Source organism: Diplotaxodon limnothrissa, linkage group LG7 (assembly GCF_057381915.1).
Source record: "Diplotaxodon limnothrissa isolate DT_005_m linkage group LG7, D_limnothrissa_male_GT1.1, whole genome shotgun sequence".
Lineage (NCBI taxonomy): Eukaryota > Metazoa > Chordata > Actinopteri > Cichliformes > Cichlidae > Diplotaxodon > Diplotaxodon limnothrissa.
The window spans coordinates 28,001,105-28,145,283 of record NC_140602.1 but is presented as its reverse complement, the minus strand read 5'-3'; the positions used below and the strand labels follow the sequence as shown (position 1 = coordinate 28,145,283).

At 39.4% G+C, this 144,179-nt stretch overlaps 5 protein-coding genes across 7 annotated transcripts in view; 2 read left to right on the top strand and 3 right to left on the bottom strand.

Annotated features, from left to right (window-relative positions):
* The window catches only part of dnaaf4 (dynein axonemal assembly factor 4), a 14,682-nt gene extending 737 nt beyond the window's left edge, over positions 1–13,945 (top strand). Inside the window, exons 2-9 of the mRNA XM_085357835.1 lie at positions 3,598–3,745; positions 6,140–6,270; positions 6,360–6,576; positions 7,151–7,296; positions 10,050–10,159; positions 10,610–10,763; positions 13,488–13,593; positions 13,821–13,945. Coding sequence (XP_085213961.1) covers positions 3,598–3,745; positions 6,140–6,270; positions 6,360–6,576; positions 7,151–7,296; positions 10,050–10,159; positions 10,610–10,763; positions 13,488–13,593; positions 13,821–13,945 — 1,137 coding nt within the window. The remainder of the gene's footprint in view (positions 1–3,597; positions 3,746–6,139; positions 6,271–6,359; positions 6,577–7,150; positions 7,297–10,049; positions 10,160–10,609; positions 10,764–13,487; positions 13,594–13,820) is intronic.
* A 3,225-nt stretch (positions 13,946–17,170) lies between these two features.
* LOC146628435 (homeobox protein DBX1-B-like) lies at positions 17,171–26,122 on the bottom strand. The gene is made up of 4 exons (XM_085357834.1): positions 25,768–26,122; positions 25,153–25,236; positions 20,410–20,612; positions 17,171–17,455 (listed from the first exon to the last, which is right to left on the bottom strand). Exons 1-4 carry the CDS (start codon positions 26,120–26,122, stop codon positions 17,171–17,173), a joined length of 927 nt encoding a protein of 308 aa, XP_085213960.1.
* A 25,881-nt stretch (positions 26,123–52,003) lies between these two features.
* Positions 52,004–94,844, bottom strand: ckap5 (cytoskeleton associated protein 5). Of its 2 annotated transcripts, none has more exons than XM_085359523.1 (44): positions 94,738–94,844; positions 88,398–88,494; positions 85,351–85,544; positions 83,367–83,573; positions 82,949–83,120; positions 82,702–82,834; positions 82,495–82,595; positions 80,995–81,108; positions 80,792–80,896; positions 80,310–80,399; positions 79,628–79,792; positions 77,587–77,715; positions 77,340–77,498; positions 77,093–77,194; positions 76,360–76,470; positions 76,131–76,223; positions 75,635–75,820; positions 75,366–75,460; positions 74,606–74,789; positions 74,321–74,466; positions 73,881–74,055; positions 72,800–72,913; positions 72,452–72,580; positions 72,074–72,268; positions 71,864–71,990; positions 71,317–71,402; positions 70,982–71,092; positions 70,439–70,561; positions 68,170–68,319; positions 67,897–68,100; positions 67,682–67,817; positions 66,682–66,875; positions 66,414–66,586; positions 60,631–60,804; positions 60,402–60,522; positions 59,847–60,026; positions 59,564–59,751; positions 56,569–56,644; positions 56,293–56,481; positions 55,767–55,904; positions 55,348–55,431; positions 55,073–55,232; positions 54,865–54,983; positions 52,004–54,182 (listed from the first exon to the last, which is right to left on the bottom strand). In XM_085359523.1, the coding sequence occupies exons 2-44, from the start codon at positions 88,452–88,454 to the stop codon at positions 53,922–53,924; spliced, it is 6,150 nt and encodes a 2,049-aa protein (XP_085215649.1). In that variant the 5' UTR covers positions 88,455–88,494; positions 94,738–94,844; the 3' UTR covers positions 52,004–53,921. The 2 variants fall into 2 exon arrangements, with proteins under 2 accessions (XP_085215649.1, XP_085215650.1); XM_085359524.1 differs by having other exon boundaries at positions 88,398–88,491.
* A 5,815-nt stretch (positions 94,845–100,659) lies between these two features.
* Positions 100,660–107,416, top strand: cstpp1 (centriolar satellite-associated tubulin polyglutamylase complex regulator 1). Of its 2 annotated transcripts, XM_085357833.1 has the most exons (10): positions 100,660–100,859; positions 100,936–101,038; positions 102,464–102,594; positions 103,592–103,676; positions 103,869–103,954; positions 104,578–104,622; positions 104,692–104,785; positions 105,399–105,508; positions 105,670–105,733; positions 106,487–107,416. In XM_085357833.1, exons 1-10 carry the CDS (start codon positions 100,817–100,819, stop codon positions 106,653–106,655), a joined length of 930 nt encoding a protein of 309 aa, XP_085213959.1. In that variant the 5' UTR covers positions 100,660–100,816; the 3' UTR covers positions 106,656–107,416. The 2 variants fall into 2 exon arrangements, with proteins under 2 accessions (XP_085213959.1, XP_085213958.1); XM_085357832.1 differs by having other exon boundaries at positions 104,578–104,785.
* Positions 107,417–120,097: 12,681 nt separating this feature from the next.
* On the bottom strand, positions 120,098–141,893 carry LOC146628432 (C-Jun-amino-terminal kinase-interacting protein 1-like). The gene is made up of 12 exons (XM_085357831.1): positions 141,822–141,893; positions 135,771–135,843; positions 132,425–132,991; positions 130,420–130,968; positions 129,004–129,234; positions 128,486–128,561; positions 128,226–128,392; positions 128,035–128,138; positions 125,138–125,248; positions 121,543–121,613; positions 121,276–121,374; positions 120,098–120,170 (listed from the first exon to the last, which is right to left on the bottom strand). Exons 1-12 carry the CDS (start codon positions 141,891–141,893, stop codon positions 120,098–120,100), a joined length of 2,193 nt encoding a protein of 730 aa, XP_085213957.1.
* Between the last annotated feature and the right edge of the window lie 2,286 nt (positions 141,894–144,179).

Here is a 144,179-nt window from a genome sequence, read left to right as displayed (position 1 = left end):
GGACAAGTTTCTGAGAGTTAACAGCTTGCGTGATAGGACAACAGCTTCAAGCACAGCTTAATAGTGGTTGTAGTAAACAAGTCTTAGTTTCAACTGAGAAGAGAAGAGTTCAAGCTGCAGGTTTGACGGACGAGTTGCAGCAAGAAAAAGCCATTGCTAAGACATCATAATAATTATATATATATATATATATATATATACAGGGAGTGCAGAATTATTAGGCAAATGAGTATTTTGTCCACATCATCCTCTTCATGCATGTTGTCTTACTCCAAGCTGTATAGGCTCGACAGCCTACTACCAATTAAGCATATTAGGTGATGTGCATCTCTGTAATGAGAAGGGGTGTGGTCTAATGACATCAACACCCTATATCAGGTGTGCATAATTATTAGGCAACGTCCTTTCCTTTGGCAAAATGGGTCAAAAGAAGGACTTGACAGGCTCAGAAAAGTCAAAAATAGTGAGATATCTTGCAGAGGGATGCAGCAGTCTCAAAATTGCAAAGCTTCTGAAGCGTGATCATCCAACAATCAAGCGGTTCATTCAAAATAATCAACAGGGTCGCAAGAAGCGTGTGGAAAAACCAAGGCGCCAAATAACTGCCCATGAACTGAGAAAAGTCAAGCGTGCAGCTGCCAAGATGCCACTTGCCACCAGTTTGGCCATATTTCAGAGCTGCAACATCACTGGAGTGCCCAAAAGCACAAGGTGTGCAATACTCAGACACATGGCCAAGGTAAGAAAGGCTGAAAGACGACCACCACTGAACAAGACACACAAGCTGAAACGTCAAGACTGGGCCAAGAAATATCTCAAGACTGGTTTTTCTAAGGTTTTATGGACTGATGAAATGAGAGTGAGTCTTGATGGGCCAGATGGATGGGCCCGTGGCTGGATTGGTAAAGGGCAGAGAGCTCCAGTCCGACTCAGACCCCAGCAAGGTGGAGTACTGGTTTGGGCTGGTATCATCAAAGATGAGCTTGTGGGGCCTTTTCGGGTTGAGGATGGAGTCAAGCTCAACTTCCAGTCCTACTGCCAGTTTCTGGAAGACACCTTCTTCAAGCAGTGGTACAGGAAGAAGTCTGCATCCTTCAAGAAAAACATGATTTTCATGCAGGACAATGCTCCATCACACACGTCCAAGTACTCCACAACGTGGCTGGCAAGAAAGGGTATAAAAGAAGAAAAACTAATGACATGGCCTCCTTGTTCACCTGATCTGAACCCCATTGAGAACCTGTGGTCCATCATCAAATGTGAGATTTACAAGGAGGGAAAACAGTACACCTCTCTGAACAGTGTCTGGGAGGCTGTGGTTGCTGCTGCACGCAATGTTGATGGTGAACAGATCAAAACACTGACAGAATCCATGGATGGCAGGCTTTTGAGTGTCCTTGCAAAGAAAGGTGGCTATATTGGTCGCTGATTTGTTTTTGTTTTGTTTTTGAATGTCAGAAATGTATATTTGTGAATGTGGAGATGTTATATTGGTTTTACTGGTAAAAATAAATAATTGAAATGGGTATATATTTGTTTTTTGTTAAGTTGCCTAATAATTATGCACAGTAATAGTCACCTGCACACACAGATATCCCCCTAAAATAGCTAAAACTAAAAACAAACTAAAAACTACTTCCAAAAACATTCAGCTTTGATATTAATGAGTTTTTTGGGTTCATTGAGAACATGGTTGTTGTTCAATAATAAAATTATTCCTCAAAAATACAACTTGCCTAATAATTCTGCACTCCCTGTACAGTGGGGCAAAAAAGTATTTAGTCAGCCACCGATTGTGCAAGTTCCCCCACCTAAAATGATGACAGAGGTCAGTAATTTGCACCAGAGGTACACTTCAACTGTGAGAGACAGAATGTGAAAGAAAAATCCATGAATCCACATGGTAGGATTTGTAAAGAATTTATTCGTAAATCAGGGTGGAAAATAAGTATTTGGTCAATAACAAAAATACAACTCAATACTTTGTAACATAACCTTTGTTGGCAACAGAGGTCAAACGTTTACTATAGGTCTTTACCAGGTTTGCACACACAGTAGCTGCTATTTTGGCCCATTCCTCCATGCAGATCTTCTCGAGAGCAGTGATGTTTTGGGGCTGTCGCCGAGCAACACGGACTTTCAACTCCCGCCACAGATTTTCTATGGGGTTGAGGTCTGGAGACTGGCTAGGCCACTCCAGGACTTTCAAATGCTTCTTACGGAGCCACTCCTTTGTTGCCCGGGCGGTGTGTTTTGGATCATTGTCATGTTGGAAGACCCAGCCTCGTTTCATCTTCAAAGTTCTCACTGATGGAAGGAGGTTTTGGCTCAAAATCTCACGATACATGGCCCCATTCATTCTGTCCTTAACACGGATCAGTCGTCCTGTCCCCTTGGCAGAAAAACAGCCCCATAGCATGATGTTTCCACCCCCATGCTTCACAGTAGGTATGGTGTTCTTGGGATGCAACTCAGTATTCTTCTTCCTCCAAACACGACGAGTTGAGTTTATACCAAAAAGTTCTACTTTGGTTTCATCTGACCACATGACATTCTCCCAATCCTCTGCTGTATCATCCATGTGCTCTCTGGCAAACTTCAGACGGGCCTGGACATGCACTGGCTTCAGCAGCGGAACACGTCTGGCACTGCGGGATTTGATTCCCTGCCGTTGTAGTGTGTTACTGATGGTGACCTTTGTTACTTTGGTCCCAGCTCTCTGCAGGTCATTCACCAGGTCCCCCCGTGTGGTTCTGGGATCTTTGCTCACTGTTCTCATGATCATTTTGACCCCACGGGATGAGATCTTGCGTGGAGCCCCAGATCGAGGGAGATTATCAGTGGTCTTGTATGTCTTCCATTTTCTGATGATTGCTCCCACAGTTGATTTTTTCACACCAAGCTGCTTGCCTATTGTAGATTCACTCTTCCCAGTCTGGTGCAGGTCTACAATACTTTTCCTGGTGTCCTTCGAAAGCTCTTTGGTCTTGGCCATGGCGGAGTTTGGAGTCTGACTGTTTGAGGCTGTGGACAGGTGTCTTTTATACAGATGATGAGTTCAAACAGGTGCCATTCATACAGGTAACGAGTGGGGGACAGAAAAGCGTCTTACAGAAGACGTTACAGGTCTGTGAGAGCCAGAGATTTTCCTTGTTTGAGGTGACCAAATACTCATTTTCCACCCTGATTTACGAATAAATTCTTTACAAATCCTACCATGTGGATTCATGGATTTTTTTTTCACATTCTGTCTCTCACAGTTGAAGTGTACCTCTGGTGCAAATTACTGACCTCTGTCATCATTTTAAGTGGGGGAACTTGCACAATCGGTGGCTGACTAAATACTTTTTTGCCCCACTGTATGTATGTGTGTATATATATATATATATATATATATATATATATATATATATATATATATATATATGTATGTGTGTGTGTGTGTGTGTGTGTGTGTGTGTGTGTGTATAAAAAAATATATATCTGTACATATAAATTCAAAATTCAATTCAAATTAATCGCTAAACAAGAACCAGAAGATGGTCTTACATTTCTCTTAACAACAATTCTTACAGTATAATATGTATTCATTCACAGGTGCATTTCCCGCCTTATCTGTTTGAAGCCTTCTTGTTTGAGCCTGTTGATGATGACAGAATCGCAGTAAGGGTTGCAAATGGATGTGCAGTCATCACTTTGCCAAAAAGGACCAACAAAGTGTGGAAGCATCTGATGATAAGTACGGGTAAGAGCTTCAACTTGTGGTCATTTCAGTAAACAACAAGGCTCTGGTCTTCTGAACCCATGATAATGTATCATAATACATTTGTACATGTGACAGTTCAAGAAGAGACAGAGTTGGTCATGCAGCAGTCCTGAAGTTTTTGATGTGGTAAGCTGGATGTTTTCCTGTGAACAGTGTCTCTTGAGGGCTTTTATCTGGCAATTACAAGCTTGTAAAATTATGTAAAATTGACTTGAAACACTTCCTGTATTAAGGCTAATTTACATCATGGAGCCCTGGTTTCATAAACTGACAAGGATATAAAACTTACTGTGTAGCTGGATTTAAAACACAAGTGCTGAAAGTTAAAGTTATCAAAACATGTTTAGCATGACATCATTGGATTCCCAATTATGCCTCGATAAGAAACATAGTTATGTTTGTAGTGTGAGGCACATGTAGTAACCTGATATGTTGTTAACTGTTTGAGTGTTCTTGGGATAGAGAGACTATTTTATTGCATAAAATAGCGCTGATCACATCAGCTGATTGCACCTCTCTGTACATCCAGCCACACAAGGAAAAAACAGTTTCTGACTCCAGCTTGTCCATCCAGCGAACCACCTGTCACCTGACTCAAACAGGCTCCCCTCCACACTGTTCTGATTCATAAAATGGTTTATAAAAACGAAAATTATGGCTAACAGGTGGATTTTTCTGTCTCAGTGCAGCTAGTCCAATGAAGAAACGCTTACTGCTTAAGAGACAGAGTGAAAGTGAACAGTATATTCTTGGTTTCTTAAGATAAACATTGTTGCAGCTCGGGGCAGTACAAAGGTGGCCCCCTAAGGCCCCCTAAGGGGTCACCTTTGTACTGCCTTCCCTTGTCTTCCCTTGGGTTATTGGTTCTGTTAAAATTAGCTAACATAAACTAATGTGAGTGTATTGACTGCAACCAACCAAGAAACCTGATGATGTCATGTTCTGTACTAGCACAAGATGGCAGTAAACATTTTTTAAGAACTTAAACTCTAAGCACGTATTTCTTAAATCTAGCTACACAGGCAGTGTTAAATCTATATCAGTTTTTGAGAGTGGGGTGTAAATTAGCCTTTATACATCTGACGTTGCTATCACTTGGTATAGCTACGTCTGTCATTACGGCCATCTTTCTCTGCTTGTCTACGTCTGGTTGGTTAGCCATCACCAGTTTGTGCATCTGTTATCTCATGAGACAACAAAGATCCATGAGTTGTGGCTTTCCTAGCGGCCTCTTCATGGTTCCCATTTATCTGCGGGATTCCCAGAATCCAACTATACTTCTAGCTGTACATCTGTCAGTGAGTCGATGTCTTTTTCACTCCTGGCATACAGCTTGATGCCATCCATGTAGGGGATATGGCTAACGACTGCTCCATTTCGTAGTCCATGATTGACAAAGTACAAACTGTTAATGTTGAAAACAACATGAAAACAATAGTAGTGTCCATAAAAACAATGACAAAAGCTATTATGGGTGGGGAAATGCATTACTGATTTGAGAGCTGCACTAAGAGTAGTGAGAATGTTTTTCTGCTGTGAAATCAAGAAAAACTGTGATACCAACTGGTAGGCTTATTTTTTCAAACAGTGCTTGTGCATTTTTGCAGGGGTTTTGTTAGGTAAGCCATGTCATTGTTTATCTCATTTTAAGACATGCTAAGTGCCATTTTCTATTATGTCCTGATATGTAAAACCTTAGAATTGAAAAAGAATGTAGCATCTTTTTAACATGACACACATAAATATGTGTCCGTTTATATTTGCACCAGAAAAAGAGCCACACACACTTCATTGGTTAACCAGCTGGTTGATTGGTTATAAGGTTCTTCTCCTCAGATATTTTATTTGCCAGATACTTTGGTAAATATCTCATCCCCGGGATGATCGTTCTTATAGATTAATAAAAAAAAAAAAAAAAAGAAATGCTAAAATTAATCACCAAATATACCAGGTGAGGTATAGGTGTGGGAGACACTGAACTAGTCACTGGAGCTCATATTAAGCTGCTATTTCTTTACCCTTAGACACTAGAGGGAGAGCATTATCCCGAGCTTTGTTTTGCTCTTCAAAATGCTTCAAATCACATCAGGAGTGTTTTAGAAGTTTGTTCCTTGTTTGTTCCTCTGCTGATGCTCTGTGCACAGCTTCTATCAAAATTGGAAATCACTGCATATTTTTCTACCCTTTCTGTGCCCTGCCTGTTCAGTATTCATAAACGTGTTGGGCACATGAAGTTACTTCAGCTTTAGTATTACTTCAGTTCAGTTGTTGATAGATATTCGCCCAGTTGCCCAACCAACCCTAGCAGGCTTTACTTGGGATTTTAATCTTAGTGAAATTACTCGATTAAATTAAGTTCATAATGTTTTTCAGATAATAAAGAAAAAATGGAGATCAGACAGAGGGCCCTGTTAAAATACCACGAAAAGCTTTCTTCAGAGTCTAGAAACAAGGCAGCAAAACAACAAGAAGAGAACAAATATGCTCTGGAGACAGTGATAAAGGTAATTTTCCACTCTGTTTAATCACCAAATTCTCCTGTTTGATCCTGAAAAGAGCCTCTAGTGTTTTGTTATATTTTCCTTGAGTTCAGCTTGAAAAAGAGGAACGAGACAGTATCCAGAAGATAAAGGACACAGAACAAGAGAAAACCACACAAGAGTTGGCTGCATGGCATTTCAGACAACAACAAAAAGCAGAGCAGGATGTCCAGCTAAAATTGCAAAATCAAAAAGCCAAAGCACGCCAACTAAGAACAGAGACAGAGAGGCAAAAATGTGGACCTCCCAACCAAGAAAAAATGAAATTGGGTGAGTAAAAAAAAAACACAAATAAACAAAAAAGCAGGAAATGCAACTCTTGAGGTGACATAGGCAGCATTCACCTAGGATGTTTTGCAAGGACAGGAAAAACTATGCAAGCACATGGCGAGCCTGCAGTCCACGGAAAGGGCCTCCAACTGGGTTTGAACCCAGGACCCTCTTGCTCTGAATTAACATTGTTAACCTCAAGCCATCATTACACTTCTTTTAGGTAGCATGGTGTCATGGTTAGAGCTGTTGCCTCATAGCAAGAAGGTTCCTGGTTTGAGTCTCAGCTCCACACAGAAAGACTCCCAGAGTTTTTCTGTGTGGGGTTTGCATCTTATCCTGTGTCTGCCTTCCTCTGAGTACTTCAGCTTTACCACATAGTCCAAAAACATGTATATTAGGTTAATTGGTAATTATAAATTGGCCATGGATGTGAGGTAGGCAAAGTGCTTAAAGTGAAGCTTCATAGAATGACAAATGGTCCAATTTTGTCTTGCAGTCTACATTGTTTTTTCCTGGTGCTTAGATTTGGCGTTATACAGGCTGATATTAATGAACATACTCCTGCTTGCAGATCAAAGAAGCAACAGTAATGCAAAGAGCAAGAAAGCCCAACATGAACTCCCTCCTCCAAGACTCAGTGGAAACATTCAAGTTACATTCACCCCAAGAATCTTTCCAACAGCTCTCAGAGAGTCCAGACTTCCAGAGGAGGAGGAGGTGAGTTCCTGAATGCTGTGAAAACCAATACCACCACCAAAAAGAATTATGGAGTATGGAGTTTAAATAACCACTTTAAGAGAGTATTTGAACAACAATAACATGGACTGTGGCTCCAGTCTAAGAGTTAGGATTTTAATCACACTTAACATACATATGTACAGAGTGTAGCAAATAAATTATTGCATGATCATTTATATAATACAAAATGTGGTTGTTCATTCGGGTATTTGGATAACTGTACACTCCCTTGGTCCCCAAAGATAACATTAATCCACTGGGGGGGAAAAACTGAAATAGAAAAAAAATAATATGGAGTATTTTTGCATCTTAGCTGTACTGACTGTATGACAGATGGATGCCATGGCTTCACTACTTCCCACTGTGCACTTGTGAGGGCTACCATGTGGAATTTTTTAAAGCCAGAATCTGCCCAGTAGGACTGAGATGCTGCGTCACACTCCCATCCACTCACACGCTGGTGACTGCAAAAGTGCCCCCATGCACTTCACACATGGGGTCTTTTAATGCACTGCATTAAAGGTTTGTTGTTGGCTAGTTAGCCATGCTACACACCTTTGTTGCTGTCATTATGTTTGAATAATTCATCACTCCTTAGTTTTTTTTATCCTCGTTTTATAACTGGAGACGACATCAACTGCACACTCCACAGAGGCCCAGAGTTACTGTAAATATCTGAATAATCTGCAAATTAGATGTTGTCTTTTGTGATTTGAACATAAGACTGGGGATGACATAAACAAAGAGAGTCCACAATATTATCAGCAGCTAAATTCACCCTGGGGAAAAACAAGCTGCAGAAACCATTAGGACCAAAGCTGGTCTGGATTTCCTGGGTTAAGGCCAGCTTGGTCCTAGTAGTATGAAGCTTGCTAAACAACAAAACAAACACTCCAGTTTACAATTCTTAATGTGTCTTTCTTTATAAGTTATATAGATGATTAATCCCTTTTTGCCTTTAGCTTTCTCAGTAAAACACCTACAGCTTTCACTGACAGTACATCATTTGGTACCTTTAGCTTTTTTTGATCAGTTAATTTATGAGTTATGACAAATTTACTCCAAGATTAAATGAGCATATATAGTGTGATATATCTGTTATCACTGGATGGTTCTGAGGTCTGAATCTGAGGGCAGATCATATTACCACAAAGAAAAAAGAATCATCACCAAATGTCAAATGTGCAGTTCAGTTTATCTCTCAAACCGAAATAAAGTGGATCTTCACTCTACCGACAGGTAATGTTTTCTTCACATTTCGTGAGTCTACAGTTCTGCTGACAGCTGACATGTAAAAAAAAAATATAAATAAATATAAACAGCTGGTGCTGAAAAATTAATTAGTGGAGAAATTAAACATACAATTTGTTTAAACACCAAATGTTTATATTTGGTTTCAGCACAGCATATTAGACTTTGTTATATTTTTCACACTTTTTTTTCCCAATTAATCTTGTGTCTTTTATTTAGTTAAAATCAGTTGTGTTATCAAGAAACAGAAGTTACAAACTGGAAGTGATATTACAGCCAGTCATTGTGAAGAATACAGTGGCAACATTTTCAGTCCTCTCAGTACTTCATCTTCTGTTAAAACTGTGTTAAACGTGCTATTTATGAGGGATTGAAGTATACAATATTTTGAAACATTCAAACATACAGTAGGTTTTTTTTCAGGTTAATTTGATTGATAAGGATAAGGATAAGCTTTATTTGATATGCATGGATTAGTAAACTAACACCAGCTTTCCCCAACAGCTGACTGTTCATTTTAGCACGATAGCTAAGGACTAATTACTGATTAGCTTACAAACACCTTTAGCTTAACAAAAAAGGGTGATGATGCCACACGTCTTTCTGACAGTTAGTGCAGTTTACTGCAGAACACCTCAGGCTGTCAGTGTAGAGCAGACAGTCGCTGTCAAAGATGCAGGACTTACAGGCAAACTAAACAGGAAGTACGAGAAACACACACACTGAGACACATAACAGAGCGAGAGACAGAGGGTGAGAGACGCACACAGAGTCACAACTGGTAAAACAGACAACTAGGCAAACAAACATGAAGACAAGACTGACTAAACTGGGAAACAGTTTATACATACGTCTCATCCTTTGTATTTCCATACTTTTCTTTTTCTATGTATGGAAATACAAAGGATGAAACTAAAAAGCACAAGAAAACTAAACAATACCAAATAAAGACTAAGAAACGTGGAACATTATAACGATAAACAAGGTCCAAAAAGTCCAATAACCAAAACACTGGGTGGTACCCTAACATTTGACTCTGTTGGAAAGTAAATACTGGACCACCTCTCAAAATTCAGGCTTTATCTGCAGTTTCCAAGCAGAGATGCACAGGTTTCTTAGTGATTGCAAAGCAACTTGGTGAAGCAACTTTTGATTTAGTTTGACAGTTTGACCCCAGTGTTATCTGCTAACATGGAAGACATGGGGTTTATGATTAATACTGCAGTCAGGCACCAGGGGGCAATAGAGATGCTTTGGATTCATTTTGGGGGAGCTGTCAGGTTGTACATGTTTTCTACAGTCACTGCTATTTGATCACTTATGTAGATCTGGCTTTTGTTTGTAAAACAGATAACATTACTGCTGGCCCTGCTATTGAGAATAATTTCAAATACTGAAGATCACCCAGTAGGATGGAAGACACACCTTTGTCACTTTTTTATATGCTTTTTTTGTTTGTTTGTTTGTTTTTAACCAACTAGTGGCTGAGAAAACAAGCTGAAACCCGACGAAAAGTGAATGTGGATGTTGGTGAGCTAAAAGACCTGAAGGAAGAGGAGAGGAACCCTTACTGGTTAAAGGACAAAGGAGAGTGAGTGAAGTGTGTCAGCAAACAGAGTTTAGTTTAAAAAAACATTTAAATTATTTTTTTTATAATTTTTAGTAACTTTCAAGATTTTCTTTCCAATTTCAGTTCAGTTTAGTTTCCAGGGTGGATGTCCTTTTTTAGTCTGGTTATTATTAGTTTAGTGTTAGTTTGGGTTTTTTGATTTTGTTTTTTATTGATTGAAATATTTTCTAGGGGCAGAGTTTAACAAGCTCCAAAACATTTTTTTAACAGTTTGACTGTTAACTAACTGTTTTCCTTACCTGTACTTTCAAAGTGTCTCTAAGGAGGTTTACTTTTTTGTTATTTTTCTAAGTACAAACTATTGTTATTTTTGGGGTAACTGTAATTTTTTTTTTTCGTGCTTAATTTCACTGTTTAATTAATTGTATTTTCTTTGTTATCAGCTCTGTTTAACAGAACTTTATTTTTTAGCAAATGTTTTGCCACTGGGGACTTCCTGGGAGCAGTGAATGCCTATAGCTTGGCTATCAGGGTTATGGGGAAGATCCCTGCTTTGCATTCGAACAGGGCCGCATGCCATCTGAAGTTAAGAAATTTTCACAAGGCCATTGAAGACTCCTCTCAGGTATTTTTTCTTTTATAGCTTTTTTAATTTTTACTTTTACCTTTTTTAGTCTTTTTTGTGATAGACAGGCAGAAAGCTGGGAGTTGCATTAAATGGCCTCAGTGTCACGGTTTGCAGGGGCAAGCCGTGTGGAATATATATAGGACCGAAAGGCGGCAGCTCTGGTGCAGGTGAGGGTTTATTAACAACAAAAATGCAAACAACAAAGGTGCTAGGAACATGAAACTGAAACCTAAACTGGGTAAACTAACAACACAAACCAAGAATGACGGTGCAGGGAGGTCCGGGGAAATACATACAGGGAGACCGAGGGGAAACAACACAGACGAACCAGCAACTACTATGACAGAAGACACAACTTAAATACACTCAGAGAACACAGGGAGATTACATACAGGTGGGAACACAGCTGGGAGTAATTAACATGACGAGACTAGGGAGGCAAACTGAAAACACTCACATAAGACACAGACCTTCACAATAAAACAGGAACTTACACATGAAAGGACACAAACTAAGAAACGCGGACTAGATACAGGAACACACGGGCAGAACAGAGTAAACACTAACCAGAGGAAGAACAGAACCAAAATCGCGAAGAGAAAACACAAAACGCTGGGTCAAAAGGACCCAGGATCATGACACTCAGAGCAGATTTGAACTAGGATCACTGCATTATATCCTGTATTGCGAACAGTATTCGCTCATCAACCAATGTATATGAACTTACGTTTTAACATCCCAGTCTTAATCCATAGGGTTTGATATGATGATAAGGTCCCTTTGCTGATATAACAGCTTTAACTCTTCTGGGAAGGCTTTCCACAATGTTTAGGAGTGTGTTTATAGAAATTTTTGACCATTATTTCAAAAGTGCATTTATGAGTTCAGACATTAATTGGGAGTCAGCACAAGGATAAGTAGACCTGGGAAGAATTAGTCTCTGCACTAATTAATTACAAGGGTGTTCTGTACGTTGAGATCTGGACTCGCTGCAGGCCTATAAAGTTCTTCCACACCAAACATCTTCATCCATGTCTTTAAGGACCTTGGTTTGTGTGCTGGTGTGCAGTTATGTTGGAACACTTGGGGACCATCCCCAAACTGTTCTCATGAAGTTGGGAGCATGAAATTGCCCAAAATGTCTTAGTATGCTGAAGCATTAAGAGTTTCAACACCTGAAAAATAACCCCACACCATAATCCCGCCTTCACCAAACTTTACACTTGCAGTCAGACAAGTACTGTTCTGCTGACACAAACCAAAACTCATCCATCGGATTGCCAGATGGAGAAGGGGTGTCTGTGGTTTAGGGGGTAAACCAGGCCATCTACTATTCAGAAGGACCTTGGCTGCCTCAGTCTACATGACAATTATCCTTGGACAAGATACTAACCGCAAGGTATTCTCTGAAGCATCCAATGGGGTCAGGGTGTAGGTAGGATCCGGACCCAAACACGGGACTCTTCTGAGAGAAAATAGTGAATTTATTTACAGTGAAAAACAACAGGTAAAATATATACAAGTCCCGGCAAGGTGATCTTCTTCAAAATCCCCACACAGTGCTTGTGTCCGTGAACAGTGAAATGGCAAACTCCCATGCAATCCGTGACTCTGCTCCTGTGAAAACACACTCTGCTCCCGATTCCTAGTGAAGATAAACACAGTGAGTTAGCTAGGCAATCCATCTCCAGAGCGAGGTTTTTCAAAAGCAAGTCCACGGCTGTACTGATGAGGTAAACTCAACGATCCAGCCACACTGTTAGGACGCTCTCAATCAGCTGCAGCTGGCGGCAGCTGATGAGCGACAGGTGTGGCTGCCTCCACAGCAGGAACACTTTTGGATCGAATGATCATTGGGGATCCTAAACTTCCGGGAGCACGAACGTCAACATAAACACACATAACGGGGAAACGGGGAAAAGGAGGGAGAACAAAAAACACCACAAACATGGACACAACGGGCAGGTCTGCCGGTGAGAACTGCCAGACCATGACAATTGGAGTATGAGTGTGAATGTGTGAATCTTAGATACAAAGCACTCAAGTAAAAAAATTTGCTTTTATGAATGGGTGAAAGAGGCATGTTGTGTAAAGCACTTTGAGTGCTCCAGTGGAACATATAAAAGACCAATCCACTGCTCTAATGGTAAATAAACAGACTCTGCAGAACTTCTGTGTATCGGCTGACCCTGCTCGGTTGATTTACGTGGTCTGCCACTTTGTGGCTGAAGTTGCTGTTGTTCCCAGTGGCTTCCACTTTGTTATAAAACCACAAACATTGACTTTAGCAGCGAGAAAATTTCACAACTGGATTTGTTGCACAGGTGGACTGACAGATGCTCTGGATGGTCCAACTCTGACAATGAATGGTCAAGATTTATTTACTTTCCAGAGGAATAGCATACACAATACATACATTTCACTTGTATTTTTATTTTTTATTCCTATTTATTCTATTTATCCCCTTTGTATATTTTATTTATATTTGTCTCTGTATTTATATATGTGTGTGTGTGTGTGTGTGTGTGTGTGTGTGTGTGTGTGTGTGTGTGTATATATAACAGTTCTGTAACTGTAACTTTGGTCGTTGCTGTGCTTTTTTTGGAAGTCGAATTTCCCAGAGGAACCCACCCGAGGGATTAATAAAGTTCTATCTTATCTTATCTTATCTTATCTTATCTTATCTTATACAGTAAACATCTGCCCACTTTTTTACTGCAGGCACTTGATCTGCTGACTCCACCAGTCCCTGCCAATGCAGCTGCCAGAGTTCGAGCTTTTGTCCGTCGAGGATCTGCCTTCTGCGAGCTGCAGGCCTATCCAGAAGGTTTGTTGCTTTAAAATGTCAATAAGTTGATGTGTTGCACTCAGTGATTTGTTTCGGACTTTACTTAGAACTTGTTAGCCATGACTCAAGGCTTGAGTTGTAACTTGCATGACAGTAACTTTGTCCTACCTAAGGGCAAGGGTAAGGTCAAATATGTGGAGCGTGTTTTTTACAGTGACTCAAAAGGTGTCCAGGTCTCAGCTGATCTACCTACAATTTCATTTCAGGGCTCCAAGACTTCCTTGCTGCTCTGAAGATTGACCCTAATAATGAAGCGCTGTTGGTGGATACACAGAGAATCAGAGACATCATTCAAGGATCTGCTGTCAATCCTCCCAGTGAGACAGAGTGACACACGACATTTGCTTTGTACGTTATGTTCATGAAATGTTTTACAGAGGGCTGGTTTCAGGTTCTTTATTAAATATTAAAAATTCTTGTATTTTATTTACAAAGGTCATACATTTTTATCCATCCTTAGCTTTTAAATGTATTCTGTACATCCTTTGTAAACAACATCCTTTGAAAAATACAGACTTTTGAATTGTATCATAGGTAAAGCCAGGCTACTTTTGTAGTGTCTAGTGTCTCATTAAGTAATACCATTCTTAGTTTTAAATGATTTTCATGATCAGTTAATTGTATATTATATAAAATGTTGGGGGAAAAAAGAAATCCATGTTGATGTCATATTGTGTCCAGTAAAGTCCAGCATATTCAGTTCACAAAAATCCATTTTTTTTGTTTTGTATATCCAATTCATGGTCACAGTGTCGCTGGAACTATTACAGTCATAGGGTAAGAGGCAGGTTACACCTTGGAGAGGTTGTTAGCTTGTTACAGGGTCAGAGTCACACATTACAAACAAACATTTATGCCACCAGCCAGTTTAGAAGCACCAGTTAAAAGGGAACAGTTAAACGTGAGCTTTTTAAAGGAATAGGTAAACTAAGGAATAGAGCAAGAGATAAATAATAATTAATAATTAAAGTGGTGTATAAACACACAGTAAGTGAAAAAGGTGACTGAAGAAGAAACAGTCACTACATCATGCACCAGCCAAGAGATATCTCTCCAGTGTGTCCAGGGTCTGCCCTGGAGGCTCCTTCTGGTGGGACATCCTCAGAACATCTCAGGCAGGAGGTACCCAGGAGGAATCCTTGTCAGTGTCACTTCTACTGGCTCATTTCGATGTGGAAGAATAGTGGTTCTACTCTGAGCCCCTCCAAAATGGCCAAGCTCCTCACTCTATCTCTAAGGGAGAGGCCAGCCTACCCTTCGAGTAAGCTCATTTCCACAGATTGTGCAGTCCCGATCAAAAGTTTAAGAACACTGGGAAAAATGGCAAAAAAATCATATTTTGCATAGTTGGATCTTAACAAGGTTCCAAGGAGAGCTTCAACATGCAACAAGAAGAAATCGAAGTGAGAGAAAACATTTTTTGAGCATACAATTTATTGAAAACAGCAAGGCCATGTCCACACTAATACGTTTATATTTGAAAAGACATCATTTTTCTCTCCTTTTTGGCCTTCCGTCCACACTGAGCTCTCCAAAGCGGATACATTTGAAAATGCCATTTTCACATCACAGTGTGGACTGCATAACCACAGGCTTCCGGAAACGATGACGCATTTTAGTCAAATGATGCAGTCATGTGACCAATTAAACTAAGACAGCGGAGGGCATTATACTGCATTTGTTTTGTTTGCTCTCAGATTTGACAGCACTAGACAAGATTAATATCAGTTTGTACATGCTCCAGATAGCTTTTCTTCAAATTCTTTAACTCTCACTCGCTTTTGCAACTTTGTACTTTTGTGTTACTCGCAGCGACAACTCCACCTCATTGTCAGACCATTTAAAAAACTCGGTGATTTTCTCAACATTTTAGCATGACCTTTCAAAGAGCCGGAAAGTAAATAAACAACAGACAGAAATGACGCAGGTCGAATTGTCCTTCGTTTCATGCATGCACAAAACAGGAATGTAAGCGTTTTCCGTCGTTTCGGTGTGGATAATAACTGTTCGGAAACGATTGAAAATGATAGTGTGGACGCGGAGCCTTTTTAGCCTTTTTCAAATTTATCCAGATTAGTGTACACGTAGCCTTAAACTGAAACAAGCTGTTGTACAGCTGATTAACAGTTTAGGACCACGCATCCAAAAAAAACCAGACTCCCCAGACTGCCGAAGCACCTTGCACAGAATACTCTGAGGGACACAGTCAAATGTCTTTTCCAAGTCCACAAAACGCATGTAGGGTGGTTGGGCAAACACCCAAGCTTCAGGAACTCATCCACTTACAGGCCCTGCAACCAAGGAGCTGTTTAGGTGCCTCCGCGACTTCACTCCTACCACCACCTAACAATGCCCTCAGTTGAAGCAACAGCAGCACTCCACCATGTTGGTAGAGCAGGACTTTCCTGAGTCACCTGATGGTTTGCCATAATTGCTTTGAGGCCTTACGAAAGTCTCAAAGCAATTACTTAGGCCATAGAAAAACTTTTCTCCCACACCCAAGTTTTTGCTTCTCTGATGGCTCCCTTCACCTCTGGTGTCCACCAGCTTGCACCAACCACGTGCTAGGAGTAATTTATGTTATACATGATTCCCTTAGTGAGTATCATTAGAAGATATAGCATGTATTTTCACTGCCATTCAAAATAAGCCTAACTTTACCCATCCATTAATCCAAATAACCATACTAATTATTAAACTGCATGAATGTCTTAAAGGCATAAAGAACAGATGACCTCTAATTTCATCCATCCATTCGCTTCCGCTTATCCTTTTCAGGGTCGCGGGGGGCGCTGGAGCCTATCCCAGCTGTCATAGGGCGAAAGGCGGGGTACACCCTGGACAGGTCGCCAGTCTGTCGCAGGGCTAACACATAGGGACAGACTCGCATTCACTCGCACATTCACACCTAGTGACAATTTGGATTAATCAATTAACCTATCCCCTCAATTAACCTATCCCCTATCCTCTAATTTCATGCTTCTAAATTCAGATAAAGCTGAGGATACTGTACTTGGCCCTAATAACCTTTAAAATATGGTATCTAACCAGATGCTTACTCTTTGCCTCGCCCTCCAGTAATGTTGGAGTCACATATTGATTGTTCGCTGTTGTGGTGTAATTTTCTGCTACCCTCCCTCTCCTTGGAATCAACCTACCTGCTTCTACAGTAGAATCATAGAGCAGATTGTTTTAAAAACCCTTTGGATTGTTTTTCCGACTTTCTTTGTGTTGTTGGCATTGTGTTCATAATTTGGTAAGGTAGACAGGACACCTGCATGACATTTTAGATGAGTTTTTTTTATTTTTCTATTTCTTTTGTGTGTGTGAGAGAATGCAACAAATACAAATACGAATGAAAGAACATTTTGTATATTTAAAGTAAAAAAAACCTACAAATATTAAATCTAAAAGTGCTCAGTATACTTTAATTAGTGTGTGCAGATATGCTATAAAGGTAATATACACAACACTGTACAAAAAATAGAGGGCAAAATGGAGAGCTAATTCATTTACTTCCATCATCTTCTAGGAATACTCCATTAATCTGAATCTCTTATAAAACTGTGATTTCTTCACTGTCTGACTGTGACAGTTCTGATTGTTTGCCTGACTCTGATAGAGTCGAAGGGTTACGATGATGACAACAGAGATGCGACTCGTGGTTGTATGGTGCAATCCTGCTCAGCCTGTGGCTGTATGTGCTGCCCACATCAGTGAGATCTGGGTGGGGATTGGTTTTGGTGGGGAGGGTTTGCTGCCGACAGCCGCCCGTTGACAGCAGCTCCCTCTCCTTGGAGTTTCTCCATTTCATCCTGCGGTTTTGGAACCAGATTTTCACCTTCACATGACACAAAAAATAGGTTAACATCAAGTAGAAAATATCTCTGTGATTCAAGTTTGAACTACTAATGGTGGCCAGCTGGTAAGTTCCTGCTCTTTCAGTATTTAATGTATACTTTTTTTCATATGTAGCAGCAAACCAAAGAAAAGAACCAAACCATATTCCGTACTTCTCTTTTCTCTGATTTATTTCCCCTCACCCTCCTACAGGCCAGAAAGATAACAGACTCTCCCTGAGCAGATAATATTCTATGAGCAAATAGTTGGCAACAGTGGAGAGAACCTACACCACTTTAAAAGAAATTTAAATAAAGGAGAGACCGTAGGTTTTTTATTTATTATGTACTGTACATCCATCCATTTTCTACAACTTATCTGGGTTTGTGTTTGCAATCACCTTAAACAGAGAATCCTAAACTTCCATAACCCCAGTCACCTCTTCAAGTGGTTTCACAGCCAGTCTAGAAATACAATCTCTCCAGCGAGACCTGGATCTGCCTCAGGACCTCCTTTCCGTAGGGTATGGCTGAAACAGCTTACCTAGGAGGAGTCAAGGAATCATCCTTTTTGATGTGGAAGAGCAGCTGCTCTACTCTTCACCTTCTCTTAAGGGACAGCCCAGCCACCCTTTGTAGGAAACTACACTTGTATCCACAACCTCATTCTTTCTCTCCGAGTTCATGAGCTTATGATTACAGTTGAGGGTAGGAGCATAAACTGACTGGTAAATCAACAGCTTCACCTTTAAACTAAGGTCTCTTTGCACCACAACACATTAGTACAGCCTGTGCAGAGCCAATCCATCTGTTAGTCTCATGCTTCACTCTACCCTCACTTGTGAACAACACCCCAAGATTCCTAAAATTTGAACAAATACTTTTCTAAGTAGGCTGAGGAATGTGATCTCCCTGTAATTTGAGCACACCCTCCAGTACCCTTCCTTTAAAAAGGGGGACCAACATCCCAGTATGCCCATCCATAGCCACCGCTTCAGACCTGCACACAGCATTGGGAAGACATGTCAACCAGGACAGCCACACAACATCCCGAGATTTAAAGAAGTCTGGGCAAACATCATCTATCCCAGGGGCCCTGTTACTGAGCAGTTGATCAACTAAATTTGTGGCATCACTCCCAGTAAGAGGCCACTATTCCCCTTCATCCACAGACTCTGCTTCTATTACACATATCTTGACACTGGGATTGAGGAGATCCTTAGTGTGTTTCTTCCACCACTTTACTATATCCTCAGTTGAGGTCAGTAGCGTCCCCAGGACAGTTGTATTAAGTGTGAGTAGAGCACCAGTTCCCCCTTCTGAGTTGTCTGAAAGTTTGCCAGAATTGCTTTGAGGTCGACCAAAAGTATTTTTCCATGGTCTACCGAAACTTCTCCCACATCTGATTTTTCGCATCAGCCACTGCCAGAGCTGAACTCCACTTAGCTTGCAGCTACCTCTACAGACCCACAGTCTAACCAAGCCCAATCCTTCTTCAGCCTAAAAGCTCCCTTCACCTCCACTGTCCACCACCTGATTCTCAGATTATCACAATGATAGTCACTAGCAACAGTGCAGCTGCAACTCCTTGGCAATAGAGGTGTGGAACATGCTCCACCCAGACATTGAGTCTGGGTGGAGCATGACCCTGGCAGTGCTTTGATTGCATTCAGGCTGAAATGAAAAATATGTACATATCTAAGATATGTACATGAAGGTTCTCAGTCATCCAGTTCATCGTAGTCTAACTTCTTTAAGTTGTTTGAAGATGTTTCACCTCTCATCCGAGAAGCTTCTTGAGTTCTAGGGTCAAATGGTGGAAAGTCCCAGATTTAAACCCCATGAAGGTGGCTCTTCTATGTTGTGCCATGCGCTTGTGAAGTGGCTGTTTTGTTTCTCCAATGTAGAAGTCAGGGCATTCTGGACAAAACTCCAAAACACAAACTGCGAGGAATGCCCAGACCTCTACATTGAAGAAACAAAACAGCCACTTCACAAGCGCATGGCACAACATAGAAGAGCCACCTTTATGGGGTTTAAATCTGGGACTCTCCACCATTTGACCCTAGAACTCAAGAAGCTTCTCGGATGAGAGGTGAAACGTCTTCAAGCAACTTAAAGAAGTCCAGACGCTTTTCTCTCCAAGCTCCTTAGACTACGATGACCTGGATGACTGAGAACCTTCACAGACACATTTTTTTCATTATTGTGATTATTATAATAATTATCCTATGAGTTTCATTTTGCATTATTCAGAAATATCAATATATACCATTGATCAATGGTCATAACAATTTGCATATTATTGATCAAGGAACTGACCTCACAGCCCATTGTTCGCCACTGGTGCTAGTTTCAGTCATTATGCAAATGCAGTGTTTAAAAGGTTGGGGAAACCTGCAGTCAGCTGAGACTGAAGAAGTCACTTGGATGAATGATGAAAGTTTCTCCCACTGAAAACGCTACGTCCAGATGAACAGAATCAACTTCTTGGGATAAGATTTATTGTTATGCATGTTTTTATTTTATACAGTGTCAAATGAATAACTAAAAAAAACTACTAAAACTAGAACTTGAACCACTGTTCCCACATAAACATGTTTTAATAGCACAAATACCATTTACTGAAATTTGTAATCATCTCATAACCTTTATCACTATTCCAAAGAAAATAACTTTGGCATCTAGTCTAAGGAGCTTGGAAAGAAAAGCATCTGGACTTCTTTAAGTTTCTTGAAGATGCTCCGGATGTTTTTCTTTCCAAGCTCCTTAGACTACAATGCCCTGGATGACTGAGAACCTTTACAGACAACTTTTGCATGTCTTCCAAAAATATAATCAACCGAGTGTTAATTTTTTTTTTACTATTGTACAAGATTCCTCATGGCCATGACTGAATAAATAAATGTCAAATCACAGTGTTAGTAATGGTCCAAAACCATGATGTGGTGTGTACCTGGGTGTCTTTAAGATCCAGTTTACTGGCAAGCTTCTTCCTGTCTGGTTTGCTAATATATTTTTGCTTCTCGAAGGTTCTCTCCAAACCTTTTCTTTGGAGGTCTGAGAACACAGCCCGCCGCAGCATGCCCCTCCTGGGCTTCCCTCTGGGGCTTAGGGGCCATGAAAATGTTCCTGGGACAGGAACCACAGAGGCAGAGGCTAGATGGACAAAACATAAGAGAAACAGGAGATTTTAAGAGTCGGGCAATGATTGGGTAGTCTCGACATCTAAAAGAAAAAAAATGCAACAAGAAAATGGGAGTGCAACAGGCTGTTTTACAGCTGATCAAAAGTTTAAGATCACATGCCTTTTTTTGAGCACGTGGTCCTAAACTTTTCATCAGTGGTAAAACAGCATATTTCAGTTTAAGGGTTGTTTTCAATAAATTGCATGCTCAAAAAAATGTTTTGTCTCACTCCAATTTCTTCTTGTTGCATGTCGAAGCTCAACTTGGAAACTTGTTAACGTCCAACCATGCAAAATATGATTTTTTGCCATTTTTCAAATGTTTTTAAACTTTTGACCGGGACTGCATAATGCACAGAGGCTCTTGACTTATAATAATGTTCTATGCAGTCCTGTGGAAAGTTATATATTTAAAATATATATATATTATACATTATATTTTCCTCTCTGATTACTCTGGTACAAAATGACCGAATTACTTTACCTTAAATTAACACACTCCCGGAAGAACACAGTAAGAGAATTCCAGATAAAACTTTTAAATTCAACATACAAATTAACCTTTGACCTGCCATCGGGTTTTATTACGTGCTGTCGGGGAAAATTTCAAGTCTTCTTCATGCAGATGACTAGTCTCAGGTCTGAGATCAGCAGCTTTCTTAAAACACCAAACTAAGTAATTACTTACGCTCCTATATAGTGACACAGTTACATGGATGATTAATCCCTTTGACTCTTTGTTTTTAATGTTATCAATAAAACAATTGCAGCTTTCACTGACAGCACGCAATGTGGTACTTTAGTCTTTACACTTTTTAAAAGTTAGAATACAAAGTGAACATATAGGAAGATTTGTCTGTTGTCACTGGGTGATGCTGAGGTCTGAATCTGAGGGTAGCTCCTCAGAGCACTGCACATGTAACGTTGTAAACAATACCTCATTAAGAATAATCCAAACGTGGTTTCAAATATTCAGGTAAAAAAAAAAACTCTTTAAAAAAATCTATAAATAAAACTACAGAATCTGTGCTGTAAAATTCATCAGAGGAAAAATTCAACATAGATTTTGACTACATAAATATTAGGCACTGCTATTTTAATCCAGCTTCTTTTACTTTGTATACATAAGCTGTGTTAGTGACAAACTGAGATATCAGAACCTAGAACTTATTTTACGGGCAGTTTGAGTGAACAATACTACAGAAACATTTTCAGTCCTCAGTTATTCATCTTCCGTTAAAACTATGTTAAATCCGCCGTTAATGGGGGTTGTTGAAGTGTAGGCTTTTTAAATGTGGTGTTACTGTGCTTACAGATGTGGAGAGTGAGAAAAGATGCTGCTGTTTGCACATATTTAATAATAACCTCTGCACAGGAGCTGAACAAGAGTCCAGCTTGTTGCTCTTACAGTATAATACTCATAAAAAAAACAGAGTAATGGTAATTAGTTAGTGACTGAATAGACCAGTGACATTTCTCTGTTTCTTATAAAGACCATTTCAATGTCTCATCTTCAGCTACTGGACTGAACCTACTTCAGTTCATTACAGTCAGAGCAGCAGAGCAAATGTCTGAACTACAGCACTGACTTTAACGAGCCTTCAAGTTCACAGTGGTTTCTTGTTTCAAGTCAAGGAGGTGATGTGAAAAGAGAAAACCATCTCCGAATTGAGGAGGGGGCCTAAGGGTACATCTTTTGTCATTGTATTACAACTACCAACAAAATAAAATCAACTACTAACATTTAAAAATCAAGTGCCCTCATGCAGTTATGTGAATAAGAGCATGTAAAATCTCAGCTGGTGTCATAGCCTTTGGATGGGTCAGAACTCGTTACCCAGAAAAATTAGGTTTTGTAAACTGTAAAAGGGCATTTTTAAAATTAAATAATGATTGTCTACTAAATAATATATAATGAGTAGAATAATAGATAATGAGGAGAAAGAAGAAGAAAAACAAACCAAACAAAAACACACGAGACTTCAACTTTAGTATTGTGGTATAAAGGCACGTGTATTTGTGCTATCACCACTCCATGTGCTCCTCTGAAATTCAGATGGTTGGTACTAACAACCAATGCAACTTAGCTGGAAGACTTGTCGGCTTTATGACAAAGGAATGTTGTGTACCAGAACTGCAATTGTGTAACGGTGTACTGTTTTTATGTATTATGGTAAACTGACTGTTTATTATATAGCACTTTTCTACCTAAGCACTCAAAGCACTTGAGCACAAAATGCCTCGTTCACCCATTCATACCGGCAATTTTTCCCATGCTTAAGTGTTTTCTATCTAACATTCACACAGCCAGATGGAAGAATCAGAGAACAACTTCGGGTTAGTATCTTGCCCAAGGATATTTAGCATGCAAACTGGATCAGCCAGGGATCAAACCACCAACCTTTCGATTAGTAGATGACCTGCTCTACCTCCTGAGCTACAGCCAACCCGATCATTATGTAACTCAAGTTCATGCATGCATTTTGGGTTATTTAGACCAAAATACTCAATTTTGCTCTACAAGGGCCTGATATCCACTTACAAGGACATTATACTGACACTGTTCTATCAAAATTTTAAACAAATATCCTCATATGTGGCTCTTATTTGTCTTAAAAACCAAAATAAGGTGAAAAAAAATCTGGTAATTCTTTGTTTTTACAAATATATGCCCAAATATCAAAGAGAAATTAAAAATGCATGCAGTGGAAGAGTTCAGGTCTTAGGAGGTTAAGGCTTTTTGGACCATTAGACAGCTAACGTGTTGTAAAAAAAAACCAACACAAACTCCCAAGTTTTCCAGCTCTAAACTTGCCTTATAATGGATTTACACACTAAACATGTTGCATTTCTGTTGAAAATTCATCCTAAAAAAAGTTCGACATTAACCGATGATGGTCCTGGTGCTGATGTTTTCAAAAAAGGAAAGAAAAGTAAAAAGCAGAGATTTTGCGTTCATCCTGTTCTGGAATTCTCATGAGAAGGCAGCAGCAGTTGAAAATGTCATAGTTTGATGCAGGAGTTGAAGGTGTATCAAAGCCGCTTTCACACATATTTCAGGACGCCAATGGGGCAGTTTGAGCCTTTGTTGGCAGAGTTCAGACCACATCTGAGGAGGCAGAGAAATCATTTCGGAGACCCAGAGTATCATCTAGCAGTGTGTCTGAAGTAAAATAGTATTGGAAATGCCGCACATTTCCATTTCCTTTTTTTTTTTTTTTGTCCAGTGAAATTACACAGTCGGTGTGAATGGCTGCATTAAAGGGTGTCTCCTTTTAAGTGTACTGCTGAAAAGGAATAAACTGACACATGTGGCTTTGAGGCAGTTTTATTAATTTGCAACCAGTTTGCTACATGTGTCAGTTGGTCTTTTTTAGCAAAACAATTAAAAGTAAATTCATCAGTCACTCAGTATCATCTGATATCATTGTAGTATCTGGATGCACATAACTAAGCTGGCTTGTTAGCTTGGGCAAAGAGTGTAACAGGGGAATGAGTGCTAGTGCAGCGCCACTGCATTGGTGTGTTATAGTAGAGAGAGATTTGATGAAGCTGTCAATAGACTAGTCAGTCTATGTTGCTACCCTAACTTAAGACCAGACACTGTGGGTAATAATTAAAATAATATGATTGTGTGTACATGCATCAGAGATTAGTTTCACATTTGGAGAAAAGGGTGAGGAACTTTGTCATTTGAAGGTCAGATCAGAGCCACTGTTTCTCTACACTGAAAGGAACCAGCTCTAATGATTGAGGCATCTGAATCTGGCCTACCTCTTTAATTTAATTAATACCATCTTTATTACTCAAAATAAATGAAAGAAGGGATACATTACATTAAATTAAACTGAATAAACAAAAGACACCAATTCTGTGTGAATAAAATCAATTACATATTATTAGCACAAATATTTGGTGCCATCATTTTAATTTAAAGCCTTCTTATTTTAGTTGGCTATAACTGATTGTATAAGATTATACTCCCAAATGTTACAGGGAAGAATTCTCCATGAATAACTGAGGTGTTCTAAAATCTTTCATCTCTGCATCACAGTATCTTGGAAAATGGATGTGATATTTCCATAGGTAAATATCAGCCTGATATCAGTTAACTACAAAACTATATGTCAACATCTCTAATGTTAAATAATTTCTTTGGAGGCGCCGATGCCAAAGGATCATGAAATGCAAAAAATCCAGGCCCATTATTTTCCAGGCATTTCATTTCATTTAGTGTCTGTTTGTAGCCATATGATGTGCGTGTGAATATGGTAACAAAGTGAATGCATTTCTTTTCTCACTGAACAATCAAAACACTTTAAGTGGACATCAAGTATCCTTTAGTTAGAGCCCATCAGAAAGTAAATGTGATTATGAGTCAAGAGTCAAAGTCATGTTTTCTCCCTTATATCTTCAAATCACACACATTATATAGTAGTTTACAAGCTGCAAAAATCAAAATCAAAAATCCTTTGTTTAAAAAGACAACATAAACATTCCTAGTCCACCTACCTGTGAAATCAGAGGCTCTGATGTAAGGATAAAGGCTTCTGTCTAAAAAAGGCAGAGAGAGCGACTTTGTCTGAAGATTCTGGACTGGAAACAGAAAACAGATTCGCATCCACAGGCAGATTAGGATTTTAACATGAAAAGAGATATATATACACAGATGACTGTTAATAGCAGTGCCACTGAAAGGGCAGCTCAGATCTAACCTCATCAGACGACTGTATTGGACGATTGGTGTTCACGTGTCCATTGCTTAACTTTTATTAAATTGGTTAAAAGTTAAAAACTTAGCTTTTACTTTTGAATGAAGGCCTGAATTCGTCACCGCTACTTTCACCATTTTTTTTAACTTTTAATTACGTGGTAGTGAAATACACTGCTAATTGTTTGTAGAAATTAAAAAAAATCATAAGACAATAATAATAAACAATATTTTTATGCTAATTCATTCACTAACAGCACTTTTCAAGTCTCCGATAAGTCAATACAGATCGCTGTGTGTGTGTGTGTGTGTGTGTGTGTGTGTGTGTGTGTGTGTGTGTGTGTGTGTGTGTGTGTAAATGTATGTTAAATTTATGGAGAGAGGGGCAGAGAAAGAGATCGGTATCAGAAACTCACGACTCCATGTAGAAGGTGCCAGGATCGTACCGACGCCGAACTTCAGGTAGTCCGGGCTGGCTGCGTACACAGATCCGGGGCTGCTGCGGCTGAGTTGACCGGATGTCTCCGTGCTTGGTTCTGTTGTACGTGGAAAGGACCTTGACCCCGCACTGAACGGCAGAATGTCTCCGGAACTAAGGGACGAGAAAGTTCGATGTATGTAGTCGACATGTTGGCTTATGTGATCTTCTACCAGAAAGCCGGTTCCTCTTTCCTGAGCCGCCGATTCGCTCAGTGACGCGGAGAGAGTAGCAGGGACACGCAGGAAACCCGGGTAAAGAGTAGGCGACAGAGCAGCGCAGGGAAACATCATAGTTGTCCGAACAAAATTCCTGTTGTCCAGCAGAGATTTCTTCAGGAGAAATAGGGAAGTCCAGCGACCTGCTCGGTGGCTCTTCGTCCTCGTAGGGTTTTATACCGATTCCACAAACAAAAAGGCACACACTTGTGCACGAACGTGTGCGCGCGGACAAGTTCAACCCTCAGCCCATCTCTCTGCCTCATTGGAGAGTTTACACCCTTTATGGGAGTGCTCAAACACCCATAAATTTCATCACAGGACCTCTAAAAATAAAACTTTTCAAATGTTATATTCCATGTTTCTCTGCTGGAGCCAGTAGAGGTTACAACTCAAGTCCAGTGTTCTTGATGTCAGGGTATTACTAATGCACTCACGCCTGCGCCAACATCTACACAGTGGCTTGTAATTGATAAATAAGATGTCCCCACAAAAAAGGAGATGAAGAGGCATATCTGTTATTCAGTTTCGGGACACATTTTACCTGTAAGCATTAGCCAGGAAAAATGCAGATTGTTCTGTTAATGCAGGCCATTGCTGTGAAGTAACAAAAAAGAAAAAAGAAGAAAAAAGTGTTGGTTTGTTCTCTAAACAGCCTAAAAATGTTACCTTTTTGGACTAGATTGTTAGAGAATATTAGCTAATTTTACCTTTCTGAGCTGAATGTCTGCTGGTGTATGTTAGTTGCAAGCCAGGAGCTCATGTAACATCTCAGTTTCCTATTCTGGTCCAACAATCATGGTTGTTTGTTTACAGTACAGGAGCGCTATAGAGAGCAAATCAAAGGCATGTTACCGTCAATGGCCGACAGCAGACTATATTCAGTTAGAACATTGTTATAAAGTGATTATAAATCAACTTTTGTTGGGTTGTAAATTCTGTTTCACCATTACATTTACATTTTGGTGACAGCTATAATTAAAGTAAAATGAGCTGTGTTTATATTGTTAAGAGACAGAGAAAAATATCCTCTCATCTGCTTTGGTACAAATTGTTCTTTAACTTAGTTTGGAAAAAACAACATAATCAACATGATTGAGCCTTTTTTAAAGCCTCTTGCAGCTTTTGCATTTAGACTTATGATCCGAATGCACTGTTGTGCCAAACACGTTTTTCCAAGAAACACTCTATAAACTCTCCTTGCTTTTGTTTTTCTTTTATTTATCTATTTATGTATTATTTATGTTATTATTATTTACATTGATGCATGTGGAAAATAACAATGTCAGAGCTGAAAAAAGACAGAAAGAAAAAAGAAAGTGGATGAAAAAAGAAGAAATACCATAAGAAAAAAAGCACAACGGGTCACCAACCTCTGACCCTGTGCGAAAAAACATAAAATAAACAAACAGCACCTGGAAGAGAAAAAAATGCAAATAAACAAATCAGCAGTCTTGTTGTGTTTTGTGTGTGTGTGTCATGAAATTTACTTGATAATGAGGTTAACAACATCTGACTACACTGTGACTTGATAAGCCAACGGGGCTACAGTGTTTCTTCAGAACCCCTAGCAACAATGAAATCCTAAAGCAAACAATTCAGTTCAGTTTTATTTATATACATTGTTGCATCAAGATACTTTATATTGCAAGGTAAGATAAGGATGAAGACAGGACAAAGACATGCTGTGGAAGACAAGAAAACACTGTCTCTCCACCTCGTTCCTCTGTTATCCTGGTTTGTGTGTGTGCATGTGTGTCTGTGTGTGCTAGTTTTTGTGCAGTGGCGGAACTTTTTGAAATTTTTGTTACATACACCTGCTGGCAATCACACACCTGCCTGCAATGACCCTGTCAAGAGCCATTATTTAAGGGAGTGGCTGAGCAGCAGACAAATTGGATTATGGAATGATTTACAAATTGTAAATACCAACTGAGCTGCACCATTTTGGAGAAGAATCACTGGCACTCAGGAGTAGGGACTGAATCAATTTTTAAGTATAGATGCATTTTGTCATAAAGGTCAGAATCTCAGTCTAAAGCTCACAAAACTATTTCAACAACCGCCAAAGAGCTAAAACAGCAAATGAGAGCAGGTAAACAGATTTCACGAAAAGCTCCTTAGACTAAGGACGACTGAGAACCTTCACAGACATAAAATAAACATCTTACTATAAAATCCTCACTTACTATTGTCCAGCCCCATGAATTTCTATCAACCAGAAGACAGTGTACAAATGTTCTTGGCATATTGAATTCATACAATAAAATCAAAACTTGACCAAAGCACTTAGCTCATGTTACTGACAAATATGAGAAATTCTTGCCTCAGTGTCTCCATCACACTTGTGACACAGGGCACGCTCACTGAATGCTCATTTGTAGATTGGTCATGGGAGCTCAGACCAGCACATCACTGTGCTAACAGTCTTTCACATTATAAAAGCTTTCATTCTTCTATTCACAGCCCATTTTGCACTAATCATATTGGAGTCTCAACATTCTACAGCCCTTCAGCAGGAGGCTTAACACACCTGGTAGGTTGTTTAGAGGGGTGCTTGTAAATGCCTGAGATTAAAAGGGGTGAAAACACAAGCCAAGCTCTACTGGGGAAATGAGGAGGGGGATGAAAAAAGTAATCAGATTACAGTAACGCGTTACTGCCCATCTCTGCCAAAGACATCCTGGTAAAAAATAATTTGGACATCAGAAATCACAAGTAAACAGTTTAGTATACATTACAGATGAGTGGTGGTCAATTACTTTGATTCTGTGTGGTGAGAAATACAGTATTGTTTATTTGTTAAATCATAAAAAAATTATTTTGCTAAAACTTCAGACACTTTTGCAAGGCTCACAGCCAGAGCACTGTGTCGTGGTCCTGGGTCGTTGCCCCAGCGTTTCTGTGTTTGGACTATTGGGGGGTTTTGATTCTGAGTCTGAGGTCTGAGTTCCAGTTTTGGGTTCTCTGCATAGTTCTAATGTCTTAGTGTTTTATCATTTGTTTTTTGTTGTTTGGCTTTTACTCTGTGCTTAGCATTTAAATTTCAGCCCTCCTTAGTTTTAGCTTTCTGGGTTCTGTTTTTGGTGTTAATTTGATGATATCCACTGTGCTTTCTTGTCAAGTTTTTTGTCTGTTAGCGATTCTGAGTTTAGTTACTTGCTGTTTGGAGACATGTTCCCGCTCCTGAAATTCAGATAATTTATCTCCAAGTCTTTAGACTGTAGGAGAAAGCTGGAGTACCCAAACATGCAAACTTTGCACTCCACACTGCCCCCGGCCAGATAGCTACTTTAGTCAGTATTTTCAAATAAATATAAATTTAACAAAGCAAATAAACAACTTTGATAAGAGTCATTAGATGATGGTTTCAAGATTGCTTTCCTAGATTGCTTTTGTTGCCTGCTGTGTAAACCAAAAAAGGGATTGCATTTGCCAAAAGGCAATCTTATTCTCACTCTCAAATGCTGCGGTTTTGTGGTGATTACCTGTGTTGCCTCACAGCAAGAAGGCCAACCAGCTGTGGGCTATATGTGTGGACATTGTTGGTTCTCACTGTGCCTGTGTGGGTTTCCTCTGGGTGTTCTGATTTCCTCCCACAGTCCCAAACACATTCATGTTAGATTAAGTGATTCTAAATCGGTCAGAGATGTGAGCTAGATAAAACACTTGAAGTCAGTTGGGTCACGTGACAGTAGTGTATAGCGGTGTATAGAATAAAGCAGTGTATGGTTAAAAATGTGACTGCTCAGGTGACCATGTGTTGCAGAAAAAAATGCAGTGGCTTGGGTTCGACTCCAATCTGAGACCCTCTGCTCTGCGTATTCTTTCTTCAAAGAGCCTTTATTCAATACGGATTTGTAGAGGTGAATAAGACAAGAAAAACACTATATAAATACAAATACATTACATTAGCCAAAACTTGATTGGTAACTAGAAGTCTGACTACAAGTTGACTATAAATGCAAACTAGAATGATCCCAGCACTATAGATCCTACCTCTTGTCTGCAGGTTTGCCATATTCATATGCAGATATCCATTTATAGAGATTATTATTATTGTTGCCATGGTGCCAGGTCTCTCTTGGAAATGAGATTTTTAATCTCAATGAGATTTTTTACCTGGATAAATAAAGGATTAATAAATTATTGTTAAGGAAACTTAACCCAAGCGTATTAGATGGATGTGGCCATAATATTTATGGAAAGACTGACAAATCTATGAATGTAAAGACTAAATGGAGGTCAGGGGATTTCTTGAAAATAAGAAGAGAAAGAAAAAATAAAATGCAGGGCATCACAAATTTACATGAAGGCTAAAACACCAATAATTACACAACTTTGAATAAAATGTAACTGTACTTAATGCAGGATCAGTCAGAGGTAAAATTATATTTACAAGTGTACATGAGATATATGTACAATATAGCATGACGAGTGGGTACATCAACACTAACAAACATTTGGCTAGCATACCAAAAGGACAAAATTCTTACCAAAGATTTAGGAACCCTTCAGTTGTATAACTTATACAATAACTTTTCACAATTTACATGATTAGATGCTTTAAGAGGCGTCAATAAAACACATAAAAATTGTGGCATTGCGCCTGTTATACAAATCCCCAATCTCCTTCAAGGCAAAAATACACGTCTGCTTAGATTTAAAACTGAACTGGTTATCAGAGGTTAAGACAAAATGTTCTATTCTGTTTAAAATAGTCCTTTAAAAGACCTTTGACAAAATACTAGATAGTGTTATAGGCCAATAATTATCCCTGTTGTTTATTTTGCCAGTTTTTTCTTTTACCTTGGGCACTAACATAGGCGATAGAATTGAATCGGGCAGAATTCCATGTACTAAGAACCAGTAAAACAAAGTTTTCTACTGGCAAATTTTAAATGTTCAGCAGATATCTTATCCATCCCCAAGCCTTATTGCCTTTTAATGTTCTAATTGCATCATAAATTTCTTGTGAAGAGACTATAACATCTTCCTTATTATCAGTTTCACCCACTCAATGATCTTTGATTAGTGGTTGCTGATCAAAGGTCATGACAATTTGAATATTAATGATCAAGAAACTGACCTCAGAGCCCATTGTTCTTTCATTCATTCAGTCATTGTGCAAAGGTACTGTTTATAAGGTTGGGGAAGCCTGCAGTCAGTTGAGGCTGAAAAAGTCACTTGGATGAGTGATGAAACATTTCTCCCACTGAAGTCCAGATGAACAGAATCACATTTTTGGAATAAATAAGGATTAAATGCAGAGTGGTAATCTCAGCACCCTGGACCTATTGCAGCATAACTAAGGGAGGATTCATTGCCACCTGGTCAAGCCCTAACTAGAGAGGCTGTCTGTCTCCTGAATCCAAACTGGAAGCTGGTCCCATAGAAGAGTGGCCTGAGACTTGAAGGCTCTGCCCCCATTCTACTTTTAAATACTCTAGAAGTGGGTGCTGGTTTAGTCAGTGGAATGAACGGGTGACCATACGCCGTACGGTGGTAGAGCACTAGCCCTGGGTTTGAGTCTGACCTGCCGCCCTTGGCTGCATGTCTTTCTCTCTTTCTCTCTGCTTTCCCATCCTTCTACACGGTTCCTATCAAATGGCAAAAAGTACTCTAGGAACCACATAATGAATTACTTTAAGTAATAATTAAATCTTGTGGTTTCCTCACAGCAAAGTAGGAGCAGTATTGCAAAGTAAATCAGTCTTTATAACCCATCTCCTCACAACTGCTCTTTATAAATTCTTTGATAATGCAGTACTAAATTGTCATCAGTTTTTAATCATCTCACAGCCCAAACCTGATTTCCTGCGAAATGTGCCCACTGATTGAACAGAAAGACAAACATTTTCCACATATACAACAGTTCCTGTCTTAGTGCTCTGTGCATATTTTTATAAATGGCTAATAACTTCTCCAGCTGGCTTGGCCCCTTTGAGTAGTTCACAGTGAATCCAGGCCTCTGGACAAGGTGCGTCCTTGTCCAGAGGCCTGGATTAAGCTAGGCTGAGGGGTTGAGTATAGACTTGAGGGCTATGACTCAGAGCTAGCTGCGGAGAAGAGAGCAAGGTCAGTGCTAGGCTTGAAGATGAATGCAGCTAGTCTTATTTCTTAGACATTCTGAATACAAGGACGCCAATGCAGCACTCCGTGGATAGCAGGTATTGAGGCGGGCCACGCTACATAATTGGATTGAATGCTGGCCATGGTATTTATGTCACTTCTTGTTTTGTCAATCTCATAACAGGCATGGCAATGGCGTGGGGATTTGAATGGAAAGAAAAGAACAAAGCATTATTTAATTCACATTTAATTCTCACTCATACAATTTTAAGAGCTGGTGTTATTTGCATAACAGGGGAAAAAGGACTCTGCCTTTTCAGTAGCTAGGCTAATATATGCATATGCTGAGGGACAAGCGTTCTCACATGGATCAGCACACAGAGAGATTGTGTTGCTCATGTATATTGCTTTTTATCTACAGATTACTACAGATCTAAAGAGCTCTACATTTTTGGTTTTCCACAGTGAACAAATACAAAACTATTTTGCCAAAGAAATTCTGTCTTAATAGAAAAAAAATCACTTTCAAATATTTAGCAACAGTTATTGAAATCATACAAAAAATAACATTTATAAAGGAAATTAAGATTAAATTTGTTTTGAAGATTAAAAGACTGAATGAAAACACAAGCACGCGTTTTCTGACATTAATTTTGTAACAAAAGGCCTGAAACAGTTAATATTTACAGTAAAATACTCACATTAAGAACAGATATAAAGCATTTATATGACAAATTTGCAGCAGTATGCAAAGAGTCTTCACAGAAACATTAACCAAGACCCAGAGACACCCATGAGAGACACAGGGATGTCTCTGGGTTAGGGATTCAAAACCACAACAGAAACAATATGAAGGACTCAAAAAAGAAAGACCTAAGAAAAAACTTGTCAGTGTCAGAAAATACACAGTACCTGTTATATTAATCAGGCACACCCCCTCTCTTTTGCTGTATCCCCACCCCTATGAAAAAAATTTGGAGGCACCCCACCAGACACTGCAGATTAGGACTTTAGATTTAGGTAAAGTCAGTGGGTCAGTATATATTTGCGCTTTATATTTAACCCTCTCGAGGCAGGCGTTGCCGATTTGCAACAGTTAAAAACTAACAACCTGATTACCCCACATACATATTTTATGAGTTTTCTTTACTCAGAAGTACCACTGCAGGTCTTGGTTGTGCATTAACATCAAAAAGTTTAATTTGAGCCTGAGAGGGTTAAATCTCGAGGCAGCAAAGGGCTGCAAGTCGGACTCAAACTCGGGCTGCTACCTTCTGGCCATGTGGCACATGTGTGCCTGCTCACCTGCTGAACTAAACTGGTGCCAACATAAACGCTTTAATAGACTTTACATTCATGACAAAAAAACTTCAAACTTTCAAACCACTTTGTTGTTACTGAAAAGAAAGGGAACACATCTGAGATTTCTTCTTTCCATGTATTTAACTTATATTATAAATGCAGATGAACAGGCTGTAAAAAGATGATAAAATTCTGATCATTATCCACAGTGTCACCTGGATAATTCGGATTATTTGAACACTTATTCAAGTAAAAATGACAGACACTACTATTAGCTATATAAAAGAAAGGAAAATCAACAGCTTCAAAACTACAGACTTCCACTGACACCCCAGTTTTAAGCATCATAGACAGCGTACTTTTTTCTTAGTATGTCTTTTGTCTTTATGAGAAAACATTACACTGTCACATGAGATATTTGATGACACAGAACTTAATCTTTTCAGATGGAGCCTGGGAAAAAAACAAAATAAATTGACTGATTAATTTTGGACTAAACTATGGCAAGAGTTGTTTTTGGGGGTTTTTTTGTTTTTTTTTAAAGTTTAGTTACAGGTTTGTATGTTTTTTATGTTTTTAAACAGAAATCCCACCAAGAGTTTCCTTATCATCAAAAATAAATCTTTCATTTGTGAAAGGGGGATGTTTTAATAACTTTTGATAAGTGAAAAAATAAAGATTTCATTAAGTCCTTGGTTTCTTTCTGTCATTGGCTCATTATTGCAATAGTGTTCATAGCACCAACAAAACAGGCAGAATTTTTTGCCCTTCTGTGAAGTGGCACAGATGATTTTACTAAATATATTAAAATTGCATTTCATTTGAAATATTTAGTAAAATCATCTGGGCATATCTCAGGATCTGCCATGTATTAAAATGGTATTTCATTTGAGGGGCAACACAGTGGTTCAACCTAACTACCCCACTGACTCCAAGCTCCTTTATCTCAGCCATATAATGTTTGTGTACTGTGTTAATGTGTTGTGTTAGAATAATCACCCAGTCGGTTATTCCAACAAACAGATTTTCCTTTGAATTTGTAGGCTTGGATTTTCTTGGAAATAACCTTACATTTACATCTAAATACAAAGTATTGTTGTGATAATTATAGTAAAACCTTCCAGAAAACAAGTTGAAAATCCAATAAAGTAATTACTTTTGTATTTTGAATACAGGTTACAAAGCAGAAGATCTCTTCTGAGCACTGAAAATCATCTCCTCAAGCCCCCATGGCTCTTTCTAAAATGTCCCATGCCCACCTCTTTCACTCAGAACTAATCCCACCTTTGATTTTAACTTCATGTTTCCCTTTTGATCTGGCCATCTGTCCAAGCCTAGAAGGACTGAGGTGGGGCTGACTGAGTGACTACTCAGCTTCCCACCTCTCTCTTTTTGTTCTGTGTTGTTGTTCAGCCCTTCTGCTCCCTACATGTACATGCACATCTTAGCATATGCACAATAACCTCATATTGTGTAGGCACATATATAGCCGCATGTGTGGTTTGATCTGGTGTCCTGGTGTACAAAGGGCAGGGAACAGCTAATCCAGTCATATCCGGCCTAGTCGGAGATCTGCTCACATAATGTGACTGGACTGGAGCTTAAAATGTCTGAATTTTCAAACATAGAGCACTGACAAATGAATGTGTAATGGACACTGAGAATACAGTTATGTTAAAAAATGCATAATTTAATATTTTTAACATTTCAAATATTAAAGTAATATACAATGCCAAATGATGTAAGAAGCTAAGATTTTATGGTATAATTCAAATATTTTAATTAGTTATAAATAATAAATAAACAACTGCTATTTGGAAGGTTCAATCCTGGCCTCCTCCAACTGAAGTGGCCCAGGTGAAAGACACTGAGCACAAATTACCCAATCAAGTTTTTAAATTAACCTAAGCCCACTAACTAAAAGCATTTTGACTGTGGGAGGGAGCCAGAGTACCGTGGGAGAACATGCAAACTCCACATAGAAAGGCCCCCGCCAGATGGTGGAGTCAAAACTCAGGAGGACCTTCTTGCTGTGAGACAACAGTGCTAACCACAGCACCACCGTGCTGCCAAGATTACACTGTCATTTACAAAAAATAATAACAGTTATTAAGTATATTAAGTCTATAATATAGACTGAAAGAACCACGTTTGCTGCAAACAAATCAGCAATGTGTTAGGAAAAGCACTGTAATGCAAGATTTCTATGAATGTGTGTGCAAACATCAAGTGATTTAAAACTGCAAGTGCTGCTAACCTACAGGCTCAGGGAGGAGCGGCCATCTGCTGCGATTGGTTGGGGTGAGAGAAGGAAGACAGGATAAAGACATGATGTGGAAGAGAGACAGAGGTTAATAACAGGTATGATTCAATGCAGAGAGGTCTGTTAACACATGGTGATTGAAAAAGGTGACTGAAAAGGAAAAGGAAAAACTCCAGTCCCCCAGCAGCCTACGTCTATTGCAGCATAACTAAGGGAGGATTCAGGGTCACCTTATCCAGCCCTGACTATATGATTTAACAAAAAGTAATCTTAAAAGTAGAGATAGTGTCTGTCTCCCGAATCCAAACTGGAAGCTGGTTCCACAGAAGAGGGGCCTGAAAACTGAAGGCTCTCCCTCCCATTCTACTTTTAAATACTCTAGGAACAACAAGTAGGCCTGCAGAGCGAGAGCGAAGTGCTCTAATAGGGTGATATGGTACTACAAGGTCATTAAGATAAGATGGGGCCTGATTATTTAAGACCTTGTATGTGAGGAGCAGGATTTTGAATTCAATTCTGGATTTAACAGGAAGCCAATGAAGGGAAGCCAATACAGGAGAAATATGCTCTCTCTTTCTAGTCCCTGTCAGGACTCTTGCTGCAGCATTTGGGATCAACTGAAGGGTTTTCAGGGAGTTTTTGGACATCCTGATAATAATGAATTACAGTCGTCCAGCCTGGAAGTAATAAATGCATGAACTAGTTTTTCAGCGTCACTCTGAGACAGGATGTTTCTAATTTTAGAGATGTTGTGCACATGGAAAAAAAACAGTCTTACATATTTGTTTAATATGTGCTTTGAAGCACATGTCTTGGTCAAAAATGAAGGTTCCTCACAGTGTTACTGAAAGCCAAGGTAATGCCATCCAGAGTAAGAATCTGGTTAGATACCATATTTCTAAGATTTTTTTGAACACAGGTTTGTTATATAAAATGTACGTTGAGTTGGTTCCTGGGAAAAAACAGGCTTAAAATTACTGACCAATTACAGTTTTTCTGTATTGCTAAAACAATTTGTGAAACATCCACCCATTTTCTCAAAACCTTAAACACGAATACAAAAATCTTAATGTACATTCAGAAAACCCCAGACTTTTCTTAAAATCAAACTATCAGTTATCCTGTGTTCAAAACCAAACAATGTGTTCACATCATACACACAGTAAGTGAAAATATATTCACCACAGAACATTTGTTAGACACTACATGAAATAATTGAAGACACAGCATTCAGAGCATGTAGTTAACAGGAAATAGTTTTTGTAAGTGTATTTAACAAAAAAAACAAAAAAACATGATTAGAGTAATACGAAGAGCTGAATGTAGATAACAACAAAACAAAACAAAACCCAAATGCAAAGCACCACATCATCATGTCTTTGCACAAATGACACTCAGGACCTGTTCCCTGACCTGAAGGCACGAGTAACAAAGCCTTTCATCCACCAGAAAAATCCTTAACGTGCAGGCAGCAAGCCAAGGGGATACCAGGATACCGACCACGTCCCCAACAGGTTTATTGCCTAATTACTTGGTGTAATATGAATGGCCATAAGGGAGGTTTTTATCAGTAGGAAAAGCTGTAAAACTTGTGAAAATAAACCTATGAATGTGCTTGTGTGTGGTGATCAGCAGTTTAAACAAGTTAAGAATTATAAATGGCTTCAAGCGCACATTCAGGTCTGTCAGACTCATTTAGACACACTGAGCCATGCCTCTGTGCTACATGCACACATTTCTGCATCTCTGCCATTCAAGGACACTTTGCATATAGTTTATGTAATATTCAGTACAGAACTGTAACTTTACTCTTTTTCAAGAAAGCGATTTTTAATTCAGTGTTTTTATATGAGCCTTATTTTTAATGGATTTCCTACTACTAGGGAGAACACACATTAGGTTTAAGGCCTGGACTAGTCTGAAATCTTTTGTCACCCACAATGGAAAGTGACTGAAAATAAAAATAGGAATCACTTTATTCTGCTCCTAATTTTTAAATCCTGCACTCAGCTTTGCAGTCTCCAATATCACTGAAATGCAGTTATGGCCTGGACCACTACACTTGCTGTCTTGGAATGTCTGATTCCAGTCAGTCTTTGCATGTGATTGGCTGCATGGTGTGCCGATCAAAATAAAGTCCCACACCTGCCCTGGTCTCCCTTACTCAATTTCCCCCCAGGGTGAAGGTATCTGTTGATAATAATGTGGACTCTGGGTCCTGTTGTTAAATGAAAAGAACAAATTACACTTCTATGAAACCTTCTGCTGTTGTGTTTGAAACCTGTTGTTTTATTTAAAGTTTCCATATTACCAGGCAAGAGAGTGCTAAGTGTAATGGATCTTCAGTTTAAAATCATCTGCAGTCTAGTGTTAAAATCTTTATGGACAACATTTCATTTCCAGATAATAATGATATTTAAATTAGTGCTGTCAGCGTTAATCTCGTTAAAATGACATTAATGCCATAACCGCATTAACGCCGCAGATCTCCGTCAGCGAGTTAGCGCGCCATGTCAACTCGTTAACGCGGTTAGGTCATTAACGGGTTAGCGTCGTGCTAACTCGCTAATGGAGAGTTGCCGCGTTAATGTGGTTATGGCATTAATGTCATTTTAAAGAGATTAACGCTGACAGCACTTATTTAAAGTAACTTTGGATTTTTCAAGGACTCTGTGTCTCACCCCTTGTTCTCTCATTCTGCCTCGCGTCCCTCGCGTCCCTCACTCTCTCCTCCCTCTGTTCCCTGGCTGGGATTCATTATTTTGCGTCTCAGTGTCTGTGCGTTCCCCATGTTTCCTGTTTTACTTTGATAGTCTGCTGTCTGGTGTGCAGTATGTTCAGTTTTGCTTCCACCTGTCTCATCTGTTAGATTGTTGCCAGCTGTGTTCCCCAGGTGTTTCTTCTTTGCCCTGATTCCCTCTCATATTTTCTGTCTGCGTCTCTGTCCTATGATCTCTCTCATTCTCCGACTGTGTGTTCTGCCTGTTATTTTACTTTCTTTCACACTGGTCTTTGTATTATTACATCCAGCATCTTGATGCATGCTCAATCATCCAGGTAAGTAAATCCCAAAAAGTTGGTTCTGTTGTGCAATGACAGCTTACATGAAAAGGGAAAGACAGTCTCTGAATAGAGGAGGGAGCCTAAGGGTACACCTTTCGCCATCTTACAATGCTGTGATTGCAGCATTTCCCCAACTCTCTGTGAATGGTACTCATGGCCATCGATCAGTGAGCTTTGATCAGTGGTTGTTGATCAATGGTCATGACGATTTGCATATTAATGATCAAGGAACTGACCTCACAGCCCATTGTTCCTTCAGTGGGCTGGTTTCAGTCACTATGAAAATGTACTGTTTATAAGATTGGGCAAACCTGCAGTCAGCTGAGACTGAAGAAGTCACTTGGGTGATGATGAAACATTTCTCCCACTGAAAACGCTACGTCCAGATGAACACAATAAACTTTTTTGAGTTAAGTTCTGCTATGAGTCTGCGTTCTGGGTCCTCCAATCCTGCCCACTTCATACAGTACATAACACTCAAGTCACTACTATGCAGACTCTGGCTCCAAAAGTGCAACATGGTAGCCCACACAAATGGAAAATTTTAATATTGTAAAAAAAAATGTAAATTGTAATAGGAAGAACTGGAGTTACACCGTCACTCTTTTATATTGTCATTTGCTCATTCTTGAGGCAATGCACAAGTTAGCATGTCCTATAAAAGGACAGACAGGAATATTATACAGGTCTCTACTTTAAAAAAAAAGAAGTCTTTACTGCCATCTCAATCCATCCTAGAAAAAAAGAGGCATTTTAAAATAGAAGAAAATGAATATTTTAAGGTGCTTTTTTTGCTCTGTCCTCTCAACACTCTCCCACTCTGCAGCTGCTCGCCTGACACAAACCCCTTATGGCCTTTTAACCAAGAGTTAATTAGTCTTTTCTTTATCAATGAATGGGTTAATTGATTAATGAGAAATGGTAATGGATTTATCTGTAAACAGCCTCTCATTTGCTTTCAGCACGCTCTTCTCTTGTTGAGGTTTCCCAACACGTTAAACTTCAAGCTAAACAAAGAAGAGGGTTGTGTAGAATTTCTTGGCCCATTCTAATTAAAACTCAAGAATCCGTTTCTTTTTATTATTATTCATCTCACATCTCACTTCATTGATATTAGCCCTCTTTCACGGATTACACTCCTTCACTTGAGCCACTTTTCCCTTCATCTGTTATGCTCAGTGGCAGATGGAGTGACCTTATCCCACATTCAGAGCTCCCTTATGTCCTGACTGCTCTCAGAATAAGAGGTATTAAACACAACAAGAGAGAAAGATAGGGCTCTAATTTCAATCCCCTCCTCCTCTGCGTTTTTACATCATTATGGTATTAGCTGTGAGTGAGCGACAGAGACACCAATAAAAGGACAGAAGAATGAATGTGGGACTTCAAAGTGCAGCAGCAGAGGCAGAACTCGAGAGGAATAATCGGTCAGCTCAGCGTGGCTTAGCAGGGATTCCACAACTTATAGGAAAAACTTCAAACTAAAGAGGCGACGTGAACAGAAAGGAAACATGAAATGAGATGGAGTTTTCACTGCCGTTGTTTAAATATTGTTGACTAAAATGAATTACTTTGAAACTTTTAAGGTATAAATAATGAAAGAAAAAATACTAATATTATAATATAATATAGTATTTTTGTGTGCATTATTTATACCTGTATTTTTGGGTCTGTTAGAGGAGTTTCTTAGGACATTAGTTAGATGGGGAGAAGAGAAACGGTAGCAAGTAGCCAGTTAAAACAGATATGGGCTAATATGAGAGAAATATGGTCTCTTTTTCTAGTCCCTGTCAGTACTGTAACTACAGAATTCTGGATCAACTGAAGTCTTTTTAAGGAACTTGTAGAACAGCCTGAAAAACAATGAAGGGCAGTAGTCTGGGTTTGGTGTAATTAACTAGTTTTTCAGACAGGATGTTTCTCATTTTAGAGATATTGTGCAAATGCAAGAAAGTAGTCCTACATTTTTTTTTCAACATTATGTTTATTAAAGTTTTACATATATACATATATAAAGTACATACACAAACAAATTTACACAATAAACGAAACACAAGGTACATTCAATGAAAGCACTTGAGTCCATGAGACCTCTGACAGATTTTAAAGAATAATTTTCAGATTGCAGCATATGGTTGTGGTCCTGTACCGGGAATAGCTAGGCTGTCCCTGTCTCACACAGTAAACCAGATAGATCTTTATTCCCAATATACTGGATGTAGCGCCCCCAAATTTTCTGGAAAATTTCTTGTTTATCTTTTAGAGTATATGTAATTTTCTCTAATGGTAAACATAAAGACAATTCTCTGAACCAATGTGAAATACTTGGTTTGCCAAGACTCCTCCACGTTAGAGCTATCACTCTCTTTGCTTGTAGTATTCCCATGTTTATGAAGATTTTTTCAAAATGATCTATGTTACACCCTACAGGATATAATCCCAGTAGGAAAAGTTTGGGATCCATCACAAGTTTAATTGACAAAATCTCCTTTATCATTGCTCCAACCTCTTCCCAAAACTCCTTTATTTTTGGACATGACCATAAACAGTGGAGCAATGTGCCCTTATCTTCTTCACATCTATTACAGATATCAGGAATCTGCATATTAAATTTGTTAAGTTTTTCTGGTGTTATGTACACTCTCATCAACCAATTAAATTGTAGCAATTTTAGACGTGTGTTCCCTGTCTGTGTTTGGGCTAGCTTACATGCTCTACTCCATTGTTCCACTGTCAAGTCCTCCTGTAAGTCATACCTCCAAGCTTCAAGCTTAGCAGCAGATGAATCAGGAGAGGATGTCATCATCAAGTTATATAATTCAGATATCATCCCTCTACCACTGGGGTTTTTGGTTGGGATTTTCTCTAATGTGGACAGCGGGGGAATATGTGTAAAATCATTATGATAAGACCTGATAAAACTCCTAAACTGTAGGTATTTGAAAAAGTGCTTTCGGGGAATATTAAATTTAGAGATTAGTTGTTCAAAACTTAAAAGTCTTCCATCACCCCCGAAAGCATCCTTCACCAGTCCCAGCCCCGAGTCTGCCCACATTTTAAAACCACCGCCCGCCCTACCCGGGGCAAAATAATTGTTGCCCCAAATCGGGCTAAAAACGGAGAGGGGAGATTTTACGTTTAAATATCTTTGAGTGACATGTAAGATATAAATCATGTTTTTAACTATAGGATTAAGCGTAATGTCTTTGAGTTTAGTAGTCCTACATTTAATATTTAATATTGAATATTGAAGGGCATATTCTGATCAGAAATAACTCAAAGATTCCTGACAGTCTTACTGGAGAGCAAAGTAATGCCATCTAGAGTAAGTATCTGGCTTGATTTTACGATAACCTCAGTTTTGTCTGACTTTAAAGGCAGAAAATGAGAGGTCATCCAGCTTTTTAACTCTTTAACCCCCTAGGACCTGGCGTCCACATACTGTATGTGGACATCAAATTTTGGGTTTCCTAGACCACAATACTAAATTTTGCTCTACCATGGCCTGATATCCTCTTCTCAGAAACTACATCAGGTAAAAAGATTTGTTTTTACATTCATCAGGTCCCAATCAGCCCAAATAGCAAAGAGAAATTAAAAATGAATGCCATGAAAGAGTTCAGGTCTTAGGAGGTTAAGACATGCCTGCAATTTAACTGTAGTTTAATTGGTGTTCATTGTTTAGTCTCATATATAAATAAAGCTGGGTATCATCTGTATATGAAAATGTATCCAGTCTTTTCTAATAAACTTGATGCATGCTCAATCATCATAAGTAAATCCCAAAAAGTTGATTGTGTTCATCTGGACGTAGCGTTTTCAGTGGGAGAAATGTTTCATTACTCATCCAAGTGACTTCTTCAGTCTCAGCTGACTGCAGGTTTCCTCAACATTATAAATAGATTAACTGCTGCCTAAGTGAAAACCCTTAGTGATCCCGTATGTGTTAGGAGTATCAGAACAGTTGAGACACATTTTTTCTAAGCACCGCATCTCTGTGGCCTTCAAACCCCAAAACACGCTGCGTCAAAAATTGGTCCCTCCTGAGGATCGGGTCCCCGATTCCCCTGCAGTTTGAATCACTACATATACTTCTTATATTCCAGACAACATTTTTTCCGATGGAGCCCACTCCCAGTCTGGCATTATTTATGTACTTTATATACAGTATATACAAGTGCAGTTCAGCCTCCATAGAAAACTGAGACTATAAAATATATGTTATGATATCTGATATGATATATGATATTTTGTCAAGTTAAAAAGTTGTCTTGTGAACATATATAACATTTATCCTGAGTTTAAACAGAGTGAATCAAATTGTAATAAGATATTTAACAAAACTCTTCTCCAACTGTGTGGAGAACAGATGATGAAGTCAAACTGGAGCTGGTTATGTAGGAGGGGCCTCTATCCATTTTTCTCTCTGTTTCTTAGGAAAATAGCACTTATGATTATGGAAAAAGAATGGGATAATTGAGAGAGGTAATAGAAGAAAGAGGGGATACAGCTTTTGATTGTGAAGTGAATGATGTGAATAATAATTTGAGGTGAAAGGAATTAATTGGGCATAAGGCCAAGTAGAGGAGGGTGGAGGGTTTTTCATGATCGTCACTCTATTTCAGGGATTAAAGAGGGTGGGAAGGCATGACACAAACATGCACTTATCAATATTATAGTCATATAGAAACAATCACATGCACTGACAAGTGATACACGTATTTTAAATTAAAGTGATCACAGGTATGAAATAACACATTTGGGGTCATTAACTGTAATTTATGCAAAATATATTGTAAATGCTCTTCAAAGACTTAGATGTGGTTGGTTAGGGTCCACCTTACAATAAAAAGTGCCATGAGGCACCTGTTGTTGTGATTTGGCGCTGTATAAATAAAATAAAATTGAATTGAACTGAATTGAGTTCCCTTGCTCTCCAAGAAGCACAATTAGAAAGACATTTAAACATGAAAAATCTCCAAGTTAGGAGATATGTTGACTCCATCAGCTTCATTACCTGCGTAATCCAATACCCACCTCCTGTTTTTGACCAGCCACAGCTTTCAGCTGCAGCCTCGCCACTGCTGCTTCCAGCACAAGCTGTCCAAACCCCGCAAAGTATTTACCAGACAGTTGGAAAAGGTTTTTGAAGGTTTAACTCAATGTGTTGTGGTGATTAGACAGCAGTATTGCACTTATGCCACTGACAGCTCAAGGATAGCCTTCATGGAGTTGTTACAGGATTACACACTGAGGTGGGTACATTTTGGCGAGGCATGCCAACAGGTGTTATAATAAAATTTTCCTTGTATAATAAAAGTATTATTTCAAAAACAATATTTGGAATGTGCACTTTCATACTATGAACATTTTCCAAATTACAGGTCACTGAAGGGTTGAAATTTCTTTTGTGTTTTTTAAACCATCTTATTTTTTCAAACATTTGGAGCTCTCATGTCTTGTGAGGTATAGGTGCTAGCCACATGAAATTATTAAGAACAGAAAAACCCCAAATAGGATCACAAAGGATCATTTTTGTTTGCCCGTTGTTACCCTACTATTACCCCTTTATTACCGAGGTGTAAAAGAATTATTATAATAAAATTATTTGTTTTAATCATGAAATAGTGTCTCAAAGGCTAAATTAAAAAGACTACTTTTTCAGAAGCAATTTTCAAAGCTGGATTAAAGCCAGTAAACAGTTAAGCTAGTGTCCTGCACAGTGTTATCCCTATGGCAATTTTATTTCTGCATTTTTCTTACGTGTTTGTTTGTTTTTAAATAGCAACTATAGATGATAATATATAATTTAAAGTGTACACAAAGCTCATTATTTTCTAGGTGATCAGAAAATACTAAGGGGTCCCTCTTGTGGTACTGGGTGATATTTGCTTCAGCTTCACTGTTGCTGGATGGCTGCTCAATGAAAACACAATTCCAAATTAATGGTCATGTTTCTGTTTTTCTGCCTCAACCATCACAATTTGATGAGCCATATTTGGGGGTAGCTTGGCCATCTAATTTGTAAAATTGATAAGGCTTATGTGTCTTGCTATAGAGAAGAGAATCTATTAGAGTTGTTCATAATAGTTTAAGTGTTCACACATAGTTAGATTGTAAACCAACATGCAGCAACACATAGTTGCTGTTTTGCTTGTGTGTGTTTATGGGAGTTATACATCTTTGCATTTTCTTTTTATTTGCTTTCTGCACAGCATTCCAACTTTTTTGGAAACTAGGTTGCAAAATACGGCACAAAGGTGTTACAGAGGGAGCAAACTACATACACAACGGACACAGAAACACACTCGTCCAATAGTTTTCAGCTCATTAGGAAAAGAGTAGCATGTCTAATCAGGTTTTGTATGGATGTTCCAGGGTTATTATGATTTACCTTGAGTGGTTATTCATCACATAGAAAGTGAGGAAAGAGGAAGATGATACTGGAAGGATGGATGACCGTCCACCACAACAGTGTCATTCATGTTGCATTTGCAGCATGTAGAAGAAGAAAAAAAAAACTCTGTAAATTACAGGCAGACAGATTAATATTACCATGGCAAATTATACTCGATGGTTAAGATAAAGCCATTTTAACCATCATAAATGGAAAAACTGATATATGGAGTATATTTGATATATATAGGCCACCCCTAATGCAAACACCACACAGAAAGGCCCTGACAAGATGGCACTAAACACACTAAACATTCCCTAAATTGAAAAACCTGGCTTCAGACCGAGGGAATATGACAGAACATTTTGTTGCCTTTAGCTTTTTATATTCCCCAAATTAGAATTATGATTTGCCTTATTGTGAGACACGTAGATATAAATATATAATAACTATTGTCAAAACAGTGATCAGTTGTTAGACTTAGCAAAGCCTAACTAAAGGCAGATGAAAAACACGTCACCAAGTTACGCTTGTTAATTAAAGTTGGTCACCAACTAAAACAAGGCATCATGAGGAGCACAATTACCAGTTTTCAGAGTGGCTTTCACTAGCTTTCAGACTTAATAGTAATTTATAAGTACAAATAAGCAGGTGTTTTGTTGTTTTAGAATTAATAAAAACATCTTCCATCCTCCCCCTGAAAGAGCTCGTTACTTTTTCCATGTGTTTATGTGTACACAAACACCAGTACAAACATAAATGGTGACACTGCTCTGTGTCTATCACATAAGTAAAAAGAAAAATCATTAGTAATATTAACTTTACAAGACTTTAATATATAGTTATTCAAGCCAATTCAATTCGCTTTAGTTCAATTCAGTTTAATTTATATAGCGCCAAATCACAACAGCAGTTGCCACATGGCCCTTTAGACTGTACCTACAACAATAAAAGGAAAACAGAGAAACCCCAACAATCAGATGACCCCTCGTATGAGCAACAGTAACAGCAAGAAACCTCTGGAAGAACCAGGCTGAGGGAGGGGCGGCCATTGCTGCATAAAATAATTATAAAAAATATTATTTAAAACAAATGGTACATTAACATTTAATTAAACTTCAGTAAATATTGTTTTTCTTTCTGTTAACAACAATGAAATGATAAAATGTATATAAATTATTGCTAATATTATTTTTTATATTTATATGATTATTTAAATATATATTAAAAATATATATATTATTATTATTATATTATTTTGTGTGAAGTGTTTTGAGTGGTCAGTAAGGCTAAAAACTTATCATCATTTTACTAAACCACATTTAATTTAGCTATGAATGTATTTTATTTAACAATGGTTGTTATTAAGCCTTCCAATGGACTGGCAGAATGCACCTGCCTTATGCTCTACGACCATTGTTGAAATGAAATTATTTGCTTTATATTAACTAAAATGCCATATAACCATATAGTGTAGGATTAAGTTGACGGCCCTGGGGAAAAAAAAGGCATTAGACCAACGGGCGATCGTGGCTCAAGAGTTGGGAGTTCGCCTTGTAATCGGAAGGTTGCCGGTTCGAGCCCCGGCTTGGACAGTCTCGGTTGTTGTGTCCTTGGGCAAGACACTTCACCCGTTGCCTACTGGTGGTGGTCAGAGGGCCCGGTGGCGCCAGTGTCCGGCAGCCTCGCCTCTGTCAGTGCGCCCCAGGGTGGCTGTGGCTACAATGTAGCTTGCCATCACCTGTGTGTGAATGTGTGTGTGAATGGGTGGATGACTGGATATGTAAAGCGCTTTGGGGTCCTTAGGGACTAGTAAAGCGCTATATAAATACAGGCCATTTACCATGTGTCCTTGGGGGGTAGAATGCTGTAGACCAGAGGTAGGCAACTCCAGGCCTCGAGTGCCGGTGTCCTGCAAGTTTTAGATGTGTCCTTGATCCAACGCAGCTGATTCAAATGGCTAAATTTTCTCCTCAACATGTCATGAAGTTCTCCAGAGGCCTGGTAATGAACTAATCATTTGGTTCAGGTGTGCTGACCCAGGGTGATATCTAAAACCTGCAGGACACCGGCACTCGAGGCCTGGAGTTGCTTATCCCTGCTGTAGACTCTCGCTCACGCTTGCCTGGGAAAAAGTAGATAACAGGGGACCATCTTCTAGTGGAAAGTTACTGAGATGCTGTTGTTCAAACTAGAATGAGAGAGTGTCTGTAATAAAACTGTTAGGGGTACACCACCATTTTGAGATCCGCGGCAATGTGTCATGCAGGACGCATCTCCCTTCTAGAAGTAATTGTTTAAGAGAGTAAAGCATGAAATCGTTTACTGAGCAGTGTTTTGTCTTCCATCAGATGCCTATGAGGAATCAAAAGAACTCGTTCAAGTGTTGATATTTAACAATTGGGGGCTCACTCCGGGATTCCAATAGGAAGCTAAGGAAGACAGATTGGGCGGTCTGGGGGCTTGATCAGCAAGGCGAACAGAGACCCGGGTCATTTTAAAATAAAGGTAAGCACCACCTGTTAAATCAAAGTGTGCATATTGGATATTATCTAAATTGTCTGTTCGCTAAGTTGATCGAATACTCAGTGTCAATTTGCTGCAGTAGACAAAGAGCCGGTGTGTGATCCGTCCCAGTGTGTTAGAGCAACGAAATTGTGGGTGTAATAAGTAAATAAGCCGAGTAAACTAATTGGCTGCTGTGGATAGCGACTGAAAAGTGTAAGAGTAATTATCCTTAGGCGTGATTGATCCACTTACTTTCATCTCAACAATTTCATCTCAACACCATAGATAGACTCCAGTCCCAGGATGACCCTGAACTGGATAACTGATTAATTTCAAATCACTTCACTTCAATTAGGATTTATTTGTATAGTACCAATTCACAACAGCAGTTTCCTCAAAGCACTTTATATGTTAAGGTAAAGACTCTACAATATTAGAGACAAAACCCCAAAAATTAGAGATACAAGCACAAAACTCAAACTATGAGAGAAGAAAAAAATGGCATATAATAGTAGAGCACTGCTTGATTGTTGGAATCACTATAAGATCAGCGGGTGTTTATGTGAGCACTACTTCAGTCATAGTCAGAATTTCAGTCGTGCCAGTGAAGTTGGAAACAGTACTCCCTGAGGACTGCAGTCTCATTCAGCAAGATAATGCAAGCTGACGCACAAGTTCCTTCAAAACTTTCATCATCTGGTCTCTAATGTCTCCACATCTCTATGAACCCAAGAATTATTCCTTGTACTTACTAAAAATGTTGTCAAATTTCTGAACTTGGCGGTAAAACACCATCAGTGTGGGTTTTGTTGAAAAAACATGGCAGTAAAAATAGCTTGCTGCTTCCTGCTCTGGTTATCAACCAGATCATCCCTTCTAAGACTTTCCCAGTAGGCCTCAGTGTGTTGCTTCCCTTTGTTCCATCTTGAAGTAGTGCCATTAATCTTTTGCAATAACACTTGAGAGCGTTTATTTTTCTATGCAAGCTACGATTGTATTTGTCTTTTCAAGTGCTTGAAGAAGACATTCACCACATCAAACAATATAGCGCCACTACAAATCAAACCTTCTTCACAATGCCATTCTTTTGATGTTAAATTTCAGCTGCTTGTAGTCTTTGGGAAGCCTTTGGTACATCTGATTAGGAGATTAGAAAAAACCCTGAAAATTGGTCTGAGAAATATAAGAAAAGCAGCTTTGTGAGGTGTTTACAGATTTCAATTGTGGTTGCTAAGAGAGGGCAGGGTGTGTGGTCGAGCTCCTCAAGTGCTACTTTACAGCCTCGCTCACATGTTTGGCAGGATTGGAGCTCTGATCTGCTCACATCAGTGTACCAACAAAGTCTTTTCCTTGGAGCCACATTTTAAATGTGAAATGAATCTGCTTTGAGCTGTGAATCTGCTATTAAAGGAACTCTGGAGGTTTGGATGGCTCAGATGATAACAGAGTTTCTGGATTACAATGCAACACCAAACGATTTTCCATAATTGTTTGAAAGCTCACAGCAGCAGAACTCTTCCCATGATCCAGCTGCACTCAGTCCTGCCCCACTGTGTGTAAAAAGTTACAAACAGCCCTTTTATTGTCCCAGCCAAAGAAAATCCTGTAACGTTGACTCAAAACAGATTCTTCCTCCATCATACAGAACTGTTGTTAAAAACTATAAAATGAATTGGAAGTTATGGATGAAATGAAATATTCAGTTACAGTGAACATTTGCATGTTCACTGTAACTGAATGTGTCAGTGGTTTCACGAATGGTCAAATGGTCCATCACAATGAATTTTGGGACGGCATTTTCTCCTCCCTTTTCATAAACGATGGTTCAGTGTATCCTATGCTAACGGAAGCAATAAAGGAAGCGTTGAAGTGCTTCCTTTTTGCCCTAAATATTTGGAGAACTGAACAACTCTTACCACCATGCAGATACAGTCGGGTCACATCTCTCAGTCAGGAATCTTCCGAAGCAAAATGAACTTTTGGAACGCTCCCAATGGGAGCAATCTTTGTGTTATTTTTACTGTCATATTACAAAAAATATAGTATATGATTTTGAACTAAATGGAACTTATTACGTGTTTAATGGTCACAGAACCTGTACAACTAATAACATCAATGTTGCCATCTGTTAGAGGAGTGCATACATTTTCTGATGCTGATAATATTACCACGCCTTACAGGGTTTTTTATTTTCAAGGTATCAATTTTTTGCAGTCACTTATGTAAAAATTACATTGTTTTACTTACAGTGTGGCATTACCGTAAAATTAATTAATTACAAGTAAAATGCTAGTAAATGCTAGTATAAAATAAGTATAAAACTGCTTATAGAATGGGTTTATGTGTTTTCTGTAAACAGCTGCCAGGTACCTGAATCAGAAATATAAACAAATCTTTATAAACAAAAAGTTTTAACTAATGCAAAACTTCTATTAAGCCTTACATTTTATTGCTATATTCCTGCTGTAGCTCACCAGCAGGAATACTGGAAACAAAGAAATTATGTTAACACCCCATACTGCAAACATAGCAGCTATTCTCTTAGTGATTAACTTAGTTTGAGGTAAAATATTTAATACAGTTTTCAGAAAAATGACTGTGAATAAATTGGATCACTTTGATTCAAAATACATAGGAGATCTTTTAAAATAGAAGAAACTATTGACCTGTTGTGATAAGACCAATCACTGTATAAAACATGGACGACCTAACAGCTCTCCCAAAATGAAGCAAAACCGTTTCTGTCGCGCCCAGGTGTCTGGCTGCAGTATAGGTCATAAACCCTGACTCCTCCATGTTAGTGAATGGGACTGGGGTCGCTAAAACAAGTTCTTTACAAATAATTTTTTTTGCAGATATGCTTTCTCCCATTATTAGTACTCATGCTGATTTGTGTTCAAGGGGTCTCCTTTCTCATAAGTTTGATTGTAATTACTACCATAATGCTGTAAAACCGGGGTGCAACCTCATCATAACAGCTTTGACTGGCAACTGCAGACCGCCGTCCACATTTGAAAATTTACGCAATAATTTGCGCACCTACATCACTATGTACGGCTCATTGTGGGTTCGCTTTTCATGGTGCCTTTAGGTGCACCTCGTAAATTCTGCAATTTATACTCCCAAAGACACAAGGTTGTTTAATTTCCCTTGGTTGGGATAAGAAAAATACTGTATATCTGTAATCACTTTGTTGTTGATGCCAGGTTTCATATAATTCAGTGCTAAAATCACACTCATACAAATAATACACACAAAATACAAACTGATAAACGGTTATATTTACACATTTCAAAGAATATAACAACCAAGTTGTTATCAACCGTCATCAGATATCAACCCTATGGTTGTTCAAGCTGTCTTTGTGTGGATCATTGATCATTTTCAAGTTTTATGGTTGCAAAATTTTGACATTACATCCTAGAAATCACAAGAACTCCCACATTCACTGCTAAATCAGCACATACTTCATAATTCATTTAAAAAAATGAATTCACTGGTTTCATGCAAACACTGCCATATTCTTCTTAAAAATGTTTTTGTGTACATCTGTGATCATTTTCACATGATATGGCTGCAGAAGTGTGAAATTATTACATACAGAAATCAAAGTGTCATCCCATTCCGTGTAGGCAGGAGGAAAAAAAAAAAAATTCCCAGCACTGCCACTGGATACTTTTGGGATTATTTTACATCGTGTTTCACATCTTATTGAGGGGCAAATTAAAAGGTCAAAGGTCTCTCTCTCTCTCTCTCACTTTCAGTGCTGCTAAATTTGAATTTAATTCCTCATTACACTCGTTTTGTCCTGCTGTGTGTCTGTGTCCAGATCCTGGAATGTCTCAATCTTTGTGTTGACTGTCAGGTCTACTTTATTTATAGCTTGTGTTTACATTTCAGGTCTCCAAAAAAAAAGAAGTGAAGTTCATCATTGTAAAATCAGTTATTTGGTGGTCACTATATATCATATAGTACTTTAACCATTTTCCCCTCCCAAAGGGAGGGCATTAATATTTTATAGACCAAATAACAATGAATTTTGGAAAAACCCAGAAGAACCATTGATGAGTCTTTTCACTCCTACAAATACAGAAGTTCTAAAACAACAAATTTTCTCCTTTAAGGGCAGAAAAAAAAAGAAAAAAAAAAATTCCACAACATATTATACAAGCATGGCTAAGGAATTACATACTTACTCAGCATCTGTTTTTGTATTTAATATTAACTACGGAACAGATGACTTAACAGCCTTAGTTATCTTCATTGGCCGAGGGCTGGAAATAAGAGATGTAATAAGCAGTTTAATTGATGTAAACTTTATTTACAGAATAACATAAAAATCACAGGCTCATGCCATGCTCCTACAGCCTACAAACACAGAGTGCTTCCTTCTGCTGAACAACAGTTTGGACAATGCACTTTACAGTGGCAACCACGTTCACCCTGCAGTCTGGCTTCATGGCTGCGGTTTGTTAAGTGAAGGTTAATGGAGAGTTTTACATACATTATTTACAGCTGAGTGTAAACCCACAGCACAGCGCAACACAACTGCACACATGTAAGAAAAATTCTCAGCGGTCACTTCCTTCCTTCAACAAAATAAGCCTTTTTTGTTTTTTTAAACTGCACCATTAATTGTACACCAGCTCCAACCCATTTCAGGGGGAAAACAGTAGCTTCTAGACTCTGAAGCAAGACTACAAAAACAGATGGAGTTACTAAAACAATGGATCTGATTCATTTAGTTTACAAAACCACTAATAAGTGGACTGGAGGAGTCTACTTTAGAGATCCAGACAAAAGGAGACCGTTATGAGATCAGCCCGTCCTTCAGTGCAAGCTGATGAGAGTTTGAAACATTTTCCCACTGTTTTCTGATGGGTCAACCATTGCATACACTAAAATGAGAAAATAACCTGCAGATTAATAGAGAACATCTAGTAGTTAAAACCCTATACCGAAGTGTGGACCAGCCAATGTTTTTGGTTACACTTTTGCTCTTCCTGTGATAACAAAGCTCAAGAAAAAGCTACAAAACAAACCAGATACTTTCTGAAAGCCCATCATCTGAGTATCTGGTTAAAGAAGATGCAGATAATCCATCAGAATCTGAATAAATGCAACTCAACTTACAATATTTTCAAGTCTGAAATTGACAAAAAAACAAAAAACAAACAAACTTTAGACACGTTAATTAAAGTAGGTGCTGGAGTTTTACAGTGTCACTTAGAGATGCCAACCATGGGCCAGAGGACAGAAAGCCTTTATTATTATTACTTTGACTTCATGCAGCTATACAGTTGAAATTTAGTTAATGACCGTTAATGTGAAACAATGGTTTTAAGTACATTAATTTTTTGAAGGTTATCCTTTCAGCTGAATATAACATTAATTCCTATTTATAATCAATATGACCTGGACTCATTACTGAAGCTAAACTCTTGAGCAGTGCAGCAGTAAATCAGCCTGTCCCAGCAAATTTCACTCTCCCAGTAATGACATCTCCTATTCAGAGGTGGAGAATGAAACCTGACAACTGGATTCACATCAGAATATAACATGTTACTAAGGCAGAAAAGGGGAAAAACTAAAGGCTTTTGCAAATAAAATTTAAGAGCATCTTCTCAGATTTCCTGCTGAGGTAAATTTAATTCAGTGTGTTGAACACATTCTTTAAAATCATACTGAACTGATGCAAAGCTGAAATCACAGAAACTATGTATGACCAATAGGGGGCACTCACCTCATGTCACGCACCTCATTTTGGGCGTCTACCTGAATATTGCTACTGTTGTGTCCTTGACATTTTCCCCTGCAGCCAACAGAAGTGTTGAACTGTTCAATATATACAAAACAAAAAAACGAGCAGACAAGTGGCTGAGGAAGCTTCAAAATACAGAGTGTACATAGAGGGCAAAGACAGAACAAAGTACATGATCCTAATTCTCTAACAACTACAACACCACCGGTGCCCCTCCTCTCATATTGCTGAAGGGCTTCAGCTTTTCACTCTGATGAACAATAACTCACATTCTGATAACAGTAGCTGAAAACACCTGTATGGTTTCTACAGGGTGCGTTTTATTTCTAACAACATACAGGCACAGTGGGTGGAGTCAGGTTCAAATCTGAGGCGGGGTCCTGTGTCCTTCCCTTTCCCTCCAGCAGAACATCAATATAAAGACAGCATGAGTTAAAAAGGTGGATGGTCCATTTCTTACTAGAGGACTCCACAAGGTTAATGGATGAGATGATGTGGTGCTCCTGCTTCACTGCCGCTTACTCTTTATCCTCTCTAGGCGTTTCTTCAGGTCATCCAGGTTGGCAGCTGGTGAAGCTGAGCGGGTGTTGGTGTGTGTCGGGGAGTGAACGTTGTGCTCCTGCATGTACAGCTCCCGCGACTCTTTCAGCTGTGACAGCTTGCTTTGCAGCATATCGGTGGATGATGCCACTGACGGCTTTGAGGACAGCAGGGAGGAGATGGTGGGTCGCTGCTGAGCCTCGTCCTCACTTCCCCCAACACTCTGTTGCTGGTGGAGGGAGACAGAGGGCGAAAAGACACGTTAGCTTAGGCTGCATACCACTACTAACAAACACTCATCCTGGAATTAGGGCTGTGCGATATGACCAAAATCTCATATTTAAGACATCTATCGTCCGATAACGATATAAATCACAAAAATGTGACATTTTCTGTAAATTCTGTGAATCTCGGGCAGCTCGACTTGCGTGAAGTGTTTCCTGCTGCACGTTGTATAGCTGGAGTCGAGTGTTTTAACCGATACATTTTTAGACAAGTTGTTACGGCCGCCGTTTTCTTTGTGAGTATTTATTACACGGCGTGCTGCGGGGAAAAGCCTGTTCTAACGTTTGAGTCTAAGGTTTATTTTTTACCACCTGGCGGCTCTTTTTTAATTCTCATCCGTAAACAGTCTGCATGCTCTTTCACGTGATTCAGTTTATTTTGAAAAGTCTCAACAGGATCTTGAGCTTTATTGTGAAAGGTTTATGTGGAAAATAAACAAGTGGACAAGCCATTGTTGTATCGTCGTTGCTAATGACAACGCATAAAAACAGGCGCTTGTCCGTCTGTACTTCTCTCGTATAAAAGAGAGGACTTTAAGAAATTAATATAGCCACTACACTACTTTGATAAGCAGCTGTAGCTCATCAGTGCATTGTGACTTTACTAAATGAATAATACCAACTGACCCTGGAAGTGTTTTCCAGGCCTTGTCTTTGTCTGAGAATCTTCAGTCTTTCATAGTAAACAGCTGGCTTCAGCTCCTCGTTGCTGCTCAGACTGGAGTCAACACCATGCTGAGGGATCACTGCAGAGAAGCATACACACAGATGTTACTACACATTCCTGATTGATAATAACCAAAGAGCACCATGACAACATGGGGTACAGCTGTACCTGCTGTGGTCTGGATTCGAGTTTTCCCCTCTCTCTCAGACTCAATCATGCGAAGGCCTCGCTCCACGTAACTCTGGAAGAACTGGGATGTGTTTTTGAGGAACGGTTCCAGGTCTGCATCTGAGTACTTCTGTTTGTACTCATATAACTCTGTCAAACCCTGAAAAGGAGAGTGTTCATGCTTCACTTTGTTGTCCAGGGTCAAAAGTATCATAAAACGTATTTCAAAATTAATTACACTGCTGCTTTGATTTTCAAACAGGAGCGATGCTGACCTCTTTAGTGTTCTCCTTGGAGCCGATCTTCTTGAAGATTTCAGACAGAATGTCACTGACCTTTGCCTTTGACATCCGATCGTCCTGCAAAAGAAACATCAGGATAGTGTAACTCAGTAGTAGTTGACAGTTCAATTATTTAACCCTCTGGACTCAATGGATTTGCTACATCATGCTTTTTCCTGAACACTGCCGTCACATTTAGTGCAGGAAGAAATGGTAAAAAACTGGATCGTCTAAGAAAAGCACCGGGGAGGAGAAGAGAGAAAAAACCCCGGAGGAATAAAACACATATTCACACAAGAAAAAGTAGAATTTTATTTAACTTGTAAATCAGCATTCTGCTCAACATAAACTCACAACTCTGATGGAACATTCTCCATTTATAGAATCATTGCCGAGTTTTATGCGTTACTTACTATACGCAGTCCCCCCTTCTCGTTGCTCCGGTCACTCTTGAGTCCCGCCAGGTTTCCAGAGTGTTTGACTACCCGCCTCAGATGGGCCTCCAACTCAGACTCGTTACGATTCTCAATCATCGACAGGTGGTCAAGGATCTGATCATCATTAATACAAAGCAATAGGAAAGAGTCATCAATAAATGAACATTTTAAATACTCATTTAAAAAGAGTCCAATTCAAAACTTTATCAAAAGCATTAAGCATGAATGAATGGTAAAATAATGTGACCTGGACCTATGTATGGGTTACTAAACAGGTATTGCAGTTTTCTTATATAACTTCTATAAGAGCTTTTCTTGTTTTAGTGTCCATTCAAAGCTCTTTAGACAACAAGTTGCACTGAACCATACATTTAGATGGCACTCTAAAGGGAGCATGCAAACTCCACAAATGGAACCCAAGCAAACCAAGGGATTCAAAACAGCAACTTTTATTTTTGCTGTGAAGCGCTAGTATTAACCACTCAGCTACTGTGTGTGTTACCTTTGCCCCGGTGAGCTTGCAGAGTGTGTGTAGCAGCGTCTTGAGGGTCCTGTGTGGGACATCGCTCTTGAGCTGCTTAAGTTTCTCTTTGGGAAAAACTTTCATGAAGTTGTGGACATCCAGCAGGATCCGGTCCAGGTTTATGTTGTTGATGGTCTCTGGGAGGAAGCGGATAACCCTCCACAAACACTGAATGTAAATAAACATGAGTTAGAAGTCCAGTTTAAAGCATTTTTAGTGGACAGCAGGTTTGGCACTAACATCAGGTTCCCTTACTTTCATGACCAGCTCTGAGACCATGGGGGAACCAGCTGTCGAGACCAGTGTGTCCTGAAGCAACACCAGCAGAGCACTGCCAAGGGACGGGAAGGAAAGAAGTAAAGTTTATTTGTCAAGTCAATTTCACAGAAAAACAGTCACAAAGCACCCGTACACAAAACAAGTTAAATAAACAGGAACATTAAGGACTATAACAGCCAGTAAACACAATATCAACTGGTAGTTTAAAAACAAACAAATAGTAATTCAATAAAAAAAAAAATAAAAAAAAATCTCAGGAGAAAGTGATGCTAGAATGTGTTAATAGTCCAGCACTAAAATAATCTAAATGAATGACATAAATGCGTTGAATAAGGAGACCAGTTGTAGCAATTTAAAAATGTTCCTTAAATGAAAGAAACAGGAACAAGACAAAAGGTTTTACATGTTGAAGTCCAAAGAAGCAAATATTAAATTAAGTCAAGACAGGTCGAGCCGAGATAATCGATTGCTATGAACTGGTGGTAGTGTCCACTTGGTAGGGCTGCTCGATTATGGCAAAAATGATAATCACGATCATTTTCACTGAAATTGAGATCTCGATTATTTGACAACATTTATTTAACAATAACAATGTATTGAAAAATGACTTTAAAGATTGTCAAAAAATAATATAAAATAGTGTGCAAATACTGATAACAGTGCAAATGTTTGCAATATAAAAAATAAATGAAAAATGTAAACATCTATGTTTAGTAAACTTCGCAGTGTTGCTCTGTGGTGCAGCTACGACACCGTAGCAAAGTTTACACACTGTGTCTACTTGATCCATGTCTGACTCTGCGGACCCATAATGTTTCCACACCACTGAAGTTTTTTTTTTTACCTCTTTTCAACCAACGGCAGTCACTCTCCTCTCCAAATAACTTCTGCTTAGCTTTCCGAGCTTCCCTCGGGTCCTCTTAATCATTTTGTTGTATTTATCCGCGACACCTTAAAGGCCGGTCCATGAAAATATTGTCGGGCATAAACTGGTCCGTGGCGCAAAAAAGGTTGGAGACCGCTGCTCTTAATTGTTGTGACACGTGTTCGAAATGCAGAGAGGTGCGCTCGATTTGCCACACGGAGCAGCGCAAGAGTAAAGCACAAGGGAGGGGCTAATAATCGGCTCAGTCATTTTTAATGATCGTTGAAAGCCCAGATCGTAATCGTGATTAAAATTCGATTCATTGAGCAGCCCTACCACTTGGGACAGCCAGGTATCCCAGAATGCATTTCAAATCACAAGCAGAGAAGCATCTGAACCAACACGTTGTTCGTGGATACTGAAGACTCCAGCCTGTCCAGAAATTATTACATCATCTGTTTTTAAAGAAATGTTTATTCAGCGATAATCTAAGCACCAGCTCTCTGTTAGAATTTTCTGAGTTTACTAAAATAAAAATGAAATCAGAACAACATCTGATTTGTGTGGTGTGTGCTTTTTTTAAATTTTTTTAATGTTGGCGTTTTGGTCATGTTACGTTTAACTGTCAAAGACTTGTTAGAAACTATGAAACACATCAGATTTCTGGATGCTAGCAGTAATTTCCGTAATAGTCTATTTCAGTATTGTGGTGTACAGTTACCACTATGTCGTTGGAAAGTCCACACGAGTCCAGATTTCTGAGGACACACTCACGTGGGCGTTATCTATGATACTCCTAAACTACAAGTTAACTTAAGTCAACCAAGTCAGACAATTCTGTTGTAATGAAAAACAAACACTCATCCCACCCGCAAGTTCAAAATCATCAAAGACCCCAGTCACCCATCACATGGACTCTTCACCCTCCTGCCCTCTGGGAGGCGCCACAGGAGCCTCCGGACTAAGACCACCAGGTACCGGAACAGCTTCTTCCCCACAGCTGTCAGACTCCTGAACTCTGCCTCCTGACATCTGACCCACGTTAAACTCATGGACTGAACATACACACACCCACAATGGACAACTGTACCCTCAAACACAATAATAACATGGACTGAACCACCACTCACAACCACTAGCACTTTATATAGCCTCTGTAGAAACTATCTACACCCTCACTTATCTTAACTGCACTACTGTATAGCTCTGTGTAAATAATCATTCTGTACATTCGATAATCTTTAATCCTACAACTGTTTACAACTTGCATAGTTCCCATTTCTGTATAGCTGTATATCCCAGATTCTGTAAAGTTATTTATTTCATATTCTGTATAGTTTTTCATATTTATATCCTGTTCATATCCGGTACATAGCTTGTACTCACTACAGCCTGTACATACTTATAGTTATAGAATATTCACAACATACTTCATACCGTGTACATTATAACATACCATAATAGACCCATTTCTGTAATATACTCACATATCTATATTATTGCTAATATATATTGTAATATATCTATATCACTAAAGCACTTCTGGATGGATGCAAACTGCATTTCGTTGCCCTGTACCTGTGCATGTGCAATGACAATAAAGTTGAATTCTATTCTATTCTAATTCTATTCTAAGTTAGCGCAGTGCCAGCTGTTTAATTCACAGCAGCTTCTGCAGTAACCATGGTAACCATGGACACTGAGCACGTGGATCGATGCAGTTCAGACTTTGGGTAATACCCCAAAATCTGTCTCTTTGAAACTAAAAAAGGCTCATTTATCAGCTGTGCAGCTGGTTTTCCAGCAGGGTCCTGCTGAAAAACTGCAAGATAAAGGGAAACATGTTGATGATGAATTATTTATGTAAATAAAATGGAAGACTGTGGCGCTTTCTGCTGATCGTAAACTGAAACACTGAATGTAACTGGCTCCCAACCAGGTTGTGTGTTCAGAATAGGTTATTATGGTGATTAAGCCGCCCACCTTAGTAACACAAAACTGACCTCTCTGGACTTAAAGCCGTAAAAGAAAGAATGAAATAATAATACAGATACACACACAGAAGTTAGCTGAAGTTATCGCAGTGAGGAGTTTCTTCTTACTGACCTGATCATGTTGGTCTGGTCAGACTTCTCCAGGACTCTGATTACAAGCAGGTTGACAGACCTGATGACCTGTGTTCCATCTTCTACATCCTCCACTCTGCTGTCCAGCATCAACGTTATCAGACCATGCATCAGGTCCTTCAACACACCCATAGATGCCTCTCTGGCCAGGGACTCCATAGAGAACAGCTAGTAGAAAGGAACAAGAGGAGGTCCATAAAGACATCAGCATCCTCCTCTCAAATCAAGCTAACAGATGTGATTACTGTGTAGGCACAACTCACAGACAGCATGTTTCCTATGATGCAGCTATACAACTTTATGATATCCTTCTTATCCACCCGATCGTCAGCCATGTGCGTGCTGTTGATGAGCCTCAGCTGCATGATGGTTGCAATAAGAAACTGATCAATGTGTCCCGACATCACTTCCGCTTTGTCCTCCTGTCGCAGTACCTCATCAATCTGCAGAGGAAAGTAAAATCCTTCAGATTTAGAGAGAAATGCTATTTGGGAACACTGAGCATGGGTTCAGGGATACCATTATACTTTTATTCACCAACATTTATGCATCAAGTTGTGACAGGAGTATCTTTGTAGTGCTTGTGTCAATAAACAAATAAATACATCCTGACTATCATGTGAAAATATCCATTCCTGAAAAGAAGGGGGGGAAAGAAAGACCTGTGCCATGTTTTCCTAGCAGTGCAAAGTCACCGTGTTTTTTAAAGAAACTCTTCTGCTTCATTAATGATTACTGCGAGTGGTGGTTGACAGTTTACTAAATATTTCATATCCAATCAGTTGAAAATGTGCTCTGTGCAAAATATGTTTGTTTACCTGTGCCAGCGCCTGGATGCTGGTGTTGATGTCACCACTCGCAACCTGAGAGATGACAAAGTTGATGGTGGAAGCCGTGCTGTTGTGCAGTTCATCAAAGTGTGGCGAGACAGAACGCATCCTTTGAACACAAAATTGCAAAGAAGCATTAAACCTCAACAAATGTTCACTTCTTTCTTGTTTGTGTTGCTTGTGTGTGCGCTTAATTATCAGGACTGAGGTTGTTTACTTGGGTTCAGGGATCATGATGGGCTCCAGCAGCTCATCCAGCTTGTGTTGGACAAGGTCCGGCAGCTCGCACACTCTACCCTGGTCCATCTCAATCATATCCAGGTCTAGCTGGAACTCCTTGGGGATGGATGGATGCAGGGACTCTGTGTGCTGTGCATTCTGACGGGCTTGGCTAGATAGATTGAGGGAGGGATTGGAAGACAGGTGGTGGGAAAAGAAGACAAGACACTAAATTTAGTTGAGCATAATAATCCATCAGTGCTGCTTAGCTCCAGTCCTCACACAACTTCAAGCTTTGAGAGATAATGTGGATATAAGTGAATATCCTCAGCCTAAAGAAGGGTTTATCCAATTTAATAAATGAGTTTGAAACTCTCAAATGTCACATTTCTATGAATCACTGCATTCCAACACAGGACTTGTATGTGTGAGAATTGTCTGATCAACCAAATTTCACTGGGACTGTCTGAACAGAAACAGAGCAGCACTGATTTTAAAGACATTGAGTTTGTATCCTTCAGCGAGATGGGGAAAAAGTCATGTGGACAACCAGATAAAAGGCTACTGTTCATTACATTGATAACAAATAACAGGTTGATGAAAGTGATTTATCCAGCTGGTAACGTATTTCAGCAGCATAGCCTCAGCTATTTGCATAAAGGACCTATGACATTGATTTTGTAAAAAGAAAAACTTTGTACTTTTATAACAAGACTGAAATTTTAAGGAACCTTTTGTTTTGGCCAGAATGAGGGAACGAATCCAGATACCTCAGAAAGGTGTAATGTCACTCTTGAGTTAGCACATTCCAGACAGAATGAGGAAAAACAGGATTTAGTAAGTTGGAGCCATTCAGGCATCACTAGCAATGCAGTATAGTGCTTTTGCTATAGATGGATAGAGCCTGATAAATACAAATACAGCAGTGGTAGTACAGATGAAACATTTACAGTTTTGCTTTTTACTGTTTATGTTCGGTTATCTTGGATTACTGACTCAGGGTATGTTGGTGTGCTCTGATTTTCCGAGTGGGAAATCTGAGTTAAGGGTGGAGTTCCACAAAAAAAACTCAAAAAACCAACAAAAAAAACAAACAAACAAAAAAACCCAAAGATTTCCAACTACGAACTCATTACGACTTATTTAGGAATGCACCAACGTGCAACTTTGGTGGGCAGACAGCATGCTATAAAATTAGAAAGTACCCAGCAACTTCTAAAACTCATGTCATGAACTTTGAAGTAACCCCATAATTTGGTGAAATCTATTTTCACAGCAGTCCAAAGACCCTGAAAATTTAGGTTAGGCTGCAATAACATATTGTTAAGTGCCGGTGCAACACGCCCATCACAATATTCTTTAAACATTGGCCCTTCTTTTAGTGAAAAATAAAGAACAGCACACACTGAAATTTTACCATAATCCACTGACAAAAGTGAAAAAGACAAACATGTCAGCAAAGCTCATTGGCTTAACCAGTGTACTACGGTGGGTGATGTACATCAGCAAGAAGGCTGCAAGAGTGATTCACACCTCTGGGTCAAAAATCAAAAATCCAGATCACCATATTACAGAGGAGGGGAAAAGATACATTTTCATGCTTCTGTTTGAAGAAACAGCAACCACAATATTTGGCAAAAATAACCCTCTAAAAGTAGAGAAATGAGAGAGAAAGAACAGAAATAACAAGTTTACATTGAACACACTGAACAAGAATACATTGAGACGAGTTCTTACAATGGCTACAGACAGAAAAGAGGGGAAGGAGGAGGAGTTGGTACTCACATCCTATACGTGCGATACATTATTCTGCTCCAGAAAGGAAGGCAGGCAGAAAAAAGGAGGAAATCACAGAGGAAGAAAGAGGAAGGGTTAAGAGAAAGGCAAGCAGTCGGCCAGTGAAAGGTGATTTTAGTTGAACTAAGTTGAAGACTAGACAAGTAACCTTATGAGAGGAACCCAACATGCAATGATTCAGAATATCAAGACAAGAAGGGGACAGACAAAGTTGTGAGTAAACATTCAAACTGATGTATGACTGCATTAGAGTCATCCCAACCAAAACACAATGGACCAAATGTTTAACATGCTCACAGGAAACATTTGGAATAGATTGCCTTGAAATGCCATGTTACAATTCATAATGCAAACTATTTACGGCAGATATTACAACAATCTAAATCCCTCTAAGATTTTTATTTATTCTTTTTTTTTTTTTTTTTCCCCTTTCCTCATAAAACACGATGATTAACTTGGCTACTGTAGAAACCATATTGAATGTTTTTTTAGCTTAACCTCCTAGGACCTGGCGTCCACATGTGGACATCACATTTTGGGTTATTTAGACCAAAATACTCAATTTTGCTCTACAAGGGCCTGATATCGTGTCACAAATTTAGAGGATCATCATTTAGCCTGGAGAAATAGTTTGCTGCTTTATAAGAAAGCCCTCCGCAAAGCCAGAACATCTTACTATTCATCACTGATTGAAGAAAATAAGAACAACCCCAGGTTTCTCTTCAGCACTGTAGCCAGGCTGACAAAAAGTCAGAGCTCTTTTGAGCCAACAATCCCTTTAACGTTAACTAGTAATGACTTCATGAACTTCTTCACAAATAAAATTTTTATCATTAGAGGAAAAATTACCAATAATCATCCCACAGATGTAATATTATCTACAGCTACTCTTAGTACCATTGATGTTAAGTTAGAAAGATCAATTGGAGAAAAAGAGTCTGAGTAACTTCAATAATTACTTCCTCCAAACCATCAACGTGTCTTTTAGACCCCATTCCTACAAAACTGCTCAAAGAAGTCCTGCCATTAATTAATTCTTCAATCTTAAATATGATCAACCTATCTCTAATAATCGGCTATGTACCACAGGCCTTCAAGCTGGCTGTAGTTAAACCTTTACTCAAAAAGCCATCTCTAGACCCAGCAGTCTTAGCTAATTATAGGCCAATCTCTAACCTTACTTTCATATCAAAAATCCTTGAAAGAGTAGTTGTCAAACAGCTAACAGATCATCTGCAGAGGAATGGCTTATTTGAAGAGTTTCAGTCAGGTTTCAGAGCTCATGACAGCACAGAAACAGCTTTAGTGAAGGTTACAAATGATCTTCTTATGGCCTCTGACAGTGGACTCATCTCTGTGCTTGTCCTGCTAGACCTTAGTGCAGCATTCAATACTGTCGACCATAATATCCTATTAGAGCGATTAGAACATGCTGTAGGTATTACAGGTACTGCACTGCAGTGGTTTGTATCATATCTATCTAATAGACTCCAATTTGTGCATGTAAATGGAGAGTCCTCTTCACACACTGAGGTTAATTATGGAGTTCCACAGGGTTCAGTGCTAGGACCAATTCTGTTTACATTATACATGCTTCCCTTAGGCAGCATCATTAGAAGACATAGCATACATTTTCACTGCTATGCAGATGACACCCAGCTCTATCTGTCCATGAAGCCAGATAACACACACCAATTAGTTAAACTGCAGGAATGTCTTAAAGACATAAAGACCTGGATGACTGCTAACTTTCTGCTTCTTAATTCAGATAAAACTGAGGTTATTGTACTCGGCCCTGAAAATCTTAGAAATATGGTATCTAACCAGATTCTTACTCTGGATGGCATTACCTTGGCCTCCAGTAACGCTGTGAGGAACCTTGGAGTCATTTTTGACCAGGACATGTCCTTCAACGCACATATTAAACAAATATGTAAGACTGCGTTCTTCCATTTGCGCAACATCTCTAAAATTAGAAACATCCTGTCTCAGAGTGACGCTGAAAAACTAGTTCATGCATTTATTACTTCCAGGCTGGACGACTGTAATTCATTATTATCAGGATGTCCAAAAAACTCACTGAAAAGCTTTCAACTAATCCAAAATGCTGCAGCAAGAGTACTGACAGGGACTAGAAAGAGAGAGCATATTTCTCCTGTATTGGCTTCCCTTCATTGGCTTCCTGTTAAGTCCAGAATTGAATTCAAAATCCTGCTCCTCACATACAAGGTCTTAAATAATCAGGCCCCATCTTATCTTAATGACCTTGTAGTACCATATCACCCTATTAGAGCACTTCGCTCTTGCTCTGCAGGCCTACTTGTTGTTCCTAGAGTATTTAAAAGTAGAATGGGAGGGAGAGCTTTCAGTTTTCAGGCCCCTCTTCTGTGGAACCAGCTTCCAGTTTGGATTCGGGAGACAGACACTATCTCTACTTTTAATATTAGGCTTAAAACTTTCCTTTTTGCTAAAGCATATAGTTAGGGCTGGACCAGGTGACCCTGAATCCTCCCTTAGTTATGCTGCAATAGACGTAGGCTACCGGGGGATTCCCATGATGCATTAAGTTTTTCCTTTCCAGTCACCTTTCTCACTCACTATGTGTTAATAGACCTCTCTGCACTGAATCATATCTGTTATTAACCTCTGTCTCTCTTCCACAGCATGTCTTTTATCCTGTCTTCCTTCTCTCACCCCAACCGGTCGCAGCAGATGGCCGCTCCTCCCTGAGCCTGGTTCTGCCGGAGGTTTCTTCCTGTTAAAAGGGAGTTTTTCCTTCCCACTGTCGCCAAAGTGCTTGCTCATAGGGGGTCATATGATTGTTGGGTTTTTCTCTGTATCTATGAAGCGCCTTGAGGCGACTTATGTTGTGATTTGGCGCTATATAAATAAAATTGAATTGAATATCCACTTACGAGGACATTATACTGCTACTGTTCTATCGAAATTTTAAACAAATATCCTCATATGTGGCTCTCATTTTTCTTAGAAACAAAAATCAGGTAAAAAAAATAAAATAAAAAAATTAAATCTGGTAATTCTTTGTTTTTACATTCATCGGGCCCCAATATGCCCAAATATCAAAGACAAATTAAAAATGCATGCCGTGGAAGAGTTCGGGTCTTAGGAGGTTAATGTTATACTGGTCATACTGGTCTTCCATTTAGTTTACTGTGAAGCTGAAGCTGCTCCCTTGTGCACTGGTCCACAAAACTACATGCTACAATAATTCACTGTGCATAATGAAAGGGTCAATGTTGAGCCAGTAACTCTCAAACTATGACAGCTTTATCAAACCGATTCAATTTTACTTATAACGCACCGAATCACAACAACAGTTACCTAATGGCACTTTAGTGGCACAGAAAATAAAATGCTGCCAGCAAAGAGGTGTAGTGGCAGCATTGTCACCTACTAGCAAGATGGTTCCTGGTTTGAATCTGCCAGCTGACTGCATCCTGTTTTTGTCTGCATGTTCTCCCTGTGCCTACGTAGGTTCTCTCCAGGTACTCCAGTCCAGTCTTTCCCCACTATGACTCTAAGATGTATAGTAGTTTCAAACTGCTCTCCTGGATTACTAATATTTTTTCTGGGGCAAATTAACTGTATCAGCTGACATGAAGCTTACTTTTACACTGAAGAGTCAGTAAAGTTTTAGCATCGAGTTGTTAATGTGTTGGGATTCGTGCAGGCACAACCAAGAAACCGTCAACCTCATTACAACAAGGGTCATTTTTACAAGACCAGTGCCTTAAGTGATTTGTATCATGCTTTAAACTATATGTGAAAACTTCTAGTATTTCTGCCCTACTGTAACCAGTCGCTAAACTTGAAGAATAGCCGTTTCAAAGGCCTGCTGTGCACTGTCACCAAGCAGTAATCACACAATGATTTTTCCCCCTCATCAATATTCTTATCTCTTGGTGAGGGTCCTTTTTATTTTTTTATTTAGTTGAGACAACCTCATAATCAGAGGGGACATACTTAAGCTTATTAGGGTCTTCCTGTGCAGGCTTGCGGAGGAAGGTGGCATTGGAGTTTGTTGGGTGCTCCTTCTGAGACCGATCTGTTGCAGTCTGTTTGGCCACAGCTGTGGGTGCTTTCTTTGCTGATCGCTTTATTCTCTCTTCTAGCATACTCATGTCCTTCTCCGACAACTGGAGGCACAGGGATAGAAGCATGTCAAAGAGTGCAGAGTACAATTTCATGTGAAGTCTTACCAAAACATGACCAGGACCAGTGCTCATCTTACATTTCCTATAAGTTTGTAGACCTGATCCCCGCAGACGTTGTAGACAGCCACCACAGTGTTGAGGGCAGCATTGCGTACAGATGTGTCTCTGTCACCAATGTGCACAGCAATTTCTTTCAGAGACTTAGCTGGAGTAGGCTGGCATACATTCATCCCATAGCCCTCTATCAAACAACCTAACTCCTCCAGACATTCTGAGAAAAACAAAAACACAACACAATTACAATGTGTTACAGTATTTCCCCTGCATTTCTCTACATACAGCTTCACATAAATGTGAAGGCCATACAGTCGATAAATTGTCTATTTCTCTCTCTCTCTCCTTCCTGCAATCACCCACTTAAATGTCTTCTGTGGTTTCCCTAAGCCATTTGGTGTTTCAGTTGTCCATTCTCACTTGAATTCCCCCCCGGTTCCAGTCTAATGGCCTCCTCAGTACCTTATAGTACCTTATTAACCTAACAGCAATTTTGCACTTGGACTGCAGACTTGTGTTTCATAGAAGCAGAATGGGAGGCAAAATCTTCAGCTATTTACTAAGGAACCAGTTCCTAGTTTGGATTTAAGAGACATACATGCTCTACTTTTAAGATTAGGCCTAAAACTTTTCTTTCTGATAAAGCTTATATGCTTATGTTACAATAGGCTTAGGCTTCCCATAATGCACTGAGCATTTCTTTTTCCTCCCTGTAGGTTTATACACCACTACTACATTTAATTAGTAAACTCTGGCCCTTTCTCCCATAGTGAGTCTTCGGTCCAGTTTCTGTTTGCCCTCGTCTTTCTCCTAACACCCAACCTATCGCTACAGATGTCTTCCTGAATTGCTGGAGCTGACAGAGCTTGAAAAGAACATTTTCCTTCCCCAAATCAAAATCCTGCCACACAGCTTTCATTTCTAATGCAATTTTTGTTTTATAGCTATAAAAAAAAAATTGGCACAAACAGAAGAGGACTGATAGTCATGTGGTGCAGCAAAGACTAACCAAAGAAAACCTACCAGCTCTCTGTTTGGAGTTTTTGGATTTGGTTCCATCCATGAGGAAAGGGAAGACCTTGGATGCTGGATAAACCTTGCATAGCATGGCCAGGATAGCCCGAACATCTTTGCGAACCACATCTTTTGATTCTCCAACCTAAATATGAGGGAAGATGCTCAGCGGATGGAGTGAGGAAGAAAATAAATGAAGAGGTCCCATTCGGATATGTACTCACCTTAAGTATGAGGTAGGGGACGAAGGAGTTGGCTTCATACTCCGTCAGGTGGTAGTTCTCTCTATTCAGCATGGCAAACAGCAATTTTAGATACTCAAGCACCTTCATCAGGACTGTGGTGTTGGTATCAAAAAACCGCAGGGTGAACCACTTCAGAATCAGGTCCAGACAGCTGATGGTGGCTTCACTCTCACTCTCCAACCTCTGTTAAACAGACTTCATTAGTGAAACGCAAACAAAACGCACTGCAGTAGGAAGAGGACCAGCCAATACCTCAATCATGACTCCAATGGCCTTGACATGTCTTTGGAAGTCGAAGTGAAACAGCTCATCTTGCAGCCACTTTGCAAAACAGGTGGACATTTGAGTTTTCAACTGCTCCACATATTCATCTCGAGGGGTGATGAAGTTCCACTTCAGAATCTACAACAAAAAAGTTTTTTTATTTAAGCAGACATGTCATATTTCACCAAAAAATAAAATAAAATACATTTTGCACATCTAATTTTATCACAATGCAACACTATGAAAATGCCTTTAAATGGTTTAACTGGTATTCAACAGTCCTACAGAGGCTACATGTATTCTACCATTTCATTCATTTTGCATCATGATGATGAGAATGATTACAATCTCCCTTTCTCTGACATACATTAAACTGGAGGTGTTGTGTTCACACAAAAAAAAAAAAAAAGAGTAACAATTTCTTAACTACAAGTGTGTAGTTTACACAGCATCTTAATTATAGTATCTCGTAATTAAGATACTGTAATTGGAGCTGATGCTGCTTTTTTTCAGTACAATACGTTACAACAGCTCTTTATTATTCCATTTAAGAGCTATATACGTGTGCAGCAAATGGGTTTCTGTATTATAAGTGAACCACAATCTGTAGCATTTAAAGTGGTACTGGTGGTAATTAATAGGGAACATAGAACAAAAAGGTGCAAATGATTTTGGACATACATGAAAAATAGAGCTGCAATGAGTCAAGTATTTTGAAGCATCTGATTATAAAAACTTCGAACAAACCGCGGCTCTGCAGCGTGCTGCTGTCACGATGGAAATGGGAACTCAAGTGTTTCACCCACATTTGCAACTAAAAACGGGGCTGTAATACAAACTTATTTAGGAGCATTGTGTAAATAAAAGGTGTGACATTAAGGCCACACAGGCCCCAGTTTTAAACAGAAACCCTGATAAGACAACAGCAGCAGTGATGATGACGCTGGCGTAGTTTAACATGGAGCCAGAGTCTGTTTACACACCGCGAAGAGCAAAGAGGCCGAGCAGTTACAGACAGACTGAGCTCAGGTAGAATGAAAAAAACAAAACCAAAACGTGTTTGTAGTATCCAACACAGCGGCGCTGTTCCTGTAACCACCTTGTATAACTACTGGGTAGGTGTGTACCAGTAAAACTGGGCCAGTAAAACTGAGCCACTGACCTGAGGGTTATTATACCGAACAGTGAATTATTGTTAATATTAATCAATTAATAGCTACACCTTCATAACATCTTGTTTTCAGCAGCACAGAAACTTCAGAAGGCTGTTATTATTGCTTCTCACCACATTCTCCTTTAAAGGCTTACAGACAAACTCAGTTATTCATAAATAAAGGTGGTTTTTTGGAAAAATGAAACAAATGGGGGGGGGGGAGGGGGGGGAGAGAGAAACAGTCTAAAATGGAAACCAATGAGCAGTTGAATTTGAAAGACATTTTTCTCTCTAATATTCATTATTGCCCATTAATAAGACAAAAGTATTTCTATATATTTTTAGAGCTGCTTTTAATTCTCAAGTCTTCTTCTCTCCTGTACTTTCTCCTCAAAGTAATAAAAGTTTGGGTACAAACCTGATCTTATGCTGCATAGAGATTTCTTATCTGCGATGGTTTTCTTCCATTTCTCCAATTTGGTTAAATTGGAGCGTCTAAAAATTAGCTATACATGAGGATATGAGTATGTGCTTGCCTGTCTTTGTATGGACCCTGCAATGGACTGGTGACCTGCCCAGAGTGCCCTTGCCCTATGACGGCTCCTCTGGAAGTTTCATTTGTGCCAAAATTATATTCACGTGTACATCATCTATAGAGACAACACACTGGTCTTTGTCTATTAAACTTTGACGTCAGCTGTACAACCAGCATATTTTGATCACCAGATTGTGTATGTTTCATTTCAAAGTCAAAGCCTTTGTCTGTGCCAATAAAACTTGTGTTCTTTTATAGGACTTCTATTCTTTTGATGTGTTGTTGAGTATGTTAGCTTCCTGTCACTTCATGTTAGGTTGGTTCTCTGTTTCATTGTGGTGTTTAGCGCACTGCACACAGAACAATATCTAATGTTTTCAATTTAAATTTCAGCTTATAAATAAATAAATAAATAAATAAATAAATAAATAATTAATAACCTTAGTTCTTAAATTTCATGTTTTTAGACTTCACGAGTCTAAAACAAAGTCCAGCAGCCCAAAGGACACACCTACAATTAGAAAGTCCACAAAGACATGCCCTATTGCTGTTTTTCCATCTACTGGTACCTTCAATTGCTTCTCCTCTTTGATCCTCTGTTCCTTCGCATTGGCGATGAGGATGAAGAGTGGCCCAGACTTATCTTCATCATCCTTCAGACCTTTAGACACAGGCTTCTTACCAGCAGCACCCTGAGGGAAGCAACAGCAAATTCATAGTGAGAACAGCTGAATTAAACATTGTTCTGCCTGTGGATGTGTGAGCATAGTAATGTTTTCTAATGTCAAATGAAGAGAGGAAGAGCTTGTAAGTAACACACTGCAGAAAGAAGAAATATAGGAGGTGTTATGCAAGGCAGGTTGCAACGCTGAAGTCTGACACACACATTCATGCAGTTAAGTGAAACCTGAATCCTGTGTGAACTATCAATTTTGTTTTTGCAACCAAGTTAGTGCATTTTTGACACAACCACGGCGAGAGAGAGAGAGGCTGAAAAGAGTTAAAAAGAGCCCAGTGAGAAACTCTGCTCCTGATGTACTGGGAGAGAGCAGGGACAGTTCAAATGAAGTTCTGAGCCGACTTTCATCACTAAACACCACTTGAACATCTACCTGTTGATTGCCACCAGCAGCCTTCCCTTTGCTGGAAGGCTTTTTACTACCATTATTGTCCTTGTCCTTGGAAGAAGGGGGAGGGATGGGTTCCTCAGGTGGGGAGGGAGGCTGGGTGAGTAGAAAAACCATATTGTGTTTACAACTTCTTAGTCCTGAATTAACTGATAAGAAAATAGTGTAAAAGAAAAAAAAAAAAAAAAACCCAGTCGCAAATGTGCATGGCATGGCAAACCATACTGTACTGACTTAATTTATAAAGCACCTTGTATCTGCTGAGTGCAGTACACAAAATGAATAATGTTCACTCACACACACGTGAGAAGCATAAATACCTTCTTAGCAGCCATTCCACCTCGGACTTTCTTAACTTCTGGTTTACTATCAGCGACGTCTTCACTTGGTAGTTGAGACCTGGAGGCTGCAGAGGACAGATTCAAATTAATAGAATGGTCTGGCCATTTTAGCTCATACCTGCAAGCCTAACAGGAAATGACAAACTTCTCTCCAATGAAATCCTGAGTTCTATTGTTAGACCAGTTGAAGAGGGTTCATTGTGAAGGAGAGGAGATCAAAAAAAAGGCATCACTCTTAAACATGAACAAGTACACTTAAAACAAAACAGGGGATTTAAAAGCTAAAAAGGGTTCCATCATTATTTAGTTACACATGAGAAAAAGTCCAATACAGTCTTAACAACAGCAACCTTCAACCGCCAAGCTTCACCTTTATCATCAGGATAAAGACTGGCTGTATTGGTGGAATTTACTTTTTTTTAACCATTCCTGTAATATTAAATGCAATCCATTGTTTAGATAAATTTGAGTACCACCGAAATGTTCTGAACACGTACTCGGGACTATGCTAAAATATTAAAAATACCTGAAGCAGCTCTATTTGGCTCTGCATATCCTTTCCCTCCCCCCGTTTTGGCTGGCGCCGCAGGTTTAGCTGGCATCACTGCTCTGGCCTTTTCCAACATGGATACCACCTGATCCTTAGAGGCAGGCTGAGGGGAGATGAGAGTAAGATGACATTAATCCCTACTCACTATTTGTGGTCAAGAAGCAAAAATATCCCGTAGGTTCGTACTTTGAGTTTGCCTGTCGCTTTGGTCATCTTGTCGTAGCCAAGATGCATCATAAAGGTAGGAAGGGCATCCTGAGCCTTTTTGCGCACATCTCCATTTCTGTCCTCCAGACAGGTGTAAAGCTGAGGAATGCACAGCATCAGATCCCCTGGAACAGTCCTCTGTGTGGGCAACTTCTCTGCTAACCAGCCGAGCACCTGGGGAATGCAGAGAGGTTTCCAGCAAAACATGAGTCTCTTTCTTACATCCCGTTGTGCTGCAATTCATGCAATAAGGAACACCAACAACTAAAATTTCAAATCCATCTCTAGAAAACAGAACAGTCAAAGTTATGTTCTGTGAGACCACACAGCAAAAAGAATAGGTGTGTGTGTGTGTACCTCTTGTCGCAGAAAGGGATTCTCTCTCTTCAGTTCCTCAGAAAGATCTTCTCCCTCCAGCCAGTCCTTCATCCCAGTCTGCTCCACCCAGGCCTGAAGTGTGGTCATGGCAGTCGCCCTCACATTTGGCTGCAGAAATAATTGCCAGCACAATTCAATCTAGGTCTATATATCTTACTATTGTTTTCATTAACATGTTTCCTTCATGGCACTTTCATATTTTTATGAAATTTTCATGTAAAAATCTCAAAAGCAGGAAAGCTCTGGAATGGAGGGTTTTTTAAAAAAAAAAAAGAAAAAAGTTTGCAACAAGATGATCATGAATACTATCATCGGTGGGCTGAGTACCTTGCTGTCTCCTAGAACGGTTATTATGGGAATTCCCAGAGCTTTGACGTGCTGCTTAAGTCCAGGTCCCAAGGCTGTAGCCAGTTGCTGCAGAATAGAAAGAGTCTGCTGCACCTGAAAAACACAAAGTAAAACCCTTATTAACATTTACTGCCTATTTAGTTTAAGTATTACTACATAGTTACCTCACATAATATCGCTCCACACTAAACTGTTACAGTTTTTAATTTTTGAGACAGACACAAACACATTAGATTTCATCTAAGGAAATCAACTGGACTTCTTTAAGTTTCACAGAGACATTTCACCTGTCATCCAAGAGGCTCCTTCAGTTCAAAATCCAAATGGAGTTCCAGGTATTTAAATCCTAGTGGTGTTAATGTGCCTCATCACGTCATGAATAAAGGCATGGATCATTATCACCAGATGTTTCGGATCAAACCACTAAGAGCTTGCCTCACCCCATCATCTCACCTATTGGGGTCACCTTACAGATGTGAGTGGCGGTTGAGGCGCCATGGAAGGGATCTCAAATCTGCATTGTAGGTGGCTAATAGTCAGTGTTGTAAGCTACCCCCTCTGTTCAACGACAGTTGACACAGATGGCCTTTATTACCTGTCTTCCAAACCATCTGCCTTTTCATTTCAAAATGTGAACATTAGCATCCTAAAAGTGCCCCTTGGCCGCTCCTTGTTGTCACAGCTGGGAAGGGGTTAAAGGATCTTAACATTCAGCCTTCTGTGAGTAAAAACGATCCAATTAAGTACTCCAATTCTTAATCAAAGATGAATCGAAATATACGTTTGACCAATATGTTAGAAGGAGAAATCTGAGTAGTAAAAATGATTGAATGTTTTTTTTCACCAGACCATCGATATGCATGATTTTAAATGAAGGCAGGAGCACTAATGCTTGAACACAAAGCGATAATTTTTATCTCCATACTTTCCTCACCAAAGATAAGAACCAAATAGGTTAAGTAGATAAATACAGTACAGGTGATTTCCCCCCCCTCTCCCCTCTCAAATCACGCACGCACACGAGATCTGTAGGTCAGGTGAAGAGCACCATCTTACGCACCAGGATCTTGTTGGAGTCACTGAGACGTCCCTTCAGGGCCAGAGGCAGCTCTCCAATGTTGGCCATGATGAACTTGGCCTCTGAAATGATGGCTGCAACCTCATCCAGACCTTCCTTTCTGATCTTCCAGTTCTTATCTCCAATTTTAGACACAAGGTCAGTCGTGATCTTGTCACTTAGAGACAGAAGGAAAAAGAGCTACATTAAAGAAAGAAGGGGGATAGCAAACATGACATATTACAGATTTAAGGCCCAACATCCTACTGATGGCTTAATTAGCCAGATAAATGTCTAAACAGCAACAGTCTAGAAGCTCTTAAGATGGGTAACAACCCTGTGTGGACCTAAGAATTTGAAAATGTCGCCATCGGAGAAGCCATGCTCCAGCTGCCGCACATGGATGCATGGTTAAATAAATTTCAAGGAAACAATCAGGTTACCTGACATCTGTTCGGGGCAGCAGGTCCATGATATTTTGTCCTCCACCTCCAGCATCTTCATCCTGCTCCTCAACTTCAGCACCCTCCTCCTCTGCCGCCACTTTTTTGGTGAACCTGATAGGGGGTGGTGGAGATTGACCTTGCATCTAAAACAGGAGACAGGATAAAGAGACACTAGTTGTGATTATTTTTCCCGTTGTTATTATACTACTACAATAATTAAACCGGTCACACTTGCTAAACTGAGCACATAGTTAAATTTAGAGAAATCTCTGGAAGTGCTACCTTCTCGAACTCTGCATCTATCTGTGCAAGGAGAGCCGGCTTCTCATCTTCAAAGAACATGCGTAGTGGAGCTCCCATGTAGAGGTACATGACTCCCAGCAAAGTGATGGCTGCTGTCCTAACAGCGGGGTTGGTTGCTCCCAGAGCTGTCTTCACATTGTTGATGAAACCCTTCACATTGATACTGGAGAGTAGGGAGGTCAAATGTTAACAGAGGTCTTTAGGACAACTTCCAGGGTGAAAATGGCATAGATACATGAGGCCAGGAAAACAACTGATGTCATGGTGCCCATCTCAATCTTCTATATGCGATCTAGTTGCAATATGAAAAAGCAAGAACTGCAATCAGGCATTTATAATAACTGGCAAGGAGTCTTTGCTGTAGAAAAACTTTGGCCCACTCTGTTTTTGTAGAATTGTTTTTCTTTTTATTCATTTACTGGTGTTATTGTTGCCTAACAGGAATAGGTGGGATTTCTCCAGGTATTCCCCCTCCTAACACCACCAAAGACATGCAGTTAGTACGGTTAGGTTAGTTCGTGATTTTAAAATTGTCTATAGATGTGAATATAAGTGTGAATGGTGAATGGACCTCCCCAGGATTTACCCTGCCTCTCGTCCTGTGGCAGTTGGGAACAAAAACATAACCTCCCTGGCAAAATGTTAAATGAAGATGTTTTAAAGAAGCCCCCCCCCCCAAATCAAAATCAGTTGGAAATTATGTTACAAATAAAGTGATGTGTGATGGACAGGAAGTTACCCTGCAAAGCCAAACTCCTTCATAGCATTAGACAGCCAGTTCAGAGTCTCTGCCTGGTTTTTGGGATTTTTCTGGGAAAAAGCCATAGAAACAACCTGACAAAGAAAAATCATAAGTCATTAATACTGTGCATTCTCAGTTCAATTTTATTAACAACAGTTGTATCAAGGCGCTGTTGCTACAGTAGTATCTGTTGATGTTTCTGTCATTTTCTGCACATATAAAAAGACCTTTTCAATCTTTAACAATCCAGAAAAATTGATCCTTACCTGTTCTGCAGTCCATGGCAGTGAGCAGGCCTCTCCAATAGCAGTCAGTCCTTCTTTAGCATTTCCACCACACTTGACATCTCCAACCTTGTCCACCAAGCCATCCAAAACAACAGAGGCTGAGGTCTTGGAAAATTGTCCCCTTTGAGCAATGAGAGCCACAATCCGCAGTTTCAACTGCATCACCTGAACAAGAAAAGGGTAAGTAATCAGACATGGCTGATCTGTCCTATAACAGGTGCTTTATTTTGCCATTTACACACTGGCTTTCAAAGAATGCCAATGGTTTTAAGTGCAGTGCCAAAACTTTGGTTCCCTCTACAGCAGCTTTTCATTGACATTTTTTTTTTAATTCTCATCAAATCCTTCAGTAAAATTTGTATAGGAGCACTGTCAACTGGAAGAGACACTCCCATTAGTTAATTGTGCAATGTAGTTGTTAATTGTTGAGCAGGTGTTAATGATGTTTCATTAACATCATCTTGTCAATGATTACCTGGAAGTTCGTCTCCTTCCACCCTGGTTTCTTGGCCAACATCCTGACTAAGGCCTGGCAGGGCATTGCAGCTTTATCCATCGTCTCAACAGCCTAGAAGGATACACAAATTTAATGAAAAATGGCAGTTATTTGCAATCACTGCTGGATATTATGAGTCAATCAGCTTTTGTTCTGTGATGAAGTTGTTTATGACACAGCTGATGAGGACAGAACAGGAAGACTTTACCCTCTGGAACTCCTCCATACTGGCCAGTCTGTCCTTCCAGTTGGCCGAGTCCAGCTGTTCAAGACAGGAGGCAGGAAGTACACCTGCAGCCAAGTCCTGACACACCTCAGCCTGATATAACAACACACAAGCACACAATAAGAAATTCCAAAGCAATAGCCTGATAATGTTGTATCCCACAGGGATAAAATATTACTATGATAACATGAGTTAATGCTGCTAGGCACTCTTTGTCAGTAGTGAGGACTGGATACTGATTAACTAAGATAACCAACTTTAAGACAATATTCATATAATCCCAAGTGAAAACATGGAATTGTTTTAGTTACTTTAATCAGCTGTTTAAATCTGTTATTTTCAACTGTGCTTACTAGCATGTTGTTTTACAGTATAGTAGGCTGTTGCATTCACATCATTGTCTTTGTTTTTAAGTTGTAAAGCCTGTCAAGAAATGAAGTACGTGGGAATGTAAAGTCTTGCGTTGTGTGTACATTTCATTGGGCAGGTACACTGTCAACTGTGCACTGTAGTAGGATAGTACAAGTATATACACATTTTTTCCCCCTGCTGATGGCTTAAAGACTTTCTGCAGCTCTGTCCAGCTTTCTTAGAATAGCTGCCTCTCTTTTCAATGAGTTTCACACTGGACTGGGAGACAGCAAGTGTTCTAGCATGTATTGATATGCCGGACATTTGTTGCAGAGGACCAGCATGCAGTCAAGTAATGACTTACTGAAAGTTCAGACTCCGTGAATTCTTTACTGTCGGAGGACTTCTTGGATTTGGCACCAGCTGCAGAGGTTGGCTTCCCTTTCTTAGGTGGCACTGCTGACACCTGGATAAAGTTTCAAGTAGAACTATAGACTGGTAAAGATGCCAACCATCCTATTTATCAATAACAAAGCTGATATACAATAAGGCAACAATATTTCTCCTTCGACTAATTTGACTTTTCTGTACATGCATTGCTCCCAGCACACCTTATTGGCAGAAGTCTGGCTCTTCGATGGAACAGAGGATTTGGATACAGATTCAGCAGGGACGACGGCTTTAGCTGCACATTTCTTCTCAACTGTGCCGCCTCCTCCTGCACCCTTCCTACCTCCTGAGAGCTCCACATTATCAGCACACTCCTTAATCTGCAACAAAAACAAAGTGAACAGTTCATGACAACAACAAAAAATTGAACCGAATTCACATCTGAATTCACATCTTCCTGATCCTCACCTTATCCAATTTCAGTTTATCCAAGTCAGCCAGGAAAGGGTTCACAGCTTTCTCTCCCACCACTTTCATGGCAGTCCCCAGAGCTTCAAAAGCAGCATCACGGACCTCTGGGGCAGAGTCATTTACTTGCTGTGAGAAAAACATAGGTATACTTAGAATTAGTTGGCCAGACCTGCAGTGCTTTTTCAAATTTTTCCATTCCATATTTAGTGGTGACTAGAACAAAATTCAATAGGCGATACAAATTTTGGTGTCTGTTAAGTTACATACAGGTGACATATATTGAACATAAAACAAATGCAAACATAGAACTTAACATCACTGTATCTGTGAATGTTACAGCAAACATTTGTTAAGGAGGTGTCCGAGTTCATACAGATATACACAAATAGGGCTGCAACGATCCTCACCATTATCGATGACATTGACTATACAAATTCATCGAATTTTATTGTTATATACACTAATACCATGTACACGTATTTTTGTAACAGCAATACACTTCAGGAAACTATGGGTGCAGTTTCGCCTATATTGTCTGCCAAGATTGCACTCAGTACTAACAAAGAAGAATGTTGCAATTCAAGTCATTCAAGTCCAAAGAATAGACTGAAATGATACAAAAGTGGACTGCCAGGTTTTTTTTTTGTTTCGTTTTTTTTTTTTTTTTTAAAGAAAGGAGAAGGAAACAAAGGGGGGGGGGGTCAACAATGTAAAGCAGTTCTGCAGCAATGGAGGTTGATCAAGCCTTGAAAGCTGGTGCTACTAATTCCTACAGGTGTTCCAACTTTTGGGATTACTTACAACCCACTCTGTCTGCATAAAAGCAGTGCTGGAACACACTGTGGTACCATACCCTCGTGAGCATCAGTGGAGCAGTATTGTGCTGCAGGAGTAATGTACTGCTACAAAAATTGAGAGAAAAAGGCAATTAACAATAGAATTGATTGAAGAGAGACAGACCATTATAACACTTATAAATGCAGGTCTTTCCTACAGACAAATTGCAAAGAAAGTCAAAGTGTCAGTGATTCCAAAGGGCACACAGAAACTGGGGCAAACTCTGACAGGAAAAGGTCTGGCAGACCCAAAGCCACCACTGAACCAGAGGACAAGTTTCTGTGTGATAAGCAGCTCACAGGACAACAGCTTCAAGCACAGCTTAATAGTGGTGGTAGTAAGCAAGTCTGAGTTTCAAAGACAAGACTGAGCTGCAGATTTGACAGGATGAGTTGCAGCAATAAAGGCATTGCTAAGATGTCAGAATAAGACAAAGAGGCTTTGCTGGGCCATGAAACACCATCATTGGACTACTGAAGTCTGGAAGAAGGTATTACAGACTGATTAATCAAAATCTGAAATCTTTGGTTCATCACGCAGGATCTTTGTATGCCGCTAAGTAGGCGAGAGGATGGTTCCACAGTGTGTGGCATCAACTGTCAAACATGGAGGAGGAAGTGTGACCGTCTGGGGCTGTTTTGCTGGATCCAGGATCACTGACTTGTACAGAGTGGGAGGCTCCCTGAACCAAAATGGCTACCACAGCATTGCAATACCCTCTGATATGTGCCTAGTTGGTCAGGGGTTCAAACCTGAAGCTTGTTTGGGATGAACTGGACAGAACAGTGAAAGCAAAGCAACCTGCAAGTGCCACACATTTATGAGAACTTCTCCAACAGATATGGGAAGAACTTTCTGAAGAATATTTGATTTCTATTGTAGAAAGAATGCCACGGATATGTTCAGCCGTTATATCTGCCAAAGGTGGCTATTTTGAGTCAAAAGTTTAGAATACATTTTGGTCTATAAATTGATTTCACAATTTATTTTTTCACTCCAATTGCTTACTTGTACCATGATTTTTTTTTTTCAGAGTGCAATTTGACATTAAACTGCAGAAAAAGATTTTTATTGAAAAAAAAAAAAAAACCCTCAAGGTTCTGGAGAAATCCTGATTGAGGTTGTAATTCATGCATGAAAGGGTTAATTATAGGTTCATCCTAAAAGGCATTACACTGTAATGCTGCAGTTCTTAAGTCACCTTGATGAGAGCAGCACAGAAAGGCTTGAGGATGCTCTTGGGCAATGTGGCTTGTGTGCAGTGTCTGAAGGAGCGGGCGAGAAAAAGAGAGGCCTGCTGCTTGATTGAAGGGTTCTTATTGTCCATCACAGCCAGGATTTCCTCTGACAGGTTCTGGAAAGTTGTCTGGAGGGGGGAGAAGTCTGCAGTCAGTGAAATTCTCTACAATTAACAGGAGTTTAAGTTCTAAGTTTATAACTACGGGGAAAATGCATATAATATAAAGAACACCATCAACTGCCAGTGCTACCTCTCAGCTATAAGTCAACACACTTATGTTTTCAATTTCGAAATCTTATGCCGTCTTGATCTCAAGTTATGGAATTCACAAGTTTTTATGAAAACTTGACCTCAGAAGGTCACTGAGATTCAAACTCATCCAAGATTCTTAGTGGATGCACTTCGGTATCAATTTGAAGCTCCTACGTCACCTCGTTCTTGCATTCACAAACTTAGTTGTTCACAGCACCGGCCTAGTGGGGGTGGTGACAATAACCAAACAGCCTTTTATGGCCGACGGCTAAAAACTGAACATGCTGATCTATGCTGTTAAGTGAAAGTACACATAACAAGGACTAGAGGTTTTTCAGTCAGATTTACATGCTGAAGTCTGTTGTCAATGAGATGTAAAGAATTTACTCACAGTGAGAAAGATGGCATCAATTGCCTCCTGCAGGGATTGGACAACCTGTGGCTTTTTTTCCTTGAACTTCTCTAGAATGGTTGGAACCACCTTAAAAGACACATCTCACATTAGAAAGTAACAAACTGGGCCAGCCTATTCGATGACATTTACAAACAGGTGATATAAGATGCAAACAAACAGATCAGTTTAAAAGTGCAAAACTTATGACTGCTGTGCAGCATCCAACACTAGAGAAAACTATGATACCTCAATCTGTTATACAGCTTTGCATCATGTTTGTTTGTTTTTATTCCTAATGAATAAAAGGAATTTAAAAAAAATTGAAATAAAACACTTTTGTTTTTTGTTTTATTTCCTAAAGTTGCTGTGCTGATCATTTCAGCCTACAGCATACGTTTAGTGTTTCAAGGTTAAAGAGAACATTTTCTCTTCTCAAAAATGTGCTGTTATTTAGATCAAGAAAAGGCACTTCAACTTACTTGTCCTGCATATGTTCCAAATTTCTTCCTCAGTCCAGTAGCCAGTCCTGCCAGACATTTAGCTGCCATTGAAACCAGCATCACGTTAGCATCTTTCCCTACGACCTAGAACACAGTAAACTTGTCAAGAGACAATCGCGAAACCCAAACCTGTGAGAAAAAAATGCTTTTTGAAGCCACTCAAGAGTACTTTGAACCTTTACCTTCTTTAGGGCTCTGACAAGGTCTCCATAGTCTCCGTTCTCTAGTTTGGGGTTCTTGGTCAAAGCCTCGACAGCCTCCAGTGCCTCTTTTCGTTCCTGCCACTTCTTAGCTTCCTACAATAGACAGAACAAACACACGTTATTAAACAGCATTTAAACTCCACGATTGTACCATCACCTGAACTGAATATTTATTTTAATATGCTAATAATTACAACTAACAAAAACAGGCCTGTTGGTACACAAAAACAGAAAAACCAAGGCAGACAGGGGAGCTCAATAACCATGTCCCAATTTATGAGCTGTGTCCTTCAAAGGATGCATTTGAAGGTCAATTACGTCACTTCTATGTTAGAGAAGCAAGTTGTTATATTTGTCTTTCTTCTTATTGGGTTGTCTTGGTTATATTCTTTAGAAAATGCCCCATTTCAACTACTGCAGCTTGTAACCTTGTCATATAAAAACAGTTTTAACAAGTTGTTCCTAGGGCTGTTCAATATCACGATATATATCAGATGATGATATGACAACATCTATCTTTTCACATTACACTATCGTTTGTTTCGTGGTGTCGCAAAATAAACTGTTTACGGCAATATTTTTTCATCGTTTTGATGGTCACTAGAATTTCTTAAAGTTCTCTCTTTCTCTTATATTTAGTATAACCACACTACGGACGGACAAGCGCCTGTTTTTATGAGTTGTCGTTAGCAACAACGAAGGTAAAACCATCGCGTGGCTCCGTTGTCTGCTTGTTTATTTTCCACATAAACCTTTCACAATAAAGCTGAAGATCCTGTTGAGATTTTTCAAAATAAACCGAATCATATGAAAAGGTATGTGGAGTGTTTACGGACGAGGAGCTAAAAAGAGCAGTCAGGTGCTAAAAAATAAACCTTAGAACAGAGTTTTCCCTGCATCACGCCATGTAATAAATACTAAGAGAAATTTGTGGCCGTTTCAACTTATGTAACACTGGACTCCAGGTACACGACGCCAGCTGAAAACACTTCACTCAAGTCAAGTGACCGGAAATTCAAAGAATTAACAGAAAATGTAAAATTTTTGTGATATATATTGTTGTCGGGGACAATAAATGTCTTATATCGCAATATGAGATTTTGGTCATATTGCACAGCCCTAGTTGTTCCTGTGGCTCTTTTCCATGTTGTATATAAACACCCCCCTAGGTGGAGTATAAAACATATTGGAAACTCTTCCAGAGGTCCAACTACTCTTTTCCAGCTTGGATCAGTTGAAAGCAAATGGTAGGGTCAAATTTTGCCATTATCAACATGAATGACTGATCCATTCATTGTACAATTCAGGTTGCTGGTGTTATAGCTGTATTGATGTGGGGGGGTACTGTCTTTGGGCTTTGTAGGACCAAAAGAAGATCATTTAAATGCTACAGACTACCTGAGTATTATTGCTGACCATGTCCATTACCTTATTTTGATGTTTGGGAAGGTTTTTGAACTGAAAGCTGCGTAAACTTACAATTTTCTCATAGAAGTCTTTGGGCATCTTTGATAGAATTTCCACAGGCTCCAGCAGCTCATAAGGATCCACTGCCACCACCAATTCCTCCCCATCATCTCCTGATTGATTGGGGGGAAGAAAAAGTCAATATCACACTATGACTGACTTATCTCCTCTTTATCTAACAACACGTCAAAGAAGCAATTCTCTACTCTATAAACCTACCGTCTGACTGTTCTCCTCCTTGAGCCTGTTGCTCCTGAAACTTTGCTTTCAGGTCCTGCTGGGAGCGCAGGAAGCGCGTCTGTTTGGGAGGAGATGAAGGTAGCTTCACCCATTCCTCCTCTAGTTCTTTGAGCTGCAGGGGGGAAAAAAAAAAAGAAAAAAAGACAGGTTTATTCAGTTTATCATGCCTTGAAATGAACAAAAATGAATGAAACGTGTGCAAAATGTGTGTAATAATGGGCCCCACCTGTACAGAATTAATGTTCTGAAGTGAAGGTCTCAAAGCATCTCTGATCCACTTGTAGATCTCTACTGCAAGCAGCTTGGCTTCATCTCTCACAGCTTTCTCTCTAGACTCAAACTGTTTGGGTAAAATCTTCACTACTGGCTTCAATGTTACTATTTTAGACCCAAATTCACTGTGAAAAGACAATTACATGACATTTGATTATTGTCATTTACAGAACTGACACTTACATAGACTGACTTACAGCAATTTGATTCCAGTGGTTAGAAATGAGCAATTTGATCAAACTTAGTCAATGCTTTTTGTTTATTTGGTCTTGTGTGGCAGCTAGAGCTTTATCCTGACAGGCAACATTAACATGACATACTACATTTGCTGTGTCTATACATTAAAGGATTCTCAGTATAGTTACACTAACCTGAGAGCCTTTCTTAAAGTCTCGATGCATGCCACCACTATCTTGGGGTTCTTGTTGTCGAGTCCTTTGAGCAGCTCGTCCTGAACCACTTCAGCCTTCTCTATCTCAATGTACATAAAACAGATGTCCATACCCAGCTCTTTGGCCCGTGCTTTTGGCTGGTTGAACACTTTGGTCACCACACCAGACACTACCTCACCTGTCGTCCTATAGAGTGACAAAGACAAAAAAACAAACAAACAAAAAATGATATAGGCATATACATAGATAGATATACAAGTTCATGATAGCATGTGGCCATAATTACCTCTCCATAAGGAGTAGTGTGTGGCCCAAACACAAAATGGCACGCTTTCATCAGTGCTACTACTGCTTAATAAAGAGTTTCACTGCCTTACTGCTACCTTCATTATTCTTTAATAACTTGACTCAAACTTTTGAATACCAAAAAAGGATCTTCGCAGCCGCCAGTGCTACCCCTCAGCTTCCACGTAGGTTACGTTTGTTTGTTTTTAAAAACACATTTTTTCACCAGGTGCTCAAAATTATAACGACATAGCAGGAACATAAAAATATGTCCCCCGAACACACCATAAGGAAAAGAGTAGTACTGCAGCTATTGATTATTTTAATCAATTAATCTATTGATTATCCAATCAATTAACTGAGTAATCCAATAAAAATAAATATGTGTCATATTAATGAGCAATAATAACTATTCAAAAGAGAAAAAAAAAAATCTAAATATTTGCTCATTGTTTTCTATTTTATAAATTGCAATGTTTTTTAATTTCATCCTTCAGCAAGTGTGTGTGTGTGTGTGTGTGTGTGTGTGTCTAACTTTGTAATTTTTGTAACTGTGTCACACTTGCTGCTGCCTCTCCTGGCCAGGTCTCCCTTAAAAAAAAAGTTTTTTTTAATCTCAATAGGATCTTCCTAGTTAAATAAAATAAAAATAATTAAACACGCATGCTGTACATGTTCAATGAAATTGTTAAAAGCCTCATTTTATCCTGACATTCATGCCTATGATGAATGTATATAAACATCTGACTACAAATGTACTTACACCTTTTCATCATCAGAAATTTTCACAAAATCATGTGGTACAATTTCTAGGGCTATATCACTCACTACAGATAGGACTGCAGTTAGCGATGTGAGGGATTAGCCAAACAAACAATGACACTTTACTAATCAACACCAGCAATACAGTTTCTTAAAAACAACTATTAATTGTCATTAGCGCACCACAATAATGGCCTGTATTTATATAGCGCTTTACTAGTCCCTAAGGACCCCAAAGCGCTTTACATATCCAGTCATCCACCCATTCACACACACATTCACACACTGGTGATGGCAAGCTACATTGTAGCCACAGCCACCCTGGGGCGCACTGACAGAGGCGAGGCTCTGTCAGTGCAGACTGTTGCCCTCAAATCATATTAATGCCTTAAATCAATGCTGTAAAAATCTGACCCTCAAATAATGTGTTTAATTGCTTACAGCAAAAAATAATACCCAGCAGATTTCTGTATTGAATTTCAGCATTAATGTACTCTGTTCTGTGGTCACAAACACCATTTTTCTGGCAAAACAAAAGTAAAAACCTTGTACTGTTTCTGCAGTTCAAGATAAATGCAGGCTACTGGCAACAAATTAAGTCTGCATTCTGATGAACAATTATATTTTCATCAGATTAACAGAAACTCTACAGACTAGGTCCAAAGCTGCTGTTAGCAAGGGAAAAACTAATAACCATTAAGCACCACCAATTTAACTGGCACCATCTTTGAGTCCAGTTTACCTTTATACATTAATTGAATCACAAGGCAAACCACTGTTGTTGCAGTGCAACTCAACACACAACAGACTATGTAAAACCAAGAAAGCCTGTTCTTTGTTTAGAGGCACAGTTTTGGGTTTTTCCAGACTTTTAAAAGAAATTGCAGGAGAAACTCTTGTTGTTACTGTTACTTACTTTCCAGCAAAGTGGGCATTCTCAATGAAGGCAAGGGCTGCCTCCAGACCTTTGAGCTGAGCCACTGCATTCGAGTCTGTGACAAACTTCTTAATCAGTCCCAGGTACTTCCCCCATTCTGGACTCTTTTCATCTTCTATCTTCTGGAACAATTTCAGTGCTTCTTCATAACCATTCAGGCGGGCTTTCCAAATCTGAATCAAACACACTGAGAATTAGTGTTGTCACCATATTTTACTTCCAACTTTCATACATTGTTTGGACAATAATGCTAAATGATGCAAAAGGATAAAAGATACTCAAGACAACTTATATTGACAAAACATTTGTTTTGCAATCCCAAGATCAAATAGTCTTAAAACATCACACATTGATCTCACATGTTGCTTTTGGTTTTATTTAAAAAAAAAGAAAAAGAAAAAAAAAGCCAAATTAGATAAATCATGCATCACCAGTCAGCCTAAAACTAAAAATACAACATGAATCCCTGAAGTCTGACATGTCTTATCAATTTAAATGCTAAAACATTCTAAATGATAGTAATTCTAAGGAGGCAGACAGGATTCTCCAGAATCCCAAAAAGTTGATTCGTATGCAGCATTTTCAGTGGGAGAAACATTTGTCACTCATTCGACTGACTTCTTCAGTCTCATGCATCACAAGACTTCATGTAACTCAGCATCCACTTAACACACTGTTTGCTGCTACAACTACACATGTTTCTTTTCCAAATATTTATTTATAAGTGACTTATGTATGTATGTATGTATGTATGTATGTATTGTACTATTCTTAGTTAGCGTATTGTCTGTCTTGTCTTAATGTTGGTTTAAAATGGAGCACTGTAACAAAAAATAATTTCCCCCAGGGATCAATAAAGTATTCTGATTCTGATGAATTCCATTATGCTGGGAGATGAAGGAATGGCGATGCCAATGCTTAGCTTGAGGCTTCATAAGAGGGCTTCACTAAGCAGTGTGTGATGCAAAGTGGCTCCATCCATATTTGCTACTACTGCTTGGTTTTTGTCAATTCACTCTTGTAAAGGGGGGGGGGGGGGGGGGGGGGGGGGAAGCAAGAAAGTACAGCTTGTGTTGATGTAGTGATATGGTATAAAATCATGATTAAAAACCATTCAAATATTCCTATTCAGTCATGCTTTCACAAACAACAAACTAAATGGACATACACAGTGTTTCAAGTTTCTGCGCAGGTGAACTGCCTTAAGAAAAATCTCAGACATCAGTTAGAAAGTGTATATCCTTGTATGCTCCATATGCCTATTAAATCTACTGTAGGCACAGTGATTGCTGGCTTTTCAGTCAAACTTATTTGTGAGCTAAAAGAGAATAACAAAGGAAAAGGGTGCAGTTTCGTTTTAGCTTTAGAAACTTGGATTGCTCACATTCTCTGTACAGTCTACAACACCACAATGGCATTCCTGCCCATGTTAAACACAAAAGCACTAATCACATTGAGTTCAGGGTGTGGTTCATTTAAAAGCCTTTTGTTTGGTATAGAAAAAAAAACAAAACAAACAAAATAAAAAAGAAAAATTGTGGCTCTCATGCTCAGGAGGGGGGGGGGACTTCTATATAAAACATATTCCAGCTGATTATGCTAACCATGTCCAGTGGTTCGTTTGCCTGAGTAGCTGTATCATCTTCCAGTGGCTACAACCAGAATAAAACGGAGGCTTAATCTCAGCATAGTCCAGATTTCAGATCTAACAAGGTGAACCATTTTAATTATATGATCATTTTTTCCCCACATCAGTCAATACTTATTTATTGCATTTCAAGTCGTTCAAGTCCAATGAATAACTTGAAATAGTACAAAGTGGTGAACTGCCAGAGGTTATTAAAAAAAAAAAAAAAAAAAAAAAAAAAAAAAAAATAAGGTAAGGTTACCCAAAACTGAAAAATAATGTACATTTCAGAAATGTGTTAAAGAACACAAACTAGAAAACGAAATTCTTTGGTTCTTTCCAAAGAAATAAAAGCCCCTTTAACATTTGTAGCTACTCTGATCAAACCACCACACATCGCCACAACTCGACAGGTTTTCCAGTACAAAATAATACTGCCTTGAGTACGTGACTGTCGACATAGCAACATGTCGGAACGTCCTGCGACATAATTAATATGCAACACGAATGCTACAACAAAGGTGGACTACGAGGCAAGAATATAGCTGCTGCTTGGTCTGTGACTTTTCGTTAGACTCAAGGACCATATTATTGTTTGGGGGGTTTTTTTGTAGTCATTTCCCTGTTGCTGGGTTACCAAAGTGAGCGTTTTGATTTTCATGAACAAGATGATCTCATGACTCATCGTGTGACGCTACTGACCAGCCAATCGGTGGTATCCAGTCTGACGACGTCAGATTTTAGTACCCGCTTGGATCACTTGGAACCTCGGGCAAGCAGGTACTAAAATAAGTACCTTGTACCAGGTACAATAACCTAATGAGAAAACTGTTGAACCATACGGAGTCCATTCAAGTAGGTACTATTGTAAAACAGGCTATAGTAGCTATTAATACACAAAAAACCCACTTAAAAAAAAAAAAAAAAAAAAAAAAAAAAAAACAACAAACAAACACACACACACACACACCTAAAGTACTGGGGCGTACAGCTGCAGTACCCCAAACAGCTCCTCTAAGCTGCGTGTGTCAACCCAACCTGAATTAGAAACAACATTGCAGATGTAGAAGCAGAGCAACTGTGGACAGAAGTTTCAGCAGAGTGGAGGTAGTTCATAAGAGATTACAGGATGACTCCAACCTCAGCAACAGGACCACTCTCAGCACTGAGCAAATGTGTTTCATCTTGAGTGACAAAACGTTTCTTCCGCTGAAAACGCCAATTCCAGATGAACAGTAAACTTTTTATAATTTCCTTACATGGATCAAGACAAATTGTGAAATAACTTTTATTAAAAATCAAATATCAAGTAAAAGAGCTGTGTAGAAACATTTACAAATATTTTTGAAGGAAAAAAATAAATACATTCACAGAGGACAAGCATAAATGAGAGGCTCACCTTGTGTTCACATTTCTGGTCAATGGGGAGCTTCATCCACTCGCTCTCGTCCCCCATGGTGGCTGCCTGGGGACTCAGCTTCCCCAAAGGTACACTGCTGAGGTGTGGGACACACACACATATCATTTACACGGCATGTCCAAGAAAAAAAAAATTAAAGTCCTTGTTATCCAGATATCCTAATTAATCTGGGAAGCCTCTAACTTTGTAAGCTAACCAGCAGTTATGATAAGTGGGACTTTTACACCATCAACATCAAACCAACACCAAAGTGCACCAGTTATAATAATACGTATAAGAGTTTCTTGTGCACACTGGAAGCCTAAAGCGGTTTACTTGCACCATCATCTGAAGACTCTTGGCTGGCTCTTTGAATTTCTTGATAATACTTCACACTCCAGTTGTTCACACTTGGAAATGCTGTGATAACCTTGTAGATACATGTTCTGCTTTGTGAGCATGAACTCTTTTTCTAAAATCTAAACTAATTTCTTTTAGATTTTTCTCAAGTGAGAGCTCAAATTCTTGCTGAAGTTTTTATACAATGTATACATTGGAAGAAACCCCTCAGTTTTAACTCAAATTTACAAGCTTAGAGCATTACGAAGGTAAAGCACATCACTGACCAGTTGATTGTGGCAATGCTTAATTTAAAAAAAAAAAAAAAAAGTCAGCTATGTGGTGGGGGGGAGGGGGGAGTCAAACCCAGAAGAAAGCTAGAAGTTTAGAAATTCAATGAATCCACCTCCAATGCATCTGGCCTTGCTTGTATTCAACCTGGTCTCCTGCACACACACAATTCATCCATCTTCCCTCTCTCCATTACATCAGCCAGATCTCTTCCTATACCAATAATCCTGGTATAAATTTTTTTATGTGACAAAAATATCATAGCAAGCTATACTCTACCAATGCCATCTGTTTACATTCCTTTGCACATACACAAAACAAGCCTGGGCATCTCTGACAAGTCAGTCAGCCTCAAATTACAATTTAATACCTTTATTAAAAAATAAATATATTTAAAAAAACGAGGTGGGGTGGGGCAGGGCCTATTTTAGCAACCTCTAAAAAGCAAAAACTAAACAAATGACTCAACCAAACATCTTAGATGAAGTCCATATGACAGAAAAAGCAAACAGTGGTTCAGAAACAATGTGGTACATAGTGGGAAAGTGAGGCTTTAAGCAACTGGTTAAAAATTTATTATGACCATCTGCTAATGTATCTAGAGTGGATAATGTTCTACAGTTCGATCGCCTCATCTTCCCACTGTACCGTCAACAGAAATAGATGTAGCAGGATTCTGAGAAAGAAAAAGAAAAAGGAAAGGAGGAGGAGGAGCAAGTACAGCGTAGTGTTCTATGCTAATGGCAGCTAATGGTAACTGTCATTTGATAGCAACTAAAGTTGGGAAAAAGAGACTTACAGTACATTTGCCCATTGATAATTAATTTAGCAATTGAGGTCACGCCCAAACAGACACCATTATCATGGTCCAGATCAGTTGAGGCACTTGGTTTTGGGTTAAGAAGTGAATGTACATAATGTGGCTATTTCTTTGGCTAGATGAAGCACCAAACTCCACTGGGAAACGCCCAGAGATTCAATTTAATTTCAATGCAATTTTATTTATATAGTACCAAATGATGGAAAATGTATGCTATGCCATCTAATGCTAAGGGGAAGCATGCATAATTTAAGTTTAATTAGTCCTAACACAGAATCTTGTGGAACTCCTTCAATAACCTAAGTGTGCGAAGAGGACTCACCATTTACATGAACAAATTGGAGTCCATTAGGTAGATGTGATTCAAACCACTACAGTGCAGTATCTTTAATACCTATAGCATGCTCTAATTACTGTAATAAAATAACAGTCAACCGTATGAAATGCTGCACTGAGGTCTAGCAGGACAAGCACAGAGATGAGCCCACTGTCAGATGCAAAAAGAAAATAATTTGGAACCTTCACTAATATGATTTCTGTAGTGTGATGAGCTCTGAAACCTGACTGAAACTCTTCAAATAAACCATTCCTCTGCAAGTGATCAGTTAGCAGTTTTGCAACAACACTTTCAAGAATTTTTTAGATAAAAAGGTTGGAAATTAGCTTTCTCTGAAAGGTAGATGGGCTCTCTCTAGATTATAATGTTGATAATGCATGATGCATGCACAGTTAAGCTGCATGATCCATTATTGAAGAATACGATAAATGGTTCAAAATGCTTTTATTAGTTATTGACATTTTCCATTAAAGGATTCTCAAAGTTAACTTACAACGTCCCTGCTGTTAAGAAATTCATGAAGTCATCGCTAGCTATGGTTAAAAGAATGATGGCTCAACAGAGCTCTGACTTTTTGTTAACTTGGCTTAGCTACCATGGCATCACTCATTGGTTTCTTAAGGCCTTAACCCTGGACTACCAAGCAGGATTTGGGCTTATCCAGGTAAATACTAGGGTTTGGAACACGAACACACACGAACACACACGAACACACACGAACACACACGAACACACACGAACACACACGAACACACACGAACACACACGAACACACACGAACACACACTTTGTGTGGCGATATGCCAAAACAGGGACACCAGATATGAATATTTTGAATAAATTAAAATACTCTGGGAGCACTATAAACTGGAGGGCGCATCTCACCTTTGTGCCAACAGTTGCAAACTGACTTGGACTGATCACTGATCACACTTGAACCAATGTAAAATTTTTGAAAAGCTGAGTTTGGAAAGCCAAGACAGCCAGACAGTGGAAGTGGACAGTATATCTTTTGTTTTAACATTGTTATATCCAGGGGCAGCACAAAAGTGATCCCATTAAATAGATTTTTAGTTTTAGTCCCCTTGCTTTCCACTCTGTTATCCAACTAATGACAGAACTAATAACTAACTAATGCAAGCCTACACCAAACAACCAACCTGGTGACGTAATGTTCTACACTGAGAGAAGATGGCGCTAAAATGTTTTTAAAACTTTAAGCACTTATTTCTTAAATCCAGACACAGACAGTGTTAGATTTGTCCGTTTTTGAGAGCAGGGCTCTATGATGCAAGTTAGGCTTAATATGTGTAGCATTTCATGTCCCCTTTCAAGCTCGGGTCCTCTACCCAAATCCTGGAATCTTGAGGGTCCCGCGTAGCATCATTGCTGTTCCTAGGACTGCGCTCCTCTGGACAGAGATCTTGGGTGTTGTTTCTGGGATCTGCTGGAGACACTTGTCCAGCTTGGGGTCACTGCAGTGATTACCAATGGGAGCACTGCTGCCTTCACATCTTCTCAAGCTCTTCTCTCAGCCTGTGGTACTTTTTTCAAGCTTCTCATGATCCTTTGTTGCTTTCACTTAGTATAGCAACATCAATTACAGTTGCCTTCCTTGGTTTATCCACAAATATTATGTCCGGTTGGTTAGCCAACATCAGTTTGTCTGTATTTGGAAGTCCCACAGAACCTTAGCTCGGTCATTCTCAACAACCCTAAAGAGCATGTCCCAGTTTAACATCACGACTTCCAGGTCATACTCGACACAGTCGTTTCCGCAACACTGCTTTTCTCCCGAGGTCCCCAAAACTGTTGAAAGGAATGGCTTATTCAAAGGCTCTGGAGGTCTCTACATACACACATAAAGTTCTGTCAAAAAGTTCACTGAACTCTGATATGCACTGAATGTTTTTGTTCATCAAGTGGTTGTTGGCTTCATTTGTATTGGTGATGCAAAGGCACGTCACAGTACAGATGCTGTGCAAGAACTCCTTGCTGGCAAGATTACGCTGTACTTTGCTTAATTCAGCAGGAAACCGTTATCGTGCGACACATGCAATAGAAATTAATGGGTTTCAGAGCCTATGTGAAAAGGCCTTCAGGCTACTGAATTTGGGGTGAAACCCTCCATGCAGTGTAATGAGCTTCATTGTCTTGATGTCAGTGGCATCCATCTCCTCCTTTGACCAGCTTATTATCCCAGCAGGGTGTCTAATCACTGGCAGAGCGTAGGTGTTGATTGCCTAGATCTTGTTCTTCCCATTCAGCTGACTCCTTAGGACTTGCTTTACTCTCCGCAGGTATTTAGTGATTGTGGCTTTCCTAGCAGCCTCTTCACAATTCCTATTTGGCTGTGGGATTCAGAGGTCATTGTAGCTGCCCTCAATGTCTCTAATGCTGTAGCCATTTCCTTCTGGTAGTACAGTCGCTTCAGTTCTGACTGCTCCCTCTCCAAATTCACAGCCTTTGCCATGACATAAAATCATATTCTGTACAGTATATAGCCAAAGTTTTAACAATGTGAGTATATGACTAAAACCTTTGCTAGCTTTGAGGCATCCACTGGTGACACTTGGGCACTCTCTGACAACATTTCCTCCTCTGATTCAAACCATCACAAATTCCACCACCAAAATATCACTATTACATTTACAATGGAACTGAATGCAAAAATCCTAATTAATCATGTTTGTAGGATCTATTTAATAACTGTTCTCTGAAAAATGTGTCCTGTTAAAGGGAAATTCATATAAATACATATGCAACAAGGCCAACCAAATAAAATATCTACCGTTTCCACACTTTTCAGTCCAAACCACTTTGCACCACTTTCTTATATCCTGACAGTAGCTTTTTAATGCTGAAAGAGAGCTTTACTGTAGCACAATCTGGCTGATGAAAACCACAAACCACTTTAATGGAGTTGCAATATTCATGCTGACTTTAATATACCACACATTGGCATACAAGAAAAAACAAGGGCAATGGCACACTTGAGCATGTGACACAGTTACCTTCTAAATTCAATACAGGGATGTGTCAGGATCTGAGAGTAAATAACGTTTTGTGTTATGCACATCGTACAAGTCAGGTGTAAGAGATTCTAGGTTTAAATAGTTGAAGCGCTTGATATAAAGCAGGTGTCCTCTGGATGAATCAATTAGGCTGTTGGATAAATCTATAAATCTGGCTTTGAAACTCCTTTACCTTTAGTACCTACTCGGATCGACTCAGATCAACTGGTTTGCAATCAAGTACCATCGAATATCTGTGGTTGTCGTCATAGCCATGCTGCAGAGTGTCCAGTGATGTAATTAATATGCGACACGAACACTACAACAAAGATGGAGTTCAAGGCAAGAACATACCTGCTGCTCAGTCTGTAGCTTTTCATCGGACTCTGGGACCATGGCATTGTTTTTTGTAGCCATTTCCCTTGTTGTCGGGTTTCAAAGACTGCAGTTTTGATTTTCGTGAATGAGACGCTCTCATGACTCGGCCAATCAGTGGCATGCAGTCTGACATCACATTTTAGTACCTGCTCAAATCACTTGGAACTGCAGCCGAGCAGGTACTATGACCTAATGGAAAACCCTAAAAACCGTGGAGAGTCGATCCAAGTTGGTACTAATGGAAAACGAGCTTAACGCTGTGAAAGGTAGAGATCCAAAACACAGAGAACAGGTCAGGGAGAGAGATGAGTTAGAGAAAGAATTGACAACTACCCAACAGGAAAGAATGGAAAAAGAAGACATCCACGAAGGAAACAGCTGTAAACAGCATGTAAAAACTGATGAAGTTCTTAAATTCAGTCTCACATTTGATTGCTTTTCTCAGGTCAGAGTAATGTAAATTTGTGACTTTAGTGAAATAGCCTTAGAAACAAATTACAACTCAATACGTGTGATCAATAAGCTCTCCTACTCAAAAAAAAAAGCAGCACTACACCTCTAGCTCTCAGTATTACAGAATGCAAACTTAAATACAACCAAATGAGCACAGCTAACCTTTATCAACTAGACTCCCCTTTAAATACACCCAACCAGTCATTATCACTTTGGTTATCAACCGTGCCGTCAATTAACCACATCACCGATTGTTTGCTTTCCCGGTTTGACTGGGAGTGGCCAGCATAACATAACTAGCGGTCGTTAGTTGCTAACGTTAGTTACCGAGGGCCATTAACTAGCTAACTTAGCAACAACAGTGACAGTTGCTACGTTACCCCGTTAACCGCTCATTCAGGTCCAACCCGCATCAACACAGACGGCTATCGCTAATGACAAATAAACATTGTTAAACATGTCGTGCAAAATTGTATTATGCATAAGTTATTTTCAAAGTCAAACCTCGCCGTTAATTTATTGTCGGTTGGTAATAGCTGTTAGCTGGTTAGAAAGAAGGCTACAAGCTAACCTTCCATCCCCGCCAACATAACCAGGCCTAACAGCGCAGTTCGCAGCTACACACATTACATCACAACTAGCTCAGATTCAAACCTGATTTGTAGTTGCTTAAAATAATAATAATATTTAAAATCTTCAACATAATACCTGTTTGCGTCTTTTAAAAAATACGATGCTGCTTCCCCAATTCGATGAGGATGATAAAGATCACTGAAGCGGGGTCCAGCCGAGTTTTATACAAGTGCTTCCCTGCCTCGAAGGAGATTCAACACTATTTCCGGTACAGAATAAAACAGACAGTTGCGCTGTTTCTTATCTAATTCAAATTATAAATATAATTTACAGAAATTGCGTATTCGTTAAAAGAAAAACTTCGAAAAAGTATTTCTGGGCTGGGATATGAAAATATTTGTTTGTCTGTCTGTGGAATATGCGTGTGTTGAACTCTTATTTTAAACACAAATGAACGCCCACTTCCGATTTCGCTAAATACGTCCAACTTCTTTCAGCTTTTTCAAATTTCTCCAGAGCCGGACAAACGGAGGCGGAGCGGAGAGCGGGACACCACCCCGACGACGTCACTCCTGTGCTGAATCACTTTTAATATTTAGTCCGACTGCATAAGCAACCTGTCATGGACAGTGAAGAAGCAGCACACAAACAAAATGCTACCTTTATACAGTGAAATTTTACTTATGTGACTACTTATTCATCTAATGGGCTTCTTTGTTTTTCACTAGACGGAGACAGATGTGGAGAGAGATTGGTTGCGTTTGAAATATGCTCCGCCTTCAATGTGTGAAATTCCTTAGCTGATTGGAACAACGCGTGCATTGCTTTCTCAGAAGAGATTTCATTGGCTACTCTGAAATTAAGTCTATCTCAAAACTACGATTGTCTATGTAAACACTTGTTTGTTTCGTGTACGCCCTTTAAACTTTAGTGATGAGCGATGTTATGCCAAAAACCGATTTCCGATGTTTTTATGTGTATTTTGTATTTCGAATATTTTTACTCATATTAGTAAATAGACAGTAGTGAACATGATTTATGATTGGGTTATATATAGAAGAAAGAAATAACCTGTTGTTGAAGTATCTTTATAACTCTGCGTATTTGTACCCACATTGTCCTCTGCAGTCCTTTTTGGTCACTTTAAGTAAGTTTGTAGAACTGTGGTGTTATGTTTGTTACAATTTCTGCTACCCTCTTGGCTTGATCCATTGACTGATCTCTTTCGAAAATCACATTTTTAATGTCAACGACACATTGTATCCGGGTAAATAAAGGATATATAAAAGTCTCTCCAAAGCTCAGTGCAGAATTTGATGGCCACCATAAAATGATTGTGTCGTGTCAAGGTAGGTAAAGGTAGGTATCTCTGAAGGAATTAGGTTCCCCTGCATGTGGAGTACGCGCTGGGCAGGGGAAAGCGGATCCAGTTGACTTCGCCTCCATTTCAACTAACCACACGTGGAAGTCGTGACGTTTTAGTTTAGTGAGAAAGTAAAAGATGAATGTCGTTAATTTACCGTTCAGTTTGTGGGTTACAACAGAAATTATACATTTATTGTTCTCAGGTATTATCGGACTGGATTATTTCAACAAACCGACGACATTTTGCCTGGTAATATGTATCCTTCTGTAACTTGATTGTATAAAGAGCTAAAACCTCCAAAATTTCAGTAGTAATAAGTCATTATAAGAAGTGTTTGCGAACTTTAGTTCGCAAACACAATCAAGAATGACGGATACTGTTTGTCCGTGATTTGGACAGTCCAGCGCATGCTCCCGACACAGGGGTAACTGTCGGGATCCCTACCTTGGCAAGACACCGGTCTGGACCCGTTCATTGTGGGTTGTTGCTGTTGTTGACAACAATAACAGCTGACAATTAAGCTAACATTATGCCCGCTACTGTCCAAAAAGTATTGCATTTTCACTCTGATAAACAGTTTGATTAAATTCTCACACCAGATGAAAATTTATACTTATACAATTTATATTTTTTATACTTCAAAGAAGTAATGCAGTAATGTAGACCAGCAACTAACAGCAGTAAAAATATCACTTACAGAAAACTCACCAGAGTATTGCTGTCAACAGACAGCAGTGAGCTTAGGTGACTTATTGATCTCTATCAAAATGTTACACAAGGTTTTATAGTTCCCTCCACAGTAAGACAGATGTGGGCACTTGACAGCAGACACTAGTGGCCTGCACTCACCAGGAATCAACCTTGGCGAGTTTTTGTGACGAAAATGTAAAATAACGCAAAATATACAATAGACACATAGTCCTGTTATTTCTGTCATTCCTACTGCCCTCTGCCTAGGTAAAGAGTAGAGATAATTTCATTTCATTTGTTCATATGTTTTAATTACATGAGTACACACATTTCAATATCAGCTGGACATAGCACACCAAGGGCCATTCACAGTTTATTTTTTTAATGATGGCTGTGATTATCAATACAATTTGTAAATGTTTGTGTTTATTTAAAAGGGAAAATACTTATTAATTAACATGAGCACTTAAGCTCATCATGTAAATATGCCAGATTTACCCACAGACTATTTCATCTGCAATCCCTGGCAGGTTAATGGCATATTAAATAAAGCAACAAACCAAACATTTAGAAGCGTGTGAACATAAAACGTGTGACAAAAACAAATGTCCATATACCATTATTAAAGATCAAACCCTATAATCACTTACACCCCCCCCCCCCCCCCCCCAAAAAAAAAACCAAACCAAAAAACATTAGAATCAAGGATTTTCAAGGGCATTATGTCATGTTTGATTATCCAATAATCACTGTTTTACAAATTTAGAAAAAGAAATAAAGAATGTTATATAGTCTTTCTTTCCGAGGGTATTGTATTCCAGGTATGAGCTGCTTGATAAGACAAAACTGATTGCCCAAAATCAATTTGGGCTGAAAAGTGCTCTAATATTGTTGTTGGTTATACGAAGTCACCAAATCCCAGCCTCTCTAATTTGATTTGAATTTTAGTATCTTAACCTCCTAGGACCTGGTGTCCACATATGTGGACATCACATTTTGGGTTATTTAGACCAAAATACTCAATTTTGCTCTACAAGGGCCTGATATCCACTTACAAGGACATTATTCTGCTACTGTTCTATCAAATTTTTAAACAAATATCCTCATATGTGACTCTTATTTTTCATAAAACCAAAAATAAGGTAAAAAAAAAAATCTGGTAATTCTTTCTTTTTACATTCATTGGGCCCCAATATGCTCAAATATCAAAGAGAAATTAAAAATGCATGCTGTGGAAGAGTTCGGGTCTTAGGAGGTTAAAGAATGTTTATGAAACATTTAAGTATAGAGAGGACTTGGATAGACTGTACTTGGATAGTACAGTCACAGATAACGGACAACACACATAGGAGACATTTGACTTATAATTCTGTGTTGTTTCTGAATCAAAATAACTAAAGATACTTTAAACATTTATGTAACTAAGCACTAAGGTGTCGAATGAAATGCCAAAGAAATAAATTCTACTAATATCCCAGCTGCACATGAGACCTATCAAACCAAAGGAGCAGGCAAATAGCACTACACTGCAAACCGTCACACCCAGTTTGAGAGAAATTGCAATAAATTTACCAGTGGGCACGCACTGCAAACAGCGTAGCTGGGAATCAGCGCTATGTATGACCTGCAATCTGGGTTCTTTAACAAGACTCATTCTCAATCATTCATAACAGCCTTTACGGTCGGACAGACTAACCAAAACAAAATGACCAATCAATCAAAAGAACAAAAAAAGGACAGCAGAGGCAGCTTTATCTGTTGAGTTCAGGGATTTATTATGAACTTGTAAACTTGTAAGTGTTGGTATGAACTTGGTCTCCTATTAGCATAATAAACATGGATAAGTCAGCATGAAAGTACTGAGGAAGACTAGTTTAGTGTGATTTAAAGTGTGATGTCCCTGCAGAAAGTGCTGTGGTTCAGAGTGAGGGCTCAGAGATTAAATAAGTCCTCTTTTACTGCCAACAGTGGGATAAACTGAGAGAGAAGATACTGCTGGTGTAGCTGTTGTGGTCCTGAGAGTCTATGGTGGATGTGACTTCATAAGCCTTTGCAGAAAGGATGGCACTGAGACACTGGACTTGCTCATACTCTGGGTTCCCTCTTTATTCTGGTACAAAGATAACAGATCACAGTTGTCATCAACAGTGTTTTATGCAGCTGCAACATTCAGGTCTGTTAACAAGGATTAGAACAGTTATAAGAGTGTATTACTGATCAGTGTACACTGGGTAGCTAGTTAGCTAGTACCGTTAGCTAAAATGATCATTCGCTCTGGTTTTTGCTGCTGCTCCTAATGAGGAATGGGGGACTGCTGTGTCTGTGTTAATTTCCTGATCAACCACAGTGCTAATGTACTAAACAAAGTTTTGAAAGAAACCAGGCTCTGTGCTTTGTAGTTGCGAATCCAACATGGTGAAAAGAGGACAGAGGCCTTCTGATTGGCTGACCTCTACTGTCGTTACCTCCGTCCCAGCCCTCCTCGTATCTTCCCTCCACTACCACCAACACCTCTGTTTTTTATCCCCCTTCAGCTACAAGTGCAAGTTTTGAAATGCCTTTCTCCCAAGAAGTGTTGCAAAATTGCAGAATATGTGAATCTGACTTGAGAGGGTGTAGTCAAGTGCTTGTATTCACTGATATAAGAGGTTATAATCACAGAGTTGTAGTTGTAAGCAGTAAAAAAAAATTCAGTAAAATTTAAATGAGAAGTTTGCAGCTCACAGTGTATTTGCTGATGACACCAGCTACATAGGACTGATTGAGAACATTAATTATTCAGCCTACAGAGTTCAGCATCTGAAGCGATGGTGTGACAACAACAACCTACATCTGAACACAGCCAAGACCAAGGAGATGGTAATCGACTTTAGGAGAACAAGGCGATCTGAGCACTTCGCCCTCTACATTGATGCAGCTTCAAGTTCCTCGGGGTCCATATCTCGGCTGACCTTACCTGGTCCACAAACATTTCACAGTAGGTAGGAAAAGCACAACAAAGGCCGTACTTTCTCAGGTGCAATTACTCCAAAGACTTCTAATTAACTTCTACCGCTCCACCATCACGAGTCTTCTGATCTATCTGCTGCACACTCTGGTTCAACTGCTGTACTGTGGAGGACAAGAGAAAACTGCAACGGGTGGTGAGGGCGGCAGAGCGGACAATTGGAACTTCACTAACCCCCCTCAGAGACATTTATACCAGCAGACTTCAGCGGAAAGCCAGTATCATCATCAAGGACCCCTTGCACCCTGGACACTCACTTTTTTCCCTCCTTCTTTCTGGTAAACGCTACAGGTCGATCAGGTCAAAGAAAAACAGAATCAATGTCAATGTCAAGGCTGTCAAACATGCCCTACCCCCACCCTGATTGAAGGTTAACTGTGCTGTTAAAATCCATGGACATTTACAGCGTATTTATGAACCGTATTTATTATAGTAGTAACCAGCATTCCTATCCCTTACTCAATGCGGAATACCACTGATCACATTGCACCTTATACTGCACACTGATCACTCATATATATGTGTGTGTGTGTGTGTGTGTGTGTGTGTGTGTGTGTGTGTGTGTGTGTGTGTGTGTGTGTGTGTGTGTGTGTGTGTGTGTTCTTATGTTGATCTGTACATACTATTATTATTATTATTGTGTATTACAACACATTCCCTGTGTCCATCCTAAAAGAATCTGAATGTCTCCAACGGAGAGATGCAAACTGTGTTTCATTGTTCTTGTAACAGTGACAATAAAGATCTATTCTATTCTATTTGTGAAAATATCATTCTACACATTTGTGAATATTTTTCTGTAACTGTAAATTAAAAACACAAGTGTGTTGAAAAAATCTGTACACGTGAGAATTTCAAAATACAAGTTCCAATTTTTTCTCAGTTTTTAAAGCTCTTAAATTCTGTAAAACGTTTACTTTCAAAGCGGAATCTTTGTCAGTAGTAATGTTCGAGGGGCTCTGATTAATGTAACTCACAACATCCGGCGGTTTCCATGGAAGTCCACCAGCTCACCATGTTAGGACAGCTAGCTAACAAAATTCAGAGTAATAAGAACACAGTGTACGTACAGTAAATAGCTGCACTGTTCACCGATTATAGCTGCGTATTTATTAAGTCTTGTTTCAGTGGGTTTCTATAGGAAGAGCAGAATGAACCGTTTGAACCCCACGGTTCCCGCTGATCAGTATCTCGGTAGGTCGTGTGTTGTTAGCTTTGTCAGTTAGCTCCTAGGCTAACTTTATAATCTCTGTGTGTGTCTGTGTTCCAGCGGACAGCAATGTGCTGTTCTACCTGAATGATGCTGTGATCCAGCTGCTAGAACACAAAGAGGAATACAACCAGTTCGGAGTGATCCGCTACTTCGCTGAATAGTAGGTTCCACACAGTTGTTGAAACAGTGAGACTGCAGCTCCGGTGCTTTAGGTTAACAGGTTTTTACGTTAACTAGTTAGATTTGTTTACGAATTCTACTCTCCGTGTACTTGGTGATACATCGTCATGTTCAAGAAATGGTTGTCACTGTTTGCCAGTGTGTCATACGGTTTAAAAGGATTATCATCTCCAGCTCGTGCAAATGCATAGGTTATACGTATCAATACTACTTCATTGTTGTCTGAAGATCATACTGATACCTACATGCATTTGCACGAGCTGGAGATGGAGACCCCCCCCTCCCCAGGTCTTTAATCCTGCATTACACAGTGACAGACAGACAGGAAAAGTCTGTGAAAATGATGAATCTGTGGATCAAGCATCTGGAACATGGAGAGTGGAATAAGTTATCTTATCTCATTACTTGATTAATAGATGGAATAATCAATACATTACTCAATTACTGAAATCATCAATAGCTGCAGCCCTAATGTACAGTATCATATTCATCATAGTCATCATATGTGTGGCTGTTGTGTGAGCATCACATATCTCTGAAAAATCTAATCTCTGAAAAAGAAATTGTTGTTTAGAGCTCAGTTTCACAGTCCTTCATCATGGTTTTTTTAAGTGTATTAAAATACATTAATAATAATAAAAAACAGTTGAATTAAAAAGCTTGTGCATATGTCTATTGAGGAATTAAACATATTAATGAAAAAAATCTACATTCGGGAAATGCTAATCTGAAAATCTGAAAAGAGCAGACATGGTCAGAGCTACTATCCCATCTTGAGTATTGTCACAGTACAAAAGAAGTTAATAACAACTTTTTCTCACACCATAATCACTACATTACACATGTTGGCCAAGGTGGTTACCAAGAAGAAACTCATCTGTTATGATGAATCTGACTGAATCTATTTCACAGGGTAATGGTGGCTGTGTTTCCAGACAAAGCACAGTTCATTACTGGTGTCAGAGCAGTGAAAGCTGAGCCAGCAGCAGCTTGTTTCGCACACTGGTCTCCCATCAGTTTACCGTTGAAGACTAGCAGTTTATCCACAGTGCACATGCGCAAAACAACCAGAAAAAAGCTGCTGACCTCTCAGCTTGCCCAGCTCAAGTCAGTGTTACGGGAGATGGACACGCCCTCAAACCAGAGAGAGATGCAGCAATTCTAGCTCCGTGTGGTCACAAGGTGGCAGTAATGTAAAGGATGGATGCACACGCTAATAGACAGGCGGGGAGCTTTAACAATGCAAGCACTGCTTGCCTTCCATGTCCTGACAGAAAGTTATTTATAAAGACATATCAGAGTCAGAGAGACTTCATTAATCGCAGAGAGCAATTGAGTAAATTTGTGTGTATGTGTGTGTGTGAGAGAAATATATAATATATCTGGGTTTGTAATGTTTCTGTAGTTTCAGCAGTGTAAAGAACAGTAACCACGTCCTCTTCAGAGAGTTTAACTACATCCAGGCCACTCCACATAACAGAGCATCCTTCATTCGAGTATTCTGGAAATGCTACAGACAGATCGGCAAAAGTGGAGGTGAGAACACAATAATGTCTTTGGACTGTGAAATGAAGCTGGAGTACCTCTGGGGAGAACCATGTAGTCATAGTAAAGAACATGGAAACTACAGACAGAAATATCCCAGCCTGGATTCACTCTCAAGATGTTATTGCTGTGAGGTACAGTGCTACTGCTGATGACAGACCTACCCATCTGTCACTCTCCTGAGATACTGTTTCTAAGTTGCTGTTTCTAAGTTCTTTTTGTCTAACATTCACATGCATTCACACCAGAGAACAACATTGGACTAACATCTTGCATGCAGACTAGGGCAGACTGGGCTTGAACCACCAACCTTCCGGTTATTAGATGATCTGCTCTACCACCTGAGCCTTAATGAAGACAACTGAGTGAGCATCACTTGTAAAAAGTGGACATGAGATTATGAAGCTACCAACCTTGACACACTACAACCTTTGGTTGGACCTGTTGACCTTAAAACTCTGTCCATAAAAATCATGGACAAAATCAGTCAAAGCAGCCTTGGGAGATTCCATTACCCACTAGAAATAAGTGTGAATACAGTTGTACAAGGACCAAATAGCCCTGTACTCTTGAAACATCCCAGCAGGACACATTGACTAGATCTAAAGCTTATTATGGTATACTTAGGAAGCTGGTAAATGTAGACATAGACATTAAATAGACACAGGAGGAGTTAAATCTGGGTGATGCTGTATGTTTCTTCTTGATGTGGTTGCAGTGACCTCAAACAACATGCTTTTTCAAAATCAGTGAATTTACAAATCCTTGCAGATCAAAGAGACAAAGTTTTTGATGTCAGTGTATTTGTAATTAATAAAAAAATTGATATAAAACTATGTTTATGTCATAAGTGTTACATTATTGTTTTAGTTGTCACTGACAGTTTTATGTGTTACAGTTTTGTGCTGTCATGAGTTTTCTATTTAAAACTGGTGGTTAGTCATTGTGTAATTTGTAGCCAACAAATGTTTTGTGTCTTGTGTTGCAGACTTGCTCTCCATGCTGGAATACAGGTCCCTGCTGCAGTTACTGTGTCCAGATTTTCCAGTGGTGTTAGTTCAGAGTGCCGCCAGGTCAGCAAAAGAGTAACTTCCCAAGGTTTCATCTTGATTATTTCACATCAAGATGAAACCTGAGTGCTTTGCACAATATATAATCCTATGTAATTCATTTGAGCACATTTTCAATGTAGCACATTTTGAACACAACAGATCTTAACAGGCTGAAAGTTTCTGGGTAATGATTGCTGTTCTCTCCTCCTCTAGAATTGCTGTGATGGACGACACCATCGATTGTCTGATGTCTTTCTCTGATTTTCTTTATGCTTTCCAGCTGCAGTTTTACTACCAAGGTAATAAACCAAGTGATGAAAAGAATAATTAAAGAGAGCAAATTAATGAACTTAGGGAGGGAAAGGATCAATAAACTGAAGGAACAGAATACAAACCCAAAGGATTATATAGAGAAAATAAGGGAAAATGGTAATAATTCATGTGCACTGATTATTAAATGAAGAGAATCTAGTTAATGAAATAGGAAATCTAGGAAACAGACTGAAAAAATTACTAAAGGGAGTAGATTAATGTTAATCCAGGGAACCGAATGGTAATATGAGTTAACGAAATAAAAGGAATTATTCATAACGACTGTGTAATAAACTGAGGGGGGTAAAGAATTCACCACTAACTGAAAAAATAAGTATCCTAGAAAAAGAGAATATTTAACTTGGGTAACAGATAAGAATGTAAAGATTTGATTAAATTGGATAATAAAGGATAAAATAACTGAGAAAATAGGTTTTACGAACCCATTCTCTCAGTTATTTCACCCGAGGGAATAAACAAACCAATATTAATAAAAATATAGTAATAACAATAAATACAAAATGAATAAAATGTATGTAATAATGTTAATAATGTGATTTGTTTTTAAGTTAAAGGAAACGTCCATTAAATTCATCCATTGTGTTCGTAGAGTTCCTGGACTGTGTGCTGGTAATCTACCAAGATCTGCTAGCAGGTAAGAGTCCCAACACTGTCATCGTCCCCACATCCACCTCCATCGAGCAGATCCCATCTGTGTCTACAGAGGAGAACAACAAAGAAGAGCGGCCACAAGATGGGGTGGAGCCTTCCACTTTGGCTCAGTGTATAGACGCCCTGTGCGACAGGTCCAAACATAGGTAAACACTTCAGTTCTCACTCACCACTATATTCTTTTAGTTTCCTGTAGACATCTTGTGAAGGCGATAACTCTCAAAGGTGATGTAGCTGATGTAATATTTTCAAATTCCTACCATTAGACTTCAAGGTCAATGTCAGAATTCACTTAAAATCTTGTGAATGCGATGACTTAAGGAAGTAACTTAGGATTTTCACATTGCATCTAGTGTGTCTAGGCCAGTATTTAGGTGCTTCATTTTTTAAATTTTAATTGTAATCTGTAAATAAAAAAATATATAAACTAATAAATAATGACCAAAAAGCAATAATAATGATGAATTTAAAAAAAAAGTATTAATTTTAACGACACGTGTTTAAATTCACTAAGACAGTAAGGCTGTATTTTGTCTGTACACTAAATTTGTTTGTGAAGTACGAAAAAATTGTGGTGCAAAAATGTTGATAAATCACTGCGTTTTTGTGCGTATACACTAAATATTTGCAAAAATATTCCCACCTCACCACACAACAATTTCAGTACCAGTTGTAGTACTGATTTGTCATTATTTGTGTGTGTGTGTGTGTGTGTGTGTGTGTGTGTGTGTGTGTGTGTGTGTGTGTGTGTGTGTGCAGTCATCCGCCCAGGTCATGTATGAGGGAAATCCTGAACCAGACTGACAGAATTTCTTACTACAGCTTCCTTATGAGTCTGGCTAAACAAGAGGCCATCAACCAAACTATTGGTGGGTTCAACCACCACTGTGTGTCAATGAGACACTGGGTCTTATTGACACACAGTGCATAAGCATTACATCAGTCAAAAAATGTGCATTTGGTTTGTATTACATTAGTGTTGCTTTCAAATGTTTGAATTTTGAACCTTTTCGTTTCCCTGATTCTGCAGGAGTGTTACCCAGTAAGGCAGAGCTGCTCATTGACCCAGAGATGGACCAGGAACTTGACAAACTGTGAGACTGCACATCTATGCACATAGTAATAAACATATCAACAACAGGAACATTACTCCATATATTAGGCAGCTGTAACCAGGTGTTAATGTGTTATATGACAAGTGAGGGATTCCTCAGATCTGCTGGAGGCTTACAACAGAAAAAAATAGATTTGTACTATTTTCAGCTGACCTGTGTTGTTTCTGTTTTACTCTTATTAAGGATTAAGCGAACTGAATTCTACATTTTAGAAGCAGATGCTACAAGAGTTTTCAGAGCTGCTTTTCAACCCCTAGACAGTTAGTATAGATTGTAGTAAGGTAGATTGGATTGATAGCAAAGAGCATCGAAGTAATCTGAAATTAAACCCCTCAGCAGCACAAGGCTATAAAACAAGAAAAATGAACTCCCTTGAATAATATAATTTATAATTTTTTATACATTTATGCCAATAATGGCTAACACTTATCAATTTTTGAAAAATCACAGCCGTGATGTTCTCTTGCTGTCCAGGATTGCTCAAAGTTCCTGGTTTATCTTTTATATGTAAATTTGTGGGTTTCAAAGGTCAAAATCGAATTAATGTCCAAGCTGCTGATTCTGATATTGTTAGACTTCTGTTCACTGGCATGAAAACGGTTACTCTGCTGCTACTCTCGTGTTCAAATGTAATAGCGCTCCAGTACAATCTCTACATACTTTCACTTTGCTTTTTTCCCATTTTGCTCTTTTCTTCTTCTAATTGTAATCTTTTGTTCTCTTGCTGTCCAGGATTGCTCAAATCGTAGTGAGTCCTAGCAGTAACAGTAGCAGTAGTGCTGTGGGGGGGCTAAAAGAAGTGCAGAAGAAGGCATCACCCAGGAGGAACATCCACCACAGGAGGAGGATGGAGGTGGAGAGTGACGGCTCCACTGAAGAGACAGATTCATCTGAAAACTGATCTCTGACAACTTAGTGACCTGTTGCCTGCCGTCTTAAAGGAACGCCTGTTGAAAATCGACAGTGTGTCAGGACTGAAGAAGAAGACGTCCTTCTAACTTTTACGATTGTAAATAATGCAAATAATATTAAAGAAAGCATTAAAGGATGTGTCTAACATGCATTAGAAAACATACAGAATTCTGCTCTCACCAATCACTACTGCACTATAATTTATAGATGAATCTGTTTGTGGCTCAAACTGTGCAGAATGCAAAAAACAAGGAACCAGATGAGTTCCAAACATCAATACACACACATCTGCATCCAAAAATAGTAAATATATAATACAAACCTGTCTTGTAGCATGCTTTTTAGTCAATAAGACTAGAAAAGCAGAAAGCATTATATGAATACCGTTCCATTTCTGTATATGTTTGTATGAGGCTGTTTATCACAAGAGCAATGTGGAAAAAAATACATCTACAAACTTACTGTAAACACAAAACTGTATACAGAATAAAATTCTGTGAGCTTGTTAAGCAACAAGGCCTTGCAACTTTGAAAGATACAAAACGACATACTTTTACTTTTCTTGTTGCTCTTTCCCGTCACCCTCCAACCTGTCGAGGCAGATGACTCCCACTTCTTGAACCTGGTTTTGCTGGAGGTCTCTTACTCCAAGTGCTGTTGTTGGGGTTCTCTCTAATTCTGTAGGTTGTTTACCTTAGTATATGAAGCACCTTGACTTTGCTGTGAACTTGCAGTGTATAAATAAAATGGAATGGGAAAGTGTATATTGTGATATTTGCTATGTTGATTGGAACAGCCAGTGATCAAACCACCAACCTCCTGAGCTACAGCCACCCCTGAACCATGAATTGCACGGGATTGGCAGATGGAGAAGCGTCACTTCAGAGAACACATCTCTACTGCTGTACAGTCCAGGGGTTGTTCTTCAGGAGTTTTTGTTGAAAAGGCCGGAATTGGAAGAGTTTCAAGCTGCCCTGGTGTACCTCTCATTACATCTGTGGAGAAGGTAAAAGTGTTCCAGAGGAGTTGAATTTCCAGGGGATACTGCTTTCTTGTTGGGTCATTATGAGCATGAAAGATTGTGTTTTTGGCCAAGGCGTGCCCAGTCTCTCTTTAATCTTACTCCCCTCAAAGATCAGAAATAAAATCAAAATTAGTACAGAGTAGGTTTATTAGATAAATACAATTAAGGTGATTTGATTGTTTTGCTTTTATTATTTGAATTAGGTTTTTCTTTACTCCAAAATTTCTTTACAAAGACATCCTGTATTCAAAAAGTCTATATGTTCCCATTCTAAACAGGAAAGGTCAAAATCTGACTATTAGTTTACATCTTATAAATAGCTCTTACAGGTTACTCCAAATTTAAAAACAACAGATCCTCTGGGACTGCTCTCCAGTCCTCTTAATTAAACCTAGTCATATTCCAAGGGCACTGAGAGGAGAGCTGCTACAACAGGTGTGTTTGGTTGGTACGATTCCCATCACCTATCACCTCCATCCAAGCTCTGCACTGCCTAACTGGTAATATTCATAGGATCAGAGACTGTACCTTTTAAACAGAAAGACTATTGGGGTGATGGTTCTGCATATTGACAAGCTGGGCACGACCACTTAGCTCCAGTGAAAGAAACTCTTATTACTACAGCATACCAAGACATTTTGGACAAATGCTCCCAACTTTGTGGGAATAGTTTGATGACGGCCACGTCCCATTCCACCTTAACTGTGCACCACTGTAGAAAGCAATGTCCATAAGGGCATGGACAAGCAAGTTTGGTGTGGAAGAACTTGACTGGCCTGCACTCGATAGAACACCTTGGGATGAATTAGAGCAGAGACTGTGAGCCAGGCCTTGTTGTCCAGCATCAGTGTCTGACCTCATGAATGTGCTTCTGGAAGAACAATCAAAAAAAGAATAGAAATATCCTTTATTGTCCCTCACTGGGGAAATCCAGGTAGCAAAGTGACCGGCAGATAGAGCATGCAAAGAAGAAAGATGAAATAAAAAACAAACAGAAAATAAATAAGACTGTAGAGGGCATATTTACACTTTAAATAGCATACTCAGATTCAAAACCCCTCTGTGTAACAGAGTAGGATAATTAATAAAAATGTACAAAAAGTGCTGTATATTAGTGCTTTTTACAGAAACTGGAAAAACTGCAATTAAATGCAGGGATGTAAACAATGTATTCTAATTATTGTAATTAAGGAGTCAGATGGTCTAATTTTGTTTTAAACCCTTTAAATAAATAAATCAGATATAATTTGGCTGAGTTGGCTCAAGGCCTCAACGTTTATTGTGTATTTCTGATCACTACATAAGTACCTGGGTGTTCACCTGAACAATAAATTGGACTGGAGTCACAGCACTGATGCTCTTTACAGAAACAGTCAGAGCAGACTTTATCTGCTGAGGAGACTCGGATCTTCTGCAGTGTAGGGGCGCTCCTGAAGACCTATTTTTTTTAACTCACTCAAAAATGGTGTTGTCTGTTTTCTACTGTCACTGGTTGGAACAGCAGCTTATCTACAGCTGAGAGGAAGCAGTTGGATAAGCTCATCAGGAAGGCCAGTTCTGTCCTAGGATGCCCCCTCAAGCCAGTGCAGGTGGTAGGAGACAGAAGATAGTATCACTCTTGGACAATGTGTCCCACCCATGAAGCTGTTACAGAACTGTAAAAAGCAAACTGTGGCTGGTAGCTCTCACCAGCAGGAAACTTACAGGGGCGTTTCTTTGACAAACAAACAAACAAAGAAACAAACAAAGAAACAAACAAAGAAACAAACAAACAAACAAACAAACAAACAAACACCAAATAAATACGATCACACGGGGACACTTATTACATGCACTAAGTGTTTCCCCAAGGAAATAACTGGTACCACTGCAACCAAATTATCTTAGAAACAGTATATCAGTTCATCATAAGTGCCTAAGCAAGGCCTGATTCCTATGAGGTGTTAGCCCCAGCTCAGGAATTGCACATGGCCCAGAAATTTTGATGAATAGGAAGATAAAATGGTTGACTATTAGTTACTAAATAGTGGAAAGGGGGTGGGATTAAATAAGCTTATGCTGCGTCCTACTCCTTTTTGAACATGTAAGTTATTTATAATTACTATTCCTTTTTTTCCCTTTTGTTTTGCTTTATTTGTCTCTTTTTTTCCTCTGTTGTTGTTGTTGTATTAATTGAACATGTTCAAAATAAAGATACAATACGAATACGATCTTTTTTGCACCTTCAGTTAATATTGAAGCAATGTGGACGCCACTACTAAAGATCAAGTGGACATAAGTGGCATTTCAAGTGATGTTAAACAAAACAAATTACTTACAATATTTCAAAATAATGTAATTTTCTTGTCTAATGTCGTTTTAATTGATATAAGGATGTTGATGAAAACATTTTTAACTCTACTATTAAACACTAGGCTCTAACATATAAACAACAGACAACTTCACCATCCATCCAGCCGCTCCCGCTTATCCTTTTCAGGGTTGCGGGGTGGGGCTATCCCAGCTGTCATTTAATAGTTTAATAATTTAATAATTTCTGGTGAATTCATCAAACACACTGAATGATGTCCTGCCTCCACCTGGTCTGGGTCCTAACTGTCAACTGCCTGTAGGTAAAGGAGAACTCAGAACTATCCGAAAAACGAAAACAAAATAAAAAACTAATATGAAAAAATAAGGAAAGAGCATACTTTGTTCAGATTTAAGTTTTTCTACTTAATATATAGTTCTGCCTTTCTCTAACTCACCCTAGCTAACATAATATGCCTAAATTACACATCTACAATATGTATCACTGTGCTGAGTGTTCGACAACATATATGAAATATAGTTGGTTAAAAATATATTTGGTGCAATTCAAACAGAAGAAAATAAGTGAATGCTTACCTGATGTATTACAGAGGATATATCTGGGGTGTAGTAATGTCTCCCGGTCAACCATAAATCCATGATGTTTCAATGGTGGAGAGATGGGATGTACCACGTTGAGAGGGGTGCGATGGAACAGTCCATCTGATAATAGCTTTAATTTTCTGGTCAACTATAATTCCATGACATTTGAGCATCATTGTTGTCACCTGGTCAACTGTAAATAGATCATTAATCAATTATAACAGGACAACTTTGAATCTGTGTTATTTCAGTGTCATTACTTTTGCACTGTCGGTTTGATCGGTATTTTAACACTGATTCAACATTTATTTAGCACTGAGATTTCAATCTGGACCACAATGATGATTCAGATGAAAACTAAACATCATTCAATGTTATCTTTCTATCTGGGAAACCAGAAAAAAAGTGTATGTCATAACTGAATAATTCAACTGTATTCTTGCAACATACATATCAAAAGTATCAGGTCTGAACGTAGCACACAAACTCCGTGCAATAAATATTTCTAGGAATTGAACACATTTCATATTTTATGAAAAAAACATGTCTTGCTTTGAAATTAAGTTGTAAACATGATTTATTGACAAGAACCACCACCAGCATCATCTTGACTTTGTTTTACAACACTGATATTATGCAGTGTCACACCCAGATTTTTGTCAAACCAGCAGCATACAATAATAACTTCTATACAAACATCTATACAGGATATATCTATATTGAGTTATGTGCACTTGATCTCCATGGCGTTAGAATCACAGAAGTGGAATACATAGGGCACTTTCTGGTACAGCCTCTCACCATGATGCAGCTAAGATGACAGCCACAGTCGTACATATTTGACTTAACCAACAAACAAAGTTTGCTGTCTTATATATTGTGTGTAATGCAAATGTAATTCTTGAAACAAACATGTAAGCCAAGAATGGTGTGACACAGTGTGTTTGATGCAGGCCACTTTGTTTTGGTTGTCCTGAAAAATTCAGGTTTTATGCAAAGAGGACCATAAAGATCACTGAGATTACTGTGTTAGGACAGCAGCTGCAATGCTCCTACTAGTGAATCTCACGGACAAGTTGCAGAAGTGCCCATACAAGAAGAGTGACAGCATGAGGAGTCCAAGATGAAGCACTGATTGTCTTTTCCTAATATTTGGGCAAAACACACCACCTATAATAGCAGAAAGATGCCTATTTTCAGTCCCCAGAATTTTTGCTTTTAATATCTGTTTTTGGTCGGGGATCGTCCACACAGTTATATGCCTTCCTTAATAAGAGCTCCACCCTCTCCGTCCCTCTTCTAAAGTCCTGTACAGCTACAAGACTGCTTGTCTGTAACTGGCTGTTGTTTCTATTTCGATTCTGTGACAAAGAGGAAAGCCATCATCATTACACCAGAAAATAAAATAGAAAAAAAGGCACTGTTGCTCTGATATAGTGTAAAACTTTTCCACCTTTATTTCCACTGGCTTAATCTGCTCAAATCGTTTTATTCCATATACATTTAATAGAAGACCAAAGATTCAAATTCCTGAACTTATAACTGCAGTAAGTAGATTTTTGCCACATCTGGGTAGCAGAACAGCTGTCTACATTTTATATGACCAGAGGCCTAAACTAGGAAGCAGGATTTCAGCGTATCCAGGGAACTTCAGGTTTCACCCTGGGTGTTTTGCACCATGAAGGCGGTGCATTTCTTACTGGGGTAAATCGCCACGGTAACTTATGCTGTGAATCTAACCTGTAGGTTAAAATCCTGATTGGTGATCGAGAGGTATAAAATCACTGCCTACTGACCAATCAGCTCTACAGAACATAGCATTACCATGCCTGCAAGGTCACTCGGACCTCTGTGCATTAAAAAGAGGAAGATTTGTACTAGCACAAACTGTCATTGTTTCCTTAATGAGCATCGGTAATAAAAAATAACTTTTAGATGAAAACTTATTCCTTGATTTTTTTTCTCACTGTAACAAAGAATTTTATTGTTTTACTGGCATTGATATCTGATCCTAAAACAGGACACCTACACTGTACTTGCTGACCTCATATGAAATTTGTAAGTAGACTACCTTTGAATTCTGGTTTTAGATTTAATGTTTTCTCTCAAATCCTTAAACAGGGTCTACAGCTCGAAGAATCAAAACTGCGAGTCACATTGCCACAGGCATGTTCGTGTTTGGTGATTTGGAAAAAATATTAAATATTGCTGCATGTAATTTTAATCTGCAACAAAATGTCATTTACTTTGTTTTTTGTTCTGTGTGCAAAACCACAAGATTAACAATTAACGATGAACTACAGCTTAAAAACTTGCACTTACAAAACATAAACATAGTTTAGGGGTCAGAGAGTAAGGATTAGTATTAAAACATAATTTATAAATAGGCTTAGTCACCATTGCAAAAGTGATATAAGGTCAGCGAGTATCATGGTGATTTACCTCAGTAAGAAAGTGAAACATCACCTAGAACAGAAAATGCTGGCAGCTGCCACTGCTACCACCTCAGCCTCCTAGTAGAGCCCCCTATTGCATAAGTTTGAATTTTCAGAAAAAATGACTTCTGACCTTAAGGTCTAGGTCACCAAGATTCAAATTCGCCCGAGAGTTTTAGAAGATGCACCTATCGTATCAATTTCAAAATCCTGGGTGAATTCCTTCTTGCATTATTGAAAGATTATCAGAAAGATTTTCAGAAAAGTTGACCTCTGGCCTTCACCTTGAGGTCAAGGTCACTGAGATTCATTCTTGTCCAAGATATTTAGTGGTTTGTGAAAATCCTCCATCACCCTTGTTCTTAAGTTGTTGCATTCACAGGATTTTCAGAAAACTTTACTTCTGACTGAAGATTCACTGAGATTCTAACTCATCTGGGATTTTTAGTACGTGCTCCTATGGCATGAATTTCAAAATCCTACGTCACCTTGTGCTCAAGTTATCACATTCATAAACTTGGGTGTCCACACCACCCAACCACCTAGCGTGACCAGCACATGTGGCTTTCATTTGTGAAACCACATGTGCCACTTTCTACCTCCTTTTTGATAACTTAAAGCTCCAACTGTTAGCAAGGGTTGAGTATGTATGCTTTAAGCAATACAGAAAATGTCTCAGCTTAAAATAATGCGGTCCTTCCCATTAGTCTGCATCAAGTACATCAGTGCGCAGTCAAAGAAAGCTGCATGAAGAGTTGAAGTTGAGCCACATTTGGAAGAAAAAGGAAAGCAGCAAAAAAGACGAATGAGACATCTTTACAAGAACTCCAAAGATCATCAACAGTAGACTGTCATGTCTGGGGTTCAGAAAATACACAGTTTAGAGTTTTAGAAATGTTTTTTGTTTTTATTGTCCTTTAAAATACTGTCTTGGAAACTGCAGGGGGAACCTTTAAAATAAACTTGAATCAAAGATTGTCAAAAGAATTTCGTTTGATCAGAAGAATGTAGTTACGTCACTGAGATGATCATCATTGCACATCACTGCAGCAGGTAGAATAGATCAGCTATTTTTTAAATCCTACTTTAAGTTGTGAATGACTACAGAGAAAATAAGAAAGAATGGGGGAAAGTAGAAAGTGTTTAAAAGGGGCTTTATGAGGGGTTTAAAAAATATCCTTGTAATTTATAGTCTTTTGTTTTTACCACGTTAGCTGGAAAATATAAAACTTGTAAAATAAAGCGTTATCATTTGAACTCAAGTGCCTGTATCACTCAGTTACATCAAATGTTAATAATGAGAAAGAGCATTCATGCACTAGTTTCTTGTTTTACTAACTATTCAGTTTGTTTAAAAATGAATGACTATGTTCCTGGAGCTCAAAGTGTGGTCTAAGTGTTCAGTGGCATACAAATATTTAATTGAATCCCTACTGAACATGTACATTTTCTCACTTACAAAGAAAAGAACAGTTTTGAATTTCTATGTCAGTTTCATTCAAATGGAGAGCAACATGATGTCAACCAAAAATCCAGGAAAAAAAAACTGTCCTAAATTGATTTGCATGTCCCTGAGCGAAAAAAATATTTGATCCCCTACAACCCAGTAAGAATTCTGGGTCCCACAGATTTCTGAGTGCCCACATGGCACACAAACCACAATAAATCAATCATTCAGTACACTGGAGATACTCCTGGTCTCAACCTGCATTGTTTATACATTAATCATGCCCACCAAAACAATTTCACATTGAGTGGGCCAGTGGACAGAGCTGTACTGTAAGATCTTGGATGAGAACCTTCTTCCCTGAGTTAGAACACTGAAGAGCGGTTGTACATGGGTCTTAAAGCATGAAAATTATCTAAATACAAACAAGTAAACAACAGAGCAGCTAAAAAAGGAGAACATTATGATCATGGAGTGGCCAGTCTGTAGACCTCTATCCTATAAATCAGATCTGTAGAGAGACTCAGCACTGAAGCTTGAAGTTGCCAACAGGCAGCCAAGAAAATTAAAGGATTTGGAGAATTTCTGTAAAGACGAGTGGGCGCAAAATCCCTGCTGAGATGTGTGAAAAAATGGTGACCAACTACAAGAAACATCTTACTGCTGTGCTTGCCAATAAGGAGTTATCTACCAACAGAGATGGGTGTTACTGTAATCTGATTACTTTTTTCAAGTAACGAGTAAAGTAAGGGATTACTATTGCAAAAACGGTAATTAGATTACCGCTACTTTCCCGTAGGAACGCTGCGTTACTGCGTTACTAAAACCGTGATTCTTTTTGCGAGAGTGTCTCACAACAGTGACGTAAGCGAGTGCGCCGTTCGTGGCAACAGCTGTGTGCAGATCAACAATGGATAATATATCGAGTGTGGGAGAGAGTATGAGCGTGCAGCGTTTAAAGCGTGGAAGCACTGACCTTACTTTGAGTTTGATTCCATAAAAAGTGACAAAAACATTAGTGTCCGTTGTGCGTGGGAAGAAAACTTCTTTTTACACCGAAACCCCCCCCTAAACAAGCTCCTAGTGCGCAACGACATAATGGGAAATTCACAGAGAAACTCGCGGATTCTTCAACTGACCGCTGCGGCACACCTGCACCAGGGTAAACCTCCGCCTACCCCACTCCTGCTTTACAGGTGAAAATAGAGCAAAAGGACCGCTAGTCTTTGACTTTATTTATTTTCTGCTGTGTTTTACTTGCATCTATTTGAAAGACTAAGTGTAAACACAAAAAATATTTTATTTTATGTGCTGGAATGTGCAGAAAATAGGTTTAAATGTTAAACAAATTTCTTCAAGTCAGAGAATGTTGCATATAATTAAATTTTTGCTTGATGCATAAAGTTAAAAGCTTAAAACTAATAAAACAAGTTTTAAAAAAAGACTTTTCCATTTGATTACATTTTGTATGATGGATTATGTAGAAAAAGTAGAATTGGGCTGAAGATCTATCGCTTTATCACCTATTCAGGTTGTAAATCGTGTTTTTAAAAAGTAACTAAGTAACTAAGTAATTAATTACTTTTGAAAATAAGTAATCAGTAAAGTAACAGGATTACTTTTTTGGGGAAGTAATCAGTAATTAGTTACTGATTACTTTTTTCAAGTAACTTGACCAACACTGTCTACAAAGTACTAAAAGTGCATTTTAGTTTAAAGTGGACATGAAACACTACATGTATAAAGGCTAATTTACACCATCGAGCCCAGAACTCAAAAAACTGACATAGATGTAACTCTGTCTGTGTATCTGCAGTTATTTATTGAAGAAATAGTGCTCAACGTTAACATTTAAAGAACATTTTTAGTGCTATTTGTGCCATTACAGAACAAGACATCATCGGTTGGTTGGAGTCAATAGACATTACATTAGTTTATGTTAACTAACTAGTAACACAACCAATAACTGAGGGGATAATAAATGCACTAAAAGCACTAAAGCTAAAAATCAGTTTGAGGGGATCACTTTTCTGCTATATAAGCATATACTGTCCACTTTCACTGTCTGTCTCTTTAGTAGTACCTGGCTCTTCGATGTTTGGCTAGCTACACTAAAACAGGAAAATAGAACTGTAAGGCGTAATGTTCGGGTTTGCAAAGCACTTTTTGAATGAGGACAGTGTGGAAGAGAGTCTGTTTTTGAGTCAGGCGACAGATGATTCACTGGACGGACAAGCTGGAGTAAGAAACTCAGATTTTTCCTCCTCTGGCTGTACAGAATCGCGCAATCAGCTGATGCGATCGGCACTATTTTATGCAATAAAAGAGTCTCTCTTTTTTCCAAGCACATCCAGACAGTTTACAGCATAACAGATTACTACATGCGAATCACACCACAAGCACAACTACGTTTCTTACCAAAGCACGATTGGGAATCCCATGAACTGCAGGAAAAATGTGTCGATGTGTGTGATGGACAAATATTAGAAGTGAAGAATGTGATATAAACCAGTTTAAAATAAAACTCAAAAAAGAAATTTTAAATAAGTATAAGAATGAAGAAAATGCAATTAACCCAAGACAGCAGTCAAAGTGACGTTTATTTTTTTCTGCAAATTAACAAATCTAAATATAGTTTTAGTTGAACATGAGAAAATATTTTTTTGTGATGTTACGTTCTAAGTTGAAGGCATTGTATACGTTTTTGTTGTTCAAATTTAGATGATGAGGATGTAAACCTGAGGGGGTCGGGCTAAATAAGTATATACTTCTGCCTTTTCAAACAACTGCATGGAAAGATTTTATGAAATGTTGGTGAATGTATATGTTTGAAATAAAAATGAACTGAACTGAACTGGAGAAAAGTGAAGCCCAAACGTTAGTGAGGGGGAGCGTAATTTGGAGATTAGTGCTGTCAGCGTTAACCTCGTTAGAATGACGTTAACACCATAACCGCACTAATGTGGCAAATTGCCGTTAGCCAGTAAGCGCGGATCGCCTTGTGTGTGGGGTTGCACAGCGCTAATGCGTTAACGAACTAACCGTGCTAATGCGTTGATGCCGTGCAGCCCCACGCACGGGGCGACCCGCGCTTACTCGCTAACGGAGATTTGCCGCGTTAATGCGGTTATGGCATTAACGTCATTTTAATGAGATTAACGCTGACAGCACTAGTGGAGATTTAAAAAAATTTTTTCCTATGGACATGCTGATGGACGTTAAGATTTTCAATCGTGTTTTGGTAAAAAACATAGTTATGTTTGTGGTGTGACAAAAAAAACCCAGTTTGGATATGCTTGGGAAAAGAGAATATTATTACATAAAATAGTGCTGATCACACCTTGTGAGAAACTGTTTTAACAGCTGACTGCACAGTTCAGGCCTGGTGAGGAAAAGCAGCACAAAAATTTTACAGTCCTTATTTTTCCCTGGGTTATTGGTTGTGTTACTAGTTAGCTAACATAAACTAATGCAATGTCTGTTGACTCCAACCAACCCGATGATGTAATGTTCTGTAACTGATACAAGATGGCGCTACACATATTCTAAAAACTTGAACTTTAAGCATTTCTTTCTTAAAACCAGCCACACATACAGAGTTACATCTATGTCAGTTTTTGAGAGCAGGGCTACAGGCAGTGTAAATTAGCCTTTATACATGCAGAAGCTGAATTTGTGGAATTAACCCCAAGTTAACAGTCCAAGATGATGGCAGTGAACATCAAACATTAGAAAAACTGTAAAATCTTTAATCCGTGCAGCCAGTGTTGCAGCAGTCGGGTTGTAAAGTGCAAAAAAAGTACTGTATTGTATTGGTAACGATACATGAATGGCTCAACCGTCCTTAGACAAAAAAAGTTTTTCCTTGTGTTTCTGACTTTACTATAAGAATGCACTCAACTCTGGAGTAATGACATTCCCAATATCCATCATTTCAGGTAACTAGAAAACGGCTTGGAAATCCAATACATATTTCACTCAATGGCGTCCAAATACATTTCGAACTTTTATGTTTTTATTCTGGATTTTTGTGTGTCATTCTTTCTCCATTAAAATGAAACTACCATAAACATTTGAGAGTGTTCATTTCTTTATAAGTGAGTAAACTTTACAAATTCAGCAGGGCATCAGATAATTTTTCCCTCACTCTAAAAGAGAAAAGCAGTAACATCTCTAGATTTGTTTAACTAGAAGAACCAGATTTTTTTTGTTTTTCCATTTGTTGAACTATGTAGTGTCACCCATCAGTTTCATAGACTATACAAATACTGGACAGACTGCCATGTGAGTTTAAACAAATGATCATGAATCCTAATGGCTGGTGACCATAGATTCATCCTGAGACTATGAGCCCCTAAATACACTTAAACGTTCTCTCACCTGCGTCTTGCATCTCTTGGTAGTTGTTTTGTGACTATTTGAAGTCTCTTTCGGGTGATGTTATTTGTGGTTGTTTGCTCAATCATCAAAGTGATTATTTTCTTTTGCGCACTCTTTGCAAATTCAGGAAGAATTTATTTAAAATTTTTGTTTTCATTGAACTCCATACTAACCCTAAAAAGTCATACATGATTACCTATGCAAACAGCACTTAAATGTTAAATGGACTGGTACTTATATAGCTCTTTTCTACTCAATATGAGCACTCAAAGGACTTTCTACCACAAGTCTTTTTCACCCAATCACACATTCACACCACTTTTATCTAGTGCTTCTAGATGCATCAGGGGCAACTTGGGGTTGAGTGTCTCGTCCACGGATACTTTGACATGTGGACTGGAGGAGCCAGGGCTCAATCTACCAACCAAATTGGTCGACACCTGCTCTCCTACCTGAACCACAGCGACCTGGCTCTTAAGTTTTAAGGCTCTTAACCAATCTAACAAATATTTAAGTTATATAATTACATTTTTATTCTGCTTAAAGCTTTGTTGCCCAGGACTTATGAGCTAAAGTTAAATATATGTATCTCTGAACATTTAAATATGTACTTCAAAGGTTGTTTAATCAAATAAAATCAGAAGCTGCACTTCCAGCTAGTTTTTAGGACCACTACTTTAAATCTTATGAGCTTTTACTCATGTGTTTTATTTGAGCTCCTATAATGTTATGTGATTCAATGACTAACACTGTTATTTAAACATTGTCTCATTAGATTGCTTACAATCATTGACAGATATTGACATGTTTCTATGGTGCCAGATTGTTTGTATGGTAATTGCTAATATCAGAAAGATGATTCAGATTTTTTCTAGCAACATTTGTAGTTGCTGAGATTTGGCTTTGTGGGCTAGAGTAGCTCTGAAGGTAGTCTGTATATATGCAATATCCATGCATAGTTAATTAAGATAATTTTTGCAAATAAAATGCATTAATATTCAATATCTCTGTTTAACTATTGGTAACTTTCTGTGGCGTGAAAAATCCCACGTGTCCCTATCAATCCATAGAATTATTCATATTGTGATATGGCCAAAAGAAGGAGAAGCTTGCTGTATTAGTGGATGCAGCTTAGAAAAGAAATAACCCACCATGCAAAGAAGATATATTGGTAATCCAGTTGGTGGTATATAAGACCAGGCTTACATGCACATAGTGAATATTAAATTCATAGAATGGATGGACAGGAGGCATTATTCAATGAAGATGTCTTCAGTGGGACAGGAGTAGCCGACGTGCTCCTTGTAATACTGCTGGAATGCCCTCCTGTTGGGAAAAATAGCACAAAAGATTCCATAACCAAGCAGACCAGGTCACTGGAAATGGTTGATTTACAAGCTACAAGCCAGACTGACTTGTTCTAATGGTCCAGCCAGTGTTATGGCAAAATGTGACCCTATTGTACTTATTTTGTGTACATAAACAAAAATTTTTTAAAATCAGCTTTAAACCTAATATATTTCAACAGAAGAGTGTTTATGTGTGTGAATGTGCTGCTGAGAATCCTCAAAGGGAACTCATCGAGAAAAAAGCTCTTTGAATGACATGGCAGCTGTTATATTTGAACCCAAAACACGATCCTTTTATAAACCTTTTATTGTCTAATGTTTTTATTTCCTGAACCTAACCAAGTAGTCAAGGCCCGCAGCTTTCTGCATTTAACACAGTTCTGTTGTAGAAATCATTTCGCAGGCCAATTCATGAAAATCGTGCCAGTGAAGACCATTCCCATCAGCCACTAACGCAAGTTAAAACTCTACATGGCAAAGAAATAACGAGACATAAAAGGAATCCAGAAATGCTGCTGTATAGGTATTAATTGGGTATTTAAAATCTCACATCTAGCATGAAAACATTTAGCTTTTAAAACTACAACTGGCCTCCTGGGCTTCCAGCACTTTTGTTGTTGATAAGGTTGTAATGTAACATTGGAAAATATTCCACTGTTCTTTTAATAAAAAAATGTAATTATATTTTTTCTTATTTATCTTTTACACAGCCTAACATCTTTTTTGGAAACAGGTTATATCTCCATGTTGTTTTGTTAAGGATGAAAACAAAACTGTAGCTAATAAAAGCCTCCCAACATCAGCCTTGTTACTTACTGGACACCATAGTGACCATAGTGAATTGTACTTAACCTCGGTGATGTGTTTTTCCCCCCATAAAACAATTAAAAAGACACTACTTTCTCAGAGCTTTCATCTGTCAGAGTTTGAAACCCTGATAGAAATCGTAACACACTATAAACTAGTGTCTACAGAAGTAATAATCCCTCTGCAGCATGTCCATAGATAGGACAGTCATATGCATTGAATCTTAAATATAATTGAATTAAATGCAGAGCAGAACACAGTAGAGTAGGACTTACCCGACAGATTCTGCTAAAGGATGTAAAGTTGTTTGTGACATCAGGACATGACAAGCAAAGCGCTGCTGGTCAGGGTGCTTGGTGATGAAGCCAAAGTACCTGCAGTGCAAATAAAACAATTATTTCCAAAGGTTCAATTGAGCCTGTTGCAGGATGAAAAACAACAGAGCAAGCAGCACACAGGAAAGATTCATGTTCATAAAAGTTAACTAATCTCTCACGAGGTGAGGGAATTGTAATACAAGCCATCTAAAGCATTTGACTCACCTGCTGTATTTTGGATGACAACCACAGAATGAAATATTTTTCAACTGGAAGAAATGGAAGCACTGGTCCCCCTGATAACAACAAAGACAAAGAGCCATGTAAACATGTAATTCTGGAATATTACTCTAAATTAACATCATAGTTAGAAACTTTTGTTAAGCTAGAATTTAAATTAATTCATTACAGTGAATAACATTAGAAAATGTTGTTAAATGGTAACTTACAACTGGAGAAATCAACTACCAGTAGATCTATTGGAACTAAAGTCCCATAGCAAAGTCACCGGGTAGCAGTCAACAATTATATTTAAGATAACTTTATGAGTACATCACTAAGAGTTGATTATCTTCTACCTAGAGGGGCTATGATGCCACTGACAGTTGTTTGCCCACTCCGGGTCGGGGATGAGTTCCTGCCCCAAGTGGAGGAGTTCAAGTATCTCAGGGTCTTGTTCGCGAGTGAAGCGAGAAGGGAGCGGGAGATCAACAGACGGATTGGTGCTGCACCGGTCCGTCGTGCTGAAGAGAGAGCAGAGCGTAAAAGCGAAGCTCTCAATTTACCGGTCGATCTACGTCCCTACCCTCAACTATGGTCACGAGCTGTGGGTAGTGACCGAAAGAACGAGATCGCGGATACAAGCGGCAAAAATGAGCTTGGCCTCTCCCTTAGGGATAGGGTGAGAAGTTCAGCCATCTGGGAGGGGCTCAGAGTAGAGCCGCTGCTCCTCCACATCGAAAGGAGCCAGCTGAGGTGGTTCGGGCATCTGACAAGGATGCCTCCTGGGCGAGGTGTTCCTGGCAGGTCCCACTGGGAGGAGGCCCTGGGGCAGACCCCGGACACGCTGGAGAGATTATATCTCTTGGCTGGCCTGGGAACGCCTGAGGGTGACCCGGGGGCACCGTGACCCGGCCCGGATAAAGCGGAAGAAGATGGATGGATGGATAGTGAATATAACTTCTTAAATTTGAACTTATGCAGGACTTTTCTAACTAAGAATGCAACCACATTCAGCCATTAATACATTGCTTCTATCTGTGCCTTCATTCTGAGCAATTTGAGGATTTGTAGCTTGCCTAATGACACTTTGACAAATGGGCTGGAGGCCTCTGATTAGAAGATGACAAGCTTTAAATCATGAACCATGTGAATATGTTAGGTTATGTTAGGTTGTAAGTACACAAGAAAATGCAATATTTAATATTGGGTTTGTTGTATTTAGAAATTAAACCCATCTCAATGTATTCAATTGACATAGTATCACAGTGTGACCACAATAAGGACCCACCCACAGGGTGTTGCACGTTGAGAGGTGTTTTATTGATAAGGGTTTTTGACAAACTTTGTTTGCGCAGCTTTTTAACTGCCTTTTCCTGAAATAGGAAATATTTCAGCATCCTCCTGAAATAGGGAAGGAATGACCCTGTAATGGAGAACAGCTGTGTGGGTCAACCTCTGACACACCACACCCTGAACTCACTGCTCCACCCCTCCTATGCTAAGCCACAAACCACACACAGAAAACAGAAACAGCATATAAATGTGGATGAAAACAGTTTCTTTTCTGAAGACTAAAACAACAGAAAAAAATATTTTCAATAAAAATTAATAAAAAATAAATAAATAAATAAAGATGGGAATTTTAAAAATTAAAATGGCATATGTGAAATGGTGAACAAAAAATCCCAGGAGGAAAATCCATCCTTGTTTTAATTATTTATTCAAGTAGAGATATGAGACCTACGGAGCCCCTCTGATGACATGGTCCAAAAACTAAATAAATCGTGGCCACAAAATACTACTTCGTGCCCTTGAAATAGTATAACGTGCCCACGAATTACGCATTTGTGGCAATGAAATAGATAACGTGCGCACACCATATTGATACAATTCCTGGACAGCTGCGTAGACACATAAGCATAAGAGTAGGCTAAACCTATACACCATGGACAGAGACAGTATGATTGACTTTTATTTTAGGCTGGGAATGAGCTACAAATGCATTTTGAAAAGCCTGGCAATGCAAGGAACCATTATTACGGAGAGACATTTAAACAGGATATTAAGATAAGATAAGATAAGATAAGATAAGATAAGATAAGATAAGATAAGATAAGATAAGAAAAGATAAGATAAGATAACCTTTATTAGTCCCACACGTGGGAAATTTGTTTTGTCACAGCAGGAAGTGGACAGTGCAAAAGTTATGTAGCAAATATTATTATTGAGAGCCCAGTTGCTTTACAGATGTAAGTACGACCTGGATGCCGGGATAGATTTTATTGTCAACCAACTGCAAGGGTCTGGGAAGGATCACGGTTATCGGTCAAGTGTTTCGTGCCCACAAATTAGCATTTCGTGAGCACGTTATACCTATTTCGTGCCCTCAAAATAGTATTTCGTGGCCACAAATAAGTATTTCGTGGGCACGTTATACCCATTTCGTGCCCACGAAGTAGTATTTTGTGGCCACAATTTATTTATTTTTTGGACCATGTCATCAGAGGGGCTCCGTAGAGACCAAATATTAGGATGGAAAATGGAAATACATATAAAGCAAAATGGGAAACGTGAATAGAAAATGCTAAATTAAAGCTGCTGAATAGAAAATGTATAAGAAGAAATACTTTGAGGATCTTCTTAATCCTTGTTCCCAGACTCTTATTTTACGAAAGGCATGTAGAGGAGTCTGGTAGAGGCCAGAGGGGTGGATGAGATTCACCCTGAGTTCCTAAAAACCCTGGATGCTGTAGAGATGTTTTGCTTGACAAGCCTCTGCAATGTTCATTCAAGATGTGGGGTTGTGCCTCTGGATTGGAAGACTGGGTTCATAATTCCCATCATCAAGACGGGGGACTGACGCGTCTATTCCAACTATAGGATTACACCACTCAGCCTCTTTAGGAAGGTCTAAGCTTTCCTGTCTTCCTCCCCTCGACCCCAACAGGTCATGGCAGATGGCTCCCTTCCCTGAGCCTGGATCTGCTGGAGGTTTCTTCCCACTGTTGCCGAGTGCTTGTTTATAAGGGGCTGTCTGATTGTTGGGGTTGTCTCTTTATTATTGTAGGATTTTTACCTTAAAATGTAAAGGAACTTTTAATGAATACTGTTGTGATTTGCTAATAAAAAAAACTGAAATTTATTGAATGAGAGGTCCGTTAGTCAAACCTTGGATTCTGGAGAAATAATGCGGATTTCCTTCTCATCATGAAACGCTGCACCAATTCTTTAGCCGTTCAAGGGTGTTCAAGAGCATGTTGGGAAAAAAGTAGAGGCGGCTGCTCGACTTGACTGAGATGGATGCCTTCCTTAAACCACGATCCAAAGCAGGCGAGATTAAGTCACGTACGGTGTCGCGAGATTTAACATTGGTATATTATTGTTTATTATTATTGTTTATTGTACATATTAAACACTATTTGTTTTAATGGTTTTAGCACCATTTTAACAGTAGTCTAATATTCAAATGTGCTCTCTGTTCAAACAAATACTACTTTATTGTAAAATACATACATTTTAAAAATTCCTTCTATAAATCAGAGTTCCATTTTCATTCTGTGAGTAAAGAAAAGTGTGAAGAGAGAGAATAGTGCTGTACCCTGTGAGCGGAGTGGCACCGATCCTGGACACTCATCTTCACCCCTTTCACACTGACTTCCAGCGCACAGGCTGATGGAGGCTGACCCGCTGACCGCCTGTTGTATGCTACCTGTAACACAAACACACAGTTAGTTAGTAATCATGCCAGGCAAGATTTGCTTTGAGTCTAACAGGACTAATCCCGCATGAATCAAGTATGAAAGTGGCATCGGGAAAATGTTCTTTAACCATCTCTTCAAAAGCTTTTTTCAGAATCAAAATCTTTATTGTCATTATGCCAAAAGCACAATAGAATTATATGCAACCCCATTCAATTTAACTTTTATTTTCTGTACAAAAAAAGAAAGAAAGAGAAACTGTGATAAACAAATAAAAAGTATCAAACAGTATACAGTACTGTGCAAAGGTTTTAGGCAGGTGAGAAAAAAATGCTGTAAACAAAGAATGCTTTCAAAAATGGAAGTGTTAACCATTTATTTTCATCAATCAACAAAATGCAGCAAATGAACAAAAGAGAAATCTTAATCACATCAATATTTGGTGTGACCACCCTTTGCCTTTAAAATAGCATCAGTTTTTGAAGGAACTTGGATGGTAGGTTGTCCCAAACATCTCGGGGAACTAACCACAGATCTTCTGTGGATGTAGGCATCCTCACATCTTCCTGTCTCTTCATGTACAACACTCAATGATGTTGAGATTAGGGCTCTGTGGGGGCCATACCATCACTCCCAGTACTTCTTGTTCTTTGTTACGCTGAAGCTAGTTCTTAATGACTTTGGCTGTATGTTTGGGGTCATTGTCCTGCTGCAGAATGGGGCCAGTAAACAATCATTTATATTTCTGAAAGCATTTTTTGTTTACAGCATTTTTTCACACCTTCCGAAAACTTTTGCACAGTACTGTGAACACACTGACTGAAACTGGACTAAACTTTCAATATATTGAATGAAAGTCAGTAATGAAGACATAATTCTATGGAAAATGCACGTAATGCTGCCCAATGCTCTGTGGGGCTTGGAGGTGCTGCTGCTGTGAGCCCCGGTGTGAATGGACCCAGGGCCCCTGCCCTTGGTGGATTCAGGGGGACGGGCGTGCCCATGGAGGTCAGCGGGGGAGCTGCCCCTAGCCAATCCTTTCATTCCCATGCCCAGTTGCCTCCCCCCTTCCGTTCCATCACACCACCACACATGCAGGGCCTTGAGGTACAGGTGCGTCACTGAGGTGCAGGGGAGGCATTCCTCCTCCGTCCCCTCCTGGCCACCTGTGCCTCAATTTTATTCCACAACTTAGACACTCAAATTATTTACATTGTCACGACACATACGTATAGGCCCTTGGCACTCTGTTTATTCAACCTCACCTCTCAATTTTATGTAGACATTGAGGGTTCTCGGGAGGGGCCGTGCTGACACAAGCTGCTATCTGGTTGTTGACACCATGCCCCTCCCAAGTTTTAAATGAAATTTAGAACAGCACATACCAACACCACATATGAGCTCTCTGGGCAAAACCTGGTCTTGTTAGGAGAGCTGCTCCATCCAAAGTTGGACGGAGCAGCTCTCATTTCTAGTAATGTATTAAACCCCCCCCCCCCCAAAAAAAAAAAAAAAAATCATGACTGTCCTGAGTTGGAACCAGGAAGCAAAGTTACAGTCTTACACGCCTATCCGCAGTTTTTTTCCTCCTTTTATTCACTCGAGGCCCCGTTCCCTTAGAAATGTGTCTCCCAGACCACTAAAAAACCAACCAAAAAGTGAGTAAAAAACAATTTAAACATAATAAAACAACGAAAGAACAATATAGTATCCACAACTGCACCATAGAGTAAAGCAGTCAAAAATGGATTATTAAACATTAGGTCTCTTTAACAGGTCCCTGTTACTTCATGAATTAATAACTGATCAACACACTGATTTACTCTGACTTACAGAAACCTGGTTACAGCAGGATGATGTTAGTTGAAATGGATCATTTAACATTTACATTTAACAGTGTTTCCTGAAAACTCTCTTTTGTTGGATCATTTCCTAATAACATTTAACTTACAACAATACCACTGTAACTCCTTTAAAAAAAGCCTCAAATCAGAAGTATTTGACTCCCTTGTATTACTTTCAAATGCGCAAGTTCTGCCATTAATTAATGCTTCAATCTTAAATAGGATTAACCCATCTCTATTAATCGTCTATGTACCACAGGCCTTCAAGCTGCCAGTCGTTAAACTGTTACTTAAAAAGTCATAATTTGACATTGGTTCTAAATTCAGATAAAACTGAAGTTATTATTGTATATTATTGTACTCAGGTCTAAAAATCTTAGAAATATGGTGTCTAACCAGATTCTTACTCTGGATAACATTACCTTGGCCTCCAGTAACACTGTGAGGAACCTTGGAGTCATTTTTGACCAGGATATGTCCTTCAAAGCACATATTAAACAAATATGTAGGACTGCTTTCTTCCATTCCAAATCCAGAATTGAATTTAAAATCTTTCTCATCACATACAAGGTCTTTAATAATCAGGCCCCATCTTATCGGAAAGACCTCATAGTACTGCATCACCCACTTTGCTCTCAGACTGCAGCCCTACTTGTGGTTTCTTGGGTATTTAAAAGTAGAACTGGAGGCAAAGCCTTCGGTTTTCAGTCCCCTCCTTTGGCGAAACAGCTCCCAGTTTGGATTTGGGAGACAGACACTATCTCTACTTTTAAGATTAGGCTTAAAACTTCCCTTTTCTATATCAGTGTGAAGAGCTGCCTTTATCTCATTTGTTTTTTATTTAAAAAAAAATATTTTATCTGATTCTTGGGGGATTTTGATAATTTATGTTAATGAATTTGTTTAGTCCATACTTCAGCTGTGAGCTTTAATTTAACAGTTACTTTTTGTACCTTCTGCATTGCAGCACACAGCACATCTTTGCCTGTGTAGATGGGAACCGGAACGGAACCCAGATATTGCACCAGGAACTTCTCAATCCAACCATCTTTTTGAACTGCAAGAAGAAAGAAGAAAACATGCTTTTAATCATCGTTGCAGCTGATGAAATTCTCTTTACACAATCCAGTGTGCTGCAACGCACCTTGCTCAATTTCTTTGGGCACCCTGACAGCATAGAAGGCGGGAAAAATGCCTATAGCCCCAGTCCTCATGTTGTAACCCTGACACCACAGGTCCTTAGACTGGTTCAACATTAAGATAGGGTCATCTGCTTCAAGGTCCAGCTCATCTGCATGACGAGGAACAAACCTAAAACCATAGAGAGAAAAAGTACAGGATTTCAGATTCATGTGACTCTTTGCACATGGCACAGTTAATTTGTGTAAGTTCATGTGTGCTGACCTGTAGACAGCTCTGTGACTCTGTTGCCTCTCCACTCCATCCAGAACACAGGAGAACACACCAAACGAGCCAGCACCTGAACAACACATCACTGGCATTATACCCACAATCAGCTACTTAAAGTTTGTATATTTGCCATCCTCAACATCTAATGGGAAACAAGGAAAGAAAAGAAAAGCAACGAATCAAAATAAAACAAACAAAAAAATAAATAAGCATCCACTGACATTTATTTAGAAAAGCTTCATTTTTTATGTAAAATTATGGCTGCCCTGCATCATTTTCTAATAATGTAGTATTGGAAGGCTTAAATTAAACCAAAATACTTGTCAATACTGCAGCAATACTGCAGCATATCATTGCTCTTGCTGCTCCAGTCTTTCTGATGGGTTAAAGACCTTCCCCTAAAGTAACTACTTGTCTTCTGGAGTCTCCTTCTTACTATTCTGGGAAACACAGCAAATCTTTTGGCAATGGCACGTATTGATGTGTGTGAAAAAAAGTTTGGAAATACACACCTGTGGCACTGTTCTGGCTGTCGTTCTTGGCAAACAGGTTGAGGAACTTTCTGCTTATGGGAGCACAAGCTCTTCCACCATTCGACTCTTCTTCCTCTGACGTTGTGGATGATGTTACCTTGGACAGCTTGCAGGATCTTGGCATGACTTCCCTGCTCCTCTTCACCTCCTCCTCCCTCCTCTTCTTCACGTCTTCCTCATTTCTTCTTTTTTCCGCCACTTCCCTCCTCTCTTGGAGCAGTAGAAAAGACAGGTTATACTGAGAGCAGAGAGGAACGAGCAGGTGGTGTAGGTTTGATTTCAACTTCGCCAGTATTCTCTCTTTTTAAATTGTCATAATTTAATCTGGTCAGTGGTGTTACACAAGGTTTTGTACTAAGTTATCTACTTGTTTCTGTAATTCAATAAGAGCATGGCATGCTTTCAATGTTTGTTGATATTCAGAAGATACTTATCTCTGTTCAAAAGTCTTTGCTATTAAAATCGGACATAGGTGCAGTGATTTACTGAAGTGTGTGCAAAAGGTAAAAGAGAGTTTGTATAATTATAACAAGCTTTCAAGTCCGTATTTGATATGACCATCTTTATTCATCAACACAATCTTAACGCTCTTAAGCAAAATCTTCAGAAATAGTTTTCTAGACTTTCCAAAACCCTGTGGACCCACCAGCCCAGGTTCAGTACACACACCTCCTCTTAATCTATCAGATCCGCTGGAGGAATACCGTGACCTACAAGAAATGTTTAGCAAAGACAAGGCTCTATGTCTGCCCCCGCACAGACCCTATGACTGTGCCATCGTCACACATTAAACTCATCAGTTTACCTGCCTCAAACAGTAAGACAGTCATCCTTTCAATTCCTTGCCCTCTGAACTGTCCACCTGAGATGGCCAAACTGCTTGTTGCCCATGTTTTCACGTTACCCGGGATCACAGTACAAGTCGTGGCTGACAAGGGGCGTCAGTTCATCTCCCAAGTCTGGGAGACTTATTGTACCCCTGAGGTACGAGCAATGTTTAAGTTCTGGTTTTCATCCTCAGACAAATTGATAGAGAGAGACTCAACCAGACTCAACCAGCAACTCGAGCCCCAAGACCACCATCTGCTGCAACCAGGTCATCAGCAGCAGCGGCAGTATTTAAGCTCAGACCTTTACTTTCTGCCAGATCACCAGCTACCGTATGGTGGCAAATTGGTCTTCCTGTTTTCCTCCCTATATTTTTTTAAAAGGGAAAAAGTGTTTTAATCCCGGAAGAAATGGGAGTTGCTATTACTCATATATATATATAATGTTATGTGAGATTGTAGGCCTTAGATATACCTTACTACACTTTGTAGCCATAAAATATGCTTATTTCTTTTCTAAAAACAGAAATGTGCAAGGGGCATGTTAAAAATTAGCAGAAGTATTTACCTTTCTTTTTTGCTTCCTCATTTTTCTTCTTCTCCTCCACATACTGTGGGTCTTCATCCTCATTGGCTGACTGATAGACCGTTTCTGCATCACTGTCATCATTGTGCTCGTTGTAACCATTCAAGCAGTACTTGAGGTTCACCAGCTCCAGTTGAGCATGTTCATCCACCACCAGAGTATATTTAACAGAGTCATAATTTAACCCTGTTAAAGTTTCACGGATTGGTACAGTCTGATTAGCCACAGAGGCCATGATATTGTCATCCTTTTCTTTCTTGGGGTCTACCCCTGTTTCAGTGGTACAGTCCGTTTTGCTGTTACCTGTGGGACAGCACGTTAGATCATTCTGTAAGTTTAGGCATGGAGTTGGAACTCCCTCCCCCTCTTCTTCACTGATGTCAGGGTTAGTTCGGTAGGTCAGAGAGGGATGCAGAGGCCCTGATGGGGGTCCTTCTGTGTCTGAGCTAAGGGACATCCTGTTGGACCCTCCCTCACTGCTGGACCGGGAGAGGACAGAGGGGTTGTCCTGGGTCCTGTCATGGTTCTGGTCTAAGAATACAAAACACGGAGCATCATTGTCAAATGTTTCCAGTTTGTAAAATTTTAGATAACACAGATGAACTTCACACATATGGTTATACTCTAAGATCGTTTTATTTTGCAATATTCTTTATAGCTGATATCAAGGGAATTCTAACAATTGGTTAACAAAGGTTCCAGAATACGTTTGCAGGTTTAGGTAATAGAATTTACAATAGTCCCACAGTATACTTGGGTATTTATCAAATCCCAGGGGAATAATTTTCAAACATCAAATATTGTAGTGCACTGCACAAACATGGGGAATTATTTATAGATAGCCCATTTATATCTCTACCTGTAGCTATAAATGGAACATTTGCCTGAGCTCAGTGAGATATGAATGGTGAAAGCTGGCAACTGCTAATACTAAAACAATTCTAATTAGTAAAGTGGGGGTTCAGTCTAATTAATACAGGTGAACCAACCAATGTAAATAAAATTGTGTGGACTATTTGCCTTTAGAAATTTCTAGGACGCTTTTGAAATGTAGGCTAGCAGGTTGATATTAGCATTCTGGTGCCGCCTCGCACAACACAACTATAGGCTTCCTGTTCACTGCAACAGTTATTAAACCTGCAAATATTTTCTGTGCTCTAAAGTAGTTTTTTATGCAGGGTGAGTTTTTTCAGAATTTTTTCATAGGGGTGACCATTGGGGGCTACATAAGAAACAAAAATAGAGAGGGAAAAAAAAGGAGAAATTTCTAGGAAACTACATTTCTAGTACTGCGCTGGACCTCAGTAGAGCCTATGCTGTACTATAGATTGCATCACAACTATACTTAACTTTATTAAAAGGTGCATTTGTAGGGTTTAAGGGTATACCATGACTATAACATATATTTAATGCAAGATTTTAAATCAAGCGTAACCCTGGATCTCTGATTTTCTTTTAATAGCTTTGGCTCAAAAGCAATATCAGGCACAGAAATCCTTCATTAGTCGACTCTAGTAATGTATTTTTAATTACTTAATATTTTTTAATTGATTTCAGAAATATAAGTAGCTCATTTCAAATGTAATGACTTAAAGAAATTTTAAAAAGATATCTATCTCAACACAGACGTCTCTCTGACTTTAGTTTTCAATGCTAATAATAACATTCCTCCTGATAGTGATGGTCCGTTAAGAGATTTTCTCACTCTCATTTCCAGGCATGTTTCTCTCTTTCTTTCTTTCTGTCACTTTTCTTTTTCTGTTCCTCCAACTTCTTCTCCTTTTACCAACCTGGTCTTCACCCCCTGTCCAATATCCACGCAGACATTAAGGTCAATAATAAAATAAAATCAATGTAAAAATTAATAAAAAGAGGAGCCTGCAGAGAGCATAATGTGTTTCACAGACGAAACCATGATCCTGTTTGCTAAAACTGCCAAACAGGAAATGATTATTAAAAAAAATTGGTGTGAACCTTGGTTCAATACCTTGGTGTGTTGTCTCCAGGTTTCTCTGTACTATGGGTGTGCGCGGCACCACCATAGCAGGCAGATAGACTTCCTTATTAGACAGAGTTTTATTCGACTTTAAGGCGCTTCCTCTGTTGCCTCCTTTAGTGCCTCCTTTTCCTCTCCCATCAGCTGCTCGGCCTTTCAGTCCGTTTTCTTCCCTTGGCCTCTGATGTCCATTCTTGTCTTTTGCTTTTGACTCTTCACACGGTCGTCCTCCTCTTCTATCTATCACTCCATCTTTTCCTCTGAGGTCGCCCAGGCCCCTGTCTCTCATCACTGTTGCTCCTTTTCCTCCCCCTCTTCCTCCTCCACTTCCTGCTCTCCTCTGGTTCCTTAGTGTGCGAGAAGACTGTGTATGCATAGCTCCAGGCATTGATTGTTCCCGTGGTCGAGCTCGTGTGTCTGAACCAGTGGCAGCAGCCTGACCATTGGCTCTGCTGTTGGATACATTGGCTGTTGGAGGTTTGGGTGCTGGCCGGCGCTGAGTGCTGTGCTGGACTTTGTCCTCAGCTTTTGGTTGGACATCTAGTGGAGCGAGATCCCCTTAATACATACACACAAACAACAAAAGCAGCAGATTATGTATTAGGCAATCAGATATACGGTATACAGAGGGATATTTAAAGTAGCCTATGGTAAGCTGTTAATCCTGTTACAGCAACAGCAGAAGAAAAAAACACACATGATGTTTTCCTGACTGAAGGAGTTGTTGTTCTGTTACGTCATCATTGCTTGCCACACAAATAATTCCACTGTTACATTAGACAAAAGGATGACAGCCGCGGATTCCAAAGAAAAACAAGAAAAAAAAGAACTCAGGAAAACAGAGACTTTAACAGTGCATGAACAGACTTATTATGCCATTAGTTGCTTACTGGTATGCTTGATCTGCAGCTTGAGTCTGACCTTACACAAAATGTTACCTTAACTATCAGTTTTCTACTTTTACTATTTTTTAAAGCTTTTAGACTTCTATATTTAGTGCAAAGCTTTGTACATATTGTAATAATAAAATAAAATTAGTATATAAGAATATATAATTTAGTCCAATTTTTAATTCTAATTGTACTTAGCTTGACTTTGCCTCTAAACAGGAAAATGTGTACAGTCAGGGGTTAAAGTGTGATCTAGCAGGTGGGGGAGCCCTAAAATCAGTTGTAGTGACTCAGTGGGGGGGGGGGGGGGGGGGGGGGGGGGGGGGAATCACAGGTGAAGTCACAATAACTGCTATTGAGAGCTCCAATAGATCTTTGTGTGCAGGCTGTGATCAGTTGATTTGGGCGACTGGCACTCTGAGGTTCCCTGCTCTTTGTAGATTTGCACAACTGAATTCAACAAGATCTAAGCAGGTGTTCCACGAGTTGTCCTGGGGCTGATTTCTATCCTCTGCACTGACAGTACACTGTTGATGCTGTCTTTTTTCTAGATCTAAGCATCATTAGCTAAGAGTCATATTCATCTCTGCTAATCTTGATCTAGCAGACCACGAGCACCACAGCCACTGTGCACCAGTCACACACTGTTGTTTACTTCAAATCCATGACAGACTAACCCGTTTATCCTGCACTAACCTGCAATGTATTTTCTTGCAGTCTTTAAATAACACAGTTAGTCTGCCTTAGTTTGTTTAGCAACATGTTTCACCATATGAAAAACAGTGTCACATGTACAGACCCAATATTTGATTTAAACACATGATTACATGCAAGCTTTAAATTTACAGTTTATCAAATCTGGGGATAGTGTCTGGCAGCCTAGGGTGATGTGGGGGAGGGCTATGGTCTGAATCAAACCTGATGAATATGTCTTTGTAGGTTCTCACTCATCCAGGTCATGGTAATCTAAGGAGCTTGGAAAGAAAAGCAACTGGACTTCTTTAATTTTCTTGAAGATGGTTCATCTCTCATCCTAGAAGCTTCTTCAGCCCAGGTATTAAAACCCTAGTGGGATCTGTCCCTTAGCAGGGTCGCTGACCTACTGTTGATCATGAGCCTCTTTGCATGAGCCAAGGTGAGAAAAAGGGTGTTAGTCATTATATGCAGAGGTTTCAGGTGAAACCATTGTGAGACCTTACCACACCCATTGAGATCACCTAACTCAAAATGTTAGTCGGCGATCAGGTGCCTGGGAAGGGATCTCAAAGCTGCATTGTAGGTGGCTGATAGTTGGTTTCATAAACCACCTCCTCTGTTCAAAGATGGCTGTTCACACTGGACATAGATGGCTTCTTTCACTCCTCTTTCAAACCATCTGTCTCCTCTGTCCAAAATGTCAGCATTGGCATCTGTCTCTGATAAACCTGCTATATAAGGGATGACAATGTTGAAGCGCTACCTCGACAGGACAAGACTCAACTTTACATCTCCATCTAAAGGATAAAGGTCACTCTTTTGAGAATGCCAGTCACTTTTCTTTCAAAGCTTCTTTGATAACCTGTTGAAATAATAATCTGTTCACTCCTTACTGCCATTGTCCTGTGTAGTACCCCCATTATTTCTATGACCTAAAACTTTCTTCAGCCCTGTCCAGATCTCCCTATTGTTGTTTTGCTCCAGTTGCTGTTCCAGTTTCCTCCTGTAGCTGTTCTTGTCCTGCCTAATTTGCATTTTAGTTCCTTTTGGATTCGCTCGAGATTGTCTTTGTCCCCTGAGCTAAAAGGCATCTTCTTCTCATTTAGCAAGGCTTGTAGCTCAGGGGTCACCTATGGTTTATTGTTGGAAACCCCCCATATTTTCTTGGAGGGTACTGTGCTCTCCACACAGAAACTGATGTAATCTGTGATGCGCTGCGTCAGACCATCAGTGTCTTCCCCATGTGGACTGCAGAGTACATCCCAGTCTGTGGTCTCGAAGCAGCCCCTCAGCCTTTCACAGGCCTCCTCCAACTAGATTTTCACAGACATCAGTGGTTGATTAATCACATGCTAACGGCCAGCTGCTCAATCTCTGGAATTCTCTGTATTAACTGTAAAAAGACAAACTAAGCACGAAACCACCCACAGTCTGCTTCCTGGGTTCGAATTAGATAGCGAATTAGAAAAAAAAGAAATAAAATAAAGTTTGCTGACCTATGCCCTGCCCTAAACCTAGAAATAGCCAAATGAAAGTAAAATATTGCAGTCACCCACTAGTTGTAAAAAGCTATCTGCCCCACGAACTCTATATTAGTTACGGTTTAAGATTTGTATATGAGAGCACTGTGTGATTTATCCTGCTCTGTTCTAAATCATCAAATACACTATTTTGCATTATACTGTAATAATCTGAGGGATCTTAAGAACTACTATAAGTTTGTATTTTGAACCTGTGTTGAGTTTTCGTACCTGTGATATGTGGGGAGGAAGAGTGGGAGTCTTTCCAGCTGGCCTTGCCTAAAGAATTGTTGTTGATGGAGTCCTGAAAAGAAAGTATGAAACAGAGCAGCAATAAGAATAAGACCAACTGATAGGTTTGTAGCTTGAACCCATCCGCTGGAACGTTGAAGGCAATATAATTACACTGCAAAGCAAGACACAAGTAGGCAAACTTCTTCATGTTTCTCGTGCACGGGAGAGAACCGGACAGGCACCGTTCCTTCGCTTGACCCCAGTTGCTCTCGTCCGTTCTCCCGTACCACTGTTCTTTTATTGAGGTTACATGAATATGCATAAGTTCATTAACATATGACGTCTACATACACACAAAGAGTACCTTGCCTGTGTGTGTGTGTGTGTGTGTGTGTGTGTGTGTGTGTGTGTGTGTGTGTGTGTGTGTGTGTGTGTGTGTGTGTGTGTGTGTGTGGACTGCTGATCAAAGGGTCAAACATCCTTGGTCAGGAAGAGGGTAGCCTCCCCCTCACCCTAGATGGTTCATCCTAGATAACACGGTGAGGAAGTCCTGCAGTTCATCTAAACAAAGAGCACTTAGACTAGAACAGACGCAACTACGTTAATCCTACCATAAAACAATAAGACACGGTATGACCTCTCATGCTCCCAAAGTGCTGTCTAATACACACAAAGTTTGCAGACTATCAAGGATCAAAACCTCTACCAATCTACAACTAATTACAAAACTCTAAGCATATATAAGTAAATATTTCTAAGTATAAATGACAATCAACAATACAAATCTAACACCAACAACAACAAATGACTGGATTACTAACACAAAAAGTGTGAAATCTTATTTCTATCACATTAGGTACATAACTAGGCCCAAAGTCTCTAATGACAGCAATGCCAGGAAGAGGTAGGAGGACTGATGAGGAAGTGTGTGGCATCATCACGAAAAGGTATGCCAATCCCTCACTGACCAGCCCTCTAAATGACCTCACACTCAAAGGTGCTTCGGATCTGGTCCAGAGGACAGAGCAATGCCAGGTCACCTTGAGAGGGTAATCAGGGTAACCTCTGATCCACACTCCTAACTTGTCTTTATTTTTTATAATATACACCAGAGGTCACCAACAGGTGAACCTGTATTCAGACCCATATGGAGCTGGAGCCACAGCCAAAACAGAAGGTTATTATTTAAAAGCTGACGTGAAGCTTCAATTTTAACTGGTCGTCAATGAATGGTCTAAGTGGACGTGAGTTAAGCAATCCCACAAGACATCACTGAGCTAATCAAGTCTGTGCATTCCAGGCAGTACGCACTGCAAATAACACAGTGGAGTCCCTGGATCAGAGGTCACCAACAGGCAGACTGTGGTCTGGGTCTGGGCAAATGTCACATATGGACTTGGATCTAGAGCCAAAAAGTGAAGGTTATGATTTAAAACCTGACGAGGCGCATCTATTTTAACTGGTGGTGCTTTTGTAGTCTTTATGGTAGGGGTTTAGTGGATAAGGGAATGCACAGACCAACTGGATGTGAGTTAAGCAAGCCCTCAAGACACCACTAAGCCAATCAATGCAGACAGATGATAGGCAAGTTACACATGAAAAAATGGTAGAAAAGTAAAAGAAAGATAGTGATACATGTAGAAAAAAGGGAGAGATACAGATGACTCCACCAGAGAAAGCTGAGAAAAAGACAGGTAAGATGGAGAAAGTGAGAATAAAATAAGGAAAAAATTGTTTAAAAACTCTTTTTAAAAAAAAAAAAAGTGGAAAGCAAAAATGCATGAGTAAGTGCTGGGCCTTTCCAGATGCATTTGGTTTATCTCCAAGCAGACGTGGCCCTGAAAGAACAGATTCTTCCACTTCCTGGCCTCAAATGGTCCCTGGGACAGATTTCTTAGGTCTGATCTTGACATTGTTTGGGTCCACACACAACTGTGAGGCCCAATGAACAAAATCAAAACTAAATAATGTTCAAGGATCAACAATGAGCACCTCTATATGTCTATGAAAATGACCGTGACTCAATTTAAACCCAGGTACAAAATCCTGGCAGTACAAGATACAACTACTAAATTTTCAAACTGAACAAAAAAGTAGGGGGGTTCAACATAAGAGGGGAAAAAAGTGAGACCTCGATGACTTGGAAACATGAAGATGAGAAAGAGGATTAACAGATTTTCTGACAAAGGGCTGAATAAGACGGAGACAATATATATACTGAAAGGTGACAAGGGAAGTGGAAACGCATGAGAACACAGCAGAAATAAATTAGACATGACATGACAGGGGAGGCAAAACCAAACACACTGAACACAGGACGAGAAACTGTCAAAAATAAGACAGGAAACACATTGAGAAACAAACGAAAACACAGGGAAGAAACAGACATGTGAACAAGACAGACTCAGGCGACAAAACACAGCGACATGACTAAGAAACACAGAGGACGAGGGCAAAGGCACAAAGGGTGCCTAATAGACAACCAGAAAGTACAATAAACTCAGAGAGATGAAAAGGACTAACCTCAAGTGTAAATTGTATGAAACTTAAATCATTACAATATAAAGAAAGAATTAAATTCTAAATAAACTGAAAAGGCTGGGACAAAGACCCAGAACCCTGACATTTGCACATGTAATATATTCTGTCCATAGAGAATCTATATCATTCATATTTAATATAGTTGGGACAAGAGGTGTTTTTTATTCTTGTGCATTTGTTGTGCAGAATATACTCAGAGAATGTTCTCAGCACATTAATAACAAAACAGCACAAAACGGCTTTAGAGACTCAAGATTTTGTTTTTGATCAATAGCATCGATCTACAGCAGAGATATAGAAAAAATATAACGGGATCCAGTTAGAGAAAATTTCTTGAAGCAAAGGTCTGGAAAATCATAACATGTAGAAACTGCACCATCAAATATTTCTACATTTTGCAGGCCAAGCAAAGTGTGGCTCTGTCAGTGGCTGATGCAAAAACTGGTTGTGGGAGGAGTTCAGTGAGACCATGGAAAAATAGTTTTGGTCAGCCTCAAAGCAATTCTGGCAAACCATCAGGTGACTGGAGGAGGAAGCAGTGCTCCACTCACACTGCACACAGCCGTAGTGGGACTCTGCTGACCTCAACTGAGACTATAGTCAGGCAGTGGAAGGAACAGCTTCCCAGATCTCTTAAATCCCTCAGTCACATCTTCTGTGATAGAGGCAAACTCTGGGGGTGAGAGGAATGACTGTTCTACCACTAGCTGTTAGGTCACTCATTTACTTAGACAACTGCTCAGCTGCAGGGCCCCTAGAGTAGATGAGATTCGCAGAGCGTTCTTGGAGTTCCTGGATATTGTAGGGCTGTCCTGGCTGACACATCTCTGCAACATTGTGTGGAGGTCTGGGGAAGTGCCTCTGGACTGGCAGACTGGGATGGTGGTTCTTTGTGGTTCACTGGGAAATTTTATAGTGGTGTGAAAACAATGTTTGCCCCTTTTCCTGATTTCCCATTTTTTTTGTATGTTTGTCACATTTAAATGTTTCAGATCATGAAAGAAATTTTAAATATTAGACAAAAATGACACAAATAAACACAAAATGTATTTTTAAAATGAAGGTGTTTGTGATTAAGGGGTAAAAAAATCCAAACCTACATGGCTTTGTGTGAAAAAGGGATTGCCCCCTAAACGTAATAACTGGTTGGACAACCCTTAGTGGCAACAACTGCAATCAAGCATTTGCAAAAACTAGCAATCAGTCTTTTACCGGACTGTGGAGGAATTTTAACCCATGTGTCTTTGCAGAATTGTTGTAATTCAGCCACACCGGAGGGTTTTCGAGTATGAACTTGCCTATTTAAGGTCATCCCACAGCATCTCAATCGGATTCAGGTCAGAACTTTGGCTAGGCAACTCCAAAGTCTTCATTTTGTTTGTCTTAAGCCATTCAGAGTTTGACTTTCTGGTGTGTTTTGGATCATTGTCCTGCTGCAGGACCCAAGTGCGCTTCAGCTTGAGGCCAAGAACAGATGGCCGGACATTCTTCTTCAGGATGTTTTGGCAGACAGCAGAATTCCTGGTTCCATTTACCACAGCAGGTCTTCCAGGTCATGAGGCAGCAAAACAGCCCCAGACCATCACACTACCACCATATTTTACTGTTGGTATCATGTTCCTTTTCTGAAATGCTATGTTATTTGTATGGCAGATGTAATGGGACACACACCTTCCAAAACATTTTTCACACATATAGGTTTGGATTTTTTTTTCCCCTTAATAGCGAAGACCTTCATTTAGAAACTGCATTTTTTGTTTGCTTGTGTTATCTTTGTCTAATATTTAAATTTGTTTAATGCTCCAAAACATTTGAGTGTGACAAACACACACAAAAATTGGAAATCGGGAAGGGGGGCAAACACTTTGTCACAGCACTCTAGGCAAGGGTACTATAGAGGAGGGTCCTTTTTTTTAGTTGAACCTTAGATTCAGGATGAACAATGCAGTTTTCATCCTGGTCGTGGAGCACTGGACGAGGCAATTCAGTCCCTGTATAATCATAACGAGAGGTTTGGTCCTAATGCTGGCAGCATGTTGAACTTCTTTCAGATGGCTGTTGGACTCCACCAGGGCTGCCCTTTTCACTAATTCTTTTTACAGTTTTTATATACAGAATTTCTAGAACTTGTCTTGCCTGTCCTACCCCTTCATACCACCATTCACTGAGCGTAACTCCAGATTGCAACAGAGTTCAGTTCCTCTCAGCAAGACTGGTTCCAGAGCTTATGCCATGCATTGAGGTAAATCCTATTTTATCTAGTCCATCTCCTCAACGTCAGGCACTAGCTGGGGCTTCTTTTCCACCAAAGAGCTGATGTTTCATGTACCAAGAGCTAGTTTTAGTAGTCAGGAATTGGACTGCCAGGGCCTCCATTTTTGACTGCTGACATACTCACTGGCACTGGACACTTATGGCACATTCTGTGGGTGGTGAGCCCACAGGAGATGTAAAAAATAATGTAAAATGTAAAAATGTATTAGTTGAACACACAAAAACCATACTAGTTAAATGTTAGGTGGTTTTAGCTTGATTTAGCTTTTAACTGTTTTATTTTACAATTTGAAACCTTACAAATAGACAAGCTGTCTGAAAGTTAGTGTTTACAAGCAAAATATACTTATCTATAGTTTAATAACTTCTGAAAGCATGCAATTTAAAGGCAACATAAGCACATAAGAATTACTTTATACCAATTTATTAAATACTTTCCACCAGACCATTTCAGATTTACCTGAGAAGGTAAAGGTATGTTTTTCAAAAGGAATTGTGTAAAATCTCAGGTCACTACTGTAAAGAGTTTGCTCAGAAAAACAGAAGGAGAGTGAGAAAGCAGCCCCTGTAAATTTACTTGATTGTACATGACATTAAATATGTATAATTTAAATAACCTATATGAATGTGTTGACTCATAAGTAACTCAACAAAGCTAAGGAAGATGCAATGACAGAAAGAAGGGATAACACTGAAGGGGTGTTAGCTACCATCCTATAGACTAGATTATTCTGGTGTAATTTTAATCAAATGTCCAGAAGTTAGTTAAGGTATTCGAGGTTGGCAAGGCAGTGCAGTATACCTATATTAAGTATATATTTAATAGGATGGTAAAAAACAACAACAAAAAAACTGCTTTTCCAAGTGTCCTTGAGCAAATCCCCCAGCTAACCCAACCCCTAGCCGTTCAGCTGCCATGATACAGACTGATTTATCAGGACCGCCTCTCTAAATAAAAGCATGTGTGGAGAATTTGTGAAAAAAACAATAACAATCAATAAACAGGAATCTACAGCATTTGACTATGTGCCAGCACACGCATAAACACAAAATATACACAGATACACAACAAGCCACTGCTGTCTCATCCTCAGGACTGGATCCTCCCCGGAAATGCACAGAAATACGGTTATTCAGCTGGATGCTCAGATGTCTCATTCCAAATACACAATCCAACCATGACACACACTTTCCACAGCACCCCACAGCTCCTTTTAAAAACAGGCCTCCTACCTGGGTGCCGGCTTGTGGCAGCTGTGGGAACAGGGCCAAGGTAGTTGGTCTCTTTGGTCGATATTTGTCCATGACAGCATAGACGGATCCCCCCTTGACAAATGACAGCTTCCTTTCTCCCTCCCTCCCCCTCCTCTTCTCTTTTATTAAGCCAATGTTCGCACTGCTGCTCAGACAGACCCCCCACCCCCCCCCCACCCCACCCTCCAACCACCTCTACCTCCCTCTCTTTCCGTTATTTTCCTTTTGTCTTCTCAGCATCGATCAGCGCTGAGCTCAGCCTCAGGGCACATCTCTTTCAGTCCTTTCTTGCGTTATCATTCGGCATCCACAGCGTCAGACTACCATAATCATCATCATCATCATCACCACAGTTATCTTCCTGATGATGTGGAAATGGAGACGAGAGGAGACAGAAGGAGAAAGAGAAGTGGGTGGTGTTGGGTAGTGATGGAGTGAATGAGGGCTGAAAGAGGAGGAGGAAAAGAACAGAGATGCAGGGAGGAGGGGGAGTTCTGTACCAGCCAATCAGGGAAAAGCATGACATCATCAACTGATCTGCCTGTGGTGCTTTCTGATTTGAGGCTAATAAACATTGTGATGTTGTGGGCATGCATATGTGCTTGTGACCCAGTAAAATAAGATTAGACAGTAATATGAAAATTCAAACAAAGGAAATAGCCCAGTGAGCAAACCAGACAGTCGGCCTACAACACAGCTGAAGAAAAGATCAGCCAGTAAACTGAGAACCAGTTAGTGAAACACACAGATTTTAAAAATAAATAAATAAATAAAACAACAGTCCACAAATCAGTTAGTTATTCAGTGAACATCACGAACAAGCCTTTTCACATGATTCACAGTAGTCAGTGACTAAAACCAAGGCCAGAGGAGGGAGCATGTAAATAACAGTATACAGATCATTAATTTCATTATAAAACACTTGGAAAGTCATCTCCATAACTACTTTTTGGTGATTTTACCATAATCCACATCAACCCCATATACTGATCCAAAAAAACTGACAGATGAATGTTAATCCTTAGACAAATAAGTTTTATTTACCATTTTGCCCAATCATGTACTGTTGGCTGAAGCAAAGGAAAAGAAGAGGGAAAAGCATGTTAGGAGGCAGCAAGAGAGAAGGGGTGTGAGATTGTGGATGTGAGAGTAGGGACTCTAAATGTAGACGCAAGGTAGATATACTGTGTGTGCAGAAGACCAGTTGAAAGAAAAGCAAGGCTGGAAACATTGGAGGTGGATTCAACTGTTCTATGAAGAGAACAGCCGGCGAGCACTGTGAGGGTCATGTTTTTTGACTTTTCCAGTGCTTTCAACACCATCAGGCCGACCCTCCTGGGTGATAAGTTAGCAGCGATGCAGGTGGATGCTTCTCTGGTGTCCTGGATTGTTGATTACCTGACAGGAAGACCACAATATGTACGTCTCCCACAGTGTGTGTCTGACAAGGTAATTAGCAACACAGGGGCACCACAGGGGACTGTCCTCTCCCCCTTCCTCTTCACCGTCTACACCACAGACTTCAGCCACTGCACAGAGACCTGCCATCTTCAGAAGTTTTCTGATGACTCTGCGGTGGTTGGATGCATCAGCAGGGATGATGAGACAGAGTACCGGGCTGTGGTCGACTCCTTTGTCACGTGGTGTGAGCAGAATCATCTGCAGCTCAACGTGGCAAAGACCAAGGAACTGATCGTGGACTTCAGGAAGACCAGGAAACACTTGACCCCTGTTTCAATCCAGGGGGTCAATGTTGGAGTACACATCGACAATAAACTGGACTGGGCTAAAAACACCACAGCACTTTACAGGAAGGGCCAGAGTCGTCTCTGTTTTTTGAGGCGACTGAGGTCCTTCAACATCTGCCAGAAAATGCTCAGGATTTTCTACGAGTCTGTTGTGGCCAGTGCGATCCTCTATGCTGTTGCATGCTGGGGGAGCAGGCTGAAGGTCGCAGATGCCAACAGACTTAATAAACTGATCCGTAAGGCCGGTAATGTTGTGGGGATGGAGCTGGACTCCCTCAAAGTGGTGTCGGAGAGGCGGATGTTGTCCAAGATAAAGACAATGTTGGATAACACCTCCCACCCACTCCATGACATGCTGGTCAGTCACAGGAGCACGTTCCACTTAACACACTGTTTACTGCTACAACTACACGTGTTTCTTTTCCAGCTATTTATTTATTTATTTATTTATATATATATATATATATATATATATATATATATATAGTACTATTCTTAGTTAGCGTATTGTCTGTCTTGTTAATGTTTGTTTATAATGGAGCACTGTAACAAAAAAATTATTTCCCCCAGGGATCAATAAAGTATTCTG

Coding starts and splice junctions, on each gene's coding strand:
- LOC146628432 (XM_085357831.1), bottom strand. CDS start 141,893: ATGGACAAATATCGACCAAAGAGACCAACTACCTTGGCCCTGTTCCCA. Junction 121,375..121,542: donor TGTCATCCAAAATACAGCAG/GTGAGTCAAATG, acceptor TTTGCACTGCAG/GTACTTTGGCTTCATCACCA. Junction 120,171..121,275: donor CCTTTAGCAGAATCTGTCGG/GTAAGTCCTACT, acceptor TTTTCCCAACAG/GAGGGCATTCCAGCAGTATT.
- cstpp1 (XM_085357832.1), top strand. CDS start 100,817: ATGAACCGTTTGAACCCCACGGTTCCCGCTGATCAGTATCTCG. Junction 102,595..103,591: donor ACAGATCGGCAAAAGTGGAG/GTGAGAACACAA, acceptor CTTGTGTTGCAG/ACTTGCTCTCCATGCTGGAA. Junction 103,955..104,577: donor GCTGCAGTTTTACTACCAAG/GTAATAAACCAA, acceptor TTGTGTTCGTAG/AGTTCCTGGACTGTGTGCTG.
- LOC146628435 (XM_085357834.1), bottom strand. CDS start 26,122: ATGATGTTTCCCTGCGCTGCTCTGTCGCCTACTCTTTACCCGGGTTTC. Junction 25,237..25,767: donor GGCACCTTCTACATGGAGTC/GTGAGTTTCTGA, acceptor TTCTGTTTCCAG/TCCAGAATCTTCAGACAAAG. Junction 17,456..20,409: donor TGGATCTTAAAGACACCCAG/GTACACACCACA, acceptor TGTCATGTGAAG/GTGAAAATCTGGTTCCAAAA.
- ckap5 (XM_085359523.1), bottom strand. CDS start 88,454: ATGGGGGACGAGAGCGAGTGGATGAAGCTCCCCATTGACCAGAAATGT. Junction 74,790..75,365: donor AAGGAGTTTGGCTTTGCAGG/GTAACTTCCTGT, acceptor CCTACTCTCCAG/TATCAATGTGAAGGGTTTCA. Junction 60,523..60,630: donor ATCATGATCCCTGAACCCAA/GTAAACAACCTC, acceptor TTGTGTTCAAAG/GATGCGTTCTGTCTCGCCAC.